Below are 130,607 nucleotides of genomic sequence, written 5' to 3'. Positions count from 1 at the left end.
AGTGTTTGTAATGATGACAAGTAGTCAGCCCAGAGCTTCCCATCCTCAGATACCCTCTCCTGAAGTTGCTGGGGTCTGAGCAGCCCGGCGGCTGGGTTCACAGTCAGCCTGCCCTAGGCTTCAGGAAGTGGAAGTTGGCAGATGCCCTGTGCAGGGCTGCCCCTCAGCGCCGCCGGTCAGGGGGCGGGTGCGTGGCCCTGGGGTGTTTTCGACTGACTGGTTTTCTCACCTCTGCCGCCTGGCTGCTTTGCCAGGAGACCCGAGATCACTGTGTTAGCCCCAAGCGGTCAGCCAGGCCCTGGCGAGGGAAGGCTACTTCCTCGCTGGACTTGGTGGTGTTTGTCCAAAAGAACGTCTGTTGCCTCTTAAGACCCTGTTAACTCTGGCCCTTTTCTTTCTGTCAGCACCTCCATGTGTCCTGAGGCCAGCATGGGGACACACACCTTTCCTCCTGCACATGGGCAGCTGCGCAGGGCCGTCTTCCTTTTTCCTTTTTTTAATGTTAAAAGTGATTTATTTGGTCTGTTCAGTCCCATACGTGATCCGTATGCTGCTGCCATGTTGCACATTTTCCGTACATATCCATTGGCTAATTTTGTTTGTTGTTGTTTTGTTTTTCTTTTTAACAGAGGTACTGGGAGTTGAACCCAGGACCTCATGCATGCTAATCACATGCTCTACCACTGAGGTATACCCACCCCTCCACTTTTTCTTTTTTAAATTAAAAAAGAGGCCCTTTCCTGCAGGAAAGGAGGGAGTGTATGCAAATCAGTTCCCCTTGCAGAGGGCAGGGTGGCAGGGTGTATCAGAAGATTTCAACATTCTTACCTTTTAGCTCAGGATTTTCACCTCCAGGAATTTTGGCCTAAGGACGCGAGTGGGAGGCATATTTGGGAATTAGAAGGTTAACAATGAGCCCAGCAGGGCTGGTTAATTATCAGCCACCCCAGAATAGGGATATATGCGTATACAATGTATATTTACATGTAAGATAAAGGCCACAGATGTTGCTATGTGGAGGTAGCAGTCGTGGGTAATGTTTAATTAATCGGATTTTTCTGAATGTCTAACCTTCCTGTAAATGTCTTTATTCCCAGGAAGAACTTAACTAAACTTGATGGATGAGTGATAAATTGATACCGCATTAAAGCAGGCATCATAATCGGCGGTGGGGAAGGAAGTGGCGGGATGACATTAAGTAGCTCTGGAGGCAGGAGCTCCTTAGCACCTCCCAGCGACACCAGTGCTTGTGCTTAATGGAGCCAGTAGTCAAAGGAAACTTCAGTTTTCAAATTTAGCAGAAAAAAATAAGCCCCTTTTTATCTCTAATTCAGACTGGGGAAAAGATTTTAAATCCCAAAGCAATGAATCACAAGGGAAGAGGTAGGTTGGCTACGTAAAAGTCCAATTACGTATTCAGTATGTCCGAAAAATGAAGGCCATGGAAACCGGGAAATATATTTTCAGCCAAAAGTGCTATGGGATAGCACATTTTAATATGCTTAACCTCAGTTTCAGCTGCTGCCTCTATTTGAATGCGGGTGGTATCACCTGGGTGGGGTGTGTCCAATTTTAAGTCCCAGAGAGTCTTGAGGTGCAGACGGCAACATTCCTCATCCTGCCCCCAGGAATTCAGTCCACCAGCAAGCGTTGTAACACAAACTTAGAAACGGAAGGAGTTTGCTAGGAGACACTAGTCATAGTGTGCTTGGTGCAAGTGTCTGGAAAAGGCGGGATGAGAAGTGGCCAAAGAAATTTCTCTAGATCCAAAGATACGGGTTAGGTGGCTGCCAAGTTTGGGAGAGGGGTTGCAGTGTTGAGCAGGGTGAGTTGAGAGAGGCTGGTGGGATCTCTGAGATGGAGTGTAGTTTCATGTTATTGCGTAGAAACGAAACTGGGTGAGAACGCTGATTTTCGGAGCCTGAGTTCATGAATGGGGTGGGGTGCGTTTGGGTGAGGAACCTAGCTCCCGTGGCAGGAGAGCAGTTTAGTCCCATTGCCTAGGGGGCCGGGGCCAGAGGACCAGAAGTTAATCCATTAAAGCGCTCAACTCCAGAGGCTGGGAGGCAGTTAAAAAGCAAGTGGACAGGTCTGTTACCCAAACCGCTAGGTGCTGAGGTTTTTAAATTTTTTTTTAATGGAGGCTTCCTCACGCTGATCTGAAAGACTGAGTATTTTTGGAAAGGATGACGTGGTGGGTTTGGAGCTGCACCGGGGAGAAATGATTTAGACGGAGGCCCAACAGATGGTTGCGGGTGTAGGGAAAATTCTGGGTCGAAAGAGACGGGCAGTCACGGGGCCTGAAACGGGAAGAGTGAGGAGCCTGCCTGGTGTCAGGTGCTGTGTGCGCCAGGCTTCACGTACAAATAAGATGCCTTCCCCACATTCACGGCCAGCTGGTCCAGGTGATGCAGATACGTCATCCCAGTGTGAAGGGAGCTGCCGAGGCTGAGGGGCAGGGCAGCCCTCACCTTCATCATAGCCCTGCGGTCTGCTCAGCCCTCATCTGTGACCTCCCTTCCCCACCCCCATTCCATTCATCTCGGTGCTCGCTGGGTGAATTCATATTTTCACAGTGAGATGTTAAGGGACCTGGGGGGAAATGCAGTGGAGCAAATGCCCAAATGGTCCAGCCAGTAAAGGTGCTGGGCTGCGAAATCACCCCTCAGGGTTTCAGCAGCAAAAATCCAAGCTTTGGGGCGAGGTCTGAGAACTGGGAAGTTGCCCCAGGGATAACAGGAAGTTGCAGGTTCACTTCTGTGCCAAGATGGTATCTGCGTTGTAGAAATCACACAAAGCACCTCAAGGTTAACAAGCTGCCACCCTCAGCTACAGTTCCCAAAGCGATCAGTGAGTTTTTACCACCCTGGCCAGCTTTTCCAGGGCAATGGATTAAAATGTCACAAAAGATTGCAAGGTAGAGACTCCCAAGTGAGCACCTGGGCACCTGCCAGAAGCCCCTCCTCCTTGTGGAGCGACCAGACCATGGTTTGAACAGCCTTGTAGCTGGTTCCTCCTCCTCTGCCCGTCTCTTCCCTTTTTTGTTTCCAAAGTGATGTTTCCTGGAACAGAATCTGTCAAAATCTCTGTGAAGGAGACACAGGTGGTTCCCCTCTTGGGTCCAGCTCTTCAGCCTCCCATGTGGGCGCCCCCTTGACTTGTCGCTGCTCCCACCCCACCTGATTCCTCTCCCATAAGCGGGCTCTCAGCCACTTCAAGTCACGGCTTTGAAATCCATCCATATTCCAGCTACTTCTCATACTGCCACAGTAACCCTGCCAGTTCATTCCCCCGTCATCTCTGATGTGGACAGAGCTTCTGTATTGTCTTCTCCAGGAAAATGGAACTGATATGATGTGTGCACATATGTAGTGAGAGAGTCAGTGTGAGGAACGGGCTCATAACGATTATGGAAGCCATGTCCCACTATCCCCAGTCAGCAAACTGGACACCCAGGAGGACCAGTGTTTCAGTTTCAGTCTAAAGGCAGCCAAAACAAAACAAAACAAAAAACCAAAAAACCTATGCTCAGAGGCAGCCAGGTTACTAACTTCTCTGTTCTCCTCTGGTCTTCAACTGATTGGGCGAGGCCCACCCACATGGGGGAGGGCAATCTGCTTTCCTCAGTCCACCAATTCAAATGTTAATCTCACCCAGAAACACCCTCACAGACACATTCAGAATAATACTTGGCCAAATACCTAGGTACCCCATGGTGCAGTCAAGTTGACTGTAAAAGTTAACTACCACGTCTTCCAAACCAAGCTTCCTGTTGTCCTCTGCTTTCATCTGTTCTCAGCATAGCAGCCAGAGTAACCTTTTCAGGTATTAAGGCAGGGGTGGGCAAGCTAAGGCCCACAGGCCGAATCCAGCCCTCTGGAAGTTTCTGTACAACCCCCAAGCTAAGAAGAGTGGTTTTCATTTTTAAATGGTTGGAGAAAACCCTCAAAGAGCAGTGACAAGTGAAAATAACATAAAATTCAAGTTTTACTGTCCATAGATTTTCCTGGAACACAGCCACGCGCATTTGTTTAAGCAGCATCCATAGCTGCTCTCACTCTGCACCTCCAGAGGTGAGTAGTCAGAGGTGAGACCCCACGGCCACAAAACCTAGAATAGTTACAGTCTGGCCCTCTAAGAAAAAGTTTGTTGACCCCTGCATTTAGGCTCAAAACCCGCCATGGCTTTTCATCCCACTAAGAATAAAAGCTAAGATCCCCACTATAGGTCGATGCTGGCCCCATCACCTTCCTGACCTCTCCTGACATCCCTTTGTCACAAGACCTCATACCTCTGAGCTTTCACATGTGCTGTTCCCTCTGGCCCACCCATCCTCCCCCCAACCCCTGACCCCAAATATCTGCAGGGCTCATAACACCTATTTTCACCAGATCTGCCAACTCATTGAGTTTCTGTCTCCCCCAGATTGAATGAGAACAGGACCAGAAGTTGGCCATGGTATCCCTAGGGTCTGGCATAATTGTATTCATAAATATTTGTCGAATGAGTGAACTGAAAATATAGCCATTTTCTGGGATGCGAGTACCTACTGGATCATCTGCAACAGTGCTTTGCTTTCAGATTATGACCTTCCCATGGCCACAGTCCACCCCAGGCTGGGCCAATGAGCCCCCTGGAACCACCTTCAGTGGCATCAGATCTGAGTTTCCCTTTACAAGGCCTGGGATTTGGGGATGCAGGGAGCAAGTAGGCAGGGCAGGTGCAAAGTGATGGAGAAAGGGCCCTGGGTTGCCATCTGCTCCCTAAGGCTGTGCCTGAGATCCAGCTGCATTTCCGACTTTAATTCCACAAGATTCCCCAGGAATCCGATAGCCACCAAAGCCGGTTTGAGTTGAGTTTCTCTGCAGCCAAGACTCGTTCCTTGTGCAGCTCTGTCTCTGCTATCAGAGCCCCTTGCGGTCCAAGGTACGGAATTCTCTATCTGTGTACCTTCAGGGCCAAGCCCAGGCCCGGTGCTTGGAGTGGCCCGTGGGAGGCACTGATTCCTTCAGCAGCTACGCTCCTTGGGAAAATCACGGAGTCTGGAGAACCTTTCTAGATTGGATTGCCATCCGGCCTTCCAGGTCTGGGACCAGCTCCTGCCCAGATCGTGGTCCAGCCTAAGCTGACCCAGTCAGCCCGGGGGAGCCCTTGTTGGCTCCAGAGGAACGGCTCCCTCAGTAGGCTCCCACCCTAGAACTGGGGGCTGAATGTGAACTCCCCAAAGTTCTGTTCCTGTTTGAGAAGGGGAAGGATGTCCTGGGTCTGGCGGGCCCCACAGTGGTCATTTTCCCTCCAGATACTCAAATCAGCAAGCTGCAGGCCTTCCTGGAGCAGAGAGGATGTGGGGGGTGGGGAGGGGAAAGGGGAGGACAGACATTTGGGTGTGGTTCCCCCCTCCTCCTCTCCAGGGCTGGTCCTTTTGTGAGATTATCTCTGTTCTCTGTTTTCTGAGATCTCTGCTTTCTTTTGAAGAGGCCCTGTGGCAGGTAAATTAAAAAACCCCACTGCCTTGTAGAACCGGCTACACCCTCAGCTGGACTCCTGTTTGTTAGACAGGAAGCCACAGGCTTTGCGGTCTGACAGACCTGGGCTCAGACCCACTGGGCCCTTCCTGAGCCCCAGCTTCCTAGGAGGCACAACAGTCACTTTCGGAGGGAGGTGTCACCCCCAATTTCCTGCAGTTTTTCCCATTTTCAGGGGAATGGGCAGAGGGTCACACAGGAAGTGGACATCTAGTTGGGGAGGGGCAGCAGTGAGTCCCCAGCAGATTATAGAGATGCTCATGTCTCAGCCACACTCCGCCTGTCAGCTATAGCCCTTGCCCATCCACGTATTTCCAGAATTTCACAAGCATCTCTTCCCGCCCTTCCCTTCCCTTCCCTTCCCTTCCCTTCCCTTCCCTTCCCTTCCCTTCCCTTCCCTTCCTCTTTCTCTCTTCCTCTCTTTCATCGTTTTCCTCAATACCTGACCAGCTTATGCCTGGTAAATACCAGCTCGAAACTTGGCTTTGGCCACCTTATTCTTCCTCTCTTTGTCTCTTTGGTAGTAAGTGTCCTAAGTGTTGCAGCAAAGTGTGTTACAGCTCAGTGTTATAGCTCAGTTGTGACAGCAACCTGGATCCAGGCAAGAGACCAAGCAGCACTCGGAGGGTCGGAGAATTCAGGTTTATTTATTAAGCCAGCCAGACCAGAGGAGTTAACACTCCAAGCTCTGGATCCCCTCTGTAGGTTTACACAGGCTTTTACAGGATACCAGTCTAGACTTTGCAACATTTTGTAACATCATATGCAAATAAGGTATAACAAAGGTGACTAATTAGGAACAAGCTTTGTAGAAACGGACCAATCAGGAGTGAGCTCCATGCAAATAAAGCACTACAAATGGACCAATCAGGAGTTAGCTCAGGGAACCAATAGAATCTTAGGGGTAAGTTTTGCTTTCCTAGAAGTAAGCCATTTCAGAGTTTAAAAAGTGAGATAATGCCACCAGGCCAGGGAACCGGATGGTGCCGGCAAAAGAGTAGTGACCCTGCCTTGGGGTCCTGCTGGTCTTTTTCATGGGGCTTCCCACCTCATAAGAACAGTTCCCACCCCACTCCCCACCCAGAAACAACTAAGGAAGCGAGCGTAACCAAATAGGTTTCGCGCACAGCAGAGCTTAACAAGCAGTGGTGAGGTGGCTGGGACCCGGTGCCCACCGTGCAGCTGTGTGAGCCCCACCACGTGGTGGCTGCTAGCACTTCCCCCATCGCTGATGGAAAGGAGACTGCATTTGGCTCACAGACGATCACATAGGAGTGTTCGTGCACAAGCAGGTCAAAGAGGTCTGGATATCAAATCTTTATTTCGTTGGAGCCCAAGGAGCCTCGCCATTCACTTTAAGATGGGGCTGCCCAGCTATAACAGGCTTTAGTGAAAACCCAGGACCACATTTTCCCCAAAAGGCCCATAAATGGGGTTTGGTTTCCGGGCTAGCCCACCACTGGACTTGGATATAGGGAGGAAATGAACACCTTTGGCTTTGCTGATTGCAACTCCCGCTCTACACCGCAGCCACGCATGTGGAGTTGGAGAGTGGTGGCGAGCATGGCATCCGCTGGGACCAATCAGAGCAGACAGGGGCAGCCAAGAGAAGCTGGGATAACTTACATTTATTCAACAAATATATATTGTGGTTGAATGCAAGCTCTGTCATCAGACAGCCTGTGTTTTAACCCTCGCTCTGCCACTTACTAGCTGTGTGACCTTAGGCAAGTTACTTAGTTTCTCCGGGCCTTGGTTTTTTCATCTATAAAATGGGAATATGAATAGTACGTACCTCTTGGGGCAACTGTGATGATTAGACAGATTCGAATATATCAAGAGCCTAGGATGTGGCCTGGCACAAAGAAGCACCTGATAAACATTAGCAGTTTTTATTCCTATGAGCCAGGTTGTGCTTGGCCCAGGAGATGGCACTGTGAACAAAACAGACGTGGTGTTCTCCGGCAGCTTCCAGGGAACTAGGCTTTTATCAGACAACCACATGCACGTTGGAGAAGAGCACAGTGTTCTGAGATCACAGAACGGGGCAGGGGTGGTCAGGATGGGCTTTTCCTGAGGAAGTGGCATATGAACTGGGTCGAAAGAGTGAGGAGGGGCTACCCTGGGGCTGACGGAACCGCACATCCAAAGGCCCTGTATCGGGAGGAAACATAAGAGGAGACAAAAGAAGGAGCTGGAGCAGAAAACCAGGAGGCATGAGAATGAGATGAGGCTGGAAAGGGAGAGGAGGAAGTCAGGGCATTGCCGGCCATGTTGGAGATTTGAGTCTTTATTCCTTTTTTTTTTAAAATATATTTTTATTGAAGTATAGTCAGTTTACAATGTTGTGTCAATTTCTGGTGTACAGCACAGTGCTTCAGTCATATAGGAACACAACATACATTTGTTTTCCTATTCTTTTTCACCACAAGCTACTACAAGATTTTGAATATAGTTCCCTGAGCACCAGGGTCCTCCCCTCCACACAGGCTGCTCTGAGCCCAGGAGCTGATAGATGCGGGGGTCTGGCGCCTAGCAGAGCCCAAGGAGATGTTAAGTGTATCGCAAGGCTTTGCAGGCAGGGAATCTGAGGCTCCCAAGAAGTGACTTGCCTAAGGTCACATAGGTTGTAAAAGGTCACTTATCGGGTCCCTGGTCTTGTGAGTTGTCCCCCACCCCAGGGCACTGCTCCTGGAGGGTTTTCAAAGCTCACAGAGATATAAGGGGCTGGAGGTGGGTCTGTGGCAGAATTACCTTTTTCCCGGGCTGCACCCGTCTCCTGAGAAGCAGCTTGTGGCTGCATCGGGGCCAGGGAGGAAAAGAGGCATCTGGGGGATGCCGGGCTCTGCTTCTGCTTGCTCCGAACTCCCCTGGCCGGTACCCTCATCCCAGAGCTGCAGTTGAGGCTCACAGCCTCCAAAACCCCATTCAGAATTGAACAAATAAGCAGCTTGCCTGGCCCTATGACCTGGAAGGGGCTGGTCTCCACTGGAGGGCGACCAACTCATGCCGATTTACCCAGAGCTGACCCAGTTTTAGTCCTGAAGTGTCCCGCATCCCAGGAAGGCCTGTCCCACGCAGGCTGGGATGCTAGGTCGCCCTCGGTGTAAATTGTCTGTCCAGAGCTGGACTCTCACTGGGTCTTTCCTGCTGCAAAGTCAGGGCTGCTCCCCTCCCCACCCCGACAGGTGGGCGATGGCACCCTGTGTCTCTCTGACTTGACCACCAGCATCCTCCCCAGTTCTTGGAGAACCTTCCATCTTTGGAGACTTCCTGTTCTACAGGTAGAGAACCAAGGCCTGGATTGGGGAAGGCGCCCCAGGGTCACACAGGTCCCTGACCCCTGGCCAAGCCCTCTACCCTTGTCCTCTGCATCTTCACCTGTGTCAGCCTCACACCTGTGGGCTGGTGATGGGTTCTGGTTCAGGGTGAGCTGGGTTCCGGGGTGCTCACCGGGGCAGATCCTAGCAGAGGGACAGCCCTTCATTTAGTGTGCTTGTGACCCCAGGCTAGAAGCAACTTATCTGGAATGATTCTGATGGGGAGTGGCGCTCTTCCCTGGGTCAGTCCTTGAGAGTTTCTCAGTTCCCCCCACCCCCCGCCCCACTGGCCCTGAGGGCTGGCTATCCCCACACCTGCTGGGGAGGAGCGGGAAGCTCTGAGTCTCTCTTCCTCTCTGGGGACTTCAGTGTCCCTGTGTGTACAGACTGGATGAGTTCAGGGCCCCCTCCAGCTGCAGCTTCGTAAGGTGACCCAGGTGCTGTCATGTGAACACCCGCTGGGGCTCTGATTTCAGTTTTAAACAACCTGTGTGCACGGCAGGATGTGAACCTCTATTTGCCTGTGTCCTGAGCCCCACCTTGTGCAAAGCCACAGGCCAGACCCTGGGAGATGCCCCTTGAATTCATGGAGAATCTGTGCACCGCCAGGCCTCTCGCCTTGTTCCCGGGATGTCTTCCTGCTGCCCTGCCCACCCTGCTCTTCTGAAATACCACTTTCCCGTGGCAGAGTCTCCTGACAGCTCCCTCCCCAACCCAGGGCCCAGGGTTAGGGGCCCCTCCCAGGCTCTGTCCTATTGTCCTTTTTATGTGTTTACATTACTTGCTGGCTTCCCCACCAGGTGAGGAGCTACAGGAATTACCTGCCTTAGAATCTCAGAGCTGGGGGGTCAGAGTCGGCTAAATGAGGGAGAAATAAGACAAGCAGGACTCGCCCTCGTGGAATTTGAAGTCTGCCTCCCCAGAGAGGGTTCTGGAAGGCAGCGAAAAGGATCACTTGTGCACCCTAGAGAAACTGTTTAGATCACAAAAGAGTTGCTCCACTGGATTTGCAAAGCTCATGAAGGTCTGTGTTTTGTGACCCCCACCCCACCCCTCAGCCACTTCCTTCTTGGCCAAGAATCAAGAACCCTCCTCCTTCGCATCTGGTCACTCCATCCCTTCCAGGGTGGGGTCCCCTCTCACCCCGACTCTCTGTGGTCTTTCCAGGCTTGGGGCCCTCAACCCCCCCTCCCCAGAGACCATCCATGTGGTTCTAGGTGTTCTTGTAGTTACAGGAACTCAAGAGTGACCTTAGGCTCTGCGGGACTCTGTCTCTCACTACCCACCCAGTCTTAATCAATGTTGTCCCCGAAGCTGTCACAAACAAGGCGGTGTGGCCTATCACGTGGCCGTCTGAGTAACCACATTCTCGCTTCCTTCTTTGACACACAGCAGTTGGGGGTTGATGCAGTCTGAGCCCAGGGCACGGGTGCTGCCCAGGCTGGGTCACTGTCGCTAAAGCAGAGCAGTGCTTCTCCTGGGCCTGCGGGGCAGCTGTCGCATGCTCTGCTGAACACGGTGAGTACCAGCTTGCAAAACCGAAGGGAGAGGCTGGGTTGGAGTGGAGGAGTCTCAAGGGACCAGCGGGCCTGCCTGACAGCCGAGGGCAGGCTGGGGGCAGCTCCTGGGCAGGACCTGAGCTGCAGCTTCTAGAAAGGGCACCCCAAGGCTCTGGGCTCTCGGGATGGGGTCTGCCTGGAGTTTGTGGCCTTATCCACTGCCTCTTCCGCATCCTGCTTCCCTCAGCTTCCATCCCGCCCTTCCTGTCAGGCTGGCCAGCGGCTGCCGGCTTGGGGATTATTCTGAATTTAAAAAACTGGAGAAATCAGCAGTGTTTCCCTCAAAATCACCCTACTCCCTTCTTTCATGGGTGGGAAACCAAGGCCCAGAGAGGTGAAGGGATTTGCTCAGGCTGTGAATCCAGAAGTCTGTCATTTCCAAAGTTACTTTTTTTCCCCACATTTTTAGGAGATGGAGAGCGACACTTGTCCATAGCAAATTATTAAAATATACTATTGCTAGCAAAAGAGGAAATAATAATAATAGTAATTAGGATACTCTTATTAAGTTGTATCTGGGGTGCTTTAGGGGTGTAAAGGAGAACGGTGAGGGGCCGGTGGCAAAGCAGTGCCACTGTTCACGCCCACACCCACACCCACACCCATACGCACGCACGCACGCACGCACGCACGCACACACACACCCACCGCCATAGGCAAGGACCAGGAGGGGCTCCTGTCACCTGAAATTCTCTTTTCTCAGGAGGTGGTTCCCTGGGCCTGGGCAGGCCGCACCCTAAGGGCAGACACTCCCTCACCAGGCTTGGAGGGCAGACAGGGAGACTGAGACAGCAGAAGGCTCGGGGTGGGGGGGCCAGGCTGAGCGCCCCCTGGGAACTTGAGCCTTCAGAAGGCCGGGGAATCATCCGGGAACCCTGCAACCCCTTTTTACAGATGAGAAAACCAAGACTCAGAGGGGAGAAGCAGCTGCCCCTGGCCGCACGGCTGGGAGGTGGCTGGGCCTGGATTGCGGTGGTCCCATCTGGCCGCAGGACCCTCGTGGAACCCACAGAGAACTCAGGCCTCGGTCCCTCTGTTGCCTTTCTGAGCTGGAGCAGGGAGACGGCGGGGGTGGCCTCTGGCTGGAAGGAAGTAGGATTTTATAGGTCACACTGCTCGCCTCAGGACAAGGGAAAGATGAGGTGTTGGGGCAAGGAATAGTGACTTGATTCAGAGAGCCAGCAGACTGTGAAGATGGCCCACTGTTGTCCCAAAGACCCATCTTACCCGAGTTAGAACTCAGATTGTTACACTGAAAGGGGAGGGGGTGTGGCTGGTCGTTGCAAACTTCTTGGTGCCAAATCCTTTGTTCTCTCAGCTGTCGGCGTTGGTCTGGTCACCACGTTCCTATAAGCCTCCAACAAGACCAGTGTTGCCTTCTGTCCTGCACCGTTTTCTGTCTCTATGGATGGAGAAGTGTTACACCTTTAAAGGTCTGGCCTGGAGGCAGAGCCTTGAGAAAGGGCATTGTGTGCATTTCAGGCTCTAGGCGACATTCTTTGACAAAGGTGCAGAGCCAGCAGGACCAAGCCCAGACGACAGAGCCGAGGCATAGAGTCAGGACAGAGTCAGGCTTGTTCTCTGTTACAGGATGGCCGGGTACATCTGTGTGCGCGTGCGCGCGTGTGTATGCTGGTCCATCTGTCTGTCTACGCAGGTATCCTCAGAAAACCATCAGTTGTGAAACTAAAACCAGGTGCGAGGCTCCATGAATGCGTTTGTGAGAGTGCCTCACCTCCTCTGTACCAGGCCAGCAACATCAGGTAGGATAAGTGAGAGCTGGGTTTTTTCAGAAGGGGAGGCAAACAAAACAAAACAAAACAAAACAACTTAGATGTCACTATGGTTTGTGTCCGTGTAAAAGGGCCACAGAACATTAAACACGGATTATCTGCAGTGTTAAAATTTCATGGGGCGGGTGGTAATTAGGAAAGTAAAGTCTGAACAGGCTCCTTGATGGGGTCTGGGGTAACTGATGAGAAGAGGCTGGGAAGTACAGGATGACAAACGTGAGGCCGGGAGCCTGCAGACGGCGCGTGCTGTGCGGTCATGTGCTGGCTGCCCTGCCTCGCTCGTGTGTCCACTCCTGAGACGGGCCTATAATGAGTCCCCCAGGATAGCAGGCCTGTGGGGGCTGAGGATCCAGTGGAGACTCTGCCCTCCAAAAGCGTGTGGTCTGGTGGGGGCCATGGGACAGCCACAGTGCCTGCGCCTCAGTGGACCAGTATCGCGACAGACACCCACTAAGTGCCTGCCTGTCTGCTCAGCCCCGGACGTGTAGCGTGAGCCACAAGACTTCTGTGGTTTCTGTCCTTTTAGTCTTCATGGAAGGAAATGAATGTTTAGAACATTAACACTTAAAAAAAAAAAGGTTTAACCAACTGGAACAGCTAATCATGCCTGGGCAATCTGGGAAGGCTTCCTGGAGGAGGCAGTGTTTGCTCTGGCTCCAGAGAATGGCCTGGCCTTGTTCACTGGTGATAGGGAGCTGTGACTGTGAGGTGGGCTCTGGAGCCAGATCACCCAAGTTCAGGTTCCTGCTTCCTCTCTTACCGGCTGTGTAACTCCCGGTGCCAAGTGAGCTTCAGTTTCTCCATCTTTCACGTGGGATTAATACGAGGAGGTTGTGGGGCCCGAGTGAGCTAGAACCTCATGCGTAGCTCTTAGAACTGTGCCCAGCACGTCGTCTACACTTGAGACACGTGATTCCCAAACCAGGGGAGGCCCAGGCTGTGTATAGTGCCCAGGGCTTGGTTTCTCCCAGCCCCAGCTCTCTCTGACCAACAAGGCCAGAGGTGTGTCAAAGTTGTCCCAGGGTTGGCAATTTTTCAGGGACGTGGCCCTACATGCAGAATGACAGTGACAACAGCTGGCTTTTACCGAGCACTTCCTATGTGCTGAACACGCAACCTGGACCAGCTCCCTTCAACCCTCAACAACCCCAGGAAGGGTGGGCACTACTAGGGTCTTGTGTTCTAGGCCAGGAACCGGTGGCTCAGAGAGGTGTATTCAGTTGCCCAAGGTCACCCAGCTGGTAAGTGACAGAGCTGGGACTGGATCTGGTTTGATACTGGATTTGATCCTGAGTTGGGCAGGCAGGGCCTGTCTCTTTCGGTCCCCTCGCCCGTGCACAGTAAAGCCGATCTACTGACACGGCTTGGTGGTGGTGGAGGAAAGTGCGGCCTGTATTTTCAGGCACCGGACGAGGAGTCCAGGGCAGCTAGTGCTCAAAAGGCCCGAACTCCCTGGTGAATTTCAGCAAAGCATTTTTAACGGCTGGTTGAGCCAGGGGCATCCCAGGGCCTGTGATCAGCGTGTACACAATTCTTTGATTGGTTGATGGTAAGTTACCCGGGGCAATGCCACAGGGGTTAACATTACCCATCTTTCTTGAATCTGGTAGGGTTTTAGCATCTGGAAATCAACTCAGGAAATGTGCTACCGTTATCTGGGTACTTCAGAGAGGGAGGAGCTACAGCAGAGGGTGTCGGGGGAGAGGTCTGTCCGGGGAAGGCTGCACAGGGTCCTGCTCGGTTCCATGTCCAGTCCACCAGGACTCAGACCTGCACTGGGATCTGGGAGGACATCTGGGCCTCCGATGGATCTGCTCATCGACTTGGAGCCTTCCCCTCTCTGGAGGCTGTCCAAGCCCCACCCTGAGATTCTCGGTCTTTCGGATCCTGATTCTAAGCTCTTGCACACTGGGACTCCTGAGATTCCAGGTTCCGAATGGGAGGTCCCAAGCTTTGTGGAATCTTCCCTGGGCATCCTTCCTCTGTATCCCGGGGGCAGCCGCCACCGCACCGTCTGCGGAGCTAGGGTGTGGCCTCGGGCTGCTCACACCTCTGCCCGGGTTTGCGGTGACAGACAGGAAATGCTGACCTACTCGGTTAGGCCCCTCCTTCTCAGCCCCACCCACTCCGCTGCTGTGGTAACTCTTTTCCTGGAGGAGGGAGGAGGTGAAAGGCGGGGCCCGGAGGATGACTTCACCTCTCTGAGCCTTGCTTCCCTCATCAGTATAACGGGAACCGTCCCAGCCAGTGCTGGAGTGGAGACGAAGCAGTCCTCCCCCTACGATGGGGAGATAATGAAATAATCCACCCCCAGCAGGGGCTCTATAATGCATCGTTCGTTGCGGTGCAACACGTTTGTTGCAGCAGACATTAAAGTTGTAATCTACCTGCCCCACCCAGCGCTCGCCCTCCGCTCTGCTCCTCGTTACCTGTCTGGCTCCTTGGAGCCACGAGCCTGGTTTCTCCCTGTCACGTGGGCTGATGCCTGCCTAGCCGCAGCCTGGCTGGAGGCTGCCGGGTCCCTGGTCCCTTCCCCTCGAAGCCCCATGATAATGCAGGCACCAGGCACGCGGATTGCCTTAGACTGACGGGGATGAGGATTTCATGTGCTGACACTGGCTGTCCAGGCTGAGCTGGTCGCCCTAGACAGGCCCAGGCAGGGAGATCTGGGCTTTTCCAGTGGACCCTGTTATCATCTCCCAAAAAGGCAGGGAGGTCTCTGTTCTCACACAGGTCCCTGCAGCTTTCCTAACCTCCCACGGGGAAGGTAGGGAACTCACCATCTCTGTAGGCTCTCGGTGAGTCAGAGACCTCCCTCTCTTCTTCTCTGCCCACAGCCTCCTGCTGGATGCCAGGCTCAGGGACCTTCCCTGCAGCATCTCCATCCGGTCTCATCTTTGAGACAGTATGGCCCATTTCACAGATGAGGAAACTGAGGCTCAGAGAAGGTGAAGGGACCCGCTTGGGTTACGTGGCAGCTAAGTGGTCTCTCCTCCATCCCAGGCTGCCTCTGTGTGCAGGGGACCATGGGGATGGGCGCAGGGGGAGGGCCCACCTTGGGGAACACAACCTGGCCCCCTCCACAGTACCTTCCCAGCCTCCCAGCAGCAGAAAGCCAGCCCCTGACTCGCCCAGATGCCTCCCAGACCCAGGAACTGGTGCACTGGGTCTTCTGTTTCTGTTCCTCCCTCTCTACTTCCAGGAAGTGGCTGAGGGATCTGCCTTCCAAAAACCGAGAACTGCCCAAGTTCGGGTGGTGGGTGTGAGTCCTTTCACAATTATGCAATATTTCCTTGAGCTGGTGACTTCTTCCTAAATTTACCACCCCTAGGAAAGTGGGGCCAAGGTTCCCCCAAGTAGGAACACCACCCCCTGTGCACAGGTCTGCCTCCTGAAGGCAGGTTCAGAGACAGAGTGTGTTTGTGTGTGTGCATGCGTGTGTGTGTGACACATTTATTAAGCACCTACTGTGAGCCTGGAACTTTTGAATCCATCATCTCATTACATTCTCCCCACAGCCCTATGAGATAGGTGCTATTTGTTGTTCCCATTTTACAGATGAGAAAACAGAGGCTCTGAAAGGCAAAGATCTGGGTCAAGGTCATCCCACTTGTAAGGGACGGAGCTGGGACTCGAACATCCTTTTGTTAGCCCCCGCAATCTGTGCTCTCCACCCTGTGCCCCACATAGCAGAGGGGGCTGACCTTTCTGGGTGATGTGGCCTTCAGGGTCCTCCTTACTCTTACTCTGCCCTTGCTCTCCCCAACCACAGCCACAAACCCAGCAAGTGAAGCTCTCTTCTAAGCCTTTCCTCCTTCTGCCTCCTCAGCTAGGTCAGGCCTCTCTGCAAAGCCTTCCTGAGTCCTCACTGGCTTCGAATCCCATCTCTGCCATTCAGCAGCTGTGTGTCTTGGGGCAAGTTGCTCCACCTTTCTGAGCTTCATCCCTCCTCTGTAAAATGAGAATAACTGTGAGAGCTGGATGGATCTGGTGCAAATAAAAAGTTTGGTTTAAGAGAGCACTTTTAAATGTGATCAGACTGGCATTTCAGAAACCATCATAATTCTAGCTAACATGTGAAAGGTTAGATTGAGTTTGGAAGCTGAGGGGTCTGTGAGGGGGTTACAGTCAGTCAAGGGATGATGGGCAACTGCCCTCTGCTCCTAATTACATGAAATACAAGGGAAGGTACAGGAGATTATCCAGGCTCTGCCCCAGACACTGTGCCTGGAATCGCATACCGAAGGGAACTATGTCCTGGGAATCCAGGAATACCTGAATCCTGCCTCAGAACATGGCCATTGTCTACCACACGATTCTCAGATGCAAGGTTTCAAATTCCACAAACACCAGCCAGTGCCAGGGTGGGGTCGGGGGGGTGCGGAGTGTAAAGAGAGAGAGAGAACCAGAAGGCACGAATGTTCGCAAGGCCAAGAAGAAATGGGCCAGCAAAGGGAGAGGCACTGCCCTTTCCGGCCTCCTGGTTGGGAGGCTGAGAGGTAATATGAGGCTGGACAGTGGCCCTCCTGCCCACAGGCAAACGAGATGACTGTCAGCTTGCTGAGAGCAGGGCTGTTCGGAAAAGATCTGAGTTTTCTCCTGGCCCCAGATAGTGTGGTTGATGGCTCTGGGCCCTTGAGGACTTACGGGATACGTTTACTGAAAGAACCAACGTCGCTGCTCTTTGCTGGAGCTTGAGGTGGGAGCAGAGTGCTAAGGGTATCACCTCTTTTTATCCTCACAAGAGCCTCAAGATAGGTGCTGTCATCCCCATGGGGCAAGCAGGGACCCAGCCAAAGGGAACTGGACCAAGCGGAAACACCAAGAAAGGATTAGAGAACTGAGAATCTGGGGGACAGGCTGGGGCTGTGTGGGGTGGGAGCAAAGACAGGGAACGTGCAACAGAGGGACATGGAGGGAGGACTCAGCTTTGGCTCTAAGAGGCCTCGAAGGTCCCAATGAACAGCTTTATCCTGTGGCCCTGCAGCCTCCCAACTCTTGCTCGTGGACCTCACCAGTGGATAATATATGTAGACCCATCTGTTTATGACTTGTCTACAGGTGCCACTGTTCTCATGGCATATTATACACATATACAACAGTAGAAATTAAGAAGCAATGACATGAAAGTTAATACAATGAGACGATCTAACATTTTCTTTCTACATTCCAGTAGATGGTCTTGCCCACAAATGAAAGATTTTAATCAGAAAGGATAAGGAGGCAAATATAGTTTCTACACGCTATATAGAAGGAGTTGAAGCCCCCCCCCGATGGATTCCGTGATATTGATAAGTAATATTAGCTGCTGTTTGCTGAGGAGTCCACTGTGCACTGGGCATGTACTGGGTCAGGAGGGTACCCTGGACCAGATGTGCTCCCAGTGTGGCCATCCAGGGTCATGGTCGAGGGTGCTTGGCAGGCGCAGGGGTGCAGCCGTCCTGATGTCGCTCTGTCCATGTCCCCCTCCAGGTGCCATGTTTCTGCAACTCCTCCTGCTGCTGACCCTGCTGGGCCCTGGGAGCAGCCTGCAGCTAATCACCCACTCAGAGGTCGTGTGGGACTACGATGGGTCTGACTATTATTCACATGGCACAGACTTTCCAGGAGTGCTTGAAACCAGGACTGAGGACCCATCCCTGAGCCTCAAGCTTCTGAATGTGACGGGAACATCAGGACAGAGAGATTTTGCAGGGCCTGAAACATCTGAGTCTGCCACTCTGGGGGTGGCCACAAGGGACTCTGCTGTCCTGTATGCAGGTGCGGCAGCCACTGGGATTCTGAGCACAGAACTGGCCACGCAGGGAATTTTCATCACACGGGGCCCTCTGACCACAGAACCCCTCACTGTAACCCCTCCCATCACAGAGGGTCCATCCACAGAAGGAGTGCCATCCACAGAGTTGGCCACAGTGCAGGCCCTGTCCACAGGGCCAGCAGGCACATTGGCACCAACCACAGAACCTGCAGCCACCGAGGCTCTGTCCACGGGTCTGGCAAGTGTGGTGGCACTGACCACAGAACCTGCAGCCACCGAGGCTCTGACCACAGGGCCAGCAAGTATGGTGGCACCGACCACAGAACCTGCAGCCACCGAGGCTCTGACCACAGGGCCAGCAAGTATGGTGGCACTGACCACAGAACCTGCAGCCACTGAGGCTCTGTCCACGGGGACGGCAAGTACAGTGGCACTGACCACAGAACCTGCAGCCACTGAAGCTCTGACCACGGGGCTGGCAAGTATGGTGGCACCAACCACAGAACCTGCAGCCACCGATGCCCAGTCCACGGAGGCCCTGTCCACAGAATCCACTTCCACTGAGGCCCTGACCACAGAACACATAATTGTAAAGTCTCCGTCCAGAGCACCAACTGTGAGCCCCAGTCCCACAGAGGGCCCGCTGGACCACAACCCAGTGAAGCAGTGCCTGCTGGCCATCCTCATCCTGGCCCTGGTGGCCACCGTCTTCCTTGTGTGCACCGTGGTGCTGGCCATCCGCCTCTCCCGCAAGAACCACACATACCCTGTACGCAACTACTCCCCTACCGAGATGGTCTGCATCTCGTCCCTGCTGCCTGAGGGGGCCGAGGGGTCCACTGCCACGGCCAATGGGGGCCTGTCCAAGGCCAAGAGCCAGGGCCTGAAGGCGGAGACTGGGGAGGACCGCGAGGGGGATGACCTCACCCTCCACAGCTTCCTCCCTTAGCTGCCTGGGCTCCATGTTCCCCTCCTACCCCAATCCTGGAGGTGGGGATCTTTAGGGCAGGGAACCCTGGCCGCCCTCCGCAGGCCTGAGAGCAGCCAAAGTCCAGGAATCCAAGTGAGACTGGCAAACAGAACCTCCAGTGGAGAGTGGAGATGCCCCTCCACCTCTCTGTCTCCTGTCTGTTCTGGAATCCCTCTGATGGCCTCCCTCTGATGGCCTCCCACGCCTGTCCTTCCCCTCCCCCAACCCAGGAAGACTCAGAGTTCCCTGTCCCCAACCCCACCACCATTCTCTTCTGGTTGCCATGATCACCTCACAGGAAGGGGGCATTTTGGGGAGGAGAGCTTCCATCTGGTGCCAGAGTTACCCCCATCCTGCCCTCCCTCGATTTCCCCTATGGCCACGTTTCAGGATGGCCTCTATCTTTCATGGACATCTGCCCCGGCCCAGCCCCGGGGCCGGGAACAGCATAGATCCTCAATAAATATTCGGGGCACAGATGATGGCTGAGTAAATCCTTCAGGGCATTTCTTCAGAGGAGAGATTGGGGCAATGCAAGAGGGGTCGGGACAGGCAGCAGGGTCGTGGGGACAGAGCCAGGGAGAAGTGCAGGAACGTCTCCTCCTTCCCCCTGACCCTCTAGAACAAGGGTGACACCCAGGAAGATGTGTTCAGGGTGTTTTGGTGGGGGCGCTGGTGGGAGCAGGGCATACGCCGTGGGCTGGAGCAGCGGACCCTGGAGAAGGCCAGCTCCTGGGGGAGCAACAGGGGTTCACTTCCTCTTTGGCAATGATCAGAAAAGCCAGCTGGGGAGCTTATCACTGGGTTAGGGAGCCAAGGGCTGAAGGACTTGGAGGACATTTGAGCCGTCCCTCCAGGGTCTTGTTACCCTCTCTGTATGGGCAGGGATCAGGTCTCCGCACTCCCCCGAGGGCCTGCAGAGCCCCTCTGCTCCAGGATGCTGTGTGTGTGGGCACAGCTCTCTAATGGAAGTGGGCTACCCCTCTGTAGCCCTCTCTCCAAAGTGCAGGATTCAAGTCAGCAGCCGGGATGGTGGGTGCTCGAAGCAGCCACCAGGGGGCGCCCGCCACCAGCTCTTGGAGCAGCTGGCAGCCTGGCGCTTCCATCCGTCCAGTCTGGGGATGAGGGAGGGACCGTTCAGCCACGATTGCTCCCCAAGCCCACAGCGGTGCTGGTGTATAGTTGACAACTGGCCTCTTGCGTGGACTAGTGCCCAAGGGGTGATTTGTATAGCTTGCCAATTTCCCTGCTGTAAATATTCCCATGGCCGATTTTGAGCAACCAACCACTTATCTGTAGATGTTCCAGAAATGCAAATAATGCCAACAGCGTAGTTAATAGTAGGATGTAGTGAAATCACAAGGAACTGTTGAGTTTTGAGTATCGAGGGCCTTGGTTTTTAATATAACATAATTTAACTTTATGGAACAATTGACTCACAACTTTCTGAAAATTTGACAGTTGGCTCTCGGAGGCTGGTGTAGGCTGGTTCCTGCATCCCACTGTGCCCTGCCCCTGCATGGACCTCCCCTCGCCCGCGAGCATCACCCCCTGGATGGCCCGTCTCCACTGGGCACGAACACCTGCCACGTCTCCATGGAACCCCTCAAATGGCCTAGGAAGGAGGAACTAGGACTCTCCCCATTTTACAGAAGAGGAAACTGAGGTTCAGAAGTCACTTGTCCTGGGTCAGGCCTGAGGATCTGAGATTGGAACCCAGGCCTGAATCTGAAAGCCACGTTCTTACTAATAGGTCACGCTGTCCTTGAGATCACAGCGGGGTTCTAGGGGAACCCCATGCCCCTAATTCCCACCACTGCTGACCTGCCCTGGTGTTTGGAAGTCCCCCATCAGCCACCCTTTGTGGCTTCTGGTTGCTGAGGGAAGGCATTGGCACTTGAGAGGGTGAGAAAGTCGAACCCAGCTCCCTCCTTGCAGAGAGTGGGACACAGCAGAGCTGGGGCCCAGGACAGACAGGGATGGCTGAGAACAAGGAGCTGGCATTTACTGGGTGCTCAGTGCGTGCTCAGCCCCCTGCCAAACACTTTATCTGCCTAATCTCATTCCAGCCTCATGACAACGGATGTGGGGACATTGATTATCCCATTTTACTGCTGGGGACACTGACGTTTGGAAAGCTGGACTGGCGTCTCCAGCAGGTCGCACTGCTAAGAAACCAGACTCTGCTGACTTCAGCTCTGGCGGCAGGGAAGGAAGGAGGGTAGACAGGAAATGGGGGGCAGGGGGTGGCATGCTAAGTTTACCCTAGCCCCTTGTCCGTTTGGAGGTGGGCCGCCAGCCTTGCGGGTGTTTCATCCGGCAGCTGATCTGGGCACAGGCTCCCCAAACCCTCCCCCTCTATGTTCCACCCCCATCTGCCCCTCTGCCAAACCATATAACTCCGTGCCGGGTGGCGTGCTAGGTCCTGGAAATCCACCTGAGCTGGACAGGCCTGGTGATGCCCTTTGGGGCTCATGGTCTAGAGGGAGAGAGAGGTGAATCAAATGATCATGCAGAAAAATATCAGATTATGGCTGGGCCCAGAGCCCCAGAGGAGCGGTGCTCTGGGGTTGGGGAGGGCAGGCTCTGAGCATGCAGAGCGCGGCCAGGCTGTGGGGGTGGGATGGGGAGGAGTCAGGAAAGTGTCTGAGACTTGAAAGATGAATCTATTGACTTGAGAGGGTGGGTGTAGAGAGAAAAAATGCCCCAGCCATTGAGAACAGCGTGGAGAACGAAGTGCGGGGGGTGCGTTGCATATTGCCCAGGCACTGAGGACCAACAAGAGGGCCATTCACCTTAATGAGAGCAAGAGAATAGTGGCAGCCCTGTCCTGTGTACTGACCATGCCTTCACCCTCTGCTAAGCTCGCTGCCTGCATTTTCCCATTTATTCTCACGCCGTGACATAGGTCCCATTTGTAACCCCATTTTACAGATGAGCACATTGAGGCTCAGAGAGGTTCAGTGACTTGCCTAAGGCCACACAGCTTGAAAAATCACAGATCTGGGACTTTTAAACTCGGCTTTCTAGGGACACCAGCCACCAGAGACTGGCTCCTTGAGGAGGGGCTGGGAACTCCCCAGATTTCCAAGACTCAGAGCCACACCCTTGGCCTGACTTCCTATTAGCAATAGAGTCTTTCCTGGAGGCTGCTCTGTGTCCATGCCATCCCTCACTGGATGGGAGGCAGCCCCTGGGCCCTGCCCATCCTTGATGCCCATATAGTGCTGGAGGCTGGGGAGGAGGTGGTACTAGAGGGTGCCGTGGGGGCAGGGTATCACCTAATCTCTGGACTCAACTGTGGGACCTCTCTCCCAGGTCCTGATTTTCCCTTCTGTAAAGTGGGAATATCTGTATTAACTCCCTGCTGTAGGGATAGCTCCAAAGGGAAGAAAGCAGATCTAAGGTGGGGAGGCTCGCGGATGACGTGGTGGGCAGTGAGGCACCCACCAGGCACCATAAGACGGCAGCTTGGGAGAGAGAGAAGGTCTGGGGCTGTGGGGACGTCTGCTCAGAGGTGGGACTGAAGCCCTGGGTAGGGATGGGACTTACCAGAAGAGGGCGTGCGAGTGATTTCCAATGTGGAGGCAAAGATGCTCTCAGTCCCCAAAAGGTGGGCGTCTTCACACCCGTGGGGGGAGAAGACATGACAAACGGGTCCTGTGTGAGCGGTCCTTTCCAGTGCATTTCACCAGATGTAGTTCAGCTGCATCTAGAGACAGTTAACAAAGGATCAGACCCCTGTGGGGGACGTGTCGGGTGATTTCAGGGTCCAAACGTGATGGGTTTGGAGGCCATGAGTGCTGCCCACCTGCTCTGCCCTCCCCCAGCGGTAGAGATGGGCAGTGTCCCCACTGCTGGGCTCTTGAGGGCACCGTCTGCTCAGCTCAGTCTCTCCCTCTGTACTCATTCCACACGCGGTCCCCACACATGGGAGGGTGCGTGCTCACAGGCAGGAATTATGGCTTGGCCCCTAGTCCGATCCTGGCTCCTGGCACGGAGCAGGTGACTGGGAAATGCTTGCGGAATATTCCACCATCTGGAAATAGGTAAAGAAGAGTAAGGTGGCCCCAGTTGTCTGATCAACAGAATGTTATTCAGCACCTGAAGATGATGTTTTTGAGCAGGAACGTGGGAAGATGCCCATGATGTAATGTTCAGTGGACGCTGAGCCTCAGTTTCCTCCTCTGCGGAATGGGATAATGGTCGCATCACATCATGGGGGTGGCGGAAGGCTTCAGGAGACAAGGTACAGAAAGCACAGAGCCCCGTGCCTGGCCCAGGGTTAGTGCTTAGTGGAATCGTAGCTGTGGGATTGTCAAATGTAGAAAAAAAAAAAAAATGGCGGGACGTACACCAGATTGTTCAGAGAGATTAGCCACTGAGTATGGAATTATAGGTGAATTTTATTTGCTTCCTTCAAATTTCCTGTGTTTAACTAGTATTTTTCAGTGGACAGAACAAAACCGTAAGTGTTAGGAAGTCCCAGGCCTTTGCAGGTGGTGAGTAAAACACTGTCCTTTAGCTGCTAACATCCACACAGGAAGACTCTGAGCCAGTCACCTGGGGGTGACTTTGCCCCCCAGGGGACATCTGGCAATGTCAGGAGGTACTTTTGATTGTCAGTGCTTAAGGGAGCATGGCTGGCATCTGGCAGGTGGTCAGGAACCCTGCTAACCATCCTGCAGAGAACAGGACAGCCCCCATCCTCCCCGCCAACCCCAGCAAAGAAGTGTCTGGTCCAAACATCTGTGGTGCCGAGATGGAGAAACCTTGCTTTTCCCCGTCAGCAGTGAGAGAGCCATGGAGCTCCCCTTCCTAGAGGTGTTTGGAAACGCAGTGGGGCCTCTGTGTGGTGTGAACTTGGTTGTCAAGCGTCCTGCTGGGGGCTGGAAGGCTAAAGCCATAGCTGCCCTGCCTTTTGCCCCCAGGGGGCCTGCAGGGCTGGCGCCCCAGCGCTTGGCAGAATAAGGCTGCTGTCCCCGAGTGTGCAGGGGGACAGCCCTGGAGCTGCTTTTCCCAGCAAAGGAGAGAGGAATGGGCTCCGGGCAGGAGATGGGACATCAAAGGGGCAAAGACACAGTTCTTTTTCCAGGCACGTGAACCCTGCCGGGGGAGCACGGTCCCCGTCTGCCTCAGCACTGCTTCTGGGCTGACCCCTCCCCGGGGGCAGTCCTTCCAAGAGACCTTGTTCTTCTGCCTCATGTCTGGCCTCTGGGCCCCCTAGAGGGACAGGCGTCAAGTGATTTCCCCCAGAGTTTCAGTGGCCCCTCAGCAAATCGCTGAATACAAATGCAGGACAGTGGGGTCCCCTAATCCAGCCAGCTGAAGCTTCTGGAACCCCTGCCTTGCTTAGACCCCCATCCCACCTCTTGACAAACGTGTTGGTTGGATGAGTGCAGGACAGCTCCTGTGACCTCTCACTCTCGCTCTGCTCGGGCCCCATGAGCCTTCGTGCTCTTTCTTCCTCACATGCGCCTGCCTCGGGACCTTTGCACTTGCTGTTCCTCTGCCTGGTCTCTGCTTCCCAGATGTTTGCGCGGCTGGCATCTTCTCATCCTTTACATCTCAGCTTGAATGTCACCTCCTCAGAGGGCCCCTCTCTGCAGCCCTGCCCCCAGTTTTTCTTTAGGACAGTTTCCTTTTCCTGGTCAAGGACTGGTGACCATCTGGAGTGATGCTGTTGATATAGGACTTTCACTGTGTGAGGGCGGGGCCTCTGTCCCTGGCATTCAATCTCTCCTTTCACTACACAGCGCCCGGCGCAGAGTAGGGGTTCAGGAAATATTTACTGAATGAAGAAACTCGCAAGGGAGGTTGGCAAGGGCGTGAGGATGCAGGCAAAGCGATGGGACTGGCAAAAATCTAAGTGCCAAAGGCAGAGATCAAGGGAGCCTCAGGTTTAAGGCTTAGAGTCAGGCGGACCTGGTTCGAATCCCCGCTCTCCTGCTTACTAGTTGCAAGACATTGGGCAGCTCTGATCTCTGGGAGGCCCAGCTGCCACCCCTGTGAAATGGGGAGAGAAGTCCTTGCTGTTCAGGATCGCTGTGACATGCCTGACACATGGCAGGCGCCCAGCTAGATAGTCCCTGGCCACCGGGCAGGTGTGGACCCTATGAGGGGCACTGTGGGGTGGGGGCCCCCTTGTCCCCCCCAAGCCTGGAAGCGTTGCCTCTGTGGTTTGGGGAGCAAACCCCCACCCTGCTAAGCTCACCGTCTTTTGGCCTAAAATTAGCTCACAAATTCCTTGGCTGCCTGGCCGGTGCTTCCAACCGACAATTCAAACCAGATGTTTCCAGCTGTTGGGGCCCATCCCCCTGGCCAGAGCCTGCGTGTGTCCCGGGGAGGTCTGAGCCCAGGGGATGTCAATCTGCTACAGGCACTTGGGGGGCCCCGGCGGCGGGGTGGGTGCTGGGGAAGCGAGCTTGGGCCTGCAGGATCACCCCTCCAAGGATGAGGGGCCCTTGCTGGCTGACCTGCTGGCGGGTGGGGGCTGGGGTGGGTAACTGCTCAGCTCTTTTCTGTCCAGTAGCTTTATGGAGTGCCTACTGTATGCCAGGCCTCTGTGTTCACCCATGTCCAGATGGTATGAGAAAAATTCTCAGTCCGAGGTGCCATGTGTGTCTCTGTGGTTATTGTTAGCGTGTGTATTTAGTGCCAGGTAGCAAGACTCATTACATTTTCACAATAACCCAGGGAAGCAGGTGTTACTATTGCCCCCATTTTACAGACAAGGAAACCAAGGCTCAGAGTCAGGGAGTAATTTAGCCCAAGGTTGAAAGCAGCAGAAGCCAGAGGTCCCTGAAGGGCAGGTGGTCCTCGCTCCCTTGGGGTGGGTTTTGCCTCCTCTCTGTCACCCCTACATGGCCCTTTCCCCCCTGGTGGGTGGATCTGGGGGTTGTGGAAGACCCTCTCGTGAGGCTGTCCCTGGGCCCAGGTGCAGAAGGCTGACTCATGGCAGGTGCCAGGAAAAGGTGGGTCTTCAGGTGCCTCTGGGAGGCAAGCTTCTGGTCCCAGCTGAGCCGGAAGCCAGTGGCCAGGGGAGCACTGGGGATCTGTGTGGGCTTCGAGGGGCCCTTACGTGCAGCCCCTTCCACTCCCCAGAGACGGGACCCTGAGCCCTCTCTTGGTGAGGGTCCTTGACAGAAAGGGTACGTGTGTGTATGGCATCGGGGATAAAGGGTAGAGGGGCTTGATGCAGGGAGAGAAGAAGAATGGGGAAGGGTTTTGACCTACAGGGATCATGGTTGGCCTTTGCTCATTGTGAGAACCAAATCCCTGGCAAATGTCTGCAGAGGCCCAGCATGATGTGGTCCTGGTGCCCCTGACCTCACTTCCCCCCACTAGCCCCCTTGCTCTCTCTGCTCCAGCCACACCAGACAATTTTCTACGACTTGAAAGTGCCAGGCAACCCCCCCCCCACCGCCCACCTCAGGACCTTTGCACGTGCTCTTCCCTCTGCCTGGACCGCTCTTTATCTGATCATCTGCCTGACTCTGTCTCTCACATCCTTCAGGTCTTTGCTTGAACGTCACCCTAACCCTGCTTTATTTTCCTTCGGACTCCTTGCCACCATCTGCCGTACTGTATATAATTACTAAGTTATCGTCTTAATCATCTTCCTGTCCCACTAGAATGAAAGCTCCAGGAGGACAGGGTTTTTCATCCATGTTGTTCTCTTCTGTCGCCCCCGTGCTTAGAAGGTGTCTGGCACATGGTATGTGTTCAATAAGTATTTGTTGCCAGAGAGAAGGGTGAAAGGGAAGGGAAGGGTGGGAAGGGAAGGGTGGGAAGGGAGAAAGGCAGGAGGGAGGGGAGAAGAGGAAAGATGGGAGAGGGAGGGAAGATGGGACAGAGGGTCCTAGTGTAAAGTGAGGGGGCGGAGAGCAGGAGACACATGAGATGATGTACTGAATGTCTGGGTGACTCAGGGGCCCTGAAGTCCAGCTCCAAGCCCTCCCCACTTCCCCCCTCTGCTCAGACAGGCGGGGCCCCCCTCCATTTCCAACCGTGCTGCAAAGGAAGTTCAGAAGCATCATCTCAACTCCTTCTCATGATGGTGGGGGCCGCGGGGTAGGCAGTGGGGGCTCCTGGGCAGCGGCTGGCCCCGAGGACACTGGTGGGCAGCTGGCGGAGCGGGAGAGCAGGGCCAGGTCTGCAGCGCGGTGCGTGTTTACATTCCTGCCCTCGGAGATGGCTTCCACTTGGGGTGCACGGGGCCTTAACGTAATGTACTGTAAATGTTTACAAGGCAGCATGCAGCTGGCCCGGCCACCACGGCCACAGGAAGCCAGGGGTCCTACCGGTTCTGGTGCCCCCCTCCCGTAAAAAGAGGAATGCAGGGTTCTTAATATTTTTTTAGGAGACATAGGTAATTAGGTTATTTACTTATGTATTTTAACGGAGGGGCTGGGGATTGAGCCCAGGACCTCATGCACGCTAAGCACGTGCTCTGCCATTAAGCTCTGTCCTCGCCTCCGGGGTTCTTAATTTCTTAAGAAAACTTTTAGTTGCATCACAACCCACGTAAAGCACAACCACTTTAAAGCGTGCAGCCTGACTTTTCTCTACGCACACACCCACGTGACCGCCCCCCCAGAGAGCGTACATCTCCCGCCCCAGAAGTCTCCCTTGTGACCCCTTCCAGCCGATACCCCACAAGGGTAACTGCTTTTCTGACTTCTGGCGCCAGAGCTTAATTTTTGCCTTTGGTCTAGAACTTCCTATAAATGGAATCATCCAGCCTAGGTTCTGCTGGGTCTATTTCTTTTGCTCGGCAGCGTGTCTGTGAGATTCATCCAAATCGTCCGCCTCCCAGCCCTTCCTTCTGGACGGGGTGGGGACGCGTCCGCTGCGTGGACGTACCGCAGTCTGTTCATATATGCTTCTGCTGGTGGCCCTTGGGGTGGTTGCCGGTGTTTCTGCTGTGATGGATAAAGTGACTGTGGACATTTCTGTCCTGTGGGGAAGTCTGTTTTCATTTCTCCTGGGGAAACACCGCGGGGAGAGACTGCTGTCTCATCCAGGAAGCGCATGGTTAACTCACTGAGCCTGCCAGACTGTTTTCTAAAGTGGTTGCGCTATTTTTCTCTCCCCTCCATGAGGGGCTGTTGGCTGGAAAATTCACTTAGAAGCACAGAGCGGCAGAGCTCAGAGGAGACTCCTCTGGCCCTTCCTAAAGCAGGAAGGGAAACTGAGGCTCGGGTCACACCTTGTGAGGCACAGAGCCAGGAGCTAAGGCAGGTTTCCTGGTTTCCAAGCTCTAATGACTCCCTGGGGAGAATGCATCAACACACCGTCTGCTTTCCCTGGAAGAGGCTTCATGTCAAGCCCTTTCCCACTGCAGGGCCTTTGCACTTGCTGTCTGTTTCCTTGGCCCAGGAAGCTGTTCGTCCTGCTCCTTGAGTGCCTGGTTCCTCTTATCCTGCAGATGTCAGACCTGCCACCTCTTCCGGAAGGCCGTCTCTGACCACAGTGGCTAAAATAGCTGCCCCTGCCCCTTTCCAAGCTTCCTGTCCCCTCAGCCTTTTTATCTCCCTGGTAGCATTTTACAGGGTTGGGTTGTTTTCCTGCATTGCCAGGTGACTTGCTTCTCATCTGTCTCCCCTGCTAGGAGCTCCCTGGGGCTGAGGTCTGTCTTCTTCCTAGGTAAGTGCTGGTGCAGAGGAAAATCATGTCAGTGACTCCCCTCGCTGGGCCTCAGTCTCCCCATCTGTGATATGGGCAGATTGGACTAGCGTCATTCAGCCAGTAGAGAGGCATTTCCTGAGCACCTGCCATGTTCCAGGCACTGGTGCTGGGGATGCAGTGACAGAAAAAGCCCTCATTCCAGACCTGAGAAGCTGACAGTCTAGAGACACGTGGGAACAGGACCTACAGGCTAGCGTAATCAGCACTCTGGGTGGGGAGCCGGGGGTGCAGGAATATGAGGGATACTGCTATTCTCTCTCAGCAAAGGTTGGGGTTCAGGGAGGGCTTCCTGGAGGTGGTGATGATAAGAGATGCAAGCAGGTGGTCAGGCAAGGGGGCACTTGGAGGACAGTACTTCCAGTGGACGGAAGAGCCCGAGCGAAGGTGTGTTAGTATCTGTGTCATTCACAGCTCTCGGGACCCTGCATAGTTCCGGGCACAGGGAGGGGCTCAGTAAAGTCGGGGAGGTTGGTTTCATGGCACATCTGGGCCCCGCCTGCCCAGAGATGCCCACTCTGCCGCCTTGGGGCGTCTGCTCCACGGTGTCCCTCTGTCCGCGGTGTCCCTCTGCCGGCCAGGCCTGCGCTGGGCTGGGGCCGCGGCCCAGGCCTCTCCAGCCACATGAAAGGCTTGGGATATTTTTGCCCAGAGGACAGGCCCCAGTGGCCTCAGGGGTTGTGTAATTAGAAGTGGTTCTGAGCCCACGAGAGACTGGAGCTGGGGGCTGCGGTGGGCCAGGCAGCCCATTCCAGGCCCAACCGGGGAGGACCCTGGCAGAGACTCAAGTCAGGGTCAGGTTTTCCTCCCCATCTCCCTGCCTCCTTGGCCAAGGCTACCCAGCAGGGCGGAGGTCACAGCTACTAATTGCATGGTGGGCACAGGGTGGGGTCTCTAAATCACTTCGAGTCGGTGCAGAGGACCCATTGCTCTCTGCCTCTGAAATTACAGGTTGCTAGCGAGTGGCCGGGCCTGCTCCATACCACAGGCCTGCCCGTGCCCCTCAGAGCCGTGGCGGTGTGGGCCGTGGGGATCACCCTGGGCCAAGCCCCACAGCATGTCCTGGAGCTGGAGAATGTGGAATGGGAGGCCCTCAGGACGGATGATGAGTGGCTGGAGCCTGGGAATGAGAGAGTGGAGGGCAGAGTAGTCATTGACATGGCAACAAGCATTTACGGAGCCCCTACGGTGCTCCAGGCACTGTCCGAGATGCTGGAGCTGCAGCAGAGCACAAAACAGGCCAAGTTCCCCGCAAACCTGGTTTATCGACTTTTACTCAGTAATAATCTTCAGGAACTGCTCTGAAGGTGCTGGGGTCCTGTCTACCTCAGGGCCTTTGCACGTACTGTTCTCACTGCTAGGAATCCTCTTACATCCTTGCCTTCCTAAATACCTCCTCCTTATCTTCATGAGGAACTCCACTTTCCCTTCCTTGTGGAGGCCCTCATGAGCTCCGGGACCAGACTAATCTCCCAGACTGGCCTCCCACAGCCTGGGAAATGCCTCATCCCAACTCTTAGCCCAGTTTGCAGTTAGATATTCATTTCTTTGTTTACTTGCTTATTGCAGGCCTCCTCTCTCTGTGCCAGTGTTTGCTCATCACTGTCTCCCAGGACCTGAACCTGGGCTGGGTGTAAAGTAAATGCTCCAGAAATGTTTGTAAAATGAATAAAATTTAGAATGTTGGAGCATTGGAATATTAGTGCTGGCAGGCTTGTGGTGGGCATTTAGACCAACCCCATATTTAGCTGCAGCCCAGAGAGGGGCAGAGATTTGCCCAGCCACCCACTGTTGATGTGTGAATGGGGGCTGGAACTCAAGGACCCTTTTTTCTCCCATCTATAACAGATATTTTTGTTGTTCTGTGCTCAGATTGTGGGTTGGGGTGTTTGGCCTCAGGAGACTCTCTCTCTGTGTGTGTGTGTGTGTGTGTGTGTGTGTGTGTGTGTGTGTGTGTGTGTGTGTGTGTAAGACATGGTCTGAAAACCTTTAACAGGGCCACTGGCCTGGCAATTTCATTTCCAGATCAGACACAGGGGCCGGAGGCTTCTGATCCCCAACACCCTGTTGGATCCTGAGTAGGTCACGCTGCCGTGAACCTCAGTTTTCACATCTGTCAAATGGGCTTTGCTCACCCATTCACTTCTTTCTCCCCAAGCACTTATGGAACCCCACTGGGTTTGAGGATCCGAGACAGGCTCTATGTTGGGAGGAAAACCCAGTGCTTTGGAGGGTGGAGGATTCCAGCCAGATCTACGAGGAACAAATAATAATATTCAACCGCGGTGTGCGAGACAGAATGACCCCTCTCCCAAAGATGCCCACGTCCTAATCCCTGGAACTATGAATACATCACCTTACCTGGCAGAAGGGATTTGCAGGTGTGATTAAGTTAAGGCTCTCAGGTGGGGAGCTGGTCCCAGATTATCCAGGTGAGCCCAATGCCATGCCAAGGGTCCTTAAAAGTGGAAGAGGGATTAGAAGAGTGAACCAGAGAGATGGCATCGTGGAAGGACTCAGCCCCTGCAGCTGGCTCTGAAGGTGCAAGAAGAGGCCTGTGAGCTGAGGAATGCAGGCAGCTTCTAGAAGCTTGAAAAGGCAGCGATGATAAAAACTATAAGATGATAAGGGTTTTGTTTTGTTTTGTTTTGTTAATGGAGGTACTGGGCATTGAACCATGCCAAGCACGTGCTCTACCACTGAGCTATGCCCCTCCCACCCCACCCCACCCTACCCCTGTGTGTTGTTTTAAGCCACTAAGTTTTCAGTACTTTGTTACAGCAGCAGGCGGAAACTCATACTTTGGCATCTGGCCACTGCTTTTATATTGACCAGCACGGTCACCTGCCCTGGCTCCACTGATTCTCCCCAGCAGCCTGATGAACAGAAGAAATTCTGTCCTTGTTTTACAGGTCATGAAGCAGAGGCTCCGTTGGGGGCAGGACCTGGTGAAGCTGGGATTTGAACCCAGGTCTGTCTGCCTCTAGGTCTGGGGCTCCTTGTGGGGGTTGCTCTGGCCCCAAAGGAGGAACACAGAACAGAACCCCACCTTAGGCTGGGACCTCTGGGCCACCGTGCTGGGAGAAGTCCCTGTTCAGGTTGGCTGTGCCCCTGCTCCTTGATTCCCCAAAGCCTTCAGACTGTTGGGGCAGGGGTTTCTGCCCCAGCGGCGGGCTCTGGGGCAGGTCTGGCCGCTCCTGCCGCCTGCTGTCTGGTCCGAGGCAGGGTAGGTGGGGCTGGGACACCCCCTGGCCATCTTGAAGTGGGCTCTTCTGCTACAATATGTCTGTGGGGGGCCACTTGCTCCTGGGGGCATGTGTGTGCATAAGTGTGTGTGTGTCCATTGGTAGATGGTCCCCTGTTCCCTTAGGATGCAAGGTTTGGGGTGATCTCAGGAGAAGAGGGGAAATCCTCTGGTTTTATTTTCCAAGCTGCCCCCTCTTTTGGGAGATGAGTAGGGACTGCTGGGACCATTGAAGGGAACAGCTACAACCTAAGGCCCTGGTCCCTAAAGGTGGGGTATGGTCTGGTCCTTTGTGCACTCCCCCTGCTCTGAACCTTCACTGGCTCCCTATGGCCTTCTGGATGAATGCCATTCTGAGACTTTAGCCTGGCTCCCATGACCTTTCCCATCTTCATCATCTGCTCCTCCTTCTTGTCCACCTCGTGCTCCAGCCCAGTTTAATTACAGCCGCTTGTCCGTGTGTGGCATTCCCAGCCACCCTGCCTTTACTAACCACGCTGGTCCTTCCTCTGGGATGCCTTTCCTGGGTCTCCTCTTGTTGGGACTCTGCTCATCTACAGCCACGTCCTCTAGCATGACTCCCCTGCCTCTTTCTCTCAGTGGACCCCTCTCCATCCTGGGGGTTCCCCCAGCCCTTGGCCTGGCCTCTCTCCTGCCACAGACCTGTTTCTGTTTTGTAAAAAGGTAATTTACACATGTGTAAATTACTTCTCCTTGGAAGTCTGCAACCTCCTTGAGGGCTGGGCTGTGTCTGATTCACCTCTGCAACCAGCCTTGTGTAGTGCCTGGGGCACTAGAGGTGTTCATTAAGCATGTGATGAATGAATGAATGAATGCAAAGGGCTACTGACCCATGGGATTCCGCAGGTCATCCAGAGCCCGGTTCTCAGTCCCCTGGTTGAACCTCTTGAATTCATCCTGCCTCACTTTCCCCATCTGTGAAATGGGGCCACAACTCCTGCTCTGGCCTTTCCATCTGGGGTCTTGCAAGGCCACAGATCTCAGCACGTCAGAGCCAGAGGGAACTCAGAAAGCTTCCCACCCACCCCTGCCATTGGGGAATCTGAGGCCTGGAGAAGGGAAGGGCCTGACTAGGGCCAGAAAGCAGACACCAGAACTCACTCTCTGCCTTAGGCCTGACCCTCCATGAGATCCCTGAAACACAGCCCGGCTCCCACTCTGCTCCCTGAGCCTAGGAAAACCTGAGTCACAGCTGGAACTGAGCGCAGGGAATTTTCCTCTTCACTTCCAAGGGTCTCGGAACCTCCCCGACCTCGTCCCTTTTGGAAGCGGGGGGCAGGACCCCAGCTCACGGGGCCTGGGTATGTGGCAGGACAGCCCTGTCAATGTGCCTGCCGGCCTCAGCCTGCCCCAGGGACCTGCGGTCAATGGGGAAATGCCCCACTGAGTGTACCCCGCGGCGTGGAGGGGGCGCCTGCAGGGCGTGAGTGAGGGGGGGATTGTGTGTGGCCGAGCGAGGCCCCGCCCCTCCCCCTGTCCCCACCCCAAACCCACTTAATGAAATCAAGCTGGCCCCGCGGAGCTGGGAGGGAAGAAGGAGGCGGGCGGGCGGGAGGGAGGCGGGAGGGCGGCAGCCCAGAGCTGCAGCCACCGGGCACTGCCACAGACCCTCTCGGCTCCACCTGGCTGGAGCACCCTGTGTGCGGAGGGACTGGTAAGTCTTGGGAGACGCTCCTTTCTCCAGGGAGCTAGGGGGGAGTCTTGGAATTTAGGGGGTCAGTGTGAGTGCTTTGGGGAACTTCTCTAAGTATGTGTGAGCACTGAGTGTGTGTTGGATGCTGTGTACTGATGTGATCTGTGCTAAGGTGGTGAGTGGCGGGACGTGTGTGTGCCTGGGACGCGACCTGAGTATGGAGCTGGATTGGCTGGAGTGTGGTGTGTGTGTGTGGTTGTGTATATGTGGTAGAGGCCTTGATGTCGGGGATGTGTTGTTCCTGGAAGGTGGGTGCTGGGGTGGATGGTCCCAGGGTCCTCGGGAGGGTGGTGTGGCTGGGGGTGGTCTGGTCTGTGGGGGTCCACGGAGTGTCAGGGGGTGCGATGTGCTCACGTTGTCACACAACCAGCTCGTTGTGTATCTGTGTGTTCTCTGTGCCCAAGGGCCTCGTAGCCCTCCGGGGTACCGGTTTGTTGTGTGTCTGGGTATTTTGTGCCTGTGTTTTGTGTCCCTTCTGCTGCTGCCCTCTGTGTGTGTGTGGATTTCGAGCCCTCGGGACCCCCGTCCCTCCCCAGGCCTCCCCTCCGAGGGGCCAGGTCCCTGTCCTCCGGTGCCCCGGAGCAGGGGTGCAGTGCTTCAGCCAGAACCCCTCCTCCAAAGGCCACTAATTGAAGCCAGGTTTTTGTGGGCCTCCCCTCCCCCTCTGGCCACCAGTCTCTGGGTGGGGGTGGGGCAGCTGCTCAGGCCCCTCAGCCTCAGGTCTTGGGGTGCCTTGGCCCTAGGGATGGAGCTGCACGTTCCTGACCCCAAGCGGAGCCCTCACATTTTAAAACAATAAACCCTGAGTGAGACTGGCTCCAAAAAGAGGTCCTGCTCCAAGCTGGGCGCCCTGGCCTATCACGTGATGCCACTGACTGACATCTACAATGTGCCGGCCCCGCTATTTCTTGACCTAACAATGGTCCAGGGAGGTGGCCTTATCCCCATTGTACAGATGTGGAAACCGAGGCTCTGAGAAGTGATATGCCCAGCCTCAGGACACACAGCTGGGAAGTGACCTCCCCCGGGGTATTCTGAGCCGCCTCTCCAGTCAGCCTCTGCCCTGACTGACTGTGTGTCACTAGGCAGGGCTTTCCCAGTCTCGGGCCTGGGTTTCCTCTTGGGTAAAAATGAGAGGAGTTGGCCTGACCCCACCTCCTAATGGGCTGTGAGTTTCTGAGTCCTGGCAAAAATGAGGACCCAGGGAGGAGGTGGGGGCAGCTGAAGGGTAGAATAATCATTTCAGAGCTGCCCTGGCCAGGGTGCCCATTCTACAGATGGGAAACTGAGGCCCAGAGAAGTCGGGGGGCTTGTCAAGCAGGGTCACATAGCCATCTCCTGCGAAGCCTGGCTGGCTGCTCACACGATGCCGCACCTTTCCCGGGGAGACCCAAGGGGTTTTGGGGGGTGAGGGGGACTCTAAGAGTTAAGGGTCTCAATCTTTAAGAGCCAGAGGTGGTTTGTGTGGCCTCTTTACTTATCCCATGCCCCTGACCCCAAGTCCCCAAAGGAAAGGAGCCCTTTTTTCTGTCCAACTCACTGTACCGCATGCGTGCGTGCGTGCGTGCGTGCGTGTGTGTGTGTCTGGTCCTGGATCTCTCATTGGCCAGAACTCAGGAGATTTCACTCAACAAGGTAAAAAAAAGTTGGTCTTTCCTGGAGAATGAGGGGAGACCGGGAGCCAATTTACACATCAGGCAAGGATAATCATTATTTGTTGACTTGGGGTGGCCACACGTTGGCTGGACCTGGATGTGTGCCGGGGTAGCAATTCCGCCTCTCCTAAAATTCACCTTCCCTGGGGGAGGGCTGCGCCAGGCACTTGGTCCCATCCGGCCCTAACAGCGCACCTCCCCACCCCACCCCCAGTTTACAGATGGGGACAGTGAGGCCCAGAGAGGCCTAGCAGCAGAGCCAGACCCAGATGGAGCCAGGATGTTAATCCTGGCCTTACCGAGCTCATCATTTGGCTGCCTGCAGAGCCTCAGTGCAGAAACTTCACAGCCGTCCCCCCCAGGGAAGGCCCCTGGGGACACCACTGTCAGAGGTGTCTGTGGTGAGAAGTTTTAGCCTCCACCGTGAAGGCTCTCTCCCAGGCTTGACTGGAGGCAGAAGGCAGGGAGGTGGTTGGCGAGAGACAAAAGCCCCAAACATCAAAGCTGTCTGCAGAACTGTTGCTAATAAGTCCCAGAGAGGAGAGGGCCCAGGAAGTCTCCTGAAATTCAGGGAACATCTCAAATCCTGGTTCCAGCTGACAAGTGGGGTTCCAGCCAGAGGGGTGCGAGCCCACTCCTGGGCCAGCCCCGGGCACGTGAGAGTGTGAGGGGTGTGTGTGAGTGAGTGTGTGGACTCAGAGTCCCAAAGAAGAAGGGTCAAATCCCAGCTCTGACACCATCTGTGTGTCCTTGGGCAGGTCACTGTCTGTCTCTGAACCTGTTTCCTCATCTAAAAAAACGGAGACAGTGCTGGCGTCCCGGGCTTCTCTGGGCTTGCAGCCACGAGAGGGGCTCAGATGAGTAACTGGTGATGAAAGTACACGGTGACCGGCTCATTTAAAATGAACCCCTGGGCGGCGTTGCCTCGGTTAATGTCCTTGGACTTACATGTTTTTTGCCATCTGAGCCAGTTTGTCCAAATTCATGTCAGTGCAATTGATTTCAATTAATGACACTTTACGGGAGGCCTCAGGTCACTTGGAACAAGCCACTCAGTGGTCCCTCGTCATCCCTACCTCATCTGAATCCTTGTGTCACCATGAGGTTGGTACTGTCACCTGTTTTACAGAGCAGGCCCTGAGGTCTGGGAAATTAAGGGGACCTGCAGTCAAGGTGCTGGGCCTCCTCCTCCAGCCCAAGGACTTGCTGTGTGGCCTGGAGCCTGCCCCTTGCCTTCTCTGGGCCTCTGTCACCCCATCTCCATCCCCTGAGCGCAAGCACCTCAGACAGGGGACCTGAAGGCTTTTCAGTCTTGGAACTTCCAGGCCCACCCAGCGTCAGGGTCCTGGGCCCTCTGCTGGGCCGGGATGGGGCTCTCATGGGGCAGAATGAGGGGCACAGGAAGGGGTCCCTGGATTTGTCTGAGAGCCCAGGCCGACTCACACAGGCTGGGAGAATCAGTGTTTTAGAAGCCAGGCTCCTCCGTGAAGCTGAGCCATAAGGAATTTATTAGTCAGCTGGGCCGTCTGGGCCAGAGAGGGTCTGGGGGTTCACGTGGGGAGCAGCTTTCCAACAGAGGGAGGGAGGCACGGGGTGCATCTGGATGCCATCCAGTAGTGGCCACGGGACTCAGTCTCCAGCTTTGTTTCAGGTACGAGGGTTCCCCCGGGGCCTCCAGGCCCTGCTTTGAGCCTTGAGGTGGGGGTTCGCCATGGGTTTGGGGCCTATGCTCACACAGGCCTCTGCTGAGCTCAAAGATTGTGGACACTTTGTAACCAATGAATCTTCTGAGGACGGGAATGGGACCACAGGAGGGCAGGGGGCTGCTGGGGAGGGCCCCCCGGAGGAGGGGGGCCAGCTCTCTCAGTTACTCACTCAGATCCTCACTGAGCCCTCCCAGCATCTCTCCCTTGGTGCCTGCATCCAAACCCCAGGCAGCTCTTCCTTAGCAAGGCACTTAAGCCCTCTGAGCCTCAGTTTCCTCACCTGGAAAATGGGGAGAATGTACTACCTCCCTGAACAGGCGGATCTCAGGATTCAGTGAGAAAGTCTATGTGAGAAACTTAAAAGAATACCTGGCACATGGCAAGCAATGAAAGGGTGAGTTTTTGGTATTCATTCAGCCAAGTCCGTCAAGATACATTTATTGAGTGCTTGCTGTATACCAGATACGATGCAAAACCCTGAGGGTGCCAAGATAAATAAGATTCAGTCCCTGCCCTCCAGAAGCTCAGAGTGAAGTGTGTGTGGGGGGCGGGTATGAACCCCAAGTACAAACATTTGATGGGGAGGCTCCAGCCTGGGGAAGGGAGGTGAGTTGCTAGAGAATGTTCTGTGTTCCCTGCGCTTTCTTGGGGTCCCCTGAGACCCTGGGCTCCTGCCCTGATGTCCCTCCTGCCTCGCTTCCCCCACAGCTCCTGGCAACATGGTTTCCGCGGTGGCCCCCAGCCTGGCCATGTCTCTGCTGCTGCTCCTGCGGGCCCTGCCCACGGCGCCCTACTCCGTGTCCCTGCAGGCTGCCTTCCTGGAGGACACAGGGGGCAGCGGGGAGGCTGAGGGCCCATCGGCTTCCTCCCCCAGTCTCCCGCCGCCCCGGACCCCGGCCCTTAGCCCCACGTCAGTGGGGCCCACGCCCCCGGAGGGCCCCAAGCCCCCCACCAACTTCCTGGATGGCATCGTGGACTTCTTCCGCCAGTACGTGATGCTCATCACCGTGGTGGGGTCCCTGGCGTTCCTGCTGATGTTCATCGTCTGCGCCGCTGTCATCACCCGCCAGAAGCACAAGGCCTCCGCCTACTACCCCTCATCTTTCCCCAAGAAGAAGTACGTGGACCAGAGTGACAGGGCTGGGGGCCCCCGGGCCTTCAGCGAGGTCCCCGACAGGGCTCCCGACGGCCGGCCGGAGGAGGCCCGGGACTCCTCCCAGCAGCTCCAGGCTGACATCCTTGCCGCCACCCAGAACCTCAAGTCTCCGGCCAGGGCTGCCCCTGGCAGTGGAGATGGAGCCAGGGTGATGGAGGGCAAGTCGGAGGAAGAGGAGCCAGGCAGCCAGGAGGAGGACCAGGAAGCCCAGGGATGCGGGGTCCCAGCAGAGAAACCAGAGGTGCCCCCACCGGAGGAGGCCTGCCCAGAGGAGGCAGACGGGGCCCTGGAGGCTGGTGAAAGTCAGGGGCCAGAAGCAGCTTCCTCATTAGCCCAGGAAACTGGCGGCCCAGCTGGTCCCCCCGAAAGCCCCTGTGCTTGCGGCAGCGTCTCCCCCAGCATCTAACAGGCCTCTCAGGCTGCCGGCCCTGACTGTCGGACCCCTGGAGGTCACCTCCTTGGGCACAGAAAGACACTTGGTCCTTCCTGCTCTCTGTCACCCCCTCCTTGGCCACTCTCCACTGCAAATCCCAGTGTGTCTGATCCTACAACAGCGGGCAGAGCTGCTGGTCTCTGTCCCATCTCAGGAATCTCACCAACTTCCAGAACGTTTGTCCCTGCAGCCCCCGGGGGGCTCTATCCCAAAGCCCAGCTCCTCTGGGGAGACAGGGCTGGGGACGTGTCTCCGTCACAGCCATGTCCATTGGGAAACATGTCTCAGGTCCCTTGTGACAGTGCAAACATCGCTGCTTGCCATCGAGGTAGGAAAAGAAATACTAGTGTTGGAAGAGACTGAGCTGGAGATGCGGAAAGACCTGGGGTTGGAGCAGTTCGAGGCACCGCTGAAGGTCGGTCAGGAGGGCGGCTCCTGCACGCGTCATGACAGGTCCCTATATGGACATTTCCCAAACTGGGTTCCCTGGAAGAAAGCTTGTGAGGTCCAGGGAGCAGAGGAGGTGCTGCTTCTCTGCTCCGGTCGCCCCAGACTCCTTGCAGCGCCCCGGGGCTCTGACAAGCCCTGCAGTAAAGGCGCCCGTGGACTCTGGTTTGTTTTTGCTTAGTCTTTTCCAAACTGCTTTTGTCCGTGGAGTGCTCTTTTTTTTTCTTTCTTTCTTTTTAACAGCTACAGAAGTTACTGCTCTAAATGTTCCCGAAGGCACCCCCTCCTCAGTTTCTGGTTGGTCCAGGGTTAGGGGGGTGGGGGTGGGGGTTCAGCGCTCCCAGGAGCTGCCTCTCATCCCGTTACTGCTGCGGGGGTGGGGCAAATGAATTGAACCTTTCTTGCCAGGGCCCCAAAGCAGCTTAGAAGCCGGGAGGGGGGCTGTGTGTGAGAGGGGACCCCACTCAGGGGAAGTCTGAGGGGATGGGAGAGGGTTTCTGACACCCATCCCAGAGCAGGGGGGCCCTGGCCCTTCACACACACACAGATGCCTGGTAGCCTGTGCCCACAGTCTTCTTTAGTCTTCGACAAGGGAGCCTGAGCTCCGTCCTGATTTGGGGAGGCTCTGCGGCTGGCGGGGAGGGTCCTCCTCCCCATCCCTCCATCTGGGCCCCGCCAACCTCTGCACAACTGTCCAGGTGCTGAGATGTAACAAACCAGCCCAATAAACCTTTATTCTGGCCCGGGTGTCATTGATTTTCTGGGGTTTGGGGGATGAGGCTGTTGGGAGATGGGGACATTTTCTCTGGGCTGTTCCATGGGGGGCAGATTTCTTGGGGGACACATCAGCCAGGCCCTAGGGGTTGAATGGCAGTTGGTGTGGGAAAGGTAGGAGGAAGGGGTGGGTGTCCCATGGGTACAGGGGTGGGAGCTTGGGCGCCACCAGCCCTGGGCTCGCGGCCACACTGAGCCAGCTCCACGCGTGGTGTTGCTACTTACTGTGGCCACAGGAGAGCCCCCCACCTCTTCGTTTCCCCGAGGAAGCATGCACCGTGGAGGGGCTCCAGGCTGGGGTTTCAGGGTCCCCTCCCCCTGCAGAGTGGCGGAGGACTGGCATGGGTCTCAGGGACAACGCCACACTCACCACACACTTGGCCGATGGTGCCCTGGGGTCGGAGGCAGTCCTGGCCTTTGTTTGCTCACCCACCAGGCTCCTCCTTGCCTCTGATGGCGAGTTCCGGCGGCCCCTGCTCCCCCTCCGTCCCGGAGCTGCCAGCTGGAATCCAGATGTGGCTGGGCTGGGAGCACGTGCTGGATCTCCGGGGTGATGGGGGCAGGGAGGCCACCCCCCCAGCCCCGGCAGCCCCTCTCCTCCCCTGACCCCACCTCCATCCGGAGAGGGCCAGGGTTTGGGTTTCATAACACACAATGGCCTCTGTCTTGCTCAGTGGGGAAGAGCCCTCCCTTGCTCAGCCCAGACAGGCTCCCGCCCAAGAATATAGGGAGAATCGAATACAAACACTGAATACCCAGATGCTTTGTGACTGGGACCAAGTCACTCACCCTCTCCGGATGTGACAGACTCTCTCCTTGCTCCCCGAGCTCCTGCGAGGTCCTAGGCACTGGGGTGTGGCTGGGACGTACATTAAACTACCCCATGACAGGCAAAAACCAGGTAAGACGGAGGCAGACATTGGAGATCCCTGAGGAGCAGGCAGGGTGATTTTCCCAATCGGCAACAGCCTGGTCAGTGGTGCCCCATTAGCGCCCAACTGGGCCCTCCAGAGGACGTGGAGTGTGTGCCTCAGCCATAGCCTGTGTCCCCAGGGACCAGTGTGGGGGATTAAGGAGGTGGTCTGAGCCCCAGGTCAGGAGTCAAACTCTCCCTCACCTCTGAGCTTTTACAGCTACTGTTCCCTCTGCCTGTGACGCTCTTCCACCCCCCTCCTTGCCTTGTTAACTCTCTCTCATCTTTTAGTTTGTGGCTTAGATGTCCCCTCCTCCTCGGAGTCTTCCCAGGTGGGCACCGTTATTATTCCCATGTCACAGATGGGGAAACTGAGGTCCAGAGAGGTGAAGTCTGTGGCCCAGGTCACACAGCCAGGATTCCATCCCTGCCATCTGATTCCAGAGTCTTTTGAGTTCTCCACTGGGCGCTACTGCTTTTTTGATGAATGAATGAGTGATTGAATGAAGGTAACCCTTGGGGGAGGGGACAGCAGGGCTCCACTACCGCTAAGGCTTAGGGTCCCCCCAGTTTGCTCCCATGTCTGCAATGGAGTTACGCAGGAGGGCCCATTTATGGGCACACATCTGGCTGGCACCAGCGGGCAGCGAGCCCTGGAGGGAGACCACGGTGGGGGCATGTGTGGCTGGGGCCAAGCAAGGGGGAGAACAGGGCTTAAGGGTGGGGTGAGGGGTTCCAGTGTTCCCAGGGATCTGGGAGTCTGCCAGGGCATGAACAGGCCCCCACTGTCCCAGGGCCTGTAAAAGCATACAGCTGTCCCCAGCCTGGGAGTCTGTCCCGGGGCCAGGTCTGCTGCTGTTGTAGATGAGGAGGGGGAGGGCAAGGAAACCCAGCCCAAGACAGGAACCTCAGCTCAGGACAGTGTCGTGTGGGGGATGGGGGTACCGAAGAGCCCCCTTTCCCGTGCCCTGCCCTGCTCCGATCACTTGACAGGCTGGGCGGACTCTGGCTGGGGTCACATCCAGGGCAAGAGCAGGAGGGGCTGAGCTCACAGCTCCCCCGCCGCTCTGTGCTGGGCACATCATCGTTAACCCTCCCATGATGCTCAGAGTGGTTTGGGCTCTGGGGAGAGACCACCTGGGTCAATGCCAGCTCTACCCTTTCCTGGCTGTGTGGCCTCGGGTGAATCGCCTCACCTCTCTGGGCTTTTTTTTCCCTGTGTGGAAAGAGAAGACGATCATACCCCACCTAGCAGAGCTCTCCGCCTGCACAGCGGGATTACCTGGGAGCCTTTAAAAATCCTGACTCCTTCGCCAATGAAATCAGAGTGTCCGAGGGTGTGGCTGGGCACTTGTCACTGCCAAGATGCAAAGTCCACGAGGAGAGGGTCCTGGGGGGTGCTTGGCACAGAGCAGGTGCTGGGTGTGCATGTGCACACATGTAAGGCTGAAGGAAGGCGTCTGTACTGCACATATATGACCACATTCAACCCTCACCACACTCTCCACAGACAGAGGCAGAATATCATTACCCCATTTTACAGATGAGAAAACTGAGGCTCAGAAAGGTGTAGTGACTTGCCTGAGTCACACAGCTGGTCGTAGCTGGGATTTGAACCCAGGACCGTCTGTCTCCTCAGCCTGGACTCTTCAGTGCTGAGCCTCCCACCTCATCTTAAGAACTTTGTGGCCCGAAGGTAGAGCCCTTCCACTGATGGCGGGGTGGGGGGACGTGCATTTTGCGTCCACTGCATTTCATCTCAGGTCCCCCTTCCTTGTTCTGACCCCACTCTGCCTCCCAGGGTGATGACAGGGACTGCCCAGAGCTGTTTTGTTCTCATTCATAGACACCTGGAATCATCCAGTCTGCCCCGGGTGGGATTAATGAACCCTCTGGGTTCCGAAGTGGCCCAGGAGCAAGTAGCAGGGTCCTAGACACTCCGTGTTCAGACCAGAACTGTTTAATGAGCACCTACTATTTGTTGCCAGGTTTTCGGGAGAAACTGTTAGCAAAACAGATCTGAGGCTATAGTCTAGCGGAGGAGATGCAACTTAAAGAAACATCCAGCTGCAACCACAGGAATCACCATCATTTGTAAATACACTATTATGCATGTGCCTGGCACTTTGTCTGTATTATTTTTTTCAGCTTTGCCGAAGTTATAATCGACACACAATAAGATGCACATATTTAAAGTGTACAATTTGGTAATTTTGGCATATGTGTATAAAGCCATCACCACAATTAAGATAGAGGACCTACCCATCACCCCTCTGTAATCGCTCCTTTCTGTCCCTCTCCATCCCCCGCTCCCAACCCCCAGGCAACCATTGATCTGCCTTCTGTCACTCGGAATCACTTTTATTTTCTGGACTTTTATATAAATGGAACCCTACAGTGTGTACTCTTTTTCGGTCTGGCTTCTTTAACTCAGCATAAATATTATGAGATTTATTCCTGTTATTAAATCTATCAATATTTCACTCCTTTGTACTGCTGAGTAGTATTCCCTGGTAGGGGTGGATGACAATTTTTTTTATCTGTTCACTGGCTGTTGGGTGTTTGGATGGTTGCCAGGGTTTGGCTATTACATGTAAAGTGGATATGAACCACTGACGTTATCTGATCTCTCCCTCACAACCTTCTTAATGAGATGGTTGTGATTTCACCCCATTTGACAGATGAGAAGAATGGAGGCCCAGAGAGGTCAAGTAACTTGTCCAAGGTCACACAGCCAATAGTTGGATCATAGAATCTGAAATAGTGGGAATGTTTGAGCTAAGTGGCTTTAGGGAACCTCTGAAGTTCAGAGGGTCTCTGACAAGCCCCATGTTTGATACTTGGACATCTGAAGACCAGACAGGGGCTGGACTCATTCAGAGCTAGGTGAGAATCCGGGTCTCCGGTGGGCAGTCTTGCGCCGCATCCGGCTCTGTTCTGCTGTGCTCTGTCCTGGTTCTTCCCCTGGTCTGGGGGAAAGGTCTGTCGAGTGGGACAGGGATTTGCCACTTTCTTTCAGAAGGTTTTAATTTCAGGATTCCTCTGGCTGCTCAGAAATAGCAGGAAGGATTTGGTGCTGGCTCCAGGGCCGAAGAGGTTCCCCTGCAGCTGCTCCCCGTCCCCAGGCGGGGGTAGGTTTTATGGCGGCAGCTGCAAAGTATAAAATAGCCTGGCTCGTAAACCCGCTCTTGTCAGGGTCCCTGATGCCAGAGGCCTCTGTGATGCTCAGTACCGCATCCCACCATCCGCTGGGGCCCTGCAGGGGTACCTGAGGGTGCCCTGGAAGGCCAGAGGGTCTGGGTCTGGGGTGAATACCTGTGGCCTCTCCCTTAGGGTTTGGAGAGCTGGAGGGTGTGGAGAGGGGAAAATGGGACTGGGGATGCACAGGAGTCAATGACTGGGGACAGTAAGGGAGGGGGGATGTAGTGGACATGGAAATAAGGAGCCAGGAGACCCAATGAGGCCCTTCCTAGCTGTGTGACTTGGGCATGTCAGCTTCCTTTGTTGAACTATGGGCTCCTTACTTGCAAAGCTGCGACCACAGCCCTTGCCCTGTCTCCAGAGTGCTGCGAGGTTAATAGATGTGAATGAACTTTAATAGTGTGTAGGGCCAGATAGTGTGATGGCTAGGGGTTCAGATGATCTGGGTTGGAATCTCAACTCTGCTACCTCCCAGCTGTGTGACCTTGGGCAAATCACTTAACCTCTCTGGGCCTGAGTTTCCTTGTCTGGGAAATGGGGATAATGATGGTACCTACCTTGGAGGGTTGGTGGGAGTTGAGTTCATTCACTTTAAGTGCTTAGAACAGGCCCCCCACCCGCCGCCCCTGGGTGCTCAATAAATGTGAGCTTTTGCTTGCGGTAAACTGTGAAGTGCTGTGCCCCACAAAGAGAAAAGAGGGAAACTTCTGTCTCTAAATGTCTGGCTGTTGTGTGAGGCCCTTCTTTCCAGTTCTAGGTTTAGAAGCCTCAGAATCATCAGATCAGTGATTCTTATTGGAACTTCAGAGTGTAAACATCTATTTGTGTGGGGTAGGGCAGAGGGTTCTAGAAGTACTGGTGAAACCAGAGTAGGGCCAGCAGCCAGGGAAGTCCCGTGAACTCCCGGGATGGGTGACAGATGAGGCCAGAGACAGTCTGCTGTGGCCCTTAGGGTGGTGAAAGTCTCCCCCACCTCGTGCGCCCCTCTGCAGGGGTTTGGCGCCCAGTGCGGGCCAGGGGTCATGCCACAGCTGTTCCTCGTCTCCCTCTGGGGTGTGGTGATCCCGGCCAGCGCTCGGACTTTGTCTAGAGAGCATGGCCGGAGATGTGACCGGCAACACAGGCTGGGAGCCCAGGGACTGGGGCAGGTGCTGGGGCTGTTTCTAGGGGGTTGGGAAGATGAGGAGGACCCAGTGGGATTAACTGCCGGGTGACCTGGAACATCTCCTGCCCCCTCTCCGCTGTGTTTCCATGAATAAAAGAAACCAAATGCTGAGGCTGGCCAGAAGCATCACCGTGGGGGATGGGGCAGAAGGGATCTGCATCTTGGAAGACTGGGGCTCAAATCCCAGCACCAGAATCCCACTGTGTGACCTTGGAGCTTCTGTCCCCTCTCTGAGCCTCAGTGCTTCACCTGTGAAATCACAGGTCCTGCCCTGCTGTGAGGCTCCCATGAGAAAATGCTCCTTGAGCACTGGCCCACATGGGAAACCCCCTGAGCTCCCAAATCTCTCACCTCCGCCCTTCCTCCAGGTTTAATCCCACCAGGAGGGTCTGTTTCTATCACTTCTTCAGTCCCCTCTATGTGGCAAGCCCGGCACAAGCACTTTCTGGACATTGCGTCCTTACAAAGTCAGGGAGGCACGGATGTCAGCCGCCTTCTACAGAGGGAGCCCTGGAAGCTCAGAGAGGTAAAGTGACTTGCCCAAGGTCACACAGCCAGAAAGAGCCTGAGCTGGGCTTGGAGTCTCCTGGGCTTGTTGGATCTCATAGCCAGGGCTCTAACTGCAGTGCCACGCTGCCTGCAAGCCTATTCATGAAAGAAAGAAAGAATGAATGAATGAATGCAGGATAACAGGGTTGGGGGAGGGGGCCCGAGGCCAATGTGTCCAAACTGCCACGTGGTCCCACAGCTCAGTGGGCGGCAGGGGCATCACTACAGCTGCGGGGTGCTGCATCCTTGTGGTTTGCGTGGGGTCAGGCCCCGCCCACTCACAAACTGCGCCTGCGCTCACCTTGCGCGGGGCGGGGAGGGAACTCCGCTGGGGGAGCGAGCATCCTGGCCCCTCGCGCCGCCACTGAGCAGGCGGCCAGGCTCCCTGGGGGTACAGAGCGCGCTCAGGGGGCCTGCGAGGTCTCCTGGCCCGTGAATGACCAAGCCCGTCTGTTGGACCCCAACGCTTCGCTCCTGCCCCAGATGCTTCATGGGGACGCCAAGGCCGAAAGTCAAGCCCACAGCCCTGGGCTCTCTGGAGGCGAGAACTTGGAGGTGGCTCTGAGCCTGCAGTCCCCTCCCTGGCTGTGCCGCCTGAGGAAAGTCGCTCACCCTCTCTGGGCCTCAGCCGCCTCTCCCACAAAAAAGGAGGGAGGCTTGCTCTGGATTCCAGCCAAGTGATAGGCCTCAGTCTCCGTGCCTGGGTGAGCAGCTGGGGAAAAGGGTGGCAGGGAGCCATTTTTCCTGAAGTAAAAAGAATCACTCAAGTCTTGGACAAAATGTCTTGAAAGAGCCTGGCTTCTTTTACCCCCTCGAATCCATCCCAGAGAATCACCTCCCGCCACATTGAAAGACCCCGGGAAGAATTCTCCCAGCTCCTTTGATTGTCTCTCCTGCATCTGAACCCACCCTCACTATTGGGAAGTCCTTCCTCCTGTCAAAGGTAAGTGGCCAGCCTGGGCCCAAGGGCCAATGTCCCCGCAGCCTGGCCTGCAGCACAGCTCTGGCTGGAAGGACTGGGCCAGCCTTTGGGGAGCCAGTTAGAACCAGTTTTGAATTTTTCCCATGACCTCTCCCAAGATAAGAACATTTTGTCTTTGTCTGGATCTGGTCCTCGCACTGTCCGATTTTGAGCAGAACTGCAGTGAAGGAGGGAGGGCCCTTCTGGAGGGTGATAGGGCGGCATCTACCAAAGTTGTCCATGTCTTTGTCCTTTGTCCCAAAAATTCTTTTCTGGAACCTGCCCACCGAAAGACCTGTGTGTGGTCCCTGAGATGGGCCGGCAGGATGACTGTCCGTGCCAGTGTTGTTTAAAATAAGTGAAAAAAAAAAGGAAATTTCTTACATGCCCATCAGTGCGGGAGGTGGTTAAGGAGGCGATGGTTCTGTTAAGTGAGAGGATGATTCAGAGAGCTTTCGCTTTGGGGGAAGGGTCTGGGCAGAAATACTATCATCACTATTTCCCAATTTGCTTTTCGCATAAATGATTTCGTGTGAAAAATCAGTACGAAGTTGGTTCGATCCACTTCACTGAGCCGAGGAGGAAACCATCCCTGCTCAGTGAATTGTTGATGGATGCGGTCCCACAGATGCGAGGTGACTTGTCGCACAGCTGTTGAGTGGGACAGAAGGCTCAGGTCCTAGGTCTGGCCTGGCAGCTCAACCTCCCTGTGGTCTGTGGTCTGTGGTCTACCTGCCGTGGGGGGAAAGAGCTCTGAGCTCCGAGGGCAGCCCTGGCATGGTGGACTCACACCTGGGCGTCACCTGTTTGAGGTGTGAGCCCAGATGTCTGCTCACCCGAGCTTCAGGCGTCTCCAGAATGGAGCCGGTTCAGGGCTCCTCTGGGTCAGGTGTGGGGCCAAGTGGGCCCCGGGTGAGCTCAGGAATGGGGATCACAGGCGGCAGAGCTGGAGTGTCCTGGTGTCATCACACGTTTCCTAGGACAGCCTGCATTTATATGTCGTTGCAGACACGTGGTGCGCTCCTGCCAGCCAGGTCCTCCCAGGGAGATTGCCACTGGCCAAGGGGACAAGCATAGCGTTTTCAGAGGTGCTGCCAAGTGACTTTTCCAAAATGCATCACCAATTTCCATTCCCATCTTGGTCTAAGAGTGGTTCCGTTTCCCCACATCCTTGACAGCATCACTACTTGTCAATCGAGTACATAAGTGGTGTTCCATTGTTGTTTTAATTGTGGATCTCTGATTACTGGTGAGAGGGGGGCTTTTAACCTTCTGGAGTTCCTCTCTGATGAACTGCTGGTTTCTATCCTTAGTTTACACATGTATTGGTTGGGGATCCACTGATGTCCAACTTTTTTCAGCCACAGCATCCTTGGTTCGAATAAACTCTTCCTAAGGATGTTAACATAAGTTGAAGGAAAGTAGAGCTTATCCTGGGAGGGGGGCTGGGATATCCAGAGGGTACCTGTTTGCCCCTCTCTCCTGACTGCAGGGGCCCCTTGGGCTCAGTGGAGTGTAGTTTGCAAATAATTGGTATAATCCTGCCCCTCCAGCTACAAATGGGGAAACTGAGACCCAAAGTCACCCAGAAAGGTAATGACTGAGGGAGGTCTCCATCCCAGGTCACCTGAATCTCAGTGCTCATTCAGGAAGGATCTCTAGGTAGAGATTTGAAGCATCCATAAGTGACTTGTTTTTCGGTGTGTCTTATTGCAGTGGCTGAGAATTCTAATTCAATATTCCTTTTTAGTGAAGTAGAGTTGATTTAGTTTCTGGTGTACAGCATAGTGATTCAGTGATACATATTTGTCAGTTATGTATACTTTTTCATATTCTTTTTCATTATAGGTTATTACAATATATTGAATGCGTTCCCTGTATAGGACCTTGTTGTTTACTTTATATAGAGTAGTTCGTATCTGCTAATTCCAAACTCCTAATTTATCTGCCCCCCTTCCCCTTTGGTAACCGTAAGTTTGTTTTCTGTGTCTGTGAGTCTGTTTCTGTTTTGTAAATAAGTTCATTTGTCTCATTTTTTTTTTCAGATTGCACATGTAAGGGGTATCATATGATATTTGTCTTTCTCTGACTTCACTGAGTATGATCATCTCTTGTTCCATCCATGTTGCTGCAAATGGCATTATTTCATTCTTTTTTATGGCCAAGTAGTATTCCACTGTATAAATACATACATACATACATACCACATCTTCTTTATGTAGTCATCTGTTGATGAACACTTAGGTTATTTCCATATCTTGGCTATTGTAAATGAACATTGTGATGCATGTATATTTTCCATCAAATTCAATGTTGATTGGTAGAGGTGGTGGTGGTGGAGGTGCTGATGATAGAGGCAGTAATGATGGTGGAGGCAGAACTGGGGTGATGATGGTGGTGACAAGGTGGTCATGATGCTGGTGGTGGTGGAGGTGATGGTGGAGGTGGTGATGGTGGAAGTGATGGTGGAGGTGATGATGGAGGTGGTGGTAATGTTGGACATCCTTGCCTTTTTTCTGATCTTCGTGGGAGTGTTTCCAGCATTTTCCCGTGGGCATGAAGTTTGCTCTTGTTTTCTGGTAAGTGTCCTTTTTTTAGTTAAGGAAATTCCTTTCCGTTCTTAGATTGCCAAGATTTTGTGTCACAAATGAGTACTGAAGTTTATTAAATGCTTTCCAGTATCTACTAAGATGAGACAGTTCTTTTCCTCCCTGTGGGGCACTGGATGAAGACATCCCTTGGACAATCCAAATGAGAACTGATTTCTGTCTCAGACGTGGAACCTCTTTCTCTCTCTTGTCTACTTTCCCTGTCCCTACTTCCTCTCTCCCTAAAGTACAGACACTTTTCCAGGCCTGAGGAGCTGGACACTAGAGGCGGGTGAGGCATCAGAACAGAAATGATCTCTCCGTGCTGGGTCAGCGCCTTCTGCTTGCCTGACTTCTGCTGCTGTTTCCTGTACTAATCCCCGGAGGGGACCGGCTCCCCCCATCTCGTTCCAGACATAGCCCGAGACATTCTGAGGTTACGTGAAAATGCTGGTGGCAGACAGACGGGGGAGGATCTTGAAGCCTTGCATTCCTCTCTGGGATTCCGGGTGGTGTTGGGGTTTGGGGGAGAGGCTGGGTGGGTGTGTGGTGGGGGAGGAATTTTTCTTGGGGGTGGGGGGAGTTGGTCCGGGGTGTGGGGAGAAGGGCTGGTTGCTAGGTAAAATCGGCAGAGATGAGTCATGTTCTGGCATGAGCTGGTTATGGGCTAAAATGAGAAGTTATCCAAGGATGTGGAATCTTTTTGTTTGAGCTGGAAGGGAATAAGGATTCATCGAGTCCAGTCCCCTCGTTTTTGCAGACAGAAAAACTGCAAATACAGAGAGGAAGGAAGGTTTGCCCAGAGAGTAAGGAACGGGTCTCTTGCCTCCCAGCTTTTTTCCAGGGACTGTGGCCAGAACGAGCCTTTGGCACTATGTCCTGTATTGTACACAGTTACTGTTGTAGGCATCCGAGATTTCATGGTGAATCCTCAGACCCGCTCTCCCCGAAAAAGCTGCATCCGGAGGGTTATGTTCTGTGGAAAATATGAACAGCGTGATGCCAGGGTGGATGGGGGAGGCCTGTCTGGGGAGATGGCATTTGAAGTGAGACCCGGATGCAGGAGGAAGCTCTGGGAAGCTCTGGGAAGAGGGCTGTAGGCAGAGGGGCCAGCAAGTGCAAAGGTCCTGTGGGAGGAGTGAGTTTCATGAGTTTGAGGGACGGCAGGGTAGCCAGTGGGCCTGGAGTGGGCTGAGTGAGGCAGAAGAGGGACAGGCAGGGCCTTGGAGGCCAGAGAGAGTTTTAATGGGAAGCTGTTGTTTGGCATTAATCAGAGGCCTGACCCCCCACCCCAACCCTCATGACTCTGTCTCCTGCTCTGTGGTGCCTGCTCAGGGCCTGTCCTGTGGACGAACGAGCATTTAGTAAGCGCCTGCTGTGTGCCCAGCTGTCCTGGGCACCTTGTCCACATGATCTCATTTCATGCTGCAACCATCGGAGGAGAACAAACGGGAGAGGTCCACGCTTGCCTGTGGCCACTCCTTGCATGCGTCCCGAACCCAGGCTTTGTCCCTTGAGGCCCTCAGCTGGGTTAGCTTGACTAGAAAATGACTCGCCCGCACGAGCAGATTGTCCTTTGCTTGTGCTCCTTTGGAAAAAGAGTGGGAAAGGTTGAGAGGGGACGCAGATCCCTGCGGCCGCCCAAAAAGGCTTGCCGGGAAGCAGGGTCACACTGGTCCAAACCTTTGGGGTTGGGATGGATGAGCATCCACTCGAAAGGAGATGGTCCCCTGGGGCGCTGCTGTGGTGGGAAAGCAAAGGAGAATCTGGGGCCGAAGGGCAAACGGGACAGTGTGAGAAGCTCCCACAAACCTCCTTTGCCCCCGATAGTGAGCCCAGCAGATGCCTGGAATTCCACCACTGATGATTCACTCCTGGGTGGTAAACATTGCTCTTGGCTCCTCCTCTTGTAAAACGCAAATCTCCCTTGGGAAAAGAGTGAGACAATCAAGTCTCAGACCCACTATTATGATGCGTGTTAGAGACTGTAAGTGACTGGGGCTTGGAGGCTGGCCAGCTTTGAGGGGCCATCAGATGTAGAGCTCCCCACGGGGTCAGTGGAGATGTCTGTTGGGGCTACCCTGTGGCCCATCTTCTCCCTCTGCCCAGTCCTGCTTTCTTATGCAGTTTTCCACAGGTGTCGATCCCAGCAACACTCCTGAATGAACACCCTGCAGGCTAACTTCCATCTCAGAGTTGGCTTTCTGGGGAGTCTGACCCAGAACAGTGGAGGTGATGATGCTGATGATGGTGATGATGGTGGTGTTGATGATGGTGATGATAATGTAGATAGTGATGATGGTGATGATGGTGATAGTGATGATGCTGATGATGGTGGTGGTGGTGGTGTTGGATGTAGCAGTCTGCTCAGGCCATAACAAATACCACAGACTCCATGACTTAAACAATAGACATTTCTTTTCTCACAGTTCTAGAGGCTGGAAAGTCCAAGATCAAGATACCGACAGGGCTCAGTTTCCAGTGAGCCTCTCCTCCTGACTCGTAGATGGCCGCTTTGTCCTCACTTGGCCTTTCCTCTGAGCATGTGTGGGGAGACCTCTGCTTGTAAGGTTCCACCCATATGACTTCACTTAACTTTAATTACCTATCTTGAAAAATAGGAGACCCTGTCTTCAAATAGAGTCACACTGAGGGTTAGGGTTTCAGTATATGAATTTGGGGAGGGTAGTCCATAGCAATGACGATGGTCACAATGATGATGGCAGTGACTATGATGGTGACAGTATTGCTGCTGCTGATGTTGGTGATGATGATGTTGCTAATGATGGTGGTGGTGTGATAATGACAATGACAACCAAGATAGTATTGAGGATGATGGTGGTGATGGTGATGGAGGTGATGGTCATAATGACAGTGATGAGGGAGGTGATGATGATGATGATGATGATGATGGAGGTGATGGTGATAATGATGGTGATGATGGAGGTGATGATAATGATGATGGAGGTGATGATGATGATGATGATGGAGGTGATGGTGATAATGATGGTGATGATGGAGGTGATGATAATGATGATGGAGGTGATGATGATGATGATGATGGAGGTGATGGTGATAATGATGGTGATGATGGAAGTGATGATGGTGGTGATGGTAATAATGATGGGGATGACGATGGTGGTGATGATAGCTAACATTTATTGAGTGCTTATTATATGCCTGGCACCTTTTTTTTTTTTTTACTTTATGTGTGATAATTCTTTTAATCCTTACAACAAACCTATGACTTAGGAGCTAGTATTCTACTGGTTTTTCAGAAAGGGAAGCAAAGCTCAAAGAAGTTAAGTACGTGCTTAAAATCACATAGAGAGATCATGGCAGAGCTGGGATTAGAACCCAAGTCCCTAAGTCCCCATCTAAGGTTGTTCCCTCATATCCCGTGGGGCTGCTCAAAGGGGCTGTGTGGTGGGGAGGCATTTGGGGAGAGGGTGGTCCAGCCCAATTTCCCCACTGGGGCTTCATTTGATCCATCAGCCTGAGGCTTCAGGGGGCAGGATGGAGGCCCCTGAAATATCTTTTGCATTAACTTCTCCCGGGCAATAAGAGTTGTCCTCACCCGGGGGTACTTCTGGAGTTATTCTGGGAGCTGGGCTTCTCTGTTGTGAGGCCAGGGACTGGACTGTCTAACATGACAGTTCCAAAGATAGCTGGGTGGGGAGGGCAGCAGTGGCATTTGAGGCTGGGCTTGGGGAATAGCTGTGCCCTGTGGTTGACCAAGCACTGGGGAGTGAGCTTGCCCGTCAAGCCACGTGTGCCAGAAGTCACGTCTGTGTGTCCCCTGCACAGGCACAGCCAGACCACGGCTTTGTGTAATTTTGGAGGCCTTGCTGTGAAGACTCATCCCAAGGCAAAGACACCATTGGTTGGAAGCCTGGAGGTTTATGGTATTTTAAAAATAGTAATAGGAGGAGTAGTAGTAACAATAGTAGTAATAGTAACAGTTACTACGAGTCTTCGTAATAAGAAGCCCAGTGTTAATAGTAATAATGATCATAGTAGAGAGAACGAAGGAGAGGGGTAACAAGCTGAGAGCGTGGGCTGGAATCCTGCCTCGGCCACTCTCTGGCTGTGTGATCTTGGACACATCTCTTTACCTTTTAGTTCTTCATCTGGAAAATGGGATAATCCTAGAATTTTAGGATTTCTGCGTAGAGTAAATGAACTAGTCTGTATATGAAACACCCAGCAGCTGCGCATGGTATGGAGCCAGGGCTGAAGAGTCACACGGGATCCTAACAGTCACCGTAGCAATAATGAACATTTTTATGTGCCACGTGCTTTATTTACTACATGCTGCATTTAATTGTCATTTAAGGGTCACATCAACCCAACCAGATATGTACTGTTATCCCCATTTTGCAGATGAGTAAACAGAGACTTGTGATGTTTGAAGTCTCTTGTTCAGGGTCACAGGGTGGGAGCCAGTGTTTGAACCCACCCTGTCTGACTCCAGCCCTCGGAGCTCACTCTGCTCTGCCCTGTGGCTACCTGCCTGTGCAGAGATGGTCTCTGCGGAGGTGGCGGTTTGAGGGGTTGACTGATGTCATCTCGAGGAGAGGAGGAAGCAAACGGACAGGTCACAAAGAGCCACCTGTGAGAAGTGTGCTCCACATCCATCTTCTGGCTGGGGCTGGAGCTCATTGCAAGGTCCCCCTAACTCTCCCAAGATCAGTGGGAAGTCTTCTGTCCCATCACAAGGATGGACACAGAGTCTGCCCTCTTGTCTCAAGTTCAAGGAGCTGTCATCATCAACAGGCAGCCCTCATTTGCTTTTTAAGAAGATGCCAAGATCGAGACAGTTCATTGACAGGACCATGCTTAATGGGAAATTGTAGAAGTGTGCATTTTGATGTGGTCCCAAGTTGCCAGAATCCAGGAATAACATCTAGGAAAGGTTAAATTAGAGATGTGTTCATAGCCCTGGTGGGGTGCTTTGAAGGGGGTGGGAGGTGGGCAGGGGACCTCAGCTAGAGCTCTTCTTCACTGTGTCATCTGAGGCAAGTTGTTTCACCTCTCTGAGCCTGTGTTTCTCCGTCCATCCATCTACTCACCTACCCACTCATCCACTCACACACCCCTCCCTCCCTCCCTCCACCCATCCACCCACCCACCCAACCACCCACTCATCCACTTACACATCCATCCGTCTACCCCTTCACCCCTCCACCTCTCTATCCACCCATCCATCCATCCACCCACCCACTCACACACTCCTCCGTCCAGCCGTTCACCCTTCTACCCATCCACCCAGCCATCCATCCACCCAGCCATCTGACCATCCATCCATCCATCCACTCACCCACTCAATAAGCATTCATGGAGCCCCTAGTAAGTCAAGAGCTGTACCAGATACTGGGTCTCATAACTGACATTGCCGTCAAAACAACCTACATGGTCATCACTAGAAGAGTCAATTACAGACCATCGTGCATGGAATGCTGGGTAGCTGTTAATAAGAATGAGGCAGGTCTATAGGAATTGATGTGGAAAAGTATGGTAAAGAGGAAAATAAAAAGATACAGAAGTATGTGTAGTATGCTACCATTTGTGAAAAAAAAAAAGAAAAAAACACTCTATTTAAACACATATAGACTTGGATATGCCTAGAAAATTTCTGTGGCAAGGAACCTTATATATTAGTTTGTTCCTTTTCAGGCTGTTTGAATTAAAATTTTTTTTTATTGAAGTATAGTTGATTTACAGTGTTTTGTTAGTTTCAGGCATACAGCACAGTGATTCAGTTTTATATATATATTCTTTTTCAGATTCTTTTCCATTACAGGTTGTTACAAGATATTGAATATAGTCCCCTGTGCTATACAGTAGTGGGTCCTTGTTGTTTATTTTATATAGAGGAGTGTATACATATTAGTCCCAAACTCCTAATTTATCCCTCCCTGCTGTTTGAGGTTTTAAAAATAGTGTATTACTTGTTTAGAATTGAAAAAAATTATTAAAAAAAAACTCAGTCTCTGAGTAATGATACATACAGAAAGACAAGAAAAAATTACAAAACCATCCGTGATACGTATGTGATTAGGGAGGTACAGGGGACTGTGGGAGCCGAGCAGGGCACCTAGCTCAGCCTGGGGGAATCAAGGGAGGCTTCTCAGGGGAGGTGATGCCTGAGGTGAGGCTCCCAGGCTGAGTGGAGGTTAAATGGAGAAGCCTGGCAAGGGCTTTCCCGGCGGCAGGGAGCAGCATAGGGCCTGAAGGTAAGGTTCAGTGGGGCAGAGCAAAGAGATAGATCGATGTGGTAGGGAAGGAGGAGTGTCAGGGTCAGAGTGGGGAATGGATCCCAATAGTGAGTCTGGAGGCAGGGAGGCCAGTGGGGAGGCCAGGAGAGAGATGATGGAGGCCTAGACTAGGGCAGATGCAGGGGGTGGGAGGGGCAGAGAGGGAGGCTGGAGATGGGAAGTGACACCTTCTCACAGGACCGTGAGCCTCCACGGAAGTAATTTTAGCAAACCTGCTTTGCAAAGGGGAGAGAACCTCAGAGTGGTTCTCACTCCTGGCTGCACACTGGGAACCCCTCGGGGCTTTGAAAAACACTAGTGCCCGGGCCCCACCCACATGGCGTCTGATGTCATTGGGCATTGCGGTTAAATTGGGCCCCTGATGAGTAACAGGCATAGCCAGGGCCAGGGCCGTGGGGCTTGGTGGCGAGTTGGCCAATGAATGGACTGGGGCTCATCCTGTGTTGGGGTTCACCTTCCCGCTGGTGCTCAGGGCACGAGTGAGGCCCCGCCGTGTGGTAAGACTTCTTGGTGTCGAGTTCTGCCAGAGGGAAAGGAGGCAGGGAAGTGTGGGCCTTGGAGTCACCCATCCCAAGTCCAGGCTAGTGGCTTGGGAGTCAGCTGACCCCCACGCTGGTTTCCTTGTTTGAAATAATGCCCACCTCAGAGGGCTGCCCTGGGAACGAAGGGTATCACAGATGTCGGAGCCTGGCACGGGGCGCGGGTGCGCGATAGGCTGTTTTTAACTCGCGCATCTCCATCTCCTGGGGAAAAGCCCACGCAGGGATGCTGAGATCCGCCAGATACGAAGAGCTCACCAAAAGGTACACGGTGCCCTCATGTGGTTCAAACTGGTTGTATCTGGGAGAAGGAGAGTCTAGGGGACGTTAAAGTGAAATATTCTTTTCTTTTAGCTGCAAGACCATGTCTTTTGAGGTCTGGGCTATTCTGGGAACACTGCCGTGCTGTTTATGAGCAGTTTCTGATGTGTGGAATTTAGCCTCAGCTCTCAGAGGATGTCACTGGGACACAAATGTCTCATTTTCAAAACTCCCAAAGAAGAGTGGTGGTGTGGCCACGTATAAGAAAGGAAAAGGACACGCACAGCCAGAGAGACTGTGGATTAAACAGTAGAACATGCCCCCGGGGCCAGGGTGACATGGTTCCACTCGGCGACTCTAATTTGAGACTCTGATGAAGGCCTGCTCTGTGGCCTGCCCTGCAGGCTGCAGAGGGATGGCCTTTGAAGTTCTGTGCCCTTCCCCAGAACCCAGAGGAGTTTTTGTTTTGATTTTTTTTCTTTAAAACAAAGGAGGTATATTAAAGAGAAGAGGCAGCCAGCCTATGCCTGAGCATCAGGAAAAACAAAAGCATCTTCCTTTTGACGCTGGAGATTTGAGGCTCCTAGCTGGCATTTCGAGATCACATTTTCATTAGAAAATTGGGCCTCCTCTAGTGGGGCTTTTAGCTGGTGCCCAACCGAGGGCCGCTCTGCATGGGACACCCTGCCCGCCTCCCCGTCAGCCCTGGGGGCAGGTCGGGGGAGGGGGGACAGAGATTAGAGCGTCTGTTACCAGACGTGGATGTTTTTAAACTTTAGGTCACTGCTCGTGCACAGACAGTTCAGAAGACTACTTAAGTGTCACACTCCTGCAAGACAGCAAGTGGGCAAAGGAAGTTTCTCCCCGATGGCTGGGCTCAGCTGCCAGCGCACAAAACCTCCCCAGAGGCTCTCCGAAGTCAGGTATTGGAACTGCGGGCTCAGACCTACAGCAAGCAGGGTCCTGGGTCTAGAAATCAACATTTTAAACTCACCCCCCAGACCTCTTTGTGTGTTTGATCCACAGTTTTAGGGGAGCGTCCAAGGCAGCGTTCCTCAGATCTCAGGATTTCACAAACCAGTGAAATTACAAAAAGAAATTGCCTGGACTCATTTGCAACCTCTCCTTTCACCTTCCCTCCTGTTTCATAAAACATTACCGACATTCGGCTCTGTAAAAATCTCCGTGTGTGGTGTTTACTGCCCAGTTTGCTGGGAAAGGTGCAGGCATAGTCGTGGTCCAGAGTCTGCAAAACCCAAGGGGCTGTGGGCAGCACCTTCAGGTGAGTGAGGGACCCAAGAGACAAGGCTTACCAGAGAAAAACATCGTCTTCCATTCTTTTATTTATTATATATGCAAATCTATTTTATGTACAATACTTGGTTCTAGCAAATAATCTTACCAAGGCATTCTATCGGTAATCTTCCCCAAAATAGATTCAGGTAAAATCAGACATTTGTGCACTTCGTGCCTCCCCGAATGCGAGACTTCACCATCGATTTCAGTTTGGAGGCCACACACACAATTCAAACAGACATGAACTGGGTTAAGGCGATAAAAGCGAACTGAAAGAAACCACAGGATTCAGAACAATTCGACTGTATTTTGCTTGCATTGGAGTCACAACGTGAAGAGCAAATGTGCGGATCTCGTAGCTCTTTAATTGTAGTGCGAGGGCTTCTGCGTGACTGCACGGCGGGTGGGCAAGAAGCAGGTGTGACCTGTGGGCGGCTTCGCCGACGGCTCATTTCTTCTCGGCCTCTTCTTTCTTGGGTTCTTGTTTCAGTTTGTAATCAGCCAGGGCAGCCTTGATGGCATCCTCGGCCAGCACTGGAAGTAAGAGAAGGAAAGTGAGCCTAAGTGTCCAGAATCTGCAGAGATGGTCTTAGGCAGAGAATCTTTAAGAGTTGGAGGCAGTGGTGCTGGGACAGGCTTAAGAGAGTCCCCTGCCAGGGTGCTGGGGGTGAGGAACAAGCTCTCGGCCAGCCGACAGCTGCTTTCTGAGCAGGATTACTCCCGCAGGGTGGCTCTGAGGACAGACTTGGGGTCAGACACCCAGGATTTTAGGTGGGTTCCTTAGCCTCTTGGAATCTACACTCTCTTCTGTAAAACTGGGACAGTCATGCTTTTCCTGCTGGGATGGTGTCCTCGAGGACTTTATACACAGGAGGGACACAACGACCGTGAGTTCTCAGCTGCCCACACAGGAGTCAGGACAAATGCGGGGGATGCTGGTGACTGTGGCTGCTGTAACGTGGGTCATGCCAGTCTGTTGACGGCATGGTGTTTGCTGTCACTCTTCAGTGACCCTAAGTTTGAAACTTTTATTTTGGAGTTGATGTTAAAAGGGAAGCAATGGGGAAAATAAAAATGGAGAGAGCTGGGATGACAGCAGAGAGCACTGGCTAGAGGTTTCAGTACCCAGGACAGCCTAGTGAAAAGGCTGGGGTTTCTCTGAAACCATGTGAAAATGCTTACAAGCCAGGGCCTTTATTCACGGGTATCTGAAATTCCAGCTCAAGTGGAAAGAACTCGGGTCTTAGCAGACTTCCTGAAGACAGCGTTAGCTGGTCCCTGCCCTGGCGCTCACTTCTCCTGTGAGTCTTACCCTGGCAAGAGGCCTGCCTCTCTGCTGATTTTTAATGAATTTGGTCAGTAAATGTCTACCAGTAACTTAAGGCTGTTGTTTCCCATTCCCCCTTCCCCAGAAGCTTGAGAGAAGATGGAAAAGCTTTAGGTTTAAGACAGAGTCTGAACTGGAAAGCCAAGTGTAAATCTTAAGGCATCTGGGCTTTCTCTTAGGACAGTGAAGAGGGGGATATTGCACAACCCGGCTTAGTCATCCATATACAGCAGATGCAGACCCCGGCAGTGGGCGCACCTGGAAAGGAAGTGATACAGCGCACAGCAAACAGGATTACGGTGAGCGCTGCGCTTTCTCCCTAAGTGACCTCACTTCACCACAGAGGGGTGGGAATGACACGGACTCTGGGATCAGTGACTGGGTTTGGATGCTGGCTCTCCTGCTCAGGGGCTGTGTGACGGGTGCTTTCAGCTGAGTCCTCGTTCCCTCATCCGTGCCGGGGGGAGGCAGTGACGCCTTCTGTGGACCAGAGGACGTTTCTGAGGTTCAGAAGTGAGGCCATGATGTGCTCAGCACAATGCCTGGCTCACCGCCCGCCTCCTGGAAGACCCTCCTGGAGAGGGCGGTGAGACCCTGGGCACTAACCTGGAGGTTACAAGCAGACCCCACGAGCTCCAACCCTCAGAGGGTTGTCAAGGTGGACTCCGGGACCAAAAAGGACTCGCCACTACTCTGTCACAAAAGTGATGCCCCGCTGTCCGGGCCCGCTGGCACTCTGGGGAGGGGAGACTCACTGGAGCAGTGCAGTTTCACAGGCGGCAGGCAGAGCTCCTTGGCGATGTCTGTGTTTTTGATGGTCAAGGCTTCCTCCACCTGGGAGGCAGACGGGAAAGACGGGCAGTTTTAGTGATGCTCTACGCAGTGGGACGGAAAATAAAAGGGGCCGAAGAGGCCCTTGCGACAGGGTGGTGGGGGATGGTTTCCACATAGTAACCTCAAACAAAGGACCCCCACTTCCAAGTCCAGGCTGCAGCTGGGATTCTCAGGGTGAAGTATACACCCCAGCACTGGATGGTTGGGGTGGGCAAGGCTGCCAGACACTGCTGCGAGTCAGGAGCAGAACCTGTAAGAAGTCTCTTAGGGATCTGCTTGAGGCCAGCAACTCAAGTCTTACCCAGTGTTCAGGATAAATCCCTTCAACTCTTAATGCTACGTGGCATCATGGAAGCGGGGGGTGAGGTGGCGCACAGACAGCTCTTGGGCTGAGAGCTCTTTGGGCTCGTCCCCTGCCTATGAGAGAATCTTTCTCCTCTAGATGGACTGGAAAGGACGCCTGGGGTTTGGTCGAGAGCCCGAGGGCATAATGTGTGGCAGCCCTATGTGGAAGAGAGCCCCGCTGCCTTTAGGAAAGCCAGATTTCCCCACCTGCCCCCCGATTTCCCAATCTCACTCAGTTACGGTTCAAATTCTGTTCCTGATCTAATGGGAGGATCTCAAGGTCAGAGAAAGCCCTCCCCACCCCCCTTTCTGGTCACACTCACAGCACCTACAGGGCCGGGTCCTGGGAGCACAGGTGCCCTGTCTCCTCACTTCCTTTCCCTGAGGATAGTTCTGGACAAATCACTCCAGAGCCACCTTCAGCCAGAACCGGTTAGGTCTCTAGTTCTGTGGCTCAGAGAGGCTTGCGAGCCAGAAGGCCCTGAGCTGCAGGAAGCAGCAGCACGGGGCCTGGCGGAGGGCTCTGCTCCAGGGCTTCCCAGCTCCCCCAGCACACGCCGCCAGCACTCAGCTCCCTGAACTCGGCCCCTTGGGGCTGCAAAGACACACACCTGCAGTTTGGCTTTTCTGAGAGGTTTTAATGACAGCAGGATTTTAGAAAGGCTAGTTTGTTATTTCACAAATCCTCATAAGCCACCTGCAGTCCTTCCTGAAACACGATGGGAGGAAATAAACTAAACAAACTGCTACCCGACAACAGCCGGAGCAGACTCAGACGTCTAAGAAATGATAACATCACCAGTGACCTTGGAGAAAGCCAAGGAGTTCTTTTCACTTCTTTTTTCTTCGAGGGGGAGGTGAGGATCTATTTTCTATATAATAAAAACCAAAATACCTCCAAAACCTCCAAACAAAAATGATCAACAACCCCCCGGCTTCAAACTAAAAAACACTTCACAGAATTATCCACAATTCCCAATGTGAAGAAGAATTTATTTAGGAAAAAAAAAATCATAGTTACTTTTTTTTTTTCAATATAACTGGACCCTTCCCTTAACTGAGAGCCAGGTTTGTGGGGAATGATTCGATTTTGTCCAGTTGGCAGAAACGTACCGTCTTCCCTTTTACCCATTCCGTGGCCAACGAGCTGGAGGCAATTGCAGAACCACAGCCAAACGTTTTAAACCTGGCATCCACGATCTTGCCCTTTTCATCCACTTGAATCTAGAAAAGAGGCAGGAGTCAGCAGCGACTCTGGTGCCGCCCTGTAGAACCTGGCACTCACGGAGGGCCCCTGGGGCACTCCGAGAGCTCTGGTCCTGTTCTCCACGCTTAAGGTTTTGGCATTAGTTACAGAGTTGCCTTTGTTTCAAAGAGCTGGGTGATGAAAGGTGAATAGTAGGAACAACCACACCGAATTATACAGGCCTAGCTGGTAAGATCAGCTGAAAAAAATACGCCTCCTCCTGTTTTCTTTCCCCCGAACCCTAGCCTGAGTTTTGGATGTGAACTTCTACTCCCAGCTGCTGGGTGGACCTGCATTTTTAAACACTGAGGGAGCCTGCAATAAATGCCTCTGGTGAATGCTTTTTTTCCTTCGGCACCAAATTGCATTTAGTGGTTCCCTCCTGCCTTGTTTCTGTTTCCCAAGATAGGCATGAAGCCACCTGGCGAGCTGCCCACCCACCATGATGAAGTAGATGTGGAGAGAGCTCCGGTTTACCCGAAAGTGCCAGGCAGCGCGCTGTCTCCCACTTGCGGGAGGTTTGATTTATTGCTAACTGAATGGCTGTGGTTTTCCTTTGATCGGTGAAAGTCACAACAGCTTTTACTTAGCTGAAGTTGGAATTTAAGCTGATACAGTAAGTACAAAAGTGAGGTCAGTTTACTGTGTCAGGAAGGGTCAGTGTAGTGGATCAGTAGGACCAGGATTCAGCCCTGGCTTGAATCACTTATAATGATGACGCATCCCGTGTCACAGGAATCAAGATGGGGACCAAAAGCATTGTGCTGTGCTCCATCAACTACGAAGCACTGTACAACAAAGGGATCACCATTACCACCAGGAAAGATGGAGACCAGAGCTACCTGTAATTTCATCACATCGCCACATGCTGGAGCCCCCACCAGTCCGGTTCCAACATTTTTAGATGTCTTGTCAAGGGACCCCACATTTCGAGGATTTTCATAATGATCAACAACCTGCAAAGAGACAGTTAAGAGAAATCACAATCACTCTTTTTTGGGGTATTGCTCTCCCTGACTTTGATGGCAAGCTCCGGGAAGTTAGCAACCCGAACCTGGCAGGCAATCACTCAGGACCAAATTTAACTCTGGGAGGAAGGCTTACATTCATGTCAGTGAGAACCACTTGTGACCCAAAGTCTTTTTGTATCTCCTCTCTAGCCACCTTCAGAGATGCAAGATAGTGGAGAAAAATCAGCAAAATCATGTCTTAATTCCATAGGGTTTTGAGCCACAAATAATTACTTGACCTTTAACCATCCGTCACCAGATTTGGGCTCAAACATCATCTTTGTAATTTCCAAATAAAATACATTGTCAAAGGATAATGATTACTACTCAGAAATCTAAAAATAAGTAGAGTCCAGAAATGGAAGGATTTCCCAGAAGCCTCAAGGAGATTCTTACAGGAAGAACAATGCTGTGGCGTCTGTCCATTTGTGTGCGATTAATAAATGACAACGGTCCCGTTTCTGTGTTTCAGGGCCCTGAAATCTCGCTGGTGCAGCAGAGCACCCTGGTGGCTGAAAGGCTGCTTAGCGCCAAATTAATTCCGCGTGTACTGTCAACAACACACACCCCTGGATGGAGGAGGAGTGAAGTCCTTGGGCAAACGCACTGAAGCCAGAACAGATAAGCATTTATTTAAACTGGCACACTGAGAGCTTTAAAAGTCTTGAGGTTTGTTTACCAGTCAGCCCTTAAGTTTCCCAAACTTCCAGTCCCCTACCCCACCACCTATCAGACCACGGAATTTGACTTGTAAGCCCAGGACCTACAAAGTAATGTCCAATGTGGATTTTCTTTTTCTTTCTTTCTTTTTTAAATGGAAGTATTGAGGATTGAATCCAGGACCACTGAGCATACCTGTGCCCCCAGTATGGACTTTCTGCCCTGTGTTGACTGACTGCATTCTTTAGTTAACCATTTCCCAAGTGAGAGAATCTCGTTTAGGGACTTCACGCCCCAGGAAGGTCAGGGCTGCAAACTAGGCACCTATTTGTACTCGTAGCTGCCCCCCCCCCGAGAAGAAACAAAAATAAAAACGTTATGACCGTTGGTTACGTGTCTGGCTCCACTTGAAGGCTCTGAGCTCCTACGACAATGACAGCAGCAGCACCCTAAGTGGCCTCCGTGTGTCAGGCACCGGGCCGAGGACCCCAAAGGCATGGTCTCAGGGAGGGGGACTGCTAAGACCCCACTAGACAAGTGGGGAAACAGGTTAAGCGCGGGGCAGTGACTTGCCCAAGGTCACTTGGCCAGGGCAGTGGCCTTGGCTGAAGCCGGAGCCCGCGCTGCTGTGTGTGTCTGTCCTTGGAGTCTGGCTGGCAGGTCAGAGCAGGACCCTCCTTCCTGGGCAGTTGGGAAGTTTAAAGGCTGGATGCGCGAGATCGCAGCCAGCGGCGGGGCCCACGGGCAATGGCCGCTAGAGGGGCTTGAGCTGTCATTCTTAGTGCCCCTGAACAGCGACAAGAAAGTCAGTCGAGGAGGACTCGTGCGAGGGGCGGCCCCTCCATCCACGGCCGCGGACGGCCCTACCTGGGCAGCGCAGAGCCCGGCGGCCACTCCTCTTTGGGCCCGGCCTCCGCTAGGACGCCCAAGTCCTCTGAGCGGTCCTCGCACTCCTGCCCCCCTGCCCAGGACGGGCCCCGCGCACGCCCTCGCCCGCCCCTACCTTCTTGTGATAGAGCCGAGCCGGAGCTGACAGCTCCCGGGCGGGCAGACGGGGGGCCGGGAGCAGCAGAACCGACGCCGCCCGCCTCAGACGGCCAACTCCAGCCGCCGCCATCTTGCGGGCTTGCGCCTGCGCAGCCGAGTGTGAGGCCGAGGGGCGGGGCGCGTGCGCCCTCTAACGTCCCGGCGACTTGGCGCCTGCGCCTTTCCGCTCCGTGCACGTGTCTGCGCTCTGGCCCCGATTTGACCACGCCCCTCCGCGGCGGGCGGGGCGCGGATCCCAGAGGTCTGCAGTCGCAGGAGAGTTTGTCCAGCGTGCTGGGTTCTGGATCTGGGGAACCTCAGGCTGAAGTGTGGGACCCAAGTGTACCTTGACAGGGCTCACAGCCAGAATGCGACGCAGAGGATCAACCAGTCTATCTTTCTTAGCCCCACTTTGCAGCTTAGGAAGTTGAGGATCAGAGCGGCTTAGTAACTTGTCCGAGGTTGCCCAGAGAGTTAGACGCAGTTGGGACTGATTAAAACTTGGAAAACCCTGAGTTAGAATTCCAGTTCTGCTCCTAATTGGCTGTGTGATCCTAGTTGAACCACATCGTCTTTCTAAACCTCGATCTTCTCTTCTATACTCATTCAAGGACAATTCTTTCATCCTTTGACCAAATATGTGTTGAGGTTTTGTCAGGGTGCTCCAACGGAAAGGAAAACAGACATAATTTCTGACATAATTAAGCTTGTTAATGAGGTAGAAAGGCAATAAATAAACAGACCAAGACTTTCCTTCCTCAGAAAATGGGAAGCTTAAAGAAGCGAATACTTCTCCCTGATTTTAAAAAATGTATGTTTAATGTCTCGATCTCTATTTTTAAAAGAGCAAATTGTCACAATTTATGTGGCAATGCCGGGCAATGAAGAGCTTCTAAGTAAACGTTTAGTAGTGTAATTTATTAACATTGGTTTGTAGAATATGATCCTATAAAACCAGAAAACTCACATGTGTATTTAACTACTAGGCACCAGGCATTACGTAAAGGGGAGGAATCTCTTTGGAAAACGACTTTTTCTCATGAATGGTGCAGTCGATTCTTCTTCGAGGACTTGGGCTTTTCTCTGCTTGTGAGGCTTAGTTGCTGGGGAGACTGAACCAAGCGCCAGGTCAGACTAGTAAGTAATACATTTATTGCAAGAATCATTACGACCTTCTCAAGATGGCGCCAAATCCTTAACGACAATCATCACGCTTACTCCATGACTTCCTCTATGGCTTCCACTTCCGGTCTAAGGACCCAACTTCTGTCCAAACTTGTGATGGAATAAATGCCCTGTTAGTGAGCTTTTTTCTCCGACGAGAACTATTAAAAGTACATGAAGTAACATGAATTTCGTGTACTGCGAGATTTCTTCGCCATGTGAGGCTCGTAGTTTTTCCTTAGATGGCAAGAGAGCGGGGTTTTTGATCAGGCGCGTGCCGCGGGCAGCTCCTATTTCAGCGGGTCTTCGGCGGCCGACTGAGGACCCAAGAGTCGCTGGAAGCTTAAGATGGCGACGGCGGCCGCAGCATCGGCTTCAGAAGCGGAGGCTGAGTCCAAGGCCGGGCCCCAGGCCGAGGGAGAGGAAGATGAGGCTAAGGCGGCTAGGACCAGGAGGAAAGTATTATCGCGGGCTGTGGCCGCTGCAACGTACAAGACCATGGGGCCAGGGTGGGACCAGCAGGAGGAAGGCGTGAGTGAGAGCGATGGAGATGAGGAGTACGCCATGGCTTCCTCGGCGGAGAGCTCCCCCGGGGAGTACGAATGGGAGTACGACGAAGAGGAGGAGAAGAACCAGCTGGAGATAGAGCGGCTGGAGGAGCAGGTGGGTCCCGGGCGGGCAGCGGGATCCTTCCCTCAGGTTCCCAGGCCCCGGCCCGCCTCCCCGGGCCTCGGCGGCTTTATTACCGCCGAGGCCCGGTGCTTTTGTAACCATTATCCTATTGATAACGGTCCCTTGAATCCTCGCAAGGACCCAGTAAAGGAAAGAGTGTATTTCCCGCTTTAGGGGAGGAAACAGGCTCCCGGTGGAGGAAATACTCTTGCTCACGATTTACACTTCCTGCGAGTAGCGAGTCAGGCCTGGAACTTTGAACCGACTCCAGGCCTCCCGCTCTTAGCCACGCCATTAAACTGTGCCCAGCACTAGAAATTAAATTCTATTGGTAAGAGTTACTTGCCTGTAGGAATGACGGCGATGATGAGAAATGGAGTGGTTGGAAAAATATTGACCATGACGATGATAATAGAAATACAGAGGTCAAGATTTCAGCGTCTGGAGGCTAAGTCCCCAGTTTTAGCTTTTCCACACCTGCTTGTGCTTGGGCGAATTTCTTAACTTCTCTGAGCCTCGGCTTCCTCACCTGTAGATTGAGAAAAACAGTTCCCGCACGTGGAATTATCATAACGGTGATTAGAGCCTAGTGCCTGGCACTAATATTGTGATTTCTAATCTGTAACCTTATGAGATACAGGTGGTGGTATCTCCCATGTCATCAAGGATCCCAGCAGGAAATTTAGACACGTTTAAATTAGGCTAGTTTGAGGAAACGTAAGTAAAGGGACTACTGTGTCCAGGGCAGGGATAGCAGGAGTGAAGGTTCAGTATTCCAGGGCCAGTAACAGCAGGGTCTTGTGTCCACCTTTAGGCTTGAAGAGCTGAGAGGAGTGACCCGTTTTCTGAATAGTTTTTGTGGAGAGGGCATCTGAGAGGAGTGGAGAGCTTGGGTCAAGGGTGCAGCCCCAGGTTCCCATCAGGGATTGGGGTTGGGGAAGAAATACGCTCACCTACCTCTCTTCCTCCCTCCAAGCATCCTCTGGTGCCTTCTGTTGGGTAAACTACCGGAAGCAAGAGAACCAGAGACCCCATCCATGTGGTCCACACAGTGGGGCACAGGACAGCGGGGAGAGAGGGTGGAGTGGATTTAGAGGGGCAAACAGAAAACTTGAACATATTCTCATTTTACAGATGAGGAAACCGAGGCTCAGAATGAATGATGAAATGATTTGCTCAAAGTCACTCATAAGGAGATAGGCACTTTTCCAGGTTTTGTCTGCGGACCAAACGCCACAGTGGATGTGAAGTCACTTAGTGATGTGAAGTTGTTAGCTGGGGGTTCTCACTTAACTTGCTGGGTGTGAGGTTCCTTGTAACGTCCTCTGCGGTGGGGATATTCTTACGTTGTGCAACAGTGATATCATCGATTGGTGTACCTGTCCCACCTGTCATCCCATCTGAGTGTCAGGGGAACCAGTTGGGGGTACAGAGGTGGTTAGATTTCTGCTTTTTATGAATAAGCGTGCTGAAGTTCAATCAGCAAATGCAGTGTAATTTGAGGTGCCAGGCTGACAGTGTCCCTGTCCTGAGGGAAATCTGTTCTTCAGACTTCTGGCCATGAACTTACTCTGTAGAGGAAATAGGATTACCTGTTTTTGTGGTAGAGGATGCTCGGAAGCAGAGAGGTCAAGTCCTTGATGAGGGTACCCAGCTTGCTAGAGAGGAGGGTGGGTCAGGGCAGAGGTCGGCTGGCTGTTCCCTGCCTCAGGCCATCGAAGGTGGGACCACATAGGATGGGGTGTGGCAAGTGGTGGTGAATTGAAGAGTGCCTGGCTTTATCCTCTTTGTCTTAGGGTCCAGAAATGGACTTTTCCAATTTCTCCAAAACTTCCTCCCACTTCATCCGAATCCCACAGCCTCTGGTCCCTGCTGTAACTTGTCTTACGGTGGAGCATGAGGATGGATAGCTTCCAGGTAGGCCTGTGCAAAGCTCGGCCTCATGGTGTTTTTGAGTTCCAGTTCTCACCCCTGAGTGTATTTTACGAAAGCTCGCAATTAGTTATGGTATCTGCCCGTGTACCAAAAGCAGAGATTTCCCACTATTTTGTATGTGTGGCCTGAAACCGAAAGTGCCTTCCAGGTTATGTCCACGCTCTGAGCCTGGTGTCCCAGGTGGTAAAAGGAGGGTTGTGACAGTGCTTCCCTCCCAGGGCTGTTGTGGAGCTTAAGTGACACGATGTGTGTAAAGCTCTGGGCACAGTTCAGCGCATAGTAGGTCCTCTGTCAGGACCTGCTCCCTCCTCCCTCCCCCTCTTTCCCGTGATTGCAGCCCTGTGTCTTTTCCCCCAGGCCTCTCTACTGCTTTTCCACCCCCAGGCCAGGGCCACGTTGTGCTGTTACAGAGTTAGGAAATCAGTTCCCAGATCACTTTGCACACTGGCTGAGCTGCCTCTTTCTTGAAAACATTCTTTGTCGTTAACAATGCTCTGAGACCAGAATAGACCAGCGCGTGTTCTCATCTGTCAGCCCTGATCGACCTCTCTGGGAAGGTCCCTTAAGCACATCTCAGTGTACATTCAGTGTCCATACTCTTGGAGCATCTCTCCATCTGTAATATCTTCATTATTTGGGCCTAAAAATCAGAAATTTAGACCAAAAACCATCTTAGAGACAGTTCCTGTACTCTGGTGACCTTCATACGTATGGTGTTCACATGAAGGGCACTTGCACAGACATCACTCATGCTGGCTTGGAGGGACTCCCCCCACCCTCTTTGTGCTCAGAAAACACATTCGGACCCAGGCGAGTTGTGAGTGGTGGGGAGACGGGGGACCGAGCCTGTTCCTTCATGAGAAGAGGACACCTTACCGTCTTCACTTACCTCACTGTTGTTACTTGTGTGATGCACTTGATAGTCGATTTTGAGACATCAGTGCGTCACGGCAGGCCACTTGGGGTCCAGAGGAGAACTCCAGCGCCGGGTACAGACGGGGAAACAGAACCAGTGGACGTTGGAACACGCGTGTCCCGACCTGGTCCCGTCCTCTTCAGCCCATCATATAATCATGGTGGGCTCTGCCTTCATGTTTATAAATCATGAGCAGGACAACATTGCTGAAGGTCTTAAAATTAAAAAAAAAATTAACAGATCGTGGGCTTATCTGTTATCTCTTTGCATGTAATTTGACACATACAGAGCAGCTCACATCTGTCAGTTGTAAAGGCTGGTGATGAAAGGAACACCCCTTACTCTTCCGGCCGGTCCGAGAGTGAGAGCTGCATCACCTCTGTCGCTGTGCCCACGGCCTCTCCCCTGTTGCATGGCCCTGCCTTGACCCTCCCCCTGCCCCGACCCTCCCCCTGCCCCTCTCCTACAGCCCAGGTGACTGCTCCCTTGAATCGTGTGTGCTTCCTTCTGGATAACTGTATCACCTAAGTTTGCATCCCTCAGCACTATATTGTCCACTTTTTTTGGAGTGGGTAATTAGGTTTATTCATCTATTATTTTTTTTAATGAGGGCACTGGGTATTGAACCCAGGACCTCGTGCATGCTTTGCAGGCGCTCTACCACTAAGCTCTACCTACTCCCCGCCTTGAGCTTTTTTTTAAATTTAAATTTTATTTTTTATTGAAGTGTAATTGAATTATACTGTTAGTTTCAGGTGTACAGCAAAGCGATTCAGTTGTACATATACATACATATGTTTACATATATTTTCAGATTGTTTTCCGTTGTAGCTTATAAGAAATTGAATGTGGTTCGCTGTGCAATGCAGTAGGTCCTTGTTTACCTATTTCACATTTCTGAACCTTTTAAAAAAGCGTATCGTACGATATGTCATTTGCTGGTTCTGCTCACTCAGCAGTGTTTCCCCAAGATCCAGCCGTGTTGCGTGCTGAATATTTGGAACCCCAGCGTGTGAGGAGCCCAGAGTCTGTCAGTTGTTCCAGGGTTTGAATTGTGTACAGTTTTTTTCCCTATTACAAACAAGCTACAAGGAACATTGTTCCTATTAAACTGCTGCCCTTGAACCTGTATGAGAGTTTCCCTCAGTCAGTGTTTTTCAAACTGGGGTCATGAATTCTATTCAGTGGATGTAACCGGCGCCACCTCTGTATTTGGTGGATGTATGTGTGCCCGCGCTGTATTTTCTGTGTGCGGGGGTCTGTTTCCGGGCACTCTGCATCGTTCTTGTGGTCCGTTTGTCTGTCCTGTGTCAGTTCCATGGTCTAACTCATTGCTGAGACTTGCGACCTGCAAAGATAAATCCTCCTGTGTGTGCTTCAGTGCGGCAGCTAGTGTCTAGAATACTGAGGGTCTGTTGTCAGGCGGCGGAGTGTTAATTGAGTGATGTACAGGCACTCTGTCATCTCTGGAGAGGGAAATACTGCTGAAATGCCATGGCAGATGTTAGAAGAGTGGATACTGGTCTGATCTTGGTGTATAGACTTAATGTAACCTCCATACCCCCGTTTTTTTTTTTGAAAGTTTAAAAAAAAAGTTTCATTTTGAGATAATGGTAGATTTCCCTGCAGTTGTAAGAAATAATATAGACAGATCCTGTGTACCCTTTACCCAGTGTCCTCCAAAGGTAACCTTTTGTAAAACTGTAGTAGGTATTACAAACCACATGTTGATGTTAATATAGCCAACACAGATCAGTTCTGTCATCACAAGGGATCGTCCTCAAGTCCTTTCACAGTTCCTGACCTCTAGCAACCCCTAGTCTGTTCTCCACTTCCATGATTTTATCATTTCAAAAATGTTACGTAAGTGGAATCATATGGCATGTAACCGTTTGGGATCAGCCTTCCTCATTCAGCATAATTCCCTCAAGATTCATCTGAGTCATGTGCTTATTCAATGTTCCTTATCAGGGCTGAGGAGTATCTGTGGTGTGGGTGTCCCACGGTTAGTCCAACCATTCAGCCACGGAAGGAAGTCTGGTTAGTTACCAGGTTTGGCTGTCAGGAGCAGCTATTGCGCCCATTCCTGTAGAGGGGTTTGTGTGAACATAGGTTTTATTTCTCTGGAAAAATGCCCAAGGGTGCACTTGCTGGGTGACACGATGGTTGTGTGTTGAATTTTACAAGAAACTGCCAAACTGTCTTCCTGGAGCTGCTGTACCATTTTGCGTTCTCATCAGCAATGTAGGAGCGATCCAGGTTTTCAGTATCATCTTCTCTGGCATTTGGTGGTGTCACTGTTTTTCATTTTGGCCACTCTGCGAGGTGTGTAATGATAACTCGTGGTCTTAGCTGGTATTTCCCTTGGAGCTACAGATGCAGAACGCTGTTCCTGTGCACTGAGCTTGCCGTCGGTGTCCTCTTTGAATGTACATGTTGGTTCTTGTCTTTTGCCTGCTTTTTAATTGGTTTGTTTTTTACTGTTGAGTTTGGAGTTACATCGTTTAGATATTAGTCCTTGGTCAGATATGTAGTTTGTCTTTGCAGCCTCTTGGCAGAATCTTTTACGGAGCAAAAAGTTGTAATTTTGGTAAAGTCCTAATTTGCTGAGAGTTTTACTGTGAATGGTCGTTGGATTTTGTCAGATGCACTTTATCTATCAATTGACAGCATGGTTTTTGTGCTTTAGTCTGTGATGCAGTGGAATATGGTGACTGATTTTCAGAGACTGAACTAGCCTTGCAGACCTGTAGGCGTGGGGTATCGTTCTTTCTGTGCATGAATTTCGTTCTGTAAGTTTTCCTCTCCACCCTGTGCTAGCTGCAGTCCACTTATTTTGATTTGCTGTATTTTCATTTTCATTCAGCTGTATGGATTTAAAATTGTCTTTGAGACTCTCTCTTTGACCCATACATTACTTACAAGTGTATTATTTAATTTCCAAGTGTTTCGAGATTTTCCTACTGTTACTGATTTCTAGGTTGATTCTCTTGTTATCAGAAAACATGATCTGTGTGATTTAATTTCTTCTAAGTTTGTTGAGATTAGTTTTAGGGCTGAGGATATGGTCTCAGTGAGTGTTCTTTGGACACTCGAGAAAAATGTGTATTTTGTTACTGTCGGGTGGAGTTGTCTATGTACATCAATTAGACAATGCAGGTTAATGGTGTTGAATTCTTCTGTGTCCTGGATGATTATCTGGTAGTTCCTTTAGTTGCTGAAATGGGGGATGCCGTAATCCCCAGTATTATTGTGGATGAGTCTGTTTCTTCTTTTAGCTCCATCAGTTTTTGTTGCATCTATTTTGAGATTCTCTTGGCTGGTGCATACACAGTTAGGGTTGTTTTGTCTTCCTGGTGGGTTGATCCTTTTATCATTATGTCCTGTCCTGTCCCACCTTATCTCATGATAATTTTCTTTGCTGTGAAGTCTGCTTTATGTGATACTGATATAGGCACTAATGCTTCTTTGTGATGAATGTTTGCATGCTGTATCTTTCCTTATCCTTTCACTTTGAATCTGCGTACACCCTTGAATTTGAGTTTCTTGTAATCGGCATACAGCTGGGTTGTGTTTTTATGCACTCTGCCATTCTCTGCCTTTTAATTAGTATATTTAGACTGTATACTTTTAAGGTGATTATTATGTTAGGTCTAAAGCCTGACATTTTATTATTTTCTGTTTTCTGTATTTCTTGTTCTTCTGCTTCTCTTTTCCTTCCTTTCTATGGGTTACTTGAACATTCTTTAGGATTCCATCTTGATTTATTTATAGTGATTTTGAAGCGTTGCTTTATATAGTCGCTCAGTGGTCGCTTTGAGTGTTGCAGTATATTTGACTCACATGGTATCTATTTCTTACTGCTGAGTGAAGTGTGGAAATCTTTTCCCCATGGAGGCCCCTTTACCACTCCTCCTTTTAAATGCCCTTGTTTTGGGTATCAGATAGTCTCAGGACTTTTATTTCAGTTATCGCACACAATTTAGAAAACTCATGAAGGGAAGGATCATCTCCTGTACTTAACACATCTCTGCTCTCCCTTCTTTCCTTCCTGGTGCTCTAAGATTTCTGTTCTGTTTGAAGAAATTCCTCTAGCTGGTCTTTAAGAGTAAGTCTGCTAGTGACAGATTCTTTTAGTTTTCCTTTGTCTCAGATGTATGATAGCTTTTGAAGCAATTATCTTAGTTTATTAACTTTCAGTTTGAAAAATTTGCAATATAAAATTAAGCCTTTATGTAGTGATCTCAGCCTCGTCAGGTACCAGTCTGTTGCCATTCTTGTTTCTCCCAATAGGGATTTCCATTTTTTTGTTTGTTTAATACAAGAAAAGCGCTCTCGTGTACCTGGCAGGTGCTAATGCGTGTTACTAAATTGACTTTCAAAATCTCTCACGAGAACCTATGAGCTAGATGCTAGTAGTGTATCCCATTTTACAGATGAGGAAATGGAGGCTTAGAAAAGTTAATAACTTGCCTCAGGTCACACTTTGTGTTTATTTATGTTTCATTAGAACTGTCTCCTGTATCTCAGAGAGAGCCCAAGTGTGTTCTGACAGGAGCTGTAGCAGATTTGAGGGACCTTTATGTTTATGATAAGAAGCCTCTTTCATTGACTTTCCTCCCTCTTCCTGAGGGTACACGTTACACATTGCTGCTTTTGTGGCTCCCCCAGGCAGCACATGTTTTGTGTTGGTGGCAGACACGTGTGTCGTCACCAGCGGTGAAAAAAGCTGAATTATTTTGCTTGATGGCGTTTTCCACGTCAGCTTCTGTTCCTTGTCCTTTTAGCTGTCCATCAACGTCTACGACTACAACTGCCACGTGGACCTGATCCGGCTGCTCCGGCTGGAGGGGGAGCTTGCCAAGGTGCGGACGGCCCGCCAGAAGATGAGCGAGATCTTCCCCCTGACCGAAGGTAACGTCCCGCGCGCGCGGCTGTCACGCATACGCAGAATCGAAGGGAGTACGTTTTGTTCAGTGCTGAGAGTGGGGCGCGCTCCTTCTAGAAAATGTGGAGCATATGAGTCTAGCTGGAAGGAAGAAAATCCATCACCCAGAGTCAGCGATTCTTAGCTTATCATCTTGCAGTTTTTGGCAAAACATAGTTGCGATTGTGCAGTACTCTGAGCCCTGATGTCTTTAACCCAACCTTTTATGATAAAGTGTCCCTGTGTGATTAAACTCCCCCTGTTCCCTTTCTGTTTCCCATTCTGGTACTTATGTATTTAATCCATTCTCTCAGAAACAGATCATTGTAAATGTGTTATAACTAAACTTTGATAGACAGCTTTTAAGTGTTTTCTACCTTATTTGTTCCACAGTAGTTGGACATTGAGGTTACGCCTACTTACTTGCTTATTTGAAACACAGTTACACTGGGCATCTTTGTGGCTGACTCTCCGTGAATGTCCCTGATTGATCTTCTGGGAACAAGTTGGGAAGCACAGGTCCTAGGTTCAGCTCTGGCCCTGCTCCTTCTCATGAGGACTCCGGAATGTAACTCTGAATGTAGAAGTGGAAATCTGATTGCCTCGCTCTATGTCTTTCTAGCTGTGTGATAGAAAGCAAATTATATAAACATGCTAAGGCTCAGTTTTCCTAGCAGTAAAGTGGGGCTAACAGTAGTTTCTGCCTCGTAGCACATGGGTTGGACGAGGCTTCCTGTGTGCAACACTTACCACGCACTTGGCATGTTGTAAATTCTTTGATTGATGCCACTGTTACTGATGTTACTGTCACCCACCACGCAGGATCTAGACAAAGACTGAAAGAGAAAATATATCTATAAGTACTTTGCAAAATAGAAGATGCCCAGCAGGTATAGACTATTATGACTTTAGAGATTTGATCTTACTTGGAAGCATAAACCTCCTGTGTGCTGGGTGTGGGTTTTAGGGATGGGATTCCTGTGGACTGTGCCCGGCTGTGTAAGTGGATGGAGCGTCTGCGTGAGGAGGCCTCCCAGTCCGCCCTCTGGCACGGGGCGCTCACGCCAGGGGCCCGTTGTCTTGCAGAGCTCTGGCTGGAGTGGCTGCAGGACGAGGTCAGCATGGCCCTGGACGGCCTGGACAGGGAGCGCGTGTACGACCTCTTCGAGCGAGCGGTGCAGGACTACATCTGTGAGTCCCCATGGGCTTCTCTGGGGGAGTCTGGGGGGCGTCACTGGGCCACCCTTCTCTGCTGTCGTGGGCATCTCTGTGTTGTGAGATGTTGCCACCCAGAAAAGAGCCTCCGTCCAGCGGTGAGAAAGATGTGGACTTGGTTCTTATTATCCCTGTCTGTGGTTTTCAGTTGAGGGTATTTGGTTTTAAAATACAAGTAGAAGACACACTTGGAGGAAGTGGGTAAGTATAGCTGCCCCTGGCATTTATCTGGCCAGGAACGCTTACATGGTATTTCCAGGTGGCTAAGGGTTCCCTTTTACACATTGAGTGGATTTTTAGAAGTTATGGACAGAATGCTTTTTTTCCCCCCAATGTTAAAAAACTTTAAACTTTATAGTTTGAAATAATTGTAGATTTATAGGTACCTGCAGACATAGTACAGAGAAGTCCTGTATATTTACTTCATTCAGTTTCCTCCAGTATCTTATAACTATAGTACAAAACCAGCACCAGGAAGGGGACCCTGGTGCCGTGTGTGTGGTTCTGTGACGTTTTATCCCACTGCTGCATCGAGGCACGGAGTCTGCATCACCACGGAGATCCCCTTGGCCGCTGGCCTTGGTATTTAACCAGGGCGAGTGAAGTGTGGACGACTTACTCCGTTAAATCCCGTCACCCTCTCCTGTTGATGGTATAAGTCTCTAAATAGTTTCTCCACATTACATTGCAGACTACATCAGACAGTGCTATGGGTGAAATGTTTTTAAGAATATTAAAAAAATTTCCCTTCTTTAAGTCTCTTTCCCTGACTTTCCTCACTCCCGCTGTGGGCATGTCCCTTGGGAGAAGCAGCGACAGGGTCTCTGACAGAGTTCTGAGTGCTGTTCTCGGGTTTCTGATGATCCCGTCACCCCTTCCTGATGTCACAGAGCCATCGTTAACAGCACCAGTTCTCTGTGTCCAAGGACCTTTTGTCCCTCCCTGGACAGCGATGTTTCTCCATCCTTAATGGTCCTGCAGTCACCTCTGCTGATCAGGCCTCCGCTGTCACTTAGTGTTACTGTCAGTGTCCCATCACCTTCCCCTAGGGCCTCGGGGCTGCTTGGGCCAGGAAGCCAGATAACCCCGCCTCTTAGATCATGTAGTTGTGGATGGGGGCCTGAGGGGTGGTGGTGTTACTGTTGGAACTTTAGTGTATGGGAGTGGTGTCACTTGTTTTGCTTGCTTCTGTCTTTAACTATGTTCTGCACGTGTGAAGATGCCAAGTATAGACCTCCTTTATTCCTCAGCGCGCACTCAGTGATTTCAGGCCACCTGGGGGGCGAAAAATACACCATTGATAAGTTCTGGTTGTGGCCCTTTGGCTCTTTAAAGATTTTGAAAGTCAGGTTCCTTCGTCTCTGGGGCAGCCTCATGCAGGGGCTTCGTGCCAGTTTTGGAACCTGGGACCTGGTGACACATTCTGTTGTTTACCTCTCATAGTCATTGTGGACTCTGCACCCTTGGGTTTTCTGAATTATAATACTGTTCATAGTATTTGCCCCTCTGTAGATAATTTAAATATAGGGAGGAGCCATGATGTAATCTGTCAGGAGGAGCTGTTTCACAGACCCTCCGTGAACTTGGCTAACCCTCACCAAGGGCTTCAAGCTAGTTCATTTCCATTTTTATTTTGCAGCCCATACGGCAGTTTTTAGACTGCTGAGCGAAAACAAAGTAGCTAACTTTAGTTTCGTTCTTTGAAAGAGAATTATTTTATTGAAAAACAAGCCTCAGGAAAACAGTAATTCTCACATTGGTTTTGTCTTTTTAGTATTTTTATTTGAGCAAGGTTAGTGTATGGGCATCTGAAATTATTTTCAGGTCTCTGAAAAGTGACTTAGGCAAAATATGTACAGTAAGCATAATCGATGCATTCACAGAGAGTTTAGTTCACTAGTCTGATCTAAAGCCGCGGGAGTGAGTATGTAAAAAGTTTGAAAAGAAAGTGAAAAAAACAAGGCAACCAGGTCTTTGTTGTTGTTGAAGTTTTAAAATATAGATTTCTAGTAACAGGATTGGTGCTTTAAATTTTGTTGTTTCATTTTGGCCAGAAGACTTAGAAATGAATCAAGATTCAAAAGTTGAAAAATCCTAGGCTTTAAAATCTTTCTGGAGGTTGACTCAGATTCATAACTAGTTTCATTGAACTCTGTCACTGATTTCCTTCAATTTTAATGAATAAGCTTTGTAATCACAGCCATATTACATACTACCGCCTGGCATGTACTGTCTGTGCAGTCACATCTCACCGATGATCCCTGGTAGGGATGCGGGTTAAGACAGACGTTCTCTCCAGGCTGCGGTGTGGGTGCAGGTAAACTGGGCTGCTCGTTGGTCGTGCTCTTCCCTTTCTGCACGAATGAGTGTTTTCTCGATGGGCTTGTTTCTTTTGTTATGCATCAGATGTTTTGCTGTTGGGGTGTCTCATACCCTGAACTAATAGAACACCTCTCATTTAAGGTCCTAACATTTGGCTGGAGTACGGCCAGTACTCAGTCGGCGGGATCGGTCAGAAAGGCGGCCTTGAGAAAGTCCGCTCTGTGTTTGAAAGGGCTCTCTCGTCCGTCGGATTGCACATGACCAAAGGGCTCGCCATCTGGGAGGCTTACCGGGAGTTCGAAAGCGCCATCGTGGAAGCCGCCCGGGTGAGTGCCCGTCTCTGTGGCCCGTGCTCACCTTTGTCTGGTCGGGGCTGTCTGTAAGTGGCCTCGGAAGAACGTGGTTAACAAAGAGGTCTTTGCCGGTCCCTTCGTGGGTGGGCGGTAACGTCGGTCAAACCATGAGTCTTTGTGGAGTGGCAGGAAAGACCTCTTTGACTAAAAAGCAGATGACCGTACAGTTTTTTCCTGATACTTAAAAATACTCCTGTTGTTGGTTACTGGTTCCAGGTGAGGATAACCAAGTCACTAAGAGAGAAAATCTTACTTGTGTATGTACATGTGTATATGTGTGTATGTATATCTATGTGTGTGTATATATGTACAGATACCATGTCCCTTAGTAACTGTGAGAGATTTGACCCTGCTATAATTGCATTTTTTACACTAGACTATGATTTGTAGAATTTTACAGTCCCCTCCCCAGTGTCCCTCCTCCTCTGCGCGTGACCGCACAGTTGTTGGTATGAGGCGGGCCCTCTGCTGGTGAGGTCATTGTTATTAACGTAGCCCAGTCCCTTCTTGACTGTGTCCCTGTTGGACAGTGGGTGGCAGTGCCCTCCCCGCACCCTGACGGAGGCATCGGGCTGAGCCAGGGCCGACATGCGAGGCGCTCTCTGTCAGGCGTGGACCCCCGTGTCCTCTGCCCCCGAGCTCCGCTCAGCATTCTTGCACTTCCTGCCGCTGCGCTTTTACTCATGCTGTTCCTTCGACCCAGAGTTCCTTCTCTCACTAGCCGGGGAGCCTGCAGGTGCATCCCAGATGCCAGCTCCTCCAGGAGTGTTTTCTGAGTCCCTCCTTCCGTAATGGTAACTGAGCCCTTAGAACCCACCCACGCAAGCCACGATACTTCAATACTTGGAATGCTTTGCTTTCCTGATGCTCTGGTTCTACCTGGTGCTAGTCTTTTGGCTACGTTTCTTAGACTGTGTCTTGCTTTCCCCTCTTCATCAACAGTTAGTAGAGTGATGAAATTTACTTTTGAACCCCTTGCGGCATTTGGCACAACATCTTATGCATAAGAGGTCCTTTGAGTTTTTTTATTGTGAACTAAATATTTGTTGAAATGTTTTTTGAAGTAGGAAGAACCAAAGTTTGTCATTTACTCCGAATTTGCTTCTTTAGCCCATAGCTGGCTTCCTTTCCCCTTTTGACCGGGAACAAACCTTTGATTCACAGCTGGAGAAAGTGCACAGTCTTTTCCGGCGACAGCTGGCGATCCCACTCTATGGTAAGAGACGCTGACCCGGCACCAGCCCCTCGTGGCTCCCACACGCGCTGGGGCACGTCAGGGGCTGGGCTTTCCCCTGCATCTCAGGGAGGCCAATGGGGCTGCTTTCCTTGTCCTCGCTGGGCAGTGCCGCCCTGGACAAGGCGTATCTTGAATTGTTAACGCTCTGGAGGGTTGTGAGGGTCAGAGGCAGGACTGGAAGCCGACTCCCTGACTTCCAGTTTCCTGTGTTAAGATGTTGTGGGGGAGGCAGAGATGAGGTCTTGGGAAGCAAACTGACCCCTGTATTTTCTGGGGAAACGTGATTGAACAAGAGTTCCATTAGGAGCATCTTCTCTCACGGAGAGTGACCTCCCTAGTAGAGTGGGGGTTTTACGTGGGCTCTCGCCAGTCGTCCGTGGGTGATTTGGTTCAGGAGCCTGGGCGATCGGAGTATTCCTGTCTGAGTTTCTTGAGCTTGGGGAGGGATTCTCCTTTGGGGTGAACATATTTTGGCAAGCCCAGCCTTTGAGCGTCAGCATAAGCAGCGCCAGGAGGGTTTTCTGGGCCCAGGAGGAGGTGGGTGCCGCTGTCTGGCTTGGTCCCCGGGCAGGGTCATGCATCACATGCCCTCTGAACCTCTGGGCAACTTTACCTGAGCCCAGGTATTATTTCTCTTTTTACTTTATGGTTTACTTGGATTTGATGCAGTCAGTTATAAAGTGGCTCTCCAGTTGCATCCTTGGGTGACACACGAAACAGGCTAGAACTGAGCTGGCCTGTAGCTCTCACCTCACACAGCAGTGTGAGGCGGTACCGCATGGTGAGTGGAGCGTGAACTCGAGCAGACTGCCTGGGTTCAAAGCCTTGCTCTGCCGTTAACTGTGGATGCTGCTGTGTTTCCTCAACTGCAAAATGGGGATCTCAGTAAAACCTCCGTCATAGAGTTGTTAGGAGCGAATGAGTTAATGGACGTGAAGTGTTAGAACATAGGAAACAGTAGGTGAGTTTGTTAGTGCGTGGCTGTTAGTTTCATTTACTCTGATTGATTGATCAGTTGCAAGGCGGCCTGGGACGGTGCTTTGAGGCAGTCTAAGGCAAGTCAGGCTCAGCAGAGAGCTCAGGGTGCGGTTAGTAAGAGCTCTGCAGTCACAGATGTGGGAGGGGCCAGCAGCACCTGCGTCTCAGGGTTTATCTGTGTTTGGGGGGGATAAAACCCAGGGGCAAGACCCACGGGGCTGAATCCGTCTTTCAATAGATATGGAGGCAACGTTTGCAGAGTATGAAGAATGGTCGGAAGACCCAATACCAGAGTCAGTAATTCAGAGCTATAACAAAGCACTGCAGCAGCTGGAAAAATACAAGCCCTACGAGGAAGCGCTGGTAAGTGTTGGCCTCTCCTACTGTAAACGTCTCTGCGAGCTTTTCCCTGATCGATAGTTGCAAGTAAAACCACGTCTTTAACATTTGCTGTATTTTGAAATCTGTAGCGTGTGTAAATGTGTGCATCCAGTTTACATGCTAATAATAAAGTGAGCGTCTGTGAACCCACCACGCAGGTGAAGGAACAGAGTTGCCAGTACTTAGTCTCCTGCGTGCCCCTCTCCCATTGCCTCCCCTTCCCTCTCCCAAGAGGGAATCGCTTTCCTGACACTGAGATGAACGTATCCTTAATTGACGTACCATTTAGTTTAGCTGGGTTTTGAACTTTCCTGTAATGGAATTGCGCTGCATGTCTCCCTTCATGCAGCGTGTTTGTGGGCTTTCCTCGTGCTGATAAGTGTAGTTCCAGTCCGCTTGTTTTCCCTGCTGTGAGGTTGCCTGTGTGGAAACAGCTCGTGTGGCCGTGTTCTCGGACAGCTGGGTTGTTCCCAGCGTTTTGCTGGGAGGGCTGGTGTCGCTCCGACCGTTCTCATCCGAACCCCTCGGTGCACGTGAAAGGGAGTTTGTGTAGGTGCACCCCTGGGAGTGGAATTCTGGCTCACAGGGCGGTGCCGAACTGCCTTCCAGCTTATCAGTGCCCCTTACCACGTGCCCCTCCTGCCAACGCTGCCTGAGAGTTCTCTTAGCTCTTGCCAACCTGGGATGTTGACGTACTTACGTTTTAGCCAGTCTGATGGATCTGAAATTGTAGTTTCAGTTTGCATTTCCCTGATTACTAATGAAATTGAGCATCTTTTCACATCTATTGGCCATTCAGATCCCCCCACCCCTTTTTTTTAAGTGCCTATTAAGTCTTAGACTCGTTTTTCTTTTGGTTTGTCTTTTTTCTAACTGATTTGTGGGAATCCTTACCTTTGGTTGTGTGTATTGCAGACTTTTCCTCCCAAGCTTGTGGTGTTTCAGTTTTTTCAGTCGTATCTTTTGATGGCCAGTTCTTGATTTTAATCTAATTGGATTTATCACATTCTTTCCCTTACAGTTTATGCTTAAGAAATCTCTCCATACTCCAAGGTCACTAACATACTTGGCTCTATTTTTCTTCTGAAAGTTGATGTTTTGTAGTTCCTCCTTAGGTTTTCATCTGGAATTGATCTTCGGATCTGGGCTGAGGCAGGGTCCAGTTTCCTTTCTGCACATGGAGAAGCAGTTGCTCCAGCACTGGTTTTGACAGTTCCCTCCTCCCCGCACTTGTGTGCTGTCCCACACCTGTCATGGATTAGCTGTCCCATTTCTGTGTGGGACTGTTTCTGGGCTCTCTGTCCTGCCCCACTGGTTTATATCACACTGTCGTAACGATGGTGGTTGTATAATTAAGTTTTGATCTTTCCTCTTCAAGAGGGTCCTGGCTTTCTTTAGCTCTTAATATTGCCATGACATTTAGAATCAGCTTTTCAGATTCTACTGAAATTGTTGAATTTTTGATTAGAATTGCATTGAATCTGTAGATCAGTTTGGGGAAGAATTTACGTCTTTGAAATATTGAATCTTCCAACCCATGAACATGGTATAGACCTCTGCTATTTAGGTCTTATTTTTCTGTAAAGTTTTATAAATTTATAACTTTATCCAGTGTTTTCAACACATTTTTAGATGTATTTTTAAGTATTTTGGTGCTGTTGTAAGTGATATATTTTTAAAGATTTTCTTTTCTAGTTTGTTTCTGGTATACAAAATGCAATTTTTAAATAATTTTTAAATCAAACTTGCTAAATCCTTATTACTATTAGTACTTTTTATTAATAACAGATTTGGGGGATTTTGTGTTGACAATAATGTATACACACACACACACACACACACACACACAATGTTATTTGTAAATGGCATTTATTTCCCTCTTTTGGTCTTAGAATACTTTTCACTTACTACTCCTCAGACTTAAGCTTTTGTTTTCTCCCCATCCCCACCAGGTGTCACTGTGGGTGCTGCATTCTCCTGTCCCACTCTGGTAACATTTACTGCGTCTATTTCTCTCTTTTCTTTCCTGTCCTTCTTTCTCACATCCTAGATCTTTCTTCTGGAATTCACTTTTCTTTTGCTCACAGTTCACCCTTTAGGGTCTCCTGCACTGGATATTTGCTGGTAACAGATTTTCTCAGCTTTTGTTTGTTTGAAAAGGTCTTTATTTTGCTCTCCTTCTTGAGAGTTAATTTCTCAGGATATGGAGCTCTAGACTTGACAGTTCTGTTCTCTTAGAGGTTAAATGTGTCTTTCTGTCTTGCGGCTTCTGTTGTTGCTGCTGAGGAGTTAGCTGTCTGTCTAATGGTTGCTTCTTTGAAGGTAATCCTTGTTTTTTCTCTGGTCAGTTTTAAGATCTCGTTGGTTTGGTTTGATGACCTGCAGTTTCATTCCAGTAAGTCCAGTTGTGGACATCTTTGTATTTATCCTACTCGAGGTTTGTTTGGCTTCTCGGCTCTGTTTTTGGTATCTTTCACGGCATTGTGAGTGAGAACACAGACTTTGAGAGCCAGGCTGCCTCAAGTCTGAATTTTAGCCCTGGGCTAGCGCTTAGCCTCCTTGTGACTCAGTTATCTCGAATGAAAGATGGGGATAAAAATGACATCTGCCTCCTAGGATTGTTGTGAAGATTGAATTCTTAATATCTCTTAAGCCAGTAAAAGCTTAACCTTCCCTTAACTTAGCTAGCCTCCACTTAGATTTTGTCTGAAGTGTTTATTTGCCGGTTGTTGATTTGCAAGAAGATTTTTAAAAAAATTTAATTTAGCAGTTTTAGTTGTTTTCAGTGGCACAGTGTGTCTGGGTACCTGATTTGTCATTATCACTAGAAGCAGCCTCTGCGGCATCATCATTGAGTTCAGAGCACTGTCTTGCTGGCCTGTGTGTGCTCACGCTCCTTTCACGTGTGAATGATTGGTATTTCGTTTTACTTCACAAAGCCTTATTAGTGAACTCCTCAGTCAGTTGAATTTTGTTTTGGCCATCGGCAGAGTGGCTGAGGAGGATACCAGTTGAATAACAGGATTTTGTCTAAAGAGAGTTTTGATTGTCTTTGGATCGGTAAACATTCAGTCTAGCCTCTTCCATCCCCTCCATGTACCTGTACTCGGGCAGGAGCTGATACTTGGAATGACAAACCCGAAATGGCACAAGGCACTGAGTTGCTCCCGTGTGGTTGTGGCCCACTCAGTAGGTCAAGAAAGTGACATCTGTTTTGGACGGATGGTAATGGTGGTCATTGGCAAAGATGTTTCTCCTTCATTCAGGTTCCTGATTGATGGGAGATTTAAATTCCCTGTGGACTAGGGATGGATTTAGAAAAGGGTTTATGGAGCCTTTGTAACTATTGCCATGAAGACGCACTTTGGATTCTCATTCTGCCCCTCAAATTCATAGAGCTGGTGTGCAGAGGTCTGAGAGTGGGGATGGGCGATTCTCACCTGGGTGTATCCATTCTCGCCAGCATTTAGTGTGAAGGTGTGTGCTTTCCGCAGTGTCACATAGCTCATTTCAACTTCTTTGCGATTCTCCTCTGCCCCAGCTGCAAGCAGAAGCGCCCAGGCTGGCCGAGTATCAAGCATACATCGACTTTGAGATGAAAGTAGGCGATCCCGCCCGTATTCAGCTCATCTTCGAGCGCGCGCTGGTGGAGAACTGCCTCGTCCCAGACTTGTGGACCCGCTACAGTCAGTACCTAGTAAGATCACCTGCCTGTTCTGATCTCATTTTATTTTTACCAATTTAGGTTCTTATTAAGGAAAAAATCAGGAGTGCCAGGAGTTAGCTGCATGCTGCTCCTCTGCTTGACTCACTTAGGAAGTCTCCTAGTGTTTTAACTTATTTTAAACTGATAACCAACTGTTAAAAAAAAAAAAAAAAGGGCACAATCTTACTATTGATGGCTTTATAACAGATTAATTTTTTCTTGTAACTTTTTATTACAGAAAAATGTAAACACATAAATGTAGACAGGTTTGTGAAATGAAACGATACGTAATTAATCACCCAGCTTCAAGTGACGAATGGCACTAGTCTAGTTTCATCTATATCTTACTAGTTTCATCTGTTTCCTTACCTAGTCCCCTCCTTCCATGTTATTGTGAAGCAAATCCAGAGATCCCATTTCGATGGTAAATATTTCAGTACATATGTATAAAAGATTTGAATTGGGATCTGAACAAGATCCGGACTTCAGGATTGGCTGATAGCTCTTCGATCTGTAGGTCCCCTCTCCTTCTCTCTTCCTCTTCTCCCCCCAGGCTCCCTTGCGATTTCTTTGTTGAAGAAACCAGTCACAGGAGACATCATTAAGGACATCTCTTTCATCAGTTGGCTGTGCTGGAAATGTCTTGTAGATGGTGAAGTCTTAACAATAAAATTTTATCTCCTGACCCTGGCATTCTCTATCATAGGATCGGCAGCTGAAAGTGAAGGATTTGGTTTTATCTGTGCACAGTCGCGCTGTTAGAAACTGCCCCTGGACAGTTGCCCTGTGGAGTCGGTACCTGTTGGCCATGGAAAGACACGGAGTTGATCATCGAGTGATTTCAGGTGCGAATGTTTTTGTGGGAACACATCTAAACTTTCTGTCCGAGTCAGAAACACTGAGCTGTGACAGTCATTAAATCAGTGTCCCCAGGGGCTACTCTGGAATATTGAATATTAGTGACGGAAGGGGCTGTAAGTGGGAGGTAAACCGGTGGTCCTTTTGGCTTCTTAGGAATTTTTGTGTCTTAATATGCATTGTGATAATCCAGGAAGTCCCGGTCTTTTCTCCAGCTAACTCGACTTGGAGCAGTCGAATGCAGGACACCTCGTGGGCTGTGCCCTTTCTAGAACCCAGTTTGTGCCCCACTGTAGCAGCCTTTCTTTTGAACATTTTTCTCTGGCTCGTTTCACTTTGTTGCATCCTGTTGTTATTAACACCATACGGTATTTTATAGTCAGTAGTGGTTTCTGCAGTAATCTTGGTAACTTTGTATTAGCTTCTTTTTGAATTGGCAACATATCCTGGCTTCTTCTCTAACTCCAGTGACCTTCGAGAAAGCTCTGAGTGCTGGCTTCATTCAAGCCACTGATTATGTGGAGATCTGGCAGGCGTACCTTGATTACCTGAGGAGAAGGGTTGATTTCAAACAAGGTATTGAAATTCATGTGAAATTTCATGTCAGAACTGAGCTTTTTCTTAACGTGTCTTTCGGTGGGATGTCCCAGTTGCCCAAATACCACCTGATGGGGCAAATGATGGAGACCAGCCATGGGTAACTTGTTTTCTCAGAATCTGTAGCGATTTAAGTCTAACAGGTAGATTGTAAAGGAAGAGAGTGGTCCTTACATTCTACACGGGCTCTTGCCAGCCTCCATAGTCTCATTTCTCTCTTCTCTCCCTTCTGTATGTCATAAATAGTTCCGAACATAGGAGTGCTGTGTTCTTTTACATCTTTGAGCCTCCATAGGATCCCCTGCCTGCCTCCCTCAAAAAAAGAAAAAAAAAAAACCCCAGAACAGCCAAAATCCCTAGTCAGGTATTTGCCCACTCGTGCAGGTGGCCGTCAGCCATTCTGCTGGCTTGAGGGGCCCCCTCTGCAGCGGTCCCACCCTCGGCGCCCTTGCCACCTTGTCCTTACATTACCATGTGCTCTGGGTCTTCTTCCCCTGCTGTGTGATGAGGGCGGGGTAGGGGTGGGGGAGACTGGCAGTTTTCTTTCTGTGTCCCCAGCATGGTGCCAGGTGCATCTCAGGCTCCTGGGAGTTTCAGTGTAGGGTAAAAAAAAAAAAAAAACAAAGGACATAGCATATGGTTTCACCGAGCTCTGCCTCCTGCATCTTCTCGCAGACTCCAGTAAAGAGCTGGAAGAGCTGCGGGCCGCGTTCGCCCGCGCTCTGGAGTACCTGAAACAGGAGGTGGACGAGCGTAAGTGCGGCCCCCCGCCTTGTCCAGTCAGTGTTGCCTCTTTGCCTCTTTGCTGTGCCTTTTCAGCCCAGGGCTGTTCATCTCTTGAGGTACCTTCTGATTTTGTCTCCTCCTGTTCTTTAAGGTTTCAACGAGAGCGGGGATCCAAGCTGCCTGATTATGCAGAACTGGGCTCGGATTGAGGTGCGTGTTTCTGACATATCTGTCAGTTTTATGCACCTTTGAAGGACCTTTGTCCAAGGTGATGGTCTATGCTCTGCACGGACTCATGTTATTTCCCTAGCTTGAGGCACACTCGTCTGTGTCTGAGGGAGGACACTGGCTCCCAGTTTGAAGTTGTGCAGCAGGTGTCTGAACGCCAGGCACACCCTCTATTCGTCCCCTCCTGCTCAGAGCCTCACTGATGAGCGCGTACCCGGGAGAGCTGTTTGTCAGACGATCCGCTGTGTGCTGGGGACGTGAGATAGACCCTGTCCCTGTGCCGGTGAGGCTTTAGTGTAGTCTGGAAGACAGATGATTAGGAGATATAATGAGTTCAGGGTTATTCCCGGACCAAGGACCTCACGGTGAGTAAGACATGGACACTGCCCTTGATCAGCTCATAGGATTGTCAGATTCTAGTATTTTCTTCTTGAGACAAAGTTGGGTCACGGAGACACATACCAGGTAGTTTGGGGATGGGATGTTTGTGAGCTCAGAGAGGATGAGAGCTGGCGTCTGCTCCTGGATCAGTCTGTCTTTCTCTGCCTTGCCCTTCAGATTAAACCCTCATTGTTAAGCATGATGGAAAAAACAAAACAAAAAACGCCTAAACAAAAACAAAAACAAACGCCTGGCCAGTACTGTCATAAGTGCCTGTGGGCTCCTGTGCTCTTGTCTCGGGGCGAATGTGGGCAGCCAGCTTGAGGCTTGTCGCTGCAGGAAGGGTCACGTGCTTGGGCTGGGCCTGTCACCACACGGGGCGGCCTGGGAGCGTCAGAGAGCTGTCTGACGCTGATAGTTTTTGGGTGGGAGGGTTTTAGCTGTGATCGTCGCAGGCGTCTTTGGTCATGGGCGCTGACGTCTGGGGGTCTGTCTGAGCTCTGTCCCGACTCCGCCTGCTGCTGCCTTGTAGGCTCGACTGTGCAACAACATGCAGAAAGCCCGGGAGCTCTGGGACAGCATCATGACCAAAGGGAACGCCAAGTACGCCAACATGTGGCTCGAGTACTACAACCTGGAAAGGTGAGCGGCAGGGGGCCGCTGTGGGCAGGCTTCTGTCCTGACTGCGGGCCTGGGCATGCTCGTCACAGCACGCCGCTTCCCTGCACCTCCCGCCGCTCCGCTGGTGGCTGGGGCTTTACCGGGCGGGGCCGCAGAGAGCCAGAGGTGCTCTGCCTGGGCTCTTCTTACACCCTTGCTTTACTTTAATTTATGACTCTGGTTGGTTTTGGTTTTTGGACACGAATGTTTTATTTGACTTTTGGGGGAAGCTGTTTATTTTTTATATTTGCTCTGTCAGTAAAAGTAGAAAACACTAAAAAGCAGAGGAAGAAAACCCCAACTTATCTGCAGCAGCAAACCTACTTAAAACCACCACCGTTAATGGCTTGGGTATATTCTTGGAGACTTTCCTGCTTCACGTAAAGGGGAAATGGCAGTGCGGTATCACAGTGCACACGTTACAAAGGCGTGTTTTCAATAGTGTTTATGACGTGGGGAAGGTACAAAGAATATGACCAGCTTTTTAATTCAGTGTATCTTGGACATTGCATGTCAATAAATACATTTCTTTTTCTGTTTTGAATATTTCCCCCCGATTTAAAAAATAATGTGTACTCGACTTAAAATAGCTGGAAGATTTACAAAAATGTGAGATAGAAAAGTGAAAGTTTCTTTAAAACTCCCACTCCCAGAGCTGACCGCCATCAAAGCTCGTTGACTATTCCTCTGGATCGGCAGTTCTCAAACGTTTTGGTCTCAGGCCCTCTTTATACTCGTAAAATTTGAGGACCCCTCAAAAGCTTTGTTTGTGTGAAGTGTACCTATTAAGATTTACCATATTAGAAAATAAACCTGATTAAGAAATTATTCACTTAAAATTCACAACAGTAGATCCATTACACTGAACACAAATAACATTTTTATGAAAAATGACTGCTTTCCAAACCCCAAAATAATGAAGTGAGGAAGCGGCATGACTTTATACTTCGGCAAGTGTCTTTAGCCTGGCTTAGTAGCAGACTTCTGGATTCTCACGTCTGCTTCTGTATTCCTACTGTTGTGATGTTTTCACTGAAGAAAATGAAGGAAAATTCAGCCTCACACATAGAGGAGGTTAGAAGAGAGAAGAGGGTATTTTTCAGATAATTGTGGATATTCTTTCATGGTACAGCAGAATTCAGCGCGTTGTAGTCGGTTGCACTGTGAAATCTGAAACCACATCAGTGAACTTTTCAGTCTGTTACGTTAATATCCATTGGTCTGTTTTGCTCTCTGTGACATGCACGTGTGTGTGGGACATGCGGACATTCAGTCCCGCAGCGCTTCCAAATATTATCCGGTATAAAGACACGGCATTTGTTCCTGTCTGTACTGATCTTAGCAGAAGAGTCTTCCAAGTAGGAAGCTCTCAGACTCACAGCAGCAGATTCAAGTTTTCCAAAGTTCTCATTTTCACTTGAAAGCTCCACTTTTATCACTAGCAACAAAACACGTCGGTGGTCTTCTTTAAAGTGACAGCCTTACGTCATTAATTTCTGAAAACGTCTGCGATACACCCAGATCTGCATAACCATAGTTTTTATCACATAGCTGTTCTCTCAAGTGAAAATGATCTTCCATGAAGAAAGGAAGTAGTGCAGCTTGCAGCTCAGACAGGAAGGGATTATTTCTTTGCCCCAGCCCTCGTACTTAGGTGCGTGTGAGGAGCTGCTTTGTGTGCGTCCCGTTTGTCACGCGGAACAGTAACAAGATGTGCACTGTCTTGATTTGCGCTGAGAGCCGCTGTAGCTTTTGCACCGCATCAGTGCAAGTGTCAACACGGTGAAAAAGTCAAATAAATGTTTCGGTGTCGTTGTGAAAGCACTTTTGACCTTGCAGACCTCCTGCAAGGGTCTTGGAGACCCTCTGGGGTCTGCGGATCACGCTTGGAGAACCACCGCTCTTTCACATTTTTCTTACTGTCCTAGTACATATTTACAGTGTTCGAGTATATTTATAGAATTTCTTAAAAACAGAAACGAGAAAGTAGTGTTTCATAACTGTTGCGATTAAAAGAATTTTTTTATAACTATTGTGATAAGCAGTGTATCTTTCCGTGTTGGAGCAGATAGATGTGGCTCAAAATGTGACAGTCCCCTGTAACAGTGAGACTAGAATTTCTCTAGGGGCTTTATCAAGTTACCTCCAGCTCTTGGCACCCCCGACACGTGCTGCACACGTGACTGCAGTGAGGGCAGAACAGCTGCTCGCTGACCACTGTCCCAGGTGCCTTTTCCACTGGCACCTGCTTGCTAAGGGCAGGAGTAGTTTAGGAGAAAGCCTTCATTTTGAGTAGGGGCCTCTCTGGAAAAAAGGAGGAAACACTGAAAGTGGTAACGTGAATAGCCGTGGCTGTTTCTGAGAGCTCGCATCTTGTCGGGAGCTAGGGGGTGGTGGGGCGCCGAGCTCCGGGCCGTGGCGTTCATAGGTGAGAAGACTGCCCCCCCCCCCACCTCCGCGTGCCTTCCACCTGGTATCCTGGTGGCCCCATCTGTGTGTTTTCTGCCCTAGGGCCCACGGTGACACCCAGCACTGCAGGAAGGCTCTGCACAGGGCCGTCCAGTGCACCAGTGACTACCCAGAGCACGTCTGTGAGGTGTTGCTCACCATGGAGAGGACAGAAGGTGGGGACCCTCAGCTCTCTGCCCCTGGCTTGGGGTCTGTCCTGGGGGCCATTTGGTCTCAAGACTCTAGGCTTAAGGACAGTCTGTGTTCATGGCTCCGCCCCCCAAGTGGTGCTCCCAGTGGAGGGGTCGTCCTGCAGCTTTTGTCCATGTGCGAGGATGCTCTGTGGCGATGCTCCAGCACAGACCCCTCGTGACGCTGGTGGGGCCATCATGCGCCTTGTGGGGCCTTTAGCCGCATCCCTGGCCTCCCTCTCCCCGCTGGGTATCAGTAGCACTCCTTGTCCCCGGTCCTGACAGCTGGAACCGTCTCTGGACATTGCTGGAGGGTCCCTGGAGGTCAGGAGAACCCGTGTGCTCACCCAGCATCATGCACACCGAAGCAGTGCCTAGAGGCAAACGGTGAAACGTGGTCTTTGGCCATGTGTACTTCCCTTTTGAATTTCAGAGCCTCAGTGTTGGTTTCCCAAGGAAATAGTAAGTTTATCCATGGCGTTAGTCTGGATTTTGGGTATGAACCCTTCAGAACTGGAAACAAACACCCAGACAGCAACTACAAGTAAGAAAGAAAAACACCTCAACATTTATCATTTGAAGCCGGGAGGGTATAGCTCAAGTGGTAGAGCGCATGCTTAGCATACACAAGGTTCTGGGTTCAATCCCTAGTACCTCCTCTAAAGTAAGTGAGTAAACCCAATTACCACCCTCCTCCCCTCAAAAAACTATCATTTGAGGAGTCCTTGAAATCTTTCGGTCTTAGTCCAGGTGTCTTGTACGTTTAGCTTTAGAATGTTCTCATAATCTTTGCCATAGAGAGCCCATAATAGATTGTATTCTGGTTTCCAGATCTCTCTTCTGAAAGAGAAGGGGTGTTCTCGGCGCACCTGGGAGGACTGTTTAAGTTCTGAAACTTGAAACCTGCACTAACAAAATCTTCTGAAAGTGGGGAGCTGATTCTGTAGTTCTGTTTGTTGGGACAGATCTCTTCTGGAGGTGCGGGGAAATTAAGAGCATTTTATCTTATATCCTTTGAAATCCTAAAAAGTGAAAGTGTTTCTCTTTCTCTGAAGGTACGTTAGAAGACTGGGACGTAGCTGTTCAGAAAACAGAAACTCGGTTAGCTCGTGTTAATGAGCAGAGACTTAAGGTAATGGTGCTCTTGATTTCAAGTATCTGGAGCCTCTGGCAGCTGTTTTGACTGGCATGACTGATGCTTGTCAGAGCCTTTGAGGTCTTCCTTAGAAGTGTCTTTTACCCACAGTATTACTTATGAGATGTTGGAATCCATATTTAAAATTTTCCAGATTGTCTTAAAATCATCTTTCCAGATTGTCTTAAAATTTAAGCCCCAACAGTAAATACTTTACGTAGTGAGGGAATTTTGGCTCTAAAGTCTATTAAAATAGATGAAAAAGATTTAAAAAAAAAAAAGAGCCTTGTTTAGCCTAGTGATTGCGACAGGAACATGCCTGAATGAGTCAGGGCCCCGGTTTTATAGGTTTTTCCTTTTGGTAATTCCCGGGGATCTTGTGAGACTCCTTGCAGACTTGAGATGCAGCTCCTGGGAAGCCTGAGGAGCCCTGACCAGGGGAGGGCAGGCCCCCTCCTCGCCGTCCTCCTGGTCCCCTCCCTCCTCCCCTCATCACCAGCCAGACTTCACCTCTTCGCTGCATCCACTGAGGTGTCACATCCCGGTTTTCCAGGCTGCGGAGAAGGAAGCAGCCCTCGTCCAGCAAGAAGAAGAAAAGGCTGAACAGCGGAAGAGGGCTCGGGCCGAGAAGAAATCTCTGAGAAAGAAGAAAAAGACCAGAGGCGCGGACAAGCATGAAGTGGACGAGGATGACGAGAAAGAGTGGGGAGACGATGAGGAAGGTAAAGTCGGGGGGACTCTGCCTGGGGACGCCCCAGCCCTGCAGACAATGCAGAGCAGCGCGGGGAGCGTTCTGCTCGAGCCATTGGAGAAAAAGTTGCTTGCGAGGTGCCACCGGCCTCCCCATCCCTGCCTACCCTCTATGTGGGTGCCCGGCGCCTCCCCGCACAGACACCCCCGCCCAGGGCCACTCGCGCTCCACTCCCAGCAGTGTGCGGGACACCGCCACCCTCCTCCTGTGGGTGCCTCCAGCCCCCACACCCACCCTGTCCCATCACTGCCCGTGCGTGGACACCCCTCATCCACCACTGCGGCAGCCTACCTGCCCCATCCACTGGTTTTGACTTGTAGAATTTTCTAGCCAGTGTTTCTGTCACCATTGCCATTTCAGGTGTGGGCAGGTGTGGGTCAGATTTATTTCAGCAAAGTCAGTCAAGGTAAAAAATTGTGTAGATGCTGAAGGATGTGAAACATCTAGTACAAAGTTGTCAGCCAGAGGGAAGTAGTAACATCATCCAGTTGACCTTTCTTGCACATCTTTTTGGGGCCTTCAGGAGTGCTGGTGGGTAGCTCACTGCCCTTTAGGGCTCCCGGGGGAGCAGCGTAAGGCAGACGGGACCTGTGACCGCAGTGGTGCATAATCGGGCCTGGGGGAGACGTAGGTGCGTACAGTGGAGGAGGCCAAGGAAGGCACTAGGGGTCCGCTGCCTGCGGGAGACTTGGTGCGGGAGTAACATGTGCACCTTGGGGACTGTCAAATGGAAAAGAAGGGAAGGGACTGGCTGCTTGGCCAGCGTCAGCCAAGCACAGGGCACAGAATAGTCTGGCATTTTCTCTGAGCAGCAAAGAACTGAGTTTGGGCCCTGATGCGCAACAGAGGGCCAGGTGCCGGGGTCAGTGAGGCTGGAGCAGCAGGTGGCCCGGCCGCCCCATCAGGGACACCAGCAGTGGTTGACTCTGCCAGGAGAGTGGTAGGGAATTGATGGAAAAGTCTGGAAGCAGAGGGCCCAAAACCAGTTGGGTGTCAGTACTGTCCCCCTGGAGGCAGTGGGGAGAATGGGGTGGAGTGAAATGTTGTTAAACTCTGTTGAAGGACACAGACAAGACTGGATGTTTTTAGGAACCATAGCACTTCGACTTTCCCAACGTGTGGCCAGGGAGTGCGACTCCAGCGTCACCTGGGGTGCTGGTCTCCATGCTCCAGCCCTGCACTTGGAATTTGCCAGCCCGACTTGAGACCCTCTGACCTTTCCTATAATTAAGAGTGGACGATGAGAACTTGTCTTACCGCTTCCACCTGAGTTAGTCCGCTTACACCCGGGGATCTGGGACCCAGGAAGGAGCAGGATTATCGGGTGGGCCGGGAGGGCGGGGTGTGTGCGCGGGTGTGTCCCGGCCAGCCCTTAGTGCTGGGAGGGGCTGACCCTGGACAGCTCCTCAGCCGCTGCCGCTGTCCTCCCGACACTGCAGAGCAGCCTTCCAAGCGCAGGAGGGTGGAGAACAGCGTCCCTCCTGCCGCCGGGAAAGTCGGACTTGACCTGGAAGAAGACACGGGCCCTGTGGACGTGGAGCCCCCCTCCAAGCAGAAGGCGCGGGCGGCCGCCCCGAAGAGGGACATGCCCAAGGTGCTTCACGACAGCAGCAAGGACGGGGTCACCGTCTTCGTCAGCAACCTGCCCTACAGCCTGGGGGCGCCAGAAGCTGCGCTCCGGCCGCTCTTCGAGGCCTGCGGGGACGTGGTCGAGATCCGCCCCATCTTCAGCAACCGCGGCGATTTCCGGGGCTACTGCTACGTGGAGTTCAAAGAAGAGGCGGCGGCCCTGCGGGCACTGGAGCTGGACCGCAAGAGTGTGGAGGGGAGGCCGATGTTTGTCTCCCCCTGCGTGGACAAGAGCAAGCACCCCGACTTCAAGGTTTGTCGTGGGGGAGGCAGTGCCTCTACGCGGGGTCGCTGTAGCACGGACGGCGGTGGGGATGCGGAGCAAATGCGGACCGTCCGTCTTCTGTTTAGAGCGAAACTTCCGGGGTCCGTTCTGAGCTGGTAACTGAGGTCTCACTTAGGCCTGGGGTACTTTGAGCTTGCACTGTTCATAAATGACAGTAAAATTAGGAACTGTATGCTGGGTACTTGCTGCTGAATGGTTAGGAGTGCCCGGGGGCTGCGCGAAGTGTCACATATTACCTCAGTGGACCCTCATCCAAACTCTTAAGAATAGCGACTTTCATGCTGGCCATTTTATAGAGGAGGAAGTGGAGGCTTCGAGAATTTGAGTGACTTGAGCAGGGTAACTGGATTAACAATTCCAGCACCTGGGGCCGACCCTGGGCTCTGGCGGGGTGAGCGAGCCCCGTGGACGAGGCCGTGGCCTACAGCATGGGGAGCTGGGTTGGGCCCGAGTCACGGTTCCCTCTCCCTCCTCCCACAGGTGTTCAGGTACAGCACCGCCCTGGAGAAGCACAAGCTGTTTGTCTCGGGCCTGCCGTTCTCCTGCACGAAAGAGGAGCTCGAGGAGATCTGTAAGGCTCACGGCACTGTGAAGGACATCCGGCTGGTGACCAACCGGGCCGGCAAGCCCAAGGTCAGCGTCTCTGCGGACGGCGTGCATCTCCTGGCGCCCAGGAGCCCCATTCTCCATCTTCAAAGATGGTTTGGTTCCATAGCGGGTTCTGGTTTGTCTGCTAAGGAGCAGATGAGAAGTTCACGCGAGGCTAGGTGCGCTAGGCTCTACTTACATTCAGAGTCGGGTTCACCCATTTGTGACTCATTGTACTAAAAAGAATAAGGCGTTTGAAGAAAAACTGCCACGAATTAGCAGGGGCTCCAGTGTGGCCCCCAGGCTGTGGGCCTTGGGGTGAGGCGCCCCCTCTGTGGTCTCCTCTCTCCTGCCCAAACCCCTCTAGTCACGAGTCTCCCGCTGCTGGTGTTCCCCTCATCTGGCCCCCTGTGGTCCCCTCAACCTCTCGTGAAAGCTTTGACCACATTTTGAGTAGCTGTTTAAGAGCTTGGTTGACCTCTCACCCCAGCTCCCGTGTATCCAGGCTAATTGGGAGTTGAGGACTATGAAGTAAGGGCGGCCCGAGGGGACAGAGACATCGGGGCTCGTTTGTGTTCCGGCCACCTTGTCCATGTGCTAGGTTTATGCTGGCCTCTCTCCTTTTTTTTCACTGGAGCCAGCATAAGATGCACTGACCTTAAAAAGTTCTGTGGATTACAGTCAGTTGCAGAAAAAGGGAGGAAGACTAGGGCAGGGGCACGAACCTACAGACAAGGGTGCCGGTGGTGGGGGCGGGAACCCGAGGGTGGGGTGTCTGCCCCGACAGCCTGCGGACGGGAGGGAGGAAGCCGTGTCCTGGCTCTGCAGCACCGACCGGGCTCGGGCTCATGCACTTCCAGGGCCTGGCCTACGTGGAGTACGAAAACGAATCCCAGGCGTCGCAGGCCGTCATGAAGATGGACGGCATGACCATCAAAGAGAACGTCATCAAAGTGGCCATCAGCAATCCTCCTCAGAGGAGAGTTCCGGAGAAGCCAGAGGCTAGGAAAGCCCCAGGGGGCCCCCTGGTGCCGCGGCAGATATACGGAGCGTAAGTGTGGCGAGCGCGCGGGCGCAGGCTGGGTCCCGGCCGGTGCCCCGGTGAACGCGGTTCCCGTTAGTGCCGCGACTTCAGGCACAAGGCCAGGGCCTGCCGTTCCTGGCGGTGCTCAGTCGTTCCCCGGGGGACCGGGGTCTGCAGCCAGTCTACACCGAGTGCCAGCCTGGAAGTGGGGCCCTCCCTGGTGTTTGCCACTGTATGCTGGTGACTTATTTAAGGTCAGGTTTTTCTAAGACAGTGATTAAAGCCCCTTTAGCGAGAACCCATCTGTGTGGGCCGATCCACAGCCCCAGCTGTGATGTGGACAGAAGGTATGTCCTCACCTGACAGAGCTGAGGCAGCAAAACTGCGTTCATTTGGTGAGGTCTGTAAGGTCACAGCCATTTTTATCCACCACACGTGACTGCGTTGCAAAGGCGTTGGCCCTTGCCAAAACTGTGGAAAAGGCAGCTTGTTACAATGATTTTTACCTACAAGCCAAAGTCAGGGAGACAGGGCTTGTCTCATCCTTCTCGATGTTTTGTGTTTCACCTTTTATTTGGGGGTAATTTAAGACTGTCCTGGCTTATTTTCATGAACGGAAGGTACATTCAGTGTTTGCTCTTCCAGGCGGGGGAAGGGGAGGACCCAGCTCTCTCTGCTGCCTCGTGCCCTGCAACTCCCCAGCGCCGCGGGGACCCAGGCCGAGAACGGCCCCGCCCCGCCGCCAGCTGGTGTCACCCCAGCGGCTGAGGCACCCAAGATGTCGAATGCCGATTTCGCCAAGTTGCTCCTGAGAAAGTGAGTGGACTGAGAGGAGGGAAATGCCTTACTTCATGCTGGCCAGGAGGACGCCCGGCTGTGCCCTGGGTGTGCGGGGCCCAGTGCTGCCCACTCCCACACCCTTCCTCTGGTTTAGGTGGGATGGGAGAGGGTGTCCAAGGAGAGAGGCTTTAGTGCTCCCTCACATTGAGGGCTAGAGGACGTAGCGGTCACCCACAGGCTGGGCACAGGGTCTAGTCTGCCGAGATCTTTTTGTGTTTCAAGAGTGAGAAGCAGAAGTGAAACTCGAACACACAGTTTTGAGACCCACTTGTCCAAATATTTTCGGCCAACTCTGGTCCCTTTTTATAAGACACTCTCTTGCACCTGGCACAGCACATGTGCCCATCACTCTTTTAATTTTTAGAAGACAAAATGGCAGATGCTAGTAACTCACCAGAATGGCCTATTTTAGTAAAGGGGTGGGGAGAGGGGACGTCACATGAAGAACATCTGATGGATTTTTGTTCCAGGGGGCTGTGCGTTTTTCTATTACATATTTGTAAACGACACGTCAACCCCATTGTTTTGTTTCCTAAAAGCCGAATATTTGTGACATTTGTTTTGTGTAGGAGTTCTGTGCGCCGTCCGCTACGGACCACTTTCTTTGCCTAGTGATTAGTGACCTGTGTTCTTTGTCTAAGTATTGAGTTTCAGCCCTTTGGTTTTGTTTAAATACCATGTCAAGTGCAAACTTAAATTCTCCCCATTTAGCTTTGTTTATTAAACTGAAGTTCTCTTAAAAACTCGCCGGATGGTACTCAGATGTGGATTCAAATATGTATTTTGAAATGAGTGTCCCTTGCTTTACCTACTAGGTGTGTAAATAGAACTTTTGTAAGTCAAATCCGATTGTCACTTTGAAATCCTTTCAGCTGTGGTATCTTTAGTTTTCAGCCTCAGTTTACAGCAATTTGACGCTTAACAGCTTCTGACCTGTCTGCCCCTTATCTTTCATCAAATATTTACTGCTTTGAGGGTGACATTTCCAGGAGGGTCAGTAGGGAAGCTGACTTTGTAAAGGCACTCTGGGGGAAAAAAAATCGGGATTCTTTCCTGTGATGGGAATCAGCTCATTTATCTGTTTCTTATACATCAATCAGGCTTTACTATTTTTTTAAACCTTAAAAATTATTTATTTTTAGTTGGAGGCAGTGGGGATTGAACCCAGGACCTTGTGCATGCTAAGCATGCACTCTACCACTGAGCTATACCCTCCACCTAATTTTTTTTTTTTTTAACATTTTTAATGGAAAACGTGAAACAAGTAAGTAGAAGAGTCAACCAAACACCCACGTGCCTGGCCTTGAGCTTTTGTGTTTGTCCGCTTGTAGCCCACCTCCTTCCCCTCTGAGGTCCCCTGTAAGGAGGGCCATCCCAGACGACACAGCGTTCACCCGATGGTACCGTAGCACGTGTCTCTAAGGACTTGAGACCGTGGCCTTGATCATTATTTCTACAAACATTAGCAGTAATACCTTAATGTCATCAACTATCCAGGCAAACTTCCAGTTTCCTGGGTAAGTCTTTTAATCTGTAGGTTCCTTCTACCTCGTCTTTCTCTCTTGCACAGAACACTTTTTTGTTAGGTGTTACTTTTGAATTCAAGCAGCAGCTGTGACTCAGTCATAGGAACCTGTGCTCACTGCAGTGGCCATCCACTTCCCTGTCCCGGGGGTGTGGGTCAGTCGGGGACCCAAGAGCCACAGGCATCTCCTTACTGGTCCAGGTCGCTGTGGCGCTGGGCCGCGCCGCGCCGTGTCCAGGTGAGCCATTTTGTCCTCTTGCTGTTTGTTGCCAGTCCTCCAACCTCACGTCATCTGCTCAGATGTCCACAGGGGCTCATTAACAGCAGTGGACCTTTCGGACTTGAGTGGGACCTGATTTAGGTTCAGGGAGTTGACTGTTCTAGAAATGGATTTTTGGGGACATAGAAGTGGGTCTGTTTCCCCGTAAACAGATACATGAAGAGCCATTTCAGTTGCCTGCTCCTTAGTGCAAGACCACTAATTCATCCCTGTCAACCTCGGCAGACAGCTTATCCAGCCAGCTCTGTCTCGTTTTCTTGTTGAATTACATCACCTTGCACCTGTTTTTCTCCTAGAACAATTTAAATAGGGCAAAAGGTTCTGAAAGCATCCCTCCTTAGGATAAATAGGAACAGCTCCTGAACAAGACAGCAGAGTCTCAGGCACTTATGTAACAAAATACTTTATTATCAGTAATCTGTTAAAATAATATCTTTCACGTTTGCTAATAAAGTGCAAATCTCTCCCCATGGTACAGAGCAAACACGTCTGTCAGGCTTCCGCAGTGCACTTACAAAAGCAAGATGAGAGGAGTTAAGGTTTAAGAAATACCTCGCGGCAGCACACACATACAAAAGTACTTTTTATAAAGGTTTGAGTACCATTTGGGGCCATCTCATCCATCGTCTCACTTAACCTTTCAGAACTACTCTGTGCTTAGTATACCGTCAGCTGACCACTTGCTACGTCAGAACAGTGACCTCATCCCTGTGAGGCTGTGACTTCTCAAGTCAGACGGCCCTTGGTGGACAGTCACCATCATTCAGACGCAAAGTGCGCACAGCGTCAGACAGCACTGGCTTGGTGCCCGCATAAGGGGCCCCTCGTTTCCAGCCCTGCAGACTCTGGATAGCAGCAGTCGTGTTGGCACTTGGGCCACGTGTGATTGGACAGTCTCCTTCCATGATGACAATTTGGGACCTTGGCTGTGTGACACGTAATGTTTCCTCTTTTTACAAGTTGCTAGGGAAGTAAGGCCACTCCTCTGAGGCACTCTAGTCTGCCTCCCCGAGGGGATGCCGGGCCGTACACTGGCCGTGGGGCAGGTGAGTAAGTGGATTAAAGCGGACACGTCGGGGCTGTGGTCAGCTTTTTCTTAGTTCCTAAGAACAGGCACACTTATCACAGACGCTTGTTTGGCACTGACATGGCATCTGTCTTCTAATACTTGATTTGCAGCAGGATTTAATTGTTGGGTGACAAACCCAGAGAACTTCTAGACTCAAACATCTGATCTGAGTTGCTGCCAGCATGAGAAACACTGATTGATAGAAAGAAACCAGGTGAGCCCCGTCCCTGTTCTTAAATAGAAAAACAGTCTTGATGTGGAAAAATGCCAGCCTCTGGGCCTGGAGTTTGCCAACCATGGCTCAAAAGAATCCTCGAAACAAGGTACCAGACCAGCAGTATCGTCAGCATTCCTGTCTTACCTCGCACTTGCTCTAGCAGCGAGGGCTGGCCACAGCACTCACCGCTGGGTGGGGGAGCCGACACCTGAAAGGATGGCAATCAGGTTCTCCTCAGACGAGCCGACTTTCCAGGGAGTCCCAGACCCTCAGCCAGTTTCAGAAAGGCTGGGAGTTCTTCCTCTGGCTCTGTACCTCATCCCACAGCTTCCCCACCTCTCCTCCCCTTAGTGCAAATTCTGCTCCAGAACCTGTGTTCTGGTCACACCATGGACACTGTTGCCCCCCAAGCCTGCTGGCACCCTCCCCCTACCAGACTGGGGGCCACCAGCACAGACAGCTGATACCACACAGTTACCAGCTCCAAAGGAAATAAATAACTTGGCTGAATTATAAGTTATCTTAGGGACAAGGCTTAATAATTTAGTTTTCTTCTATAAAGAAACATCTGGAGGTCAAGAATGTTTTAAGTTCCTTATCCATCTCCTTTTGCTCAAGGAGATGAGGAGGTTTCTAAGAATGCTAAATTTGATTTTTATCCCCTCTGGGGACATCCTTTGTCATCAGGGGGGTACTGACAGCATTAGGGCTTCACGGGCAGCGTCTCCTTGAACCCAGAGTGGTTGGGTGTGGCCTCTGGCAGTGCCACCGGGTACTCTGTGGTGGCGAAGAGCAGGGTGTCTAGGGTGGTCTCTGTGCACTTGGCAATGAAGCGGATGAACGGCCTCACGTCGCCCTCGTTGGCGACCTCCAGGACGTGGTAGTACTCGGACCTCTGCTCCTTGCGGACGGTGATGGGCGGGTAGCCCGCCTGCATCAGGATGAGGTTCATCAGCAGGCGCGAGGTCCTGCCATTGCCGTCGATGAAGGGGTGGATGTACACGAGTTTGTAGTGCGCCAGGGCCGCGAACTCCACCGGGTGCAGGCTCATGGCGTCCTCGGAGTTGAGCCACTGAGTGAACTCCTGCATCTGCTTCTCCACATCCTGAGGGTGGGGCGGGACGTGGTGGCCCACGAGGACCTGTGTTGTGCGGAAGCGGCCGGCTTCCACCGGGTCCACGTAGCCCAGCACCCGCCGGTGGATCTCAAGCACGTCGCTGATGCTGACGGAGCCGAGGCGGGAGACCAGCGTGGCGTTGACGTACTTCATGGCCGCGTGCATGCCGATGACCTCATTCTGCTCCTCCAGGCTCTTCCCCGGCACGGCGTAGCGGGTCTCCAGGATGTGCCGGATCTCCGAGAGCGTGAGGGTGTTGCCCTCAATGGCGACCGTGTGGTAGATGTGGTGGTAGTATGTTTCCTCCATGACCCTGCGCAGTGCTGAGTTGCCCTTGGGGATGGACATGACCTTCTTCACTTTGCTGTCAATGATGCTGAAATACCTCTGATCGATCTCCTCCACCAGTGGCAGCGTCCGGTCCCGGTTGACCAGCGCCTTCTTGTGGTGGGGCGCGATGATCAGCGCTCTGGTGTACAGGTAGTCTGCCTGGATGATGTCCTTGTCCTCCTCCGAGAAGATGCCCAGCTCATTGAGTGCGTCCACGAAGCCCGGGTCCATCATGAGCGCGTGCAGGAAGAGCCGGTGGGCCTTCTCCCGCTTGCCCTGGCGTTTCATCTCCAGGGCTTGGTTCAGAGCGGCTTTGGCTTCCAACTTACCGGCTAGAGAAGAGCCCAAGAAGCACGGTCAGGGAGGGCACGGAGGGGCAGAGGATGGCCGGGGGGCTGCTGGGTTTTGCCAGGGCCTCAGGGGCTCGATCCAGCCCACTGTACATGTGGGTGCATCATTCCCGCAGCCCAGTGGGGCTGGGTGCTGTGCACTGTCCATCTGGCCCAGGGCCGTTCTCTGTACTGTGGGGACGATACCTGGGCCCCCCGGCCCCCTCCTCTGACCAGCCATCCTCAGTGGCTGTTCCTCTGCAGCTCCCTCACCCCACCCCCTGCATCTTTTCCAGCTCCCAGCCATTGTCAGTTTCTGGAGGTGCTCGTTCCTGCCTCTGCCCCTTTAAGGCCCAGGCTGTGAAGGGCTCCTCCTATCCCTGGGCCTTTTAAAAAATTCCTAAACCTAGTGGGCTCCAGCTAGACCACCCTGCTCTACAGCTGGCCTTTTCCCACTGGCCGTCCCACCCCCAGTGCCGGCCACACCTGCCTTTTAGTTCCTTAAGTGCCCAGGGCTCTGTTAATTACCTTCTGGCCTCAGCCTGGAACACTTTCCACTCATGCTTTGTCCCTTGGGTCACCTCTCCTTGCACTCACATCTCAGCCCAGGTATCCCCTCCTCCAGAGAGCCTTCCTGGCGTGCTCCTATGGCTCCCTCTGCTTCCCCATCACCACACTGATGGCGCCGCATCTCAGCCACCTCTCACCTTGTCTGGCTGGGAGCTCAGAGCTGACCCTGCGCCCTGCACACAGGCCACAGTAATACCCACGGGGTGAATGAGCATTGAGAGACGGCCACTCTTACCTGGAGAGGCCTTGGTCTTGCTCACCAGCAGCGCTGCATCCCGGGAGGTGACACTGAGCTCCGTGGAGGGGCTGGTGCACTTGGTGCTGGCATGCTGCCCCCTGTCCAGCTTGGTCCTGAGCAGGTAGAAGCCTTTGAGCACAGCCAGACACTGCTCCTCCACGGCCCCCAGCGGCAGCAGCAGGGCCAGCAGGGACCCCAGCACCATGCTCAGCAGCGCCACCCACAGGAAGCGGCTCCAGACTGACACCCATTTGGGTTCAGTCACCGCCATCACTGAAGCCATCGGCGTGAGTGTCATCTGGACTCAGGGGGGACCCCCTGCACATATCCACAGTTACTCAGAGAGAAGCAGGATCTGCATGGAGACAGGAGTTGTAGGCGATAAAGCAGGGGAGCCAACACCTTCAGGATATGTTTCTGGCTACAGCTGAGGCTTGGAGACCTACGTGCCTCTGAAGTTACTATGATGAGAGGGTGGGGACAAGACAAGGAGGAGTAATAGGATGGGGGGGTCAACCTGGGAGGATTGGTGCTTCCTCCAAGGTGGTGTGGCTCTGCAGAAAGTAATGCCACAGCCCAGTATTTATTAAGCACTTAATGTAGGCCAGGCCCTTTGCTAAATCCTAAGGACCTCAAGTATACTGTATCCTACCATCTTCATCATCACCTCACTCTACAGCTGGGACAGGCTCAGAGAGGTCATGTCCCTTCGCCAGTGAGTGAGTGATGGCCTTAGGACTTGAGTTCAGAAACCCACAGCTCTTAAAGTCTCCCCCTTAACCACAAATCTGTAGCCTTGGACCCCAAGCACTGGGGGTCCTGGACACCACACACACATCTCGATTGGCTAAGGCAGTGCTGAGGCCCATTTGTTGATGAGCACAACCGTTTGGAGGCCTGATTTATTGCCACCCAGGTGTCCGATACCAACTCAATGCTGTTTCCCCCTCCGGCCTTTCTTTCCTGGTCTGTTCAGCTGGGATCCCACCTAGAGTTTGGGCAGTCTGAGCATCTCAGGAAAAAAAAAAAAAAAAAAATTCAGGCTGTGGGCCAGACTGGGTGACTGCTTGCCTTCTGGGACAAGGAGCAGGTGCTTGGGGCTGGCAGGGGCAGTGGAGAGGTCAGGGATGCAAGCACCATCATGCAAACAATAAGCATTTATTAGGCAACTGTGGTGTGCTGGGCATTGATCTGAGTGCTGGCCATGCTTTATCTCACTTAATCCTCACTACCCCACAAAGGAAAGCCGTAGGCTCCACTTTACTAATGAGGAAACTAAGGCCCAGAGTAAGTCAATTCCCAGAGGGCCCACATGTAAACAGAGGAATGGGGAAGGACTCGCCAGTGCATCTGGGGACAGAGGGCCCAGATCTTCACCTCACTCTACCTTATTCATAACCAGGGCCCAAGCACCTGCTCTTGGTTCTGGACCAAGACTCAGAAATGACTGATAAGGGTTCCGAACGCTCAAGGTTACAGTCTAATGAGGGTGCTGGCTCGTTGATAACAGAACATCTCAGGAGGCTTGGTACGCGCTCTAACGGGGGTACAGAAGAGGGTGTGGGTCACTGCTTCCTCCAAGTGGTGGGGACGGGCTCCTCGGCGGGGCTGACGTTGGCCAGGGAGGATCTGTGTTCCCTGAGGCTCGAATCTCACCCATTACTAGCTAGGAAGGGGGAAATTGAGGCCAGGAGAGGCGAGGAGCCTGGACTAAGGTCATTCTGAGGAGCCACCCCTTCCCGAACCCCACCCAAGGCTTGCTGCCCCGCCGCACCCTCCCGGGCTGGCTCCCTCCTCACCGCGCGCCGCTGCCGGACCCCGCCGCGGTCTGACCGGCGCTGGAAGTCTCCCTGGTCGCGGGCTCCCGGGGCCCACCTCCACTGCCGGCCCGTGACCCCGCCCTCGGCGACTCGCCATTGGCCAGCCCACCATCCTCGCCGCTGCAGATTGGCTTTCTCAATTTGTCTATCGCTCGCATTTCCGGGTTCCCGCGCCCACCTCCCCTTTCCCGGGAAAGACGCGCCGTGGGCCACTCCCATTGGTTCCTTTCTGTGTTGGTCTCGTGCCCGCAGGAGCCAATAAGCAGCGGGAGGGGCGGGGCCTGGGCGTCAAGCGGGAGCAGCCGGTGCTGAAAACTCCCAGAGATGTTTTGGGGCGCGCTGAGTGCGGGCCTGGAATTGGAGGTTCCACTCCCCTTTCCCTTAGATTTCCTTGTCCACGTGGCCCCTCTCCTGGCCTTAGTTTCCTTAGGTTTAAAATGTGGATGCTGATGGTTTACCCCTCTCCACCACGTTAGTCTGACTTCACAGCCTCCGCTGTCAGCCGCGGCTCTGTGCGACCAGTGTCGCCCTGTTTCCCGTCACTCACCTCTTTCACTCTTCGTAATCTGCACCCTCTCGACAAGGGCCAGGCTGGTTCTCTTGCTTCCAAGTGTGGATAAAGAATGTTAACCTGCCATTCCCGTAAACAAATAATGGCCTGCCCTCAGCCATGCCAGCAGCATAGTTGGTGTGCCCTTAGGGGAATTCAGGATGGGGCTAAAGCCCTAGATAAGATGCATATCAAAAGGAATACTTTCAATAAGGCTAGATTCTTGCATCTTCTCATACATAGAAAAGCACTTAAAAATCGTTAACCTGAGATGTCTGTTTTTGGGATTAGTGGGAATCCTTGTTTATTTTTCCCCACCAGCAAAAACTCATATCCTGGCTCCTCTCTTACCTCTTTGGAACAATTCTTCAGAGCTGAGAGACTGGATCCCAGGCTACATAGTCCTCCGTAATTTGTAATGTCCCTGAATAAGACCGTTCTCAACTTTAAGACTGTGCATTTTCCCTCCCAGTTGGCAAAAGTTTTTTCCTTCAAGCAGAGAGCTGAAGCTTTCATCTTAATCCACAAATATTGAAAGTGCCCCAGGGTGCTGACATTAAGATGTTAGCAGTACAGACTCTGGAGTCAGGGAGACCTTGGCTTAAATTCAAACTTTGTCACCTTCACTCTGTGTGACCTGGGCAAAATCTCAGTTTCCCCATCTGTAAAATGGGGGCAAACAGCCTACCTCACTTTTGCCCTCAAGATTGGGATTTGCAGAAGGCCTGACTCCAAGTCAAGTTTCTCTTACCTGATACACAGCAAGCCAAAAAGCTGAGAAACTGAGGTTTTCAACACAGAGGATTTATTCGCAAGGCAGCCAAGCCAGGAAATGGGAGAACAAATCTCAAATCCACCTCCCTGAAGGCAAAGGGCTTGGGCTATTTGTGGAATGAAGGATAAAGCTGCAGGGCGTCCTATATGGGGACATCCCGTCCTATGTGTGTCTCATCTGAAGTGAAGATGAGACAGGAGGGAAGGGGTCAGAGCACAACCATTCAAAGAATGACACAGCAATTAACACCAAAATGATGGAGGATTCAACTCCCAGTTGGCTTTCAGGCTCAAGGTGGCGGGAGATTTGACTTCTAGTAGACCTTGAGCTTCATTATACGCTCATTGTAATATTAACATGGTAAATGACACTCCCACAGGTGCCATGAAAGCTTCCAGACTGACCATAGAAGGTCAAAGTGGGCGGTGGCCCAGTTCCTGGGAAACCCAGCCCCTTCCCCAGGGTAGTTGGAATGGTCCTCCACTTGTTGGCATGTGAAGCTACTGAGCCCATAAAAACTGGCAACACCATGCCTCGTGGCCTCTCTCATGCCCTCGAGATGGCCCGTACTCTGTCTATGGAGTGTGTACCTACTTTTACTTTAACCTGAGCACTCAACTCCCAACCTCATGGCCTTTCTCTCACCTGAAACAGCCTATACTCTATGTAGTATGTATCTCTCTAAATAAATCTATCTTTGCTCAACTGTGGCTCACTCTTGAATTCTTTACTGAGCGAAGCCAAGGACCCACACTTGGTGGGGCACGTCCCAGGAACCAGCCGAGAACTGGGACATGGCCCTCCTCTCACCCTACATTCGTTTTTCCTGTATCAAGGAGGGTGTCTAGTAAGCTTGGAACATCTGCCCAGGCTGGGTTGTGGGTTGCAAAGATTGATAGAAAAATCCTCTCCATTCTCCCTGGGTCATCTCTGTAAGTTGGCATATGGTCCTGATATAGGAAAAGGGCAGGGCACGAGAGGATGTCCATGTCCCAAGTCCCAGGTGAGTCCCTGGGATGCGCCCCCGCCAAGTGAGGGTCCTTGGCTTTGTGCAGGAAAGAATTCAACAGTGAGCCATAGTTGAGTAAAAGTGGTTTATTCAGAGAAAAGCACACTCCACAGATGGAGTGAAGGCCATCTCAAAAGGCAAGAGAAAAGGCCAGGAGGAGCAGGGTTTCTAGTTTTTATGGGCCTGGTAACTTTCATATGCTGACAAATGGGAGGATTATTCCAACTACTTTGGGAAAGGGGCTGGGATTCCTAGAAATTGGGCTATCCCCCACTTTTTGACCTTTTACGGTCAGCCTTCAAAGTGTCATGGCGCCTGTGGGTGTCATTTAGCTGCTAATGGGTTACAATGAGCCTGTGATGAAGCTCAAGTTCTCCTGGGATCTGAGTCTGCCGCTATCTTGGTGCTAATTGCTGTATCTTTCTTTTAATGGTTGTGCTCTGCCCTCTTCCCTCCTCTCCTGTCTCAGTAGGAAAATGAGCCTCCTAGACCTTCCTTGATTTCCAAAGGGCGGATTCAAGCAATTACTAATTAGAGGAGTGAGGGGAGGCAGAAACAAAGGAGGAACAGTCAAGAAAACAATAGTGAAGCCACTAACGGAGTCCTAGTTCTGGAAAAAGAGCAGGACCCTGTGGGTCCCTCCCTGGTACAAGTCCCTTCTGTGATCCCCATTTCTTTTATTGTAGGAAATAGGCTTCATTCAGCCTCCTTGACCTTCCCTGAGTTCCAAAGGGCAGATTCAAACAGGGAAGGGAAGGGGGGCAGAGACAAGGGAATGCAGCCTTGGGACAGGGTCCTGGTTCCTTCTTAAGGAGAAGACATAACAGTGTTTTGAGTTCTTCTGCCAGAACTAAGGCCCCCACCCAGGTGGAGGATAGTAATTTCAGGCTGAGCACAGATTCCTGGAGCCCCTCCCCATTCCCTCAGTCCCCACCCCATCCATCAGAAGAAAATCATACACCCTGCAACCCTCACCCCAAATTTTGCCTTTAAGAACTTCTTCCCCAAAACCCTCCGGGAGTTCGAGTCACTGGTTCTCCTCGCCTGGCCCTGCAATGCACCTTTCCGATATATATGAGTTTTCCTATGGGAACTAAGGTGAAACCCCCCCACCCCACCAGGTGGAGGAGGGGGGACTTCAGACTGAGCCCAAGATTCCTGGAACACTCACCCTCCCCCGTTACCTTACCATCCACCCATCAGAAGGAAGTCGTGCACCCTGCAGCCCTCACCCCAAAAGTTACCTTTAAAACTTAAAAAACAAAACAACAAAAACCTCTTGCCTGAAAACCCTTGAGGAGTCCTGGTCTTTCGAGGTTGCCTGTTTCCCTGGCACAGCCCCGCAATAAAATTTTCTCTGCTCCAAATTTCGACGTCTCTGTTTGGCCTCACCTTGTATCAGGCACACGAACTTGGGTTCCACAACATCTTGCAAGGCAGCCGAGCAAGGAGACGGGAGAACAAATCTTAAGGTCTCCTCTCCAAAGGCCCAGGGTGTTTGTGGGATGAAGAACAAAGCAGTGGGGCAATAGGAGGCAGGGAGAGGGTGGGGACGGTGATTGGGAAAAGGTGTGAGAATTTAGCACAGATGTAAATGAACCATAGCCCTCTGCACCTTCCAAAAGGGCGCCCAGGGGTCCTTGCGCATGTCCAGTTTAAGGATGGGTGGTCCTAGCCAATCTTCACCCGCTTAGCTCAAACCAGACACAGCTGACTCCAAGTTTCTAGAAAACAATACGGGCAAATATCTTACTGTTTAAGCTCCGTGCTGCCCGGAGGACGTGCAAGTCTTAAAACAACCTTGATTAGTGGAGGCAGGTGGAATGGATTTAGCCTTCGGTTTCAGCCAGGGCCGCTCTCCCCGGCCTCAGTTTCCTTGGGTGTCAAATGGGGATGCTGATGCCTTCCTGTCTCCAGCCTGTGGGTCTGACTTCACAGCCCGTGTTCTCAGCCTCCTCTCTGTGCTGCCAGGTGGCCCTCCCTGCCCTGTCTCTCACCTCTCTCTATTCCTCCTGCCTTTGTAATTTGCATCCTTTCAAGAAGAGCCTGGCTGGTCCCCTTGCTTCCCACAGAGTTTTTTTTTTTTTCCCTTGAAGCAGAGAGCTGAAGCTTCCCTCTTAATTCACAAAGATTGAAATTAAACATCCAGGACGTGCCCAGAAATGCTGACATTAGGTTGGGAGCAGTCCAGATGCCGGAGACTGGGAGACCAGGTTCCAATTCAGACTTTGTCACCTTTGCTCTGTGTGCCCTTGACTCGCCAGTGACTCCGAGCCTCAGTTTCTCCGTCTGTAAAATGGGGGCCAACAGCCTTCCTAACTTTCACCCTCTCATTTGGGATTTGCAGGACTGGCCCTTGCAGGTCTGACCTCCGTCCTCTGTGACATCCGTCCCCACTGGGAGCCACTACCAGGTGGTGGTTGTAGGGGTCACCGATGGAGTTCAAATCCCAGCTCTGCTACCTGTGCGCTGAGTTACAGGCAGCAAGTGACTTGGCCTCGCTGACCCTCCCTTTGCTTTTCTGTAAGATGAGGATAATGTGATGACAGCACCTGCTCACGGGGGCATGCGTGAGGGCATCTGGCATAGAGCAAACACTTGCCAACGATCCACTGTTGCCATTATTCCTAGACAAGATGCCAAGTCATCACTGCAGTTATCTGCGGGAGAAACTTTCAAAGCTGCAGGCTGCTCCAACCACTGGAAAGAGAACCCAGTGTCCTGTCATGGTCTCAGTCTGATTTGGGTTTAGGGAAGTCATTGACCCAGAGCAGGAAGGGAAGCGCCCAGGCCAGAGAAGGGGACGTGGCAAGGTGAGGGACCCCACAGCTCTGGCCCTTGCCCGCTGGGCCCCCGTTTATACCTCATCACTGGCCCCATTCCCCCACAACCCTCAGCTCTTGGCACAGAGTGCGGCCCTTAGCAGATGCTTGAGAAATTTTGTCGAGTTGAATAAGAAAGATTAGAAGCAGGACCAAACATGGAGTTTGAGCTGGGCACTTACCGTCCGTCGCCAAGCTGGGTATCAAGGAGCTTGTGGACCTCTGCCCTCTCCCAGGCAATAAGGTGATGTGATCATCTGCTTTAAAAGGCACCATCCTCTGTCCAGTCCTTCTTGGAACGCCAAGTATAAATTCTCTCACGAGCTTAGACCCTGGTAGCCAATCCAGAAGCGATACAAGAACCCTTAATGAGAAAGACTGCCTGGGTGTGATACACTGGGGAGAGGTGGGGAGTGTGGAGAAAGGGGGAACCCTTGTTCAGAGTGGGCAGCAGCTTCTCTGCTCCAGCCTACCTTTATTATGCCCGGGTGCAGCCCAAAAGTTGACAGATTTTTCCAGTTTTTCACCAGAAACGTCAGGCCTAGATTTTAAAGCAGTTGGCATGTCTGCCCACTGGTTACAGAGGGCTACCAGGTTGCCATCCCTATTGAAGTCTTTTAAAATGTGCGGGAGATGGTGGTAGGGAACACGGGGAAATAACACACAGAAGACCATCTCGGCAAATGACTGCACTACCATCTGGGGACACCAGGGGGAAGCACTTCACCTCCCATCACTTCCTTCAATCCCCTTGTCAGGAGATTCCACTCAATTTTCTTACCTCTGCTTGGTCTGCATTCAGCTGTGTTGAATGCACAAAATATGTCCCCGAAGTGATATTCAAAAGTTGGCTTTTTCCATCTTAAGCATTCTGTATTGGGTAGAAATTGCCTCCCCTGCGGTCCACGGAAGAGTTTTCGAAAAGCTTACCTTGACACTTGACAAAGACCCTGGAAAGTGGCTGCGTGGGAAATGTGTCCATTATGCAAAACAAAACAAAATAAAAAAAACCCTTATGCATCTTTAAGAAACAGCAGTCAAGTGCCTTCTCCTGGCTGAGTCGAATTCTATTGCTACGGAAACACAAAACTCCCCAACGTGAGGCTACATTGAGACGGCTTCAGAATGACTCAACGGCATTTAAAAGCAAATATACCCATACCAGGTCTCTCTCCCCTCACTCACAGGTTCTTCCTATTTCTTTGCCTGGATTTTTTTTCCTTCTCCCTGACGGCTGATTAATCCTTCCCATGCAGGCCCAGTAGGGGTAGGCTCAGTTTGTGGTGTCCCCAAGAGACAGAGTTTGGAGACCGTATGTAGGTGTCCCTGGGCTGATGATGTCTCATGCGCTGGATTCAGGATGTGTCTCATGTCAATCTGTGTAAAACTGATTTTCACCATTGAATGGATCTCAGCCATGCAAATAAGTGCTCTCAGAACAGTCACAGGGGAAGCCCTATATCTTACTTAAAAAAAAAAGTTAACTGCTTTTTTTCATGTTCGATAACCAATGACTTTATTTCCAAAAAGTGAGACAGGATTATTACCGATGTAACAGAAGGCACAAATAAACAAGAAGGAAAAAAACAAAAACAAAACCACCTGTGCGCAATTGTGCTGAGTTTCTAACCCCTAAAGAAGGGAGAGCCCGTTATTTATTTAGGTTTTCTTTAATTTTTTTCAGTAGCAGTTTTGTAGTTTTCTGTGCGGAGGTCTTATGTTTTGATGTTTTGGAGATCATAAAAAACACTGAAACTTAAAAAAAATTTTGCTATGTTATTTCTTCAACGAGGTAGCAGGCACACAGGTACCCATGGTATTATCTGTGCCCTCTGGATGCCTGAAATATTTCATAATTTAAAACTAGATGTGCATAGAAAAATAGCTAAGAAATACCAGTCACCAGCAGCCTTTCCCCCTAGCTGTTGAATGAAAGCTTTCGAGCCGTGTTACTCTCTTGGGCTGAAGAAGCTGCCTACACCTGCCTGAAAATATGGTCATGTTGACGTGGAGACTGGCTTAAGGGCTCGAGCTGCTGGTTTAGATCGCAGCCTCTGAGAGATGTGACCAACACCCTCTCCTCTTCCTGCGTGGTGCTGGTGACTCAGGGTGGCCAGCAGACCAGCAGGGAGTGTGAACCCTGATGTGCCTCAGATTTCCCGGATTCACCTGATTCCAGGCTGCCCTTCCTCCAGCGTCCGTCAGCGAGGCAGCCAGTGCCTGGGGTGTGCTGGGTAGAAGGCTGGAGACCCCCAGGACCCAGGTTTCAGGCCCCTTGGATGCACCCCAAAAGCGCTCAGTGAAAGCTTTCTGTTGCCATAGTAACACAGAGACATGGATGTTAATATGGGTGCCTAGCTAGCCAGGAAAGCCAAGCTTTTAATATGCAGTCCTCTCTTTAAAATAGGTTAGAATTCCTAGGACGGCTTTGGCTGGACATCAAAGGGTCCTTTTCAGGTACTGAGGAAACGCTCCTTAAAAATGATCGTGAAGTGAGTTCAGCCCTAATCAGGGAGATGCCGGCGGCTTTGGAGTTCTTAGAGGAACTGGAGAAATCGGTTTAGAGCCGAGGTAACTTTAAAAAAAGAAAAAAACAGCTTTATTAAGATACAATTCACACAGCAGACAATTTGCCCCTTTAAAGTGTACAGTTCAATTTTTTTTTTAGTATATTTACAGAGTTGGAAAACCATCATCCCCACAATCAATTTTAGAACTTTTCATCACCCCCAAAAGTACCTCCCTAATTCCTTTTAGCAGTCACCCCCATTTCTCCCCCCCCCACCCCGTGGTCCTCCCTCAGCCCCTGGTGATCTATCTTCTGTCTGAATAAATTTCTCTCTTCTGGACACATTTCCTAAAAATGGAGTCATGTGATATGTGGCCTCTTGTGACTGGCTTCTTTCAGCGTTTTTATTCGTTGCCTCCTTAAGGTTTTCCACAGTTTCTCTGACAAAGGTGTCTCCATCCTCTTTAAGAACAATTCGTGGTTTGGGGGTGCAGCTACTAAATTAACACCTGCCCCATCCCCAGGCTGGAGATGAACAGGAGGGTTAGTGGATTCCTCCACCAACCCTCCTGTTCTTGCTTGAGCCTCCCTGGCTGCTCTGAGACTGTGGTGGGGAAAGTGGTCCCTTTGGAGCTCGGCTGGCCAGGTGTCAAGCTGGCCTGAGCTGCCAGGCTTCCCATGACTCCCTCTTTAGGGGAGTTATAATTACAACCAGCATGTGCTGACTAGGGGCATCAGTGTGGTAAGTCCATCTCATTGCTACAGATCTTTTTTTTTTTTTTTTCTTTTTATGGAATTCTCCTAAAAGCCCCCTCTTTTACTTAATCCAGATATTTTGCTGAGCCTACAACCAGGGTCAGTTTTTTCTTTTTCAGCCATTAAACATGCGTAAGAAATAACCTCACTTTTCACCTTCTGCTAGTCTAGACACTTCACGTGTTTATTAATTATTATTATTATTATTATTATTATTGCAGTAAAATGCATAGACATAGACTTCCAACTCCTCTGGGTAAATACCAAGAAGCTTGATGGCTGGGTCATACGGTAAGAGCATGTTTAGTTTTGTAAGAAATCACCAAACTGTCTTCCAAAGTGGCTGTACCATTTTGCATCTCCACAAGCAATGAATGAGCGTTCCTGTTGCTCCACAGCCTCTCCAGCGTTTGATGCTGTCAGTGTTCCAGACTGTGGCTCTTCTAATGGGTGTGGTGGGATCTCACCGTTATTTTAATTTGCATTTCTCTGAGGACATATGACGTGGAGCCCAATGCCCTTTTCCCATTGACAGGTTTTTGTGGCTTAGTTGAAAAAGTTGGTTAAAGCAGAGAAATAGAGAGTTTTATATCCTAGAATATGTTATCTTATATTTTATTTTAACTTACACATACAAGTTTTCTGTACCTTAATTTTCCATTATTAAATTGGGTTGTTAATTAAGTCATTAATATTGGGTGAATTGATTATTGATAATGAGTTAATTGATTGATGTTTCATATCATCTTTCCTGCACTCATCAGTGTATTTTGGTGTATTTTATTTATTTATTTTTTTTTGCAGGGGAGGTAATTAGGTTTTTTTTTTTTTTTTTTTTTTTTTTTTTTTTTGTAAGAGGCAGTTCTGGGGTTTGAACCCAGGACCTTGTGCATCCTAAGCATGTGCTCTACCACTTAAGTTATACCCTCCCCACTTGGTGTATTTTAAATATAATGAGAATTTCAAGACACTTGCAAAACAGACTACAAAACTCTCCCAGACTTTTGTCATCTCTCCCCACCTCCATGTTTGATAGCTGCCTGCAATTAATTTTTCATCAATTTCTATTTAGGAATTTGACTTTCTCAGGGTTTTCCAAAGATACTCAACTTAGTTTTCATAGAAACAATTTTCTTTTCCCCTTATATTTTATCCTACCTGCTACATACTATTTACCTAAAATATGTAATTGCAATAGTGAGTGTAACTGGCAGAAGGAGATTTGGGGGCAAACAGCTAGTTTTGGTAAGCAGACAGCTCAACCAGTGGCTGACTGGGTGTGCAATGGTTCAGTCTAGTTACAAGACAAAATCAGACCAACCCAAATTGAACAAAATTCTACAAACTATCAAAAGTGTCCAGATCATAAAAGGCAAGGAAAGACTCTGGAACTATTACATATAGAAATACATTGAAGAAAAATGACAATTAAATCTGTGGCGGGGGGTGGTGGGAAGGGTTAAATTGGGAGTTTGAGATTTGAAGATACTACTATATACAAAATGGATAAATAACAAGTTCCAACATCTTGTACCGATCTATAAGAAAAAGAATATGAAAAGGAATATATATGTGTGTATGACTGAAACATTACGCTGTACGCCAGAAACTTGAGATAACATTGTAAACTCTTCTTCAGTTAAAAAAATATAAATTTTGTTTGTTGTTTTTTTAAATTGTTTTTTTTTTTTTTTGATGGGGAGAATTAGGTTTAGTTATTTTTTAAATGGAGGTAGTGGGGATGGAACCCAGGAATTCATGCACGCTAAGCATGTGCTCTACCACTGAGCCATACCCTCCCCCCTACACTGAGCTACACCCTCCCTTAAGGAAAGATGCGAAACAGGCTGCCCTAAATCCTCCCCAACCCGAAAACATGAGTGAGGGGAAATTGCATAACCTCCTGGCAGGATTTTTGTAGAAGGGATGTAAGTCACGTGCAAAGTGATTTTTGGGAGCTGGCGGAAGAGAGCCGAGTGTGAGAGTGACGCAGTCCACCTGATGTGTCGCCTCGGCTCAGCCTGGTGGTGAAAACACTGGCTCAGTGGTAGAGCACGTGCTTAGCATGCAGGAGGTCCTGGGTTCCATTCCCAGCACCTCCATTAAGATAAATAAATAAAAACCTAACTACCCACCCCCTCCCCCCAAAAAATACTGGCTCTGAAGACTGACCTGGGTTCAAATCTGGACTCCACTATGCCCCAGATAGGTGACCTCAGGCAAATGCCCCCGCCTCCCTGAGCCTCAGTTTCCCTATTGTTAGTGGGACTAACAATAATACCTCTATCAGGATTATTTGGGAAAAGAAACCCCGTCATGCTTTTCGGCCATCTGTGAATCACCTGTTTCATTCTTAACATTTTTCTTTAAATCAACTTGTAAACACAGAGCTTCATGCTAAGGCAGTAATGCTGGTGATATCATGGGTGCAAAGTGTTTTTTTCCTACCACACATCGTAACTGTACTCAAAAAATATTTGTCCCACCAGAAATTCAGCTTCTGAACAAAGCCAGAAATCTGTGTGTATTTTGCTTGCTGCTATAACTCCAGCACAGTGCCTGACACATCACAGGTGCTTAATAAACGTTTGTTCAATGAATGCATGAACAAATGACCTCAAATCATCCTCTGCACTTTGAGATAATGCCGAGAAGGCATGCTTGGCTCCTGGCTCATCGTGAGCCTTTGATAAATGTTGGCTATCATGATTATTAGCTTGCGTGGCCAGAGGAACTGGAGGTTGGAAGGCCACCTGCCCTGCCCTGACCCAGCAGACATGTTCCTGCCTCTTTAGTTCCAGGTCGGGGGACTCAAACCCAGTGAACCTGAGACATCCTTTGGCTCCTTCTGATTACTTGGTCCAGATGGCTGGACTGAGCAGAACCTTGACAATGGGGAAGAAGCTGCGGCATCTAGATGGAGATGTTCACGGTCCACGAGGGCTCAGGGTACACGATGGCTCAGTCCTTAGCCATCATTTATTATGGCTGCAAGCATTTTTGTGAAGGAGATGGCAGGCGTTTGGGCATGTAGCTGCTTCCAGATGTCCATCATAAATGCTCTGCACTTGCTTAGTTTCCAGGAACATAAAACCTGCTGTCAGTGGACTTGCCCAGAGCCTGTATTTGCTGCGTTTTTGTTCCTGTTTAGTTATTACATTAAGTCTCCTGTGATTACAGAGCCGACAGCTGGTAAGGATTTGCATATGGCATGAAATTAAGTTAGTTCATTTTAATGTCTAAACTGAGCAGGGCGCGAATTTGTCTGGTGAAAACTCTGTCTCCCTTATCTGTGTTTGCACATCTGCTTTAGGCATTAGCCTCTCATGTCTCAAAGTTTCATTTCTCCTCACTTCACCCAGGGAGGACCGGGGATTGATCGTCTGCTTTCTCTAGAATTTCAGAAGGGGTTTTTACACTTGGGGCTTGGAATGTTCTCCTCTAGGTTTGGGGAGGAATTAAGACTCAAGAGCTGCTGTGAAGAGAACAGCATTCCATTCCCCAGCTTTGTGTCTTTTTTTTTTTTTTTTTTGCTGTGCTGCCTTGGGGAAGTCACTTTCCCTCTCTGGACCTCAATTTTTTCATCTGTCAAATGGGGATTGGAAGTAAATAAGTGTTCATCTATGGGGGTGCTTTTGACATTTGGGGTGGGGTGATTTTTTAAAAAATTGAAGTGTAGTTGATTTACAGTGTTGTGTTAGTTTCTGATGTACAGCATGGTGATTCAGTTACACACATACATATTCTTTTTCATTATAGGTTATTATAAGCTATCAAATATTCCCTGTGCTATACAGTAGGTCCTTGTTGTTTATCTATTTTATGCATAGTAGTATGTATCTGCTAATCCCAAACTCCTAATTTATACCTCCCCCATTTCCCCTTTGGTAACCATAAGTTTGTTTCCTGTGTCTGTGTGTCTGTTTCTATTTCAGTAAATAAGTTCATTTGTGTCATTTTTTAGATTCCACATGTAAGTGGTATCATATGATATTTATCTTTCTCTGTCTGATTTACTTCACTTAGTATGATCATCTCTGGGTCCATCCATGTTGCTGCAAATGGCATTATTTCATTCTTCTTTATGGCTGAGTAGTATTCCATCATATATATACATATAATATATATATTACAGTATTACATCTCAGACCTGTTCTGAACTGTGGAACAGAATGGTCAACAAGATAGACACACTTCCTGCCTTCATATCCTTGGAAAATCTCTGACCTTTCACTCACGGTGAAGCAAAATCAATAAAATCAAGATTGGGTTTAAGATCCCCAAATGCAGTGTTTGAAATCAGAGTTGCTACACCCAAGCCTACAAATGTGGTCTCCCTCCTGGCTGTATTTTTGGGGGAGGGGAGGGGCCCAGAATATGCTTAAAAATTTAAAAAATAGTGGCTAATTTGAAAATATGATTTCACTTAAAAATGCCTAGTTCCAACTTTTCTCGAAGTAACTAGATGAGCTGGCAGCCCTTGCCCTGCATTCCTCGGGGGGCCTTTGTTGGCCTGAGTGGCAGGGGATGACCCTAGGGAGCCAGGGGAGTGGTTTTTGGTTCACCCTGTTTCCTGCCTGGTCCGGCTCAGTACTCAACACCTGCCTGTCCCCTGCTAACCACAAGTTTGTTTTCTGTGTCTGTGAGTCAGTTTCTGTTTTGTAAATAAGTTCATTTATCTCATTTTTTTACATTCCACCTATGAGTGATCTCATATGATATTTTTCTTTCTCTTTCTGACTTGCTTCACTCAGTGTGACAATCTCCAGGTCCATCCATGTTGCTGCAAATGGCATTATTTTATTCTTTTTTCCCCCCCATTTTGATTGTTCCCTCAGCCACTGCAAAGGCCACCACTGGTGGGAACAGCTCTTCCCAGTAATTGAAATCCTTTCAAAACAATGTGTTCAACCAGGATGTTCTTAAGCAATTTATGTAAAGAGTGAGCAATTTTTTGAATGTTTTTGTTAGGTAGGGAGAGTTTTATGTACTGTAAAGTATGATGTGTTGTGATAAATGATTCTTTGGCCCGAGGTCTACGCAGACAGGCACCGCATTTCTCTGAGTTCTAGGAAATATACTGTAAATAAAAGTGATGGTTTATTTCTTGGCGGGGCATTTTTTTTTCTAATAACGTAAAGAGATGTCAACACCCATTTGTTAAGGGCGAAATATCAGGTTCTCCTCCCTTCTCACCACCGAGAAAGAGTGACTAGGGCTTGCTGAGTTCTTCAGACTCTTCAAGGAGATGGGGGTCTGGTCCAGAGCCTGTGTCTGACTGTGGTCCTCACCTTTCTAGGTGGCCCACTGAGTTCAGGGCAAACTGGGGAAGTTGGCACCCTCTGACTCCTGGCTCTTCCTACCACCTTCTTCCCTTTGGGTGTCGTTCCCAGACACGTCAGCTCTGCCTTCATCCCTCTGTGGAAGTGGAAAGGAGAGTCCTGATCCTACTGCTGGTCTCAGTTTCCCCATCTGTAAAGCTACCCAACAACAGTTCACCGCCTCACTCGCTGTATCTACAAGTAAGCCCAGCCGTAATTCCTTCCCTGGGTTTATGCATTTTTTTAAGATGCAGCTTGAAGACAGAAGACAGTGAGAAATGGGTTTCTGGTGGCATTTCAGGCAGTGTGATGGGAAGTTTGAGGTCATTTTGATTTGGCCTGTGCTAGGGGAATGACCTTTTACCCTCCTCAAATGTTTCATGTGGCTGGATGCCTTCACCGCCGGCAGGTAAAGGAGGGAACTCTGAACCAGGTATGCGTCCTGGTTTGCTCACTGCATTGTGTGGCCTTGGGAGGGTTAAGTCCACCCTCTTGACCTCCATTTCTTCCTCTGTATAATGAGGTGGCTCTTCCAGCTCCAACATTCTGGAATTTATTGAAGCCAGTAATGTCCTTGCCTGTGTGACTGAGTGTGAGAGGGGACTTTCCTCCAATTCCTTGTCTTCGTCTTGGGGATAGAATCCACAGTCTGCAAATCAGGATTCTTTTGACTGAAAGACTCAGTTCAATTTGGCTGAAGCAAAGCTCAAGGGACTGAAAAATCCAATCTGGCTTCAGGCATGGCTGGATCCAGGTGTCCACCAGAAGGTATTGTGACTCAGTCTCCGTATCTCTCATCTCTGCTTTCCCCTAGGTTAGTCTGTGCTCTTAGGCAGGCTCTCCCCACACAGTGGTGAAGATGATTGCCATTATCATTAAACCTTTATCTTAGAGTTTAATAACCCAGATAGAAGAGGAAGCCATTTCTTCAGATGTTCTAACAAAAGTCTCATGGCTGGGTTTCATTGGCTTAGCTTGAGTCACATGCCCACCACCAAACCATCCTGATTGGCCAGATCTGGGTCATGAGCTCACCTTGGAGCTGAGGTCAGGGTCAACTCCATCTAAACACTACCAAGTGAGAGAGGCAGGGGCTCCCCTTAGGAAATTGGGGTCTTAAAGCTGGAAGACTGGGGAATGGGTGCTAAGCAGACCTGAACAATGGATGACAAGGTCCAGGGACAGGCTGGGATCTTACAGATGGAACTTTAGAAGCTTCTGTGCATTTTCCATTCCAGGAGTTCTGGGATGTCAGAGCTGGATGAAAGCTCAGCTCAACCCCTTTCCTCCCATTTACATTTCACAGATGGGAAAACTGAGGCTCGAGGAGACAGGTCTGTTTCCCAAAAGTGCGTGTGAGACACCCAAGTCCTCTGTCTCAGAGGGCGTGTGGCCAGTGTGCGAGTTATTCTGTCTCTGAGTGGCCCACACCCCATGCCCCATGGGATGGATCCTTACCCAACAACGACCCTTCCAGGCCTGCAGCATCCTAGCACAGGTCCCCCACCACCTATCACTCAAATGTGGCCCAGAGATCAGCAGCACCAGCATCTCCCAGAGCTGGGTAGAGATGCAGAACGTCAGGCTTTCCCCCAAACCTTCTTAATTGGGATCTGCATGTGAACAAGGTCCCTGGATGATTATAAGGGCTGGTCTACACCAGGGACAGCAGGTTTCCCAGTGCCTGCGAGATGCATCTGGCCAGGATGCCAGCTGACCATGCAGAAGTCTCTTTTCTTACAACCTTGCAGAAGAGGACCCTGAAGGCAGTTGCATGCATGGGACGCTCTTGGTCAGGAAGGTCTTCCTTGAACCTGACCTGCCTCCTTCCTGATGCTGTTTCGCACAGTCACCATGGTACTATCCTTCCCACCATCGCCACCAGTGGCGTGAGAGGGTCCTGGCACCCCGTGTTGGGTCCCCGGGCTTTTATGAGCTGTGTGAGTTGGGAAAGTCCCCTTTCTGGGTGTCACTTTCCATTAGGCGGAGTCAGCAATTCTTGCTTTGTTCTTTTCAGAGACCCACCGCAGGGGGCAGGTGAGATAGATGAAGAGGATGTAGGCTGGAAGCCTGAGGGGCCATAAAACCCACAGTCACGCTCCTTGACCTGGTGATGTCTGCAGTTGTTCCTGGCTTAGTCAGCTGGGGGACTGTCACTGTTACTGATTTGGCCACAAAGAGCCCAGGCCACTGAGAAGAGCTCTACCAAACGTTAATCAAACATTCAGGTCACATCTAGCAGGGGCCGAATGTGGCTTCTTCCCTGGGCCCAGAAGCCACTTCCGGGAAACAGGCAGCCGCATGGTGTTTGATCAAACGCTTATGGCTATTGGCTTAGGTGGTGGGGGAGGTTTTTTTGGAGGGGGGATGGCTGACAAAGCCCTGTAGGCTGAGAGCCGGGAAATTAAATTTCTTGCATTTTGACTTCTGTCCTAATCAGGCCGCCAGCCATGGAATTTATGAGGCTGTAAGGTCTGAAGCATGTTGCAGGCTGGAGGCCTTTCAGATGGCTTCCAGCCTGTGTCCTTGACAAGAAGCATCCTCCAGGAGCTGGGGCTGTGGCCCATTGGTTCGACAAACCCCTGGCAGGTGCCTCCTGGGTTCTGGGTGCTGGGGGCTGGTGGTGGGCAGCACAGATTGTGGAAGCCGCCCTCTTGTTGCCTGCAGCTTCCTAAGCAGACAGGCAGGGCCCAGTGATTTCACAAATAAATACAGAAGTGCAAAGCGTGGTTAAGGGAGGGGGGAGAGGGTCCAGATGAGATGGAGAGGCAGAGTGGGTTGAAGGCTGGTGCCTGCCAGAGACATGTCCAGGAAGCTGTGGAGGTGACCTTGTTTGGAAAAAAGGGTCTTTGCAGATGGAATTAAGTTAAAGATCTTGAGACAAGATTGTTCGGAATCATCCAGGTGAGCCCTAAATCCCACAACAAGTGTCCTTACAAGAGACAAGGGGAGAAGGACAGGTGAGGCTAGGGACAGACAGTGGAGTGAGGCAGGCGCAGGCCAAAGGACACTGGGAGCCACCAGAAGCTGGAACAGGCAAGGAAGAGTCTTTCCTAGAGGCTCCAGAGGGACCAGGGCCCTACTGACACCTTGATCACAGACTTCTTCCCTCCTGAATGGTGAGTGCATTTCTGTTGTTTGAAGCCACCAATTTGTGGTGACTTGTGATGGTAGCCCATGCAAACTAATACAGTGTAATGACAGATGAGGACCTCATTTTGGAAATCAAGGAAGGCTTCTGCGTGGAGGTGACTTTACAGCTGGCCAATGTAGCCCAAGTAGGAGTTCAGCTGGCCAAAAGGGTTGGGCTGGAGGTGAGGGTGGAGACAGAGAGGGGAGAAGTGTTTTATGAAGAAACGGCATGTGCGAAGGCACTGAGGCAGGAGGTGGGAGGAACTGACTTTGCTCTGCCGACAGCCTCTCTCAGCCACTCTCCTGTCAATTCTTCAGAAGCATCAAGTTCGTCCCACCTCAGGACCTTTGCACTTGCTGTGCCCCCTTTCCTCCAGGTTTTCCACCCATCTGCTTCTTCTCATCCTTCAGGTTTCAGCTGAAAGGAAATTTTTGGTAAAGCCTTTCATGACCACCCTAACTACATCCCCTCCCCTCTTCTTTATCCCTTCATCAGTTTGTTCCCATTATGGCATTTAAAACAATGGTGACGAGAATAGCTAAGACTGATACAGCCCTGTGTCCCAGGCACTCTGATAGCTTTACATGTATTAGCTCATTTAATTTTCATAACACTCCTATGGGAAAAATGCTATTTTTTTTAGTTGTTGTTAAGTTTCCATTTTACAGACGGGAAAACTGAGGCACAGAAAGGTCATGTGATAATAAGAGGTAGAGCTGGGGTTTGAACCCAAGTGAATACTCTTGAAAATGATGCTGTTCCTGCCAAAATCTGTAACTGGATGTTTATTTGCTGTCTGCTTGCTTGTTGTTACTCTTCCCCACTAGACTATAAGCTCCAGGAGGGGTGGTTCCAGCCCTGTCTTGCTCATCACTGCGCCTGAGAGCCCAACATGACACCCGGCACACGTGGCTGCCTCCTGCCTTCTGGACTTGGAGAACCTTGAGCCCTCCTGAGAGCAGTGTCCCCACATCCTCCCTCTCGGGCTTAGCAGGTCCACAGCGCTGGGTCCTGGGAAGCACTGATCCTCCACTCCAGTTCCTCCCTGACCCCTTCTCAGCCTCCTGTCCACTCCTTCCCAGCAGGTGCAGGAGGAGACCCCACTGCAACGTTGCCAAGATGCACAGGGGGTCACTGCTGCCCCAGAAACGTGCCCTCACCACACCGGGTGGACCGCAGGGTGTTAGCAACGGGCAGAACTGCAGCCCAGAGATCACTCCTGCTGCTCCAGCTCCCGAGGCCAGAGTTTGGACGTCCAGGTTGAAGGCCTCCATCTTCCGGAAGCCTGGATGTGTCGCTGCAGGTGCCTCGAAGCATCAGTCAGCGATACCCACAGCAACGCTGCGTGAGCAACCACGCTGGAGGGCAGTGGTCACTGCCCCACCGTGCACATCTCACGCATGCCGGTCGTCGTGTGACCAGTCAGTTGTGACCTGGATGGGCTCCAGGCTGCAGCGTAGGGACCAGTAGGCTGTCTGGGGCATTCGCTTCTTGTGCCGAAGGCTGAAGCATATTTTAGGGCTTTGCGTGGGCCACGTTCACTAGCATCCTGTTGGCACCAAAGTCACACGACCAAGCCTACCATCAGCGGGGCGTGGGGGGGCCCATTGGCTGTCTCTAGTGGGAGGACCCTGGCAGAGGGCTCCTTTCTCAGCACTTCCGCCTGCTGAGTGTGGACCAGAGGCCCCTGAGCCAAAGAAACTCCGGCTGATGATGGCAGCTGGAAGCGGGGTCTTGGACCACCATCAGTTAAGGACAAGGGTTAGTACTGATTCCGGGCTGGGCCAGTCAGAGTCTGTCTTCCTGGGATTTGGAGCTTGAACGCAAAGACCAAAAAAACCAACTGGAGTTCATTCATCTCCAGGCAGATGTCCCAAAGCTATCCCATTAGTTTCTGCCACTTTTTAAAATTGAAGTATAGTTAGTTTATAATTTTGTGTCAGTTTCTGGTATACAGCAGAATGTTTCAGTCATACATGTACATACATATATTCCTTTTCATTATAGGTTACTACAAGATACTGAGTATAGTTCCCTGTGCTACGCAGTAGGACCTTGTTGTTTACCTATTTTATATATAGTAATTAGTATCTGCAAATCCTGAACTCCCAGTTTATCCCTCCACCCCACCCTCTCCCCACTGGTAACCATGAGCTTGTCTTCTATGTCTGTGAGTCTGTTTCTGTTTTATAAATAAGTTCATTTGTGTCTTCTTCTTTTTTGTTTTTTTTTAGATTCCACATATGAGTGATATCATATGGCATTTTTCTCTCTCTTTCTGGCTTACTTAGAATGATGATCTCCAGGTCCATCTATGTTGCTGCAAATGGCATTATTTTATTCTTTTTTATGGCCAAGTAGTGTTTCATTGTGTATATGTACACCCCACACCTTCTTTATCCAGTCATCCGTTGATGGACAGTTAGGCTGTTTCCATGTCTTAGTTTCTGCCATTCTGACTCCTCCCTTTCCCCTCCCCGTGCTGCCCTGTTGCTGCCCTTCTGGAGACTGGAGTTTCTGCTTTTCCTTCCGTTCTGTTTTTATTCATTCGTCAGCATTTACTGAGCACCTACTATGTTCCCTGCCAAGCCACTACCAGCAACCAAAGGATGCTGATGGGTGCAATGTGATCTTCCCCTGCTCCGGCACCCCAACACCCTCTTTCACCCCAGAGGGGAATGTGATTCACTCAAACTTTGGAAATGAGAATGGACTTGCCCTGTGACACTAGGGTACACAAAATGTCTCATTTCTTCATTTTCGCAAATCAAGGGAAAGCTGGCTCGGCCCTGCCCTGTCTGGCTGGTGAGATGTTCTAAGGGACCTTCCCCTATTCTAGGTATTAAGAGATCAGAGAGCTCATGTGTGTCCCCAGATAAGCCTTTTGGACTCCGGAGGCCACTGTGTAGTTTTTCCTTGGTTTGACCCGTGTGTCTTTGGAAGAACGCCTGAGAGTTGGCATGTGACCCTTGGCAAAAATGATGACATTGTTTTGATAAGCAGGGTTCTCTGCAGAAGCACTCAGGAAAGTTCTGTGCAATGCTGTAACACTGTGTCTATGTGCAGCATCTATCCCAAGGGGCTAAAATGGACCATTTACTTATCTGCCTCCCTGGCTTGGCTGGGAGCTTGGTGAGAGTAGGGATTACGTCCATCTCCCTCATTTCCGTCTGTCCAGCAGTGCTCAACATGTAGTAGGTTGTTCATAAGTATTTAATGATGGATGAGACAACCCTGGATTTGGAGCAGAAGGTCCCTGTCTGCTTTAGCCTGCCCTGCAATTGTGGATAACTCACTTCTCCTCTCTGTGCCTCACTTTCCCCACTTAGGGAACAAGCAGATTGAACGTGATGATGTCCAGGATGCCGCCCAGTGCTACATTCTCTGCACAGGATAGGGCTTCACTTTCCACCCCCTCGGCACTGGGCAGGGTCATGTGACCAGTTCTGGCCAATGGGTTGCCAGCGGAAATGACAGATGTCAGCTCTGGGCTGGAGCATTTGATTGCTGGTGGCTGATGCCTCAGGGCTCTTTCCCTCTGCCCTGGGCCATGACACCCAGCAACATCTGAGGTGGTGGCTGAATCCTGCAAGTGAGGACGTGGAGCCGAGGTCTTAGCTGAATGGGTCACCAACAAGAAATAAATCCTGGTGGTTATAAGTAACTAACTTTGGGGGATTGCTTGTTACTGCAGTGTAACGTGGCGTGTCCTGCCTGCTACGGTTACTCTGGCTGGTGTGGGAGGGAGCTGTTAGGGGGCAGAATGCTAAGCAAGGAGACTTTTGAGAAGGCTATTTCATTCCTGGAGGTGAGAGCCGGTGGAGTAGCGGTGTGCGGTGCGGGGAGAGAAATGGAGTCTGTTACATGTTGGAACTAAAGAGACCATGACTTGCAAAGGTATATTAGGAATAAAGGAAAGACTTACTTCTGCTAGGCTTACTTGCGTCTCTGCTTGAAGAGTTTTCCAGACCATGAATTGGGCTGAAAGTACCTCCTACAATTTCATTTTAGAGAATAAATTCTGCTTATCTTTCAAGAAATGGGTCCCTTTTCACTTTTCATAAAAGACAAAAGAAAGTTCACTCCAGAGGAGTGAGGGACCTAGGCCTGCCTCTCACACGGCCAAGATGCCGTCTGCTGGAAGCATCACCAATTACGACAGGACACGGCAGGTGCCGGGCAGTTGGCCTCGCAGTGGGCGTTAGGGAAATGGACTTCGGCTTGATTATATCATCTGGCTGTCCCCAAAGAGGTGAGAAAATAGGGCTAAATCCCTCTGGCTTTGTGTCTCTCGCTCTCCACCCTCCCCACCTTGCCTAAGACACGGCGCCATCAGATGATGGCTTTTTAAAACAGCTGCTGAGAAAATGGGTTTGCTGGGGAAAATCTTATTAGAGGGAGAATTGTGTCAGAAGACGAGAAAGAGAGAGATGCAATTTAGCACTGTATGCTCTTATTAAAATGGCTGGGCATCTTTGCAAAGGAGCATCACTGTTTTGACAGGATGAAGGAGAGAGAAGCCCTGGGGGTGATCTTGGGGACCAGAGGGCAAGGGTCACGTTGTCAGGGTCAGGTCAGCCTTGGGTGTGTGGTTTGCTGGTCCCACTGGCTGCCCTTCTCTGGAGAGTTCTGAAGCTGTCTGAGGGCGTCCATTCCAGCGGTATGTTCCCTAGCGTTTGTCCCAGTGTGTAGAGCCATAGGTGGCTATGTGCATTCAAATCAGTTACAATAAAATCAAATGAAAAATGGAGTCCCTCATCTTTTGAGCCTCAGTTTCCTCACCTACAAAATGGGAATCAACTAGAAATCACTTGCTAAGATGATTTGTAAGGTGGAAACAGTTGTGAAAAGTGCATAGCACTGTAGGTGCTCAAATTGGCAGTTACTCCTATAAAAAACTTGCAAGTCCAATACAAGGAACTTTTTTTTTTCTCTGAGCCATTTGAAAGAAAGCTGCCAAGCCTGCTGCCTCATTACCGCTGAAGAGGCTATTTCCCTAAAACAGGAAGGCTCCCAGATAATCACAAGAAAACTATTCGGGTCAGGACATTAACCTTGACCCATCACTACCACCTAATCCTTAGACCCCCTTCAGGGTCCACAGTTTATCCCAACAGGGTCTTTCATAGTAAAGGACCCAGGTCAGGATCGCCTGCTTCACGTAGTTGTCCTGTCTCCCGAGTCTCCTTCAGTCTGGGACACTCTTTAATCTCTCTTTGACTCTCATGACCTGGATACTTTTGAAGGGACTGTCCCATCATTTTGTAGAATGTCCCTCAGTTTGGGTTTTTCTGTTGATCTCTCGGGACTAGATTCAGGTCATGGGTCTTTGGCAGGAATGGCACAGGAGCGATGCTGTGTCTCTGAATCCCACCTGGTGGCGCGTGACTTCCGTGTGTCCCGTCACCGGTGAGGTCCACCGTGGCCATGTGACGAACGGGGCTTCTGTCCAGCTTCTCTGCTGCGATGTCACTCTTCCCCTCTTTGCTGTTAGGATGTATTTTTGTGGGAAGTTTCTTTGAAACGACATAAATATTGTCATCAAATACTTCATTCACTCACTCATTCCTATTAGTATGAACAAAATCTTTGCTATTTGATTTAGTGGGGTAAAATCCATCCCTGTTGTCATTTATTTTGATGCTCAAATGGCCTCATTTTGGCCCGAGAGAGCCCCTTCCAGCTGCCTTCCGTTTCACTTTGAGCAATTCTTTGCTTTCTGGCAAAACAACATTCCAAGTTCCTTTTGTTCTTTCCCTGAGGCAACCCTGGAATCAACCATTTCTCAAAGGAGCCCTGATTTATCTTAGTGGAGAATATATAGAAATAACCATCTTGGTGTTAATGTGTCTACTGCTGTTGGAATGTCAGCTCTGAGGGCCTCTCAGTGGACATGTGCGTACGTGTACACACGTGTGTGCACATGCATGCGCGTGTATGTCTATGTGTGTGTTTACATTTATATTTATGTCTAGATATTTCTTCTATGTATTGAAAACCGTGAAGTCACATCGATACCTCTGATTCTAGTGCTTCACCATAGAGCTCATTCTGGTTTTCTCTCTTTCCATATCTGTAACTTCCTTCTCTGATGGTGAGAAATCTGACCGCCATTATCCTCAATACATTTGATGATTTGATCAATGAAACAGTCGTCCTGTGACGGCTGCTGCCCCGACTTTGCATGGACGCCCTTGTCACCCTCCCTCTGTGCGGTACCCTCCTCATCCCGCTTGGCCTGTGGTGATCGTTATCATTACGGTTGTTTTGCAATGCTCATCCTTGCTAGGTTGGTGGGGCAGTGGAATGGGCGGGGTGCTTCTCTCAGTTCGACCATCTGCTTTTATCTGGACAAAGGAGCCCGTCTTAGAGGCTCATGGGTGCCTGAGTTTTTAATATTCATAAGGTGCTTCTCCCCCAGCCCCCTCTGAGAGGTCAAAGTAATTAAAAATCCTTCATAATTACCCAATGTTCAGAAACTGACGGCTGGTTCCGAGTGCCGGGTCTTTCCTCCCCCGCAGAAATCTAAGGGGGAAAAATAAGGAGCGGCTGTGATGATTCCCCCACTCATTTTCCATAAAGAGGAAAATCAGCTGCTCTAATAATCATGAATATTAATGCATAGCCAATTTCACTCAATTACAATGATGATCTATAATTTTTGCCTCGGAGCTTTATGGAGGCCATCTCAATGACTACTGAGTGGAGTGGGGGTACTTCTCAGAGTTCAGGAGTTTAGCTTAACTCTCTCGCGTCCATTGCACGCTTCCACGTGGGAGGAATCCCACACTCATCCCTGACCAAAACCCCTCAACCCTTAGAGTACATATTGTCTTTGTTTTTAGGGTCCAGGATGTATTATTGCAAGTGTGAGATTCTGCATATATCACCAATTCCCTTTTTCCTGAAAACTACTCCCCCGCTGCTCCTCTGATGCCCAGGGTCCCTGGGATGCGTATCCACTGGCCATATTTGCTCAGTGAAGTTCTGACCAGCCAAAGGGGGAGCCCCTAGCTCCCAATGGGCCAGTTAGAGCCTCCTCCCTGGGATTCTGGGATTGGGACTAAGAAAATCTAGTGTCAGAGGGAGGCCTTGGAGCAAAACTATAAAACTCAGGAGATGTAGGCAGCTGTCTTATCTCCTATCACATAAACTGTGTGGCCCAGGTGCCGAGAGAGAAGCAGCCCGAGGGCTGGACATCCTGAGGGCCTTCTCCCTCTCCGTCAGTCTCTCCTGAGTCCCGGCAGGTCCCGCCCTGGGTTCCTTGAAACACTTCTGTGTCCTTATCCTAAAGCCCCTTTATTCCACTGTTAGATCTAGAAGGCTTCTGTCACCTGCATCCAGAGAGCCCCAGCTCACACAGCTGTCAGTGCACAGGCGTCTGTTCTTATTTCTGAGCCCTGAGCGGGCCTTCCCGCCAGTCCTCACTGTTCACAGCGGTGCTGCCTCCTCCAGAAAAAAGCCTCAGGCTGGGCCAGGGAACGGAGCATCCGCCGTCGCCTCCAGCGCGCCAGTTCTATTTCTATCACTCCGTGGACAATTCTGTTAAAAGAGAAAAAAAAAAAAAAAAAAAAGACAACATAAGATCAGTCCGGGGGAGAAGATCACTCAGAAGGTCTGGTCGTTTCGATGCCAAACAGTGGGGTTGCCTGACATGTTATTTTTCAGCTGGTTGCTTGGGGTTCCTGCGGACACAGCTGCTGTGTGTCAGTAGCTCTCTTTGCTGTTTCCCTACACGCCCTATCGCTCTCCGTCCCCTTGCCTGGCTGTGTTCTCCTTAGCACTCATCACTGCCTGATATTACAATACCTATTTGTTAGTTCATTGTGATGATTATGTCTCTTAATGAGAGCAGGGACCTGGTCTATCCTGCTCACTTCTGTACCAGTACCTAGAACAGAGCCTGGCACATACTAAGTGACTAAAAAAATCTGCAGAATGAAGAGATGAATGAATGAATGAATGAATGAATGAATGAATTTAACCCCTCTTTGGTAAACCCCAAGCAGAGACTCTGGCTAGTGACCAAACACATCAGAGAAGCCTGAATGTTCTTATGTTTAACCTTCTTCCCGGTATCCTGGGGCCCCTCACAAGGACAAGTGCCTTTTCCTGGGTGCGTCCAGAGAATGTGGCTTGGAATTCAAGACTTTGGACTCAGACTACCTGGGTTTGAATCCGCACTCTGCTATGTGCCCTTTGGGTGAACTACTCAACTTCTCCAAGCTGCATTTCTTCATCTTTGAATAATAGTTTCTTTGATTATTATTATTTTTTTTATTTTGGCAGAGGTGGAGGTAAATTAGGTTTATTTATTTTTGGAGGAGGTACTGGGTATGGAACCCAGGACCTTGTGCATGCTAAGCATGCACTCTACCACTTGAGCTATACCCTCCCTGCCAATAGTTTCTATCTCATCGGGTTATTGTGCAAACTCAGTGAGCCAATGAACATCAGTTTCTTGGCCCTGTAACTGACGTACAGGATTGCTCAGTAAATGTGAGTTATTATTATAGCTCCATTAAGAGACATCAACCTCCGTTGCTGAGCAGCACTGGTTCATTTGTTCATTAGTCCGTGAATTGATTAGTTAATTCATCAACATGTATCGAATATTTGTGTGTGTTAGGATCCAAGGATGTGAATATGGTACTGAGAGGATTTGCCTCGCACAGGGAGTTTGCATCACAGATGAGAACTCTCCGAGAGAGAGAGTGTGTGTGGCTATCTTACAGGCTCTCCAGGGCTACAACACAGGTCCTTAGGGCAGGGTTTGGGGTAGGACCCAAAGCAGGGCTGGGAGTTGGGGGACATGGATTTGGTTCTGGTTCCAACTTGCCGTTTAAACTTGGGACATGTACATCACCTTGACTAATCCATTTCCCCACCTGAAAAATGTGGGACTGGCACTTGAACACTTGGCCTCAAGCCTAATATACATCAGAATTATTTGGGGTTATGTTAAAATACACAACATAAGGCTCTGCTCTGCAGAGACTGATTCCAATGTTGGAAGGAAAGGTGCTCCAGGTGATTCTGATGCAGCCGTCGAAACACACTTTGAGGAACTGTGAAATAAATGATAAAGTTTCCTCTCTGTGGTTTGGCACACTTAAACAGAGGATAGTCATCACCTCTAAGAAGACTTTATCTTCTGTGGAAGTTGAGGATAGGGTAAGCTGTTCACCTGATTTTTTTCTCCTCCCACTCAATCTTTAACTCCCCAGGGAGCTTTCCGTGGTCCTGAAGTTAGTCTGGGGCTCTGCATTAATTTCCGCGGTTGGCATCTTCTGGGTGGCTGTTCCTTCACAAAAGGAGATCCAATCAACGGAAAGGTCTCCTCCTCCTGCCCTGAAGTTGTCGCAGCCTTTCCTCTGCGTGGTGAAAGAAGAAAACCGTGTTCTTGTTTCCACACCAAGTTGCCAGGGTGCTGGTTTCCATGACAGCAGAGAAGGGGAAATGAAAGCCAGGCTCTCACTACAGAGGAATTAAAAGCCACCCTCTTGGAGAACAAATAACGATTGCAGGAGGATCCTGGAAATTGGAGAGTGTTGGGTTTTGATTCATCGAGCCACACAGTGTGGGGCTCTCAGGAACTGAAGGTGTGGGGAGCACTGAAGGAGGGGTGGTTTTGTAGGGACCTTCATGGGGAGAAGGATACATGATAATGATAAAGGCAATAGAATGATAATGTCTCACAAGTCTGTCACACTTTAAGATTTGTGGCAGTCAATTTAGACCCTCAATATGTACATCTCATGGATTTTACTCAGGAGGAAACGGGGATCTCACATGGAGAAGCGATACATACGCTACCGTCATGCTATCTCTTTAGTGCCCATCTCCCTCCTGCATCTAAATCTACTAGTCCCCCATCCCGCTTTCTCTCATCACTGATGACAATGACATATCTGAGAAGCCAATCTTAGCTAGAGAGCATCAACAAATTGAAGGGCTGTTCTCTCAGGTCAAGTTTATTTCTAGAGGCAGTATCCTAATCTAAACTGATGACTCCAAGGGCAAAAGAACTGCCCCTTTGCCAGATGGCGGAGGAAAAGAATTTTCGTATACGAAGGGCTGCTCTTATTCACATACCCTTGGAGAACTAGTTTTGTGTTCTATATGTCCTCAGGACAACCCTACGAGGTA

At 51.0% G+C, this 130,607-nt stretch overlaps 5 protein-coding genes and 1 long non-coding RNA gene across 13 annotated transcripts; 3 read left to right on the top strand and 3 right to left on the bottom strand.

Moving 5' to 3' along the window:
* The first annotated feature begins 10,234 nt into the window (after positions 1-10,234).
* Positions 10,235-19,405, top strand: SELPLG (selectin P ligand). Of its 5 annotated transcripts, none has more exons than XM_014551901.2 (4): positions 10,237-10,363; positions 12,062-12,167; positions 15,035-15,145; positions 17,670-19,405. In XM_014551901.2, the coding sequence occupies exons 2-4, from the start codon at positions 12,113-12,115 to the stop codon at positions 18,902-18,904; spliced, it is 1,401 nt and encodes a 466-aa protein (XP_014407387.2). In that variant the 5' UTR covers positions 10,237-10,363; positions 12,062-12,112; the 3' UTR covers positions 18,905-19,405. The 5 variants fall into 5 exon arrangements, with proteins under 5 accessions (XP_006176225.2, XP_014407387.2, XP_014407389.2 ...); XM_032471507.1 differs by having other exon boundaries at positions 10,245-10,363; positions 11,995-12,167; XM_014551903.2 differs by lacking the exon at positions 15,035-15,145.
* A 14,003-nt stretch (positions 19,406-33,408) lies between these two features.
* On the top strand, positions 33,409-39,709 carry TMEM119 (transmembrane protein 119). The gene is made up of 2 exons (XM_006195771.3): positions 33,409-33,531; positions 37,640-39,709. Exon 2 carries the CDS (start codon positions 37,651-37,653, stop codon positions 38,491-38,493), a length of 843 nt encoding a protein of 280 aa, XP_006195833.2. The 5' UTR covers positions 33,409-33,531; positions 37,640-37,650; the 3' UTR covers positions 38,494-39,709.
* A 17,812-nt stretch (positions 39,710-57,521) lies between these two features.
* On the bottom strand, positions 57,522-64,083 carry ISCU (iron-sulfur cluster assembly enzyme). Its single transcript, XM_032471456.1, has 5 exons — positions 63,918-64,083; positions 62,087-62,200; positions 61,112-61,222; positions 59,575-59,653; positions 57,522-58,026 (listed from the first exon to the last, which is right to left on the bottom strand). Exons 1-5 carry the CDS (start codon positions 64,029-64,031, stop codon positions 57,941-57,943), a joined length of 504 nt encoding a protein of 167 aa, XP_032327347.1. The 5' UTR covers positions 64,032-64,083; the 3' UTR covers positions 57,522-57,940.
* Positions 64,084-65,424: 1,341 nt separating this feature from the next.
* SART3 (spliceosome associated factor 3, U4/U6 recycling protein) lies at positions 65,425-96,932 on the top strand. Of its 3 annotated transcripts, none has more exons than XM_032472021.1 (19): positions 65,425-65,767; positions 73,415-73,541; positions 74,641-74,745; positions 77,233-77,417; positions 78,609-78,660; positions 79,898-80,022; positions 83,582-83,737; positions 84,453-84,591; positions 85,073-85,180; positions 85,877-85,954; positions 86,079-86,137; positions 87,069-87,178; positions 89,708-89,820; positions 90,891-90,967; positions 91,524-91,692; positions 93,161-93,603; positions 94,117-94,269; positions 95,085-95,275; positions 95,894-96,932. In XM_032472021.1, exons 1-19 carry the CDS (start codon positions 65,453-65,455, stop codon positions 96,066-96,068), a joined length of 2,880 nt encoding a protein of 959 aa, XP_032327912.1. In that variant the 5' UTR covers positions 65,425-65,452; the 3' UTR covers positions 96,069-96,932. The 3 variants fall into 3 exon arrangements, with proteins under 3 accessions (XP_032327912.1, XP_032327911.1, XP_032327913.1); XM_032472020.1 differs by having other exon boundaries at positions 78,555-78,660; XM_032472022.1 differs by lacking the exon at positions 85,877-85,954 and having other exon boundaries at positions 78,555-78,660.
* Positions 67,774-81,222, bottom strand: LOC116660996. The gene is made up of 4 exons (XR_004316738.1): positions 80,935-81,222; positions 74,305-74,390; positions 68,601-68,841; positions 67,774-68,351 (listed from the first exon to the last, which is right to left on the bottom strand). It is a non-coding gene; the product is annotated as an uncharacterized LOC116660996 (long non-coding RNA).
* Positions 96,933-98,280: 1,348 nt separating the features above from the next.
* On the bottom strand, positions 98,281-103,708 carry FICD (FIC domain protein adenylyltransferase). Of its 2 annotated transcripts, none has more exons than XM_032472023.1 (3): positions 103,563-103,708; positions 101,761-102,118; positions 98,281-100,958 (listed from the first exon to the last, which is right to left on the bottom strand). In XM_032472023.1, the coding sequence occupies exons 2-3, from the start codon at positions 102,059-102,061 to the stop codon at positions 99,883-99,885; spliced, it is 1,377 nt and encodes a 458-aa protein (XP_032327914.1). In that variant the 5' UTR covers positions 102,062-102,118; positions 103,563-103,708; the 3' UTR covers positions 98,281-99,882. The 2 variants fall into 2 exon arrangements, with proteins under 2 accessions (XP_032327914.1, XP_032327915.1); XM_032472024.1 differs by having other exon boundaries at positions 103,538-103,580.
* Positions 103,709-130,607: the final 26,899 nt, after the last annotated feature.

Source organism: Camelus ferus, chromosome 32 (assembly GCF_009834535.1).
Source record: "Camelus ferus isolate YT-003-E chromosome 32, BCGSAC_Cfer_1.0, whole genome shotgun sequence".
NCBI lineage: Eukaryota > Metazoa > Chordata > Mammalia > Artiodactyla > Camelidae > Camelus > Camelus ferus.
Note: the sequence above shows the minus strand (reverse complement) of the source record. Positions and strands in the feature narration are given on the sequence as shown.

Bases quoted from the DNA above. Each gene is read 5' to 3' on its own strand.
- ISCU (XM_032471456.1), bottom strand. From the start codon at position 64,031: ATGGCGGCGGCTGGAGTTGGCCGTCTGAGGCGGGCGGCGTCGGTTCTG. The intron at 61,223-62,086 runs GTAGCTCTGGTC...CCTCTTTTCTAG, and splicing joins GCGATGTGATGAAATTACAG to ATTCAAGTGGATGAAAAGGG. The intron at 58,027-59,574 runs GTGAGTCTCCCC...TCTTACTTCCAG, and splicing joins TGTGAAACTGCACTGCTCCA to TGCTGGCCGAGGATGCCATC.
- SART3 (XM_032472020.1), top strand. From the start codon at position 65,453: ATGGCGACGGCGGCCGCAGCATCGGCTTCAGAAGCGGAGGCTGAGTCC. The intron at 74,746-77,232 runs GTGAGTCCCCAT...CTCTCATTTAAG, and splicing joins AGCGGTGCAGGACTACATCT to GTCCTAACATTTGGCTGGAG. The intron at 94,270-95,084 runs GTCAGCGTCTCT...ATGCACTTCCAG, and splicing joins ACCGGGCCGGCAAGCCCAAG to GGCCTGGCCTACGTGGAGTA.
- FICD (XM_032472023.1), bottom strand. From the start codon at position 102,061: ATGACACTCACGCCGATGGCTTCAGTGATGGCGGTGACTGAACCCAAA. The intron at 100,959-101,760 runs GTAAGAGTGGCC...GCTCTTCTCTAG, and splicing joins CAAGACCAAGGCCTCTCCAG to CCGGTAAGTTGGAAGCCAAA.
- TMEM119 (XM_006195771.3), top strand. From the start codon at position 37,651: ATGGTTTCCGCGGTGGCCCCCAGCCTGGCCATGTCTCTGCTGCTGCTC.
- SELPLG (XM_014551901.2), top strand. From the start codon at position 12,113: ATGAATGCGTTTGTGAGAGTGCCTCACCTCCTCTGTACCAGGCCAGCA. The intron at 12,168-15,034 runs GTAGGATAAGTG...CTCTGCCCACAG, and splicing joins TACCAGGCCAGCAACATCAG to CCTCCTGCTGGATGCCAGGC. The intron at 15,146-17,669 runs GTGAAGGGACCC...GTCCCCCTCCAG, and splicing joins GAAACTGAGGCTCAGAGAAG to GTGCCATGTTTCTGCAACTC.